The following is a 139,191-nucleotide window of genomic DNA, read 5'->3' as shown; positions in this document are numbered from 1 at the left end:
CACACACACACACACACACACACACACACACACACACACACACACACATCAGAGCAGGGAAAATAAACAGGCTGGAACCGGGCAGACAGCACTTACCACTGTGTTCACAAAAGGGCAGCTCAGTTGTGGTTTGACAATCTATAATTACCACTGGCAGCGTGGTACAATGGTCCTCCTATGGCATACAACTACAACATAATACTGACTGTTTTAAACAATTCCTTTCAAATTACACGGCAAGGACTTTTGAAATTAAACTGCGGGCTGCACATGCTGTACAGTTACAGTACAGGTGATAATGATTTGTTTTTTACAGAAATAAATTAAATTACTATAAAAACACACAAAGATGTTTCCCTGAATTATTGAATATTGTCATTTGTGTCTCGAGATGTCTTCACTGTGTGATCCGTCATTGGATGATGATAAGAGTGAGTTGGTCCAGTACCAGCCAATGAGTGTGGGCGTCTGGCAGGTTTGCCTTCGGGCGTCTGGTCACACAACTCGTGCTGTGTTTGTGTTTGGTCTCCGTCGCTGCTGTGCGAGAGTTCAGCGGTCCAGCTGGTGGTGTTCCAGTCCCAAGAGTTCTGTTCAGACTCCGCCTCCCCCTCTGTGGACGAGGTCTCTGCGTCACGCTGGGTGTCCTTGTGAACGCCGTCCTCCGCTGGACAAAGTAAAGAGTCGCGATCGTCCCTTTCGGGACAGCGCAGGACCTCGCCGTCCTGCTCGTTGAGGGAGTCCAGCAGGTCGGAGATGTCTGGTATGTCCCAGCCGTCGTCCATCACCTCGGCGGCTTCACCTGGCTCCTCGTTGCCTGAAGCGGTCGTCGTCGTCGTCGTCGTCGTCGTCGTCGTCGTCGTTGTCGTGGCCCCCTCCTTCTCCTGTTGCTGGTCTGTGGTCGCCGTGGTGCTGCTGCTGCTCGCGTCTTCGTGCGTCTCCTCGGGACCTTGTCCACTCACCGGGTCGGACAGGGTCTCACTGGCACCAGGAACCCCCGGGGTCATGCCCAGGATCAGCGACGGAGACCCTGGCATCCTGCCCGCCCCCTCACGCGTGGGCACCCCTACCGCCACCAAGATGGTCTCCATTTGACGCATGTAGTCCAAGTGACCTTTCACCTGGGATGTAGTAGAACACACAGAGGCAGGAATGACAACATACACTGATCACAATTTACATTTCTACTCTTTCTCATCCTCCAAGTTCTGGGTGCCACTCAATTCAAGCCACTTGCGTCAACTAAATTGAGCTAAAATTATAGTTACTTACAGTACAGACAATACCACAAAGGAATGATATTTGTGCATTTCACAGGGAAAGAGCACTCAGTGAGCAGAATTTGTCGGGTGCAGATCAAGGTCCCCTGGCCTGGCAATTTTGTGAGCATGTTTTTCCTGCCAATAAAGCCTAATGGAGTCTTTTGTTTATGCTGAGGGAGTCACGTGATCTGTCTCTCCATGTGCCGGCCAATGGGCATGGATGGAGTGTCCAAGCGGGGGCGTGCGAAACGCAGCTGAGAGCAGCTGTGCTGTGAACGGCAGCGGCCTTTAATTGTATCTTCCCCAAAAACGTGTCGTTTCGTTTACTGGTAGCGAATGAACTGCTGTTTTTATACACACATTACACACATACACGCACACACACACTTGTGTGTGTGTGTGTGTGTGTGTGTGCATGTGCGTGCGTGTTTGTATGCGCGAGACATAGAGACATTAAGAATCATATAAACTGTAAAATTGCTTTAAGTCTAGGATGACTGGACTATGGAGCCATATCAGGAATAGCTGAACTCATATTAGTATGCAGTGAGTGTCTGCAGTTGCCAGCGCACAGGCACTTCACTTAGTCATGCCATTCACAAGATAACATCTTAACTGGCTCTCACAGATGAACACAACGCAAAAGCTTTAACCTATAGAAAAAATGCAAGGACATGGAATAGGGCTATTGTTGTGTTCACTTGCACTAACGTATGCCTTGCATCACCTAGTACTGAAAGCCTTCACAAATGCTGAGCAGGTGACAACTGTGACGACCACGAAATCAATCATTTCTATATGTCATGAATCGATTCAATCATATCAACCAGATCTGTCACAGGCGTGAATGATGTGAAGATGCATCATTGAAAATTCTGTTTAATTCTACAATCCTGTTCCAAAAACAGGGACACTAAATAAAAACAGAATGTGATCATCTGCAAATCTCATAAACCCATATTTACTTTGACTAGTTCATGAAAATGATAAGCTCATTTTGAATTTGATGCCAATGTCAAAACATAACAAAAGGCAAAAATATGTCAAAACAGAATAAAAGGCTTAGAAATGTGTGCACTGCTGAAGAAAACACAGGAGGGATGTTTCACAACAATTATGTTAACGGACACACATGATTTGATATGAAAAGAGCATCACAGAGAGGCAGAGCCTATCAAAAGCACACATCCGGAGGTACTCATCACTCCATATAATCCTGTGGGCAAATAATGCAACAATATCACAATAATGCTCCTGGCCCCAGCCGTGGCGCAACTGGCTGGGGCATCTGCACCGCACTCCCATTCGCTCCTATTCGCTTCCTGTCTCTCTCTACTGTCCTATCTGATTAAAGGCATAAAAGTATATATGTACTTTAAAAAAAGAATAATGCTCCTTAATGTAACATTGCAAAAAATGTGGGGATTTCATCTAGTCTGATGTAGCAGTCTGGTACAGTACTGTAGTGGGGCGTGACTATGGGCACTGTCAATAGCTTGTACAACAGATACAAATTTAAATGTCTAGTTTCTCTAGTGACAGCTGTAAACAAAATCAACCGAAGCAAGGTCAGATAACGGGAATGACTAGGCATCAGTCCCTCATCGTAAAAAAACACTGTGCTCTGTGTGTGACTATATGTGACCCTGTAAAGCGGAACCAGTCGTTTCGGTAAAATTTAGTAAATTAAGTTATTGTGCTCACGTGAACGGCCATAAACTAAGCTTTCCAACGATATGTATATCGAGGGTATTACACAAACTATCGCTAAGATAACCGCATCCAAAGTTGACATAGTTCTCCTGTCACGATATGCCAGAAGAGGAGAAATCACCTGTTTAAGCAGCGCGTGCACAACGGGAATGACAGCAAATGTGTTGAATCTTCGCCGGGTTTAACAGTCAAAACGTAGGTTTTTCAGTGAAATGCGTTCGCGATATGAAACTGTAGACTGTATGCAGCCGAATTATGCGAAAACGTGAAATTCAACATTTTAACCCGGAAGTTTGTTATTGTTGATTTTCTCAAAATAACGATGTGCGCAAAACGACTGATTTCGCTGTGAATGGTCACATATGTGTGCATATTGTTAAAAAAATCTGACCACAAATTGACAACAACATCTATACAATGCAGGGTATAGCCTAGTATCCCTCCCTTCCTCGGGCATGATGCCACTGTTGCGTGAGAAAACCGACTCTGCCAGAGACCAGGCCATTACTGCTGGGCCTGGAGCGCCTGCTGAGCCCATCACTCTTGCATGGTTCATGTTTCATAGAGCCAGCTCCTGCTCACCAAATGATACAATCAAGACAGCAAAACAACACCGACGGCACAACCATTTATTACGTGTCTGCGAGATCCAAATTGAGAGTACCGTGGCCTGTGCCTCGCTCGCTCGCTCGTTCGCTCACTCACCACGGACGACAGGTCCACGTTGATGATTCGCGGATCACTCAGGCTGATGGGCTGCAGGCCCGCCACCGACAGCTGGACAGATGAGCTCCGGTACAGGAATCCAAGCAGCCAGTCTCCCCTGCCGGGAAGAAATCAAACAGAGGAGATAGACAACCTGAGCTCCCACAATGCGTCACCACCACTTCCATGTCACATTGTCTCTGTCTCTCTCTCTCTCTCTCTCTCCTCTCTCTCTCTCTCTCTCTCTCTCTCTCCATTACCCCTCTCACCTGCAGTATCCGTTCACAATCTTCCCCGCCACCACCCTGGACAGCCGCTCCCACGCCTTGTCAGATCCGTCCACAGGTGCCCCCAGCAGTACCACGTCCTCCACAACACCTTCACTTCCTGTTAAAAGACACCCTCTTATTCCCACTCTCTTCCTCACTTACGCAAAGGTAAGGCCCTCATTTGCAGCCCACATAGTGCGCCCAGAGAGAGCGAGAGACAGTGAGTGAAAGGCAGAGCGAGAGAGAGAGAGAGAGAGGAAAGGATGGAGAGGGAGAGAGAGAGAGAGAGTGAGAGAAAGAGAGAGGAAAGGATGTAGAGGGAGAGAGAGAGAGAGAGGTTTGGACGTGAAAAATAATTGCCTTTCCCCTCTAATTTGTCTTGTGTTCTATGACTTAATTTTCTTTTTGCGAGCCAGCACATACGCACCTTGGTCGTTGGCCAACTCTTGTAAACAAAAGTAGATGACTCTGGCGCCTAAGCTGAATCCAATCAGGCTGACGGGCCGCTTCCCCTTGATGGAGAGAAGGCAATAGAAATAAATAGGGAAGCCATTTTAAAAGTCCTCCGTCATTAAGAGCACACACGTGCTCTACAAGCCACATTGAACGCTCATATTAGAACATTTATCCCTCATAATTATGCATTAAGAACAGTGGGAAGCCTTGCATGCAGCTCAAACAACTAAACTCATGAATGCACAGCAGGAAGAAGAAAGGCACTGTGAGAAATTTAGCGTTTGGATCGTGACACTATTATTTTTCTCTTCTTCTTTTGTCATTTCGGCTTTTATTCCCCACAGTGATAAAACAGTTGTCAGTCCCTGCAGATCACACTGACGGGGCTTTCATTGGGTTCGGCGGCACATCAGAAACCTGCACCGGGAGCGAAAAACTATTCCGACGACGGCAATGAGTTCAAAGAGACAGCGTGGAAGCCTGAATCCACCACGCGTTCGTTCTGCTGCTCGTGAGTAACTGCTAACGGCAGGCTGAACTGCCCTCTGAACTTCAGCACGATTTGCCAGCAGCAGCAGCTCTGTCTGTGGGTGGTGGGTGCTGTGACAAAGTGTGGCAAAAAGTGTTATGTTACGCCGTTAGATTTCTGCTGAACAGCAGGAGTGGGGTGAAGGCTGCCTTCGACACTGTGTGCAACATTTGTCAAAGACTGGGCAATTTTGAGGGTGTGTTAAACTGGGGCTGTATTAAACAGGAATGAGATAGTCTGGGCATTTGTTGGCCTTGCCCACCTTCCCTTCATCCCCCACCCCCACCTTCTCCGGGCCCATCCCCAAACAAACGTATCACAGGGTGAGCCAGCCTGTGTCCTTGCTGGCTGCTCAGTGACGTCCTGAGGGGAATCAGAATAGGCCGTGTGACCTCCCACGTGCCACGCTCCCATGACAACCATCATAAGTTAACAGCAGCGCGGGGGGGAAAAAAGGAGAAGAGGAAGGCCGTCTCCTGAGGAGATGAAAGAGACGTGAGTGCGTCCGCATCAGCCTCGTTTGGCCAGGAAGCCATGGAGTGTGACAGCAGAATGTTAAAGAGGGAGGGGGGGCAGGGGGGGCGGACAGACAGGGGGTAGCGCAGCGTTTCTCAAACTGTGGGGCGCGCCCCACTAGTGGGGCGCAGAGACATGCCAGGTGGGGCGCGAGCTGACGTGAAAAACCGGAGATTTCTTTTTAATCTGTAGCCTGTGCCTTTCTTTATTGATAATTACGAGAATGCACCTCCATCTCACAAAACAAACACAAACAAGGTAATCTAGACTCTTGTAGGCCTATCATTGACCAGATGAGAATGTCTGTGCTGGAACCATAGTCCGAAAAAAATGATTGATCAGATGTCGGATTTAATTGCAGCGGGAAAAAAAACCCTGTTTATGTTCGAGACGAGCGCAGTAAAATTGAAGGATATCTTGGCTATCTGTCCGACGACACAATTGCTGTTCTGCGATCTCGAAGAACAACTGCTTGACAAACGCAAACACTCATGTTTTGCCTTGCAAGTGGACAAGGCCACCACAAAGGTGGTTTAGTTATTGCTTATGTCCGCTTTGTTAACTTGACAGCGGGCGAAGATATTCTATTCTGCGAGTATGCGAAAAGTAGGGCCACTGCAGATGAACTATTCAACATTGATCTCAACAATTAGTCTACCTGGCAGAACAGGACATCAAATGGGAAAACTGTGAGGGACTTTGCTCGGTTGGCGCACAGACGATAGCAGGTAAAAGAAATGCTATCGTCGTGATAAAGAGGGTAGTGCCTGATGCGCCACAGACGGACTGTTTCATTCAGGGAAGCGCTCGCGTCAAGGCTTGACCTGAATAAGATTTTGAACGAGGCTGTGAGAGTGTTGAACTTCATTTATAACACAGTGGTAGCATATAGTTGGCCCTTTTGCTGTATTATTGGAAATCAGCTTTTTTTGAAGCAAGGATTGACACCTTGTCAATGACAAAAAACTGACGTTATTGGTCATTGATTTAGATTTTTATTTTCTCTATTTTTGAACTGATATTTATCTTTAGTAGCCTAACTGTTGTTTGTTAGGCCTACTGATGTATATTTAGCAAGTGAAATTATAAATATGACAATTTTGAGCTTGACCTATACTTTCTATAGAGCGATGATGGACAGGTGGGGCTCGAGAAAGTCCCCTTGATCAAAGTGGGGAATGAAAGAAAAAGTTTGAGAACCACTGGGGTAGCGGAACAGAGTGAGTGAGTTATTGGAGTGCGCCGTGGTTTACCTGCTGCCTGCTCCGAAGCACCTGGGCCAGGTGTTTGCCCACCTCGGCTGAGCGACTCAAGCACACGCTCCAAGGGTTGTCAATCACGCTCGCCACGGCCAGCAGCGACGCAGGCCACGTCAGCGCAGTCACGATTCCTAAACACACACGCACACACACACACACACACACACACACACACACACACACACACACACACACACACACACACACACACACACACACACACACACACACGACACACAAAACACACAAAACACACACACACAAGACACACACACACACACACATTAACACACACATATAAACATGCACACAACCAGACAGGAGATAAAAACCGACAGGATATCACTCAGCCAGCACCTACGAGGCCTGGAGACAAAAGAGGCACAGCGCACCAGGATGAGATGTTCCGCCGCGTTACGAGATGAGGTAAAAATCAAGGTGACGCCTCAAGTGCCGGCACCCAAGGCACTCGTCTGCCTGCCACCCTTACATAATTGCCATTCTTTCACCACACTCGCCTTCCTTCGCTTCCATGACAACCCTTTCGAAGGCACCGTGTTGGCTGCGGATCTCACCTGACAGTATGGTGTATTTGAGAGCCTCCTGCGCCACGATGCTGACCAGGCCGTCCACGATGGTGTCCAGCGCCGAGCCCAGGTCGCGCAGGAAACGAGACTCCCATGCCAGGCAGTACTGCTCCCCACACGCCCCCAGGTTAGACCAAGGGGCCTGGAATGAACCTGGAACGCACAGAGAGCGATATTGATCAGAAATATTATTTATAAATAACAAAAAATATGAATTTATTTATTTCATTTGCATTTATTATTAGAGAATTTCACTGGAGAAAATTCTCCTTTTAAAGTATTAGCAAAGCTGTGAGTTCAATGATGCCTATGGCACTAGCGAATGTAGAGAGTCAAAAAGAGTGCATGTTTATTAAGCAAAGAGCCGCTGCTAAAATGGGCGTGAATATTCCTAATGTAAGCACCGCTACCACCTCACAGGCATCTATCTGTGCTGCTGTTTAGGTCGACCTTCAAAAATAAGGCTTCCACACTTGAAGCAATTTATGCGCTTGGGTGTCCTTGCCCAGATGGGGACGTGCGAGTGCCTCTGCCTCTCATGAATACTCTATGCTAATTAGCTGCCATGTAAACATCTGCCCATCCCAGACGAGGGGGGGGTTGGGGTGGGGGGTCATCATGCGGACACTGACTGTATTTGCCGCTGCACAGCCAGCCCGTCACAGCCACAGTCAGGTGGAGGTGCTTCCCTTGGTTCAGCGGCAGGAACTCAAACTCCTCGATGGCGCCGATACGCTTGTTCATTTTGTAGCCTAAACATAACAAAAATATGAACATCAACAACAACAACATCATCATCATCATCATCATAATCATCACCATCATCAAAACACATTGGACACACAAAAAAGGCTGTAAGACTGACCATGTTTATAAACTGACAGAGGAGGAAAGATGTATAGAGAGACAAGGACTGATAGAGAGGTTACCTAAAGAGAGATGTATAAATAAAGCGAGAGGTGTAGAGACTGAGAGTGAAGTGTCTCTAAGAGCAGCCCAGCTTCCAGTGCGCTGAGTGGGCTTCATGGGGAAAAGGGGCCAGGAGAGATGAAAGAGATGGAGGGGTAGATGGAAGGGAAGAAGGGAGCCGTGTTTGTTGAGCTCACCGGTAAGTCCTGCACCTGCTGCGCCAAACAGGGACGCCATGATGGCGATGCCCGTGGCTGAGCCCAGCGCAGCCGCTCCGCCAGCGCCCAACACCGCGCCTGCACCAGCTGCCACTAGGGGCGCCGCCAGTCCACCCGTCACACCTCAAGAACACACACACACACACACACACACACACACACACACACACACACACACACACACACACACACACACACACACACACACACACACACACACACACACACACACACACACACACACACACACACACACACACACACACACACACACACACACACACACACACACACAGTAAATCTAACTTCTTCATTCAGCAAACCCAGAAACAACATTGCAAGGTTAAGAACTAGGCTAAGCACACAAAATCATGTGCAAGAGTTGTAAACAATGTTCTAACAGTTCTTGAATTTGCCCTTGGGGATCAACAAAGTATCTATCTATCTATCTATCTGTCAATCACACACTACACACACATGAGTGCCCAGTGATGAGTAATGAAACCTAAATATACGAAATATGAGCTTTAGCCGAGCTGCTCCCAGAATAGAGGCCACGAGCCTGCCTATGGCTGATATGAATCTTTAATCTTGTGTGCATTGCAAACAGTAGTGAGACAGTGTGTGGGACTCTAATGCTCACCAATCACAGTGCCCCCACCGACAGTAGCTAGACCAATCAGCAAGTACCGTCGCAGTTTACGCCCTCTCTCTTTCTTTTGTCGCCTTGAAGATTCTTCCCTGTAAAAAAAGGGGGGAAAAAAGAACAGGAATCAAGGGGGGAGGAGAGGAAATGATGAAAAGGCAGAACATGCACAAGACGAAGGCTGTCATTAGAAAAAAAAAGACAATCACTTAATTGGGTTTCCTGTAACAAGCCACGAGGCACACAACGGCCTTAAACCACTCATACTTACAGCTGAAGCAAATCCTCATGGAAAGCAACAAAATCACAAACAACCACAATTTAATTAAAATGAAACATCCAAGATTGCACAGCTACACGTATACAGATAAACACATACTGTGGGGATAAATTAATTTGAACAGATATCACAACAAATGAGCCCTATCGACATGCTAATGAGCCATCACCATTTTTGAAAGCACAGTAGCAGTTTCATGTTGTTAGATGTCAAAAAATAAAACTGGCACCACACTGTGAGGTTGTGAGGCACTATATAGCACGCACACATGAAAAGCACACCAGGGCTGTCTGAGGAGATTACATGTGCTGTCTGAAGGTTGAAAACAACAAACATCATAAAAAAAGAACACATTTATTGAACCCGAAACCCCTCTCCTCGCTCTTCTGGAGACGCCTTTACTCTCACTCACTCGCTCTCTTCTCCACTCTCCCGGAGACGTTCTCCTATGGTCTCCTCAAAGTCCTCCAGCTGCTGCGGTAAGACGCGGAGCAGGCAGCTGACGTGACGGATGAGAACTCGGGCCCTGGCGTCATACAGACCTGAAAGAGAGAGGCAGCAAGACGTCAAAAACAATACGCACCTACCTTCGAAATTCATAACAAATTGATAAAGCCTTCAGAGAGATTGTGGACGCAACACTATTTTCACAGTGGCTTCATAGTTTGCTTACCATCTTTCACAGAAAACGACACCAGGTCCTGTGGAAGATTGAATACACCATTGATGCACAATTAAATACAATTCATAGAGCAGTGTTTCTTAACTGGTAGGTCGGGACCCAAAAATGGGTCGCGGAACCATTCTGGGTGACTCGCGGAGCTTTTATTCAAAATGCTACCTTATCAGATCTAATATTGTACTTTTATTTTAAAAGGATTTATTCATAGCTAATGTCAGTTATTGCCATGGACATAAACAATGTTTATGTAACCAGTCAGACATCGTTTTAGGGGTAAACGCAAATGTAATGCCAAACATCCGCATGTTCCAGACAAGTAGGTCTACAGGCACTTTGTATGTTACCATGTAGCTCACCATATCCGTTGGCTTGAACGCTAAATAAATAAATGGGTCGCGCCTTTATGAACATAGGAAATTGTGGATCCCAAAGCCAGACCAGTTAAGAACCACTGTCATAGAGGATTCAAGTGACTGTAAATGTACATTTCAAAACCAGCTAATAAAAAAAATACTTAGTCAGCATACATCATTATTTACAGCCACTTACAACGTATGATATGAAATATATCAATCGAGATCGTGCTAATGTGAGAGAAGTCTGAGCTCTGAGAGGCTGGGTCACCTGAGTGATGGGCAAGGCTCCGGAGCTCAGCAGAGGCTCTTCCTGCAGGATGGAGAGGAAAGTGTCGCTGCCCTCGAACCCCAAGCCAGACAGAAAGGCTCCCATGACTGGCATAACAGACTCATCCAGGCCAAGCCATTGCACCAGGCCTTCCAGAAACTGCTCCCGGAAGCTCCTGAGACCACAAAACGCCACACACCACCAACACCAATGAAAACCCGCCACCGCAACCCTTTAACCATGCAGCCCAGTCACATCGGTTTTACAAGCTTTACATGGCCATGCAGTGCAAGTGGCTGAAGGTAAAAAGGGACTGGATTGCTATGTAAAGTTTGCCAGCAAGATATTTTACCTCTGATGCGGTCCAGGGAACAACTTTCCTAGGGACACTCCGCACAGACCGGCATATGCAAAGCGCCCTGGTTCACTAAGTTGCCTACCAACCACCCCATCTGATCCTGAGAGAGGCTGACTGTTATGATTGGGTTCAGCTTCCTCTGGATCTGTCAGAGAAGGTTGACAACTGGCTGTGAGATATTGATGTCCTGCTCTGATTGCAAGACATGCTGTGAGGTTAAGCAATACATAAAACGTCAATAGATCAAGACAGAGTGAAATAAGTAAATAGCCTAATAGACAGTGTGCATGCATAGTGTGTGGAATTAAAAAGGTAAGAAGCAGGAGAGGATGCATAATTATGCAAATACCTCACACCTCTGAAAAAGTTAAATAGACTCCTCGGGAGTGAATCACTCCCGTTATAGTCAGGGAGCCATGGGGTCAGACCTGGCTTTGTCGGTTAAAGTTTTTTTTTTTGCAGAATCTAATAGACTAGGGGTACCTCTTTAAGATTTAAGAGGGTGCCCGGTGATATCCCTTGGGCAATTTCGTATATTAAGCCTTTCTTGTCCAATGTGTTGACTATAAGGCGGATATACTACAGGTGAATAGGGTAAAAAAATTAACAAGCAGATATCACTATGAAACTTCACCAGTTGATTACTTAGATCAATATGAAAAATAAATGTATTACAAGTTTTCTGAAATTTAATGTTTGAATATGCAAATTAGGTATGATGTAATTAAATATGCGCTGATTTGCATAAACGTAAAAAGATCAAATCTGAACATTGGACAAAGCCAGTTTCAATTTTTTTCTTTTCATTTTGTTGACATAAGAGATGAAAAGTATTTTAGAGAGGGAATTATGGATATCTCATTTAGTTATTCAGTAAATCAGAAAATACTATACCAGCCTTTAAAAAATCAATTTTCGCCATGTTTTTTGGAATAAAATGTCATGTAAATCAGGCTAAGAATCATATATCAACAAACCCCTCTGCAAAATCCTTCTAAACATGGTTAGGTATAAGACTGAAAAGTTTGGTGTATGTAGATGCTTGTGAAGTGGAGATTTTATCCGCCTTATAGTCAACACATTGGACAAGAAAGGCTTAATATACGAAATTGCCCAAGGGATATCACCGGGCACCCTCTTAAATCTTAAAGAGGTACCCCTAGTCTACTAGATTCTGCAAAAAAAAAAACTTTAACCGACAAAGCCAGGTTCACCTAAATTATGGCATTTGGCTCCCGGACTATTAGGTTAGGTCCGCATATTGACAGTGCATTCACGTGGTGTGGCAACATATCATTTGGTTTAGTAACACATTAACTAGCCTGTTACATAACACTCCCTCAACTTTTGATCAAAACGTCACTGTTTCTTTCACCGTTGATAGCACTAACGTTATAGGTCTGTGGCCACAGCCAGAGTGACAGATGGTTTGCCTAACGTTAACATTATGTCCGGCTACCGAGCCAAACATGGCACAAATAACACGCAATTACTCACACTTTTAATAACCTCACATATTCAAATGTTCAAGAGAAACTGTTGTGAATGATGACAAGGAAAACATATGCCAATGTTTCAAATGTGCCAACTGCTAGACTGAACGTTCAAGCTTCAGCCTTTCGCAACTAGTAGTAGCCTACGTTAGAAATGGTGACCCTACCTGCATTTAATTCTTGACCAGTATCTGTCCTTTTGGGTGAATTCATTTTAAGCGAGATAGGCCCGTTGATTACATTCGCAATTGTTGATGTGTCGCAACATTGCAATAACTTAGCCCCTTTGCTAACTGAACTGTAGCGTCAGCGGGGGAAGTTGATCAGAAACTTTGGCACCCAGCTTCCTCCCCTCGAACTTGAAGTCCCACCCTCTTCTTTGTTGTCATTTGGTAGTCTACGTGGTGCTGCGGCAGACAAGAGACAACTTATTCATGTAGTTTCAAGAACATTTCTGATTCGCCTTCTCTCAGCTTTCTTGCGGTATGTTCCTCTATTAGGCTATTCTGCACAGGAATTATTGTTTCCTTTTCTTTGTCTTTCTTTTTTTAAATATAGGTCTAGCTCTACCAATAACGGCCACCAGGTGTTAGTAAAAGTCTTCTGTGAATATGTGATTTGCACGCGCTTCAAGACCTCTTATGTTTTAGGCTACATCTGGAGACTTCAGGAGCACCATGACTGCCTAGCATTATTATTGCCTTGGTATAACGAAGACCTATCGCCACAGACAAAAATGCAATGTTTACAATGGTGCAAATGAAGCGGAAAGTAATTGTTAATTTATTGGGTAAAATCTAAATATTACACCAATTAGGCCTACAGTAAAATCTAACTATTGTTTGAGTCACACAGGCTACACACAGACTCATATAACACACCTTATGTTTAGCCATCTTTAATTTCTAAACGGATTATCCTGCCAACATCTTACTGGGGCCTACTCTTTTTCTGAGAATCACTCTGTTTTTCTTATATCAGTGACATCCATCCTCCTCATATCTGGCAGCAAACACAAGTAGTGCTTGCTTGGGTGGTAGGATAAGCATCCAGGTTTGATTAAGTATGCACCTCATATTTGGGCCCACATTCCCTCCCCGCAGCCACCATAGCATCAATCTAGCAGTGAGACTGTGTGCTTGGTTGTTTTGACATGCAATCCAGATGTGATCTAGCAGTCGGCCACACTAAGGGCATGCTCCCTTGGCTATGTGGTTTTGTCTGAATAAGGAGATGCACATCTGAAGGGCACTGGTGACTCATCCGGCTGCAGTGTAACCCCCCCCCCCACACACACACACACACACACACCCCAGGATGAGGACCTGCCCATGTTATGTATTCACCGGGACTGGGAGTGGGAGGACATAGCCTATATCTCTTTTGAAATGTACATGAAGAAAGACAGAGAGAGAGAGTGAAAGAAAGAGAGAGAAAGAATGAAAGAAAGAAAGAAATAGAATACTAACACAGAAAGAAATAGAAAGAAAGAAAGTCCCCCAGTCATTTAAAATGATTTCCTATCATTTACCCCTGCCCTGCCCTTTTTCCTTAGCTCTGAGTCTGACTCACTAACACCAGTTCCTGCCTGGCACTATCTCTGCTCTCACAATATATCAGCACCCCGACAGGCCTGAGGGAGTGTGTGAGGGGCATGGGGGACCACCAGAGGGGGATTACCGTGGAGGCACAGCATATGAATCAGTACTACTTGTGAAAATCTGAGTGCTTTGCTAAAGATAATTTCCTGCATTGTCAGTGCAGGACTCCCAGCCTATACTGTGTTTATTTAACTTTCCACTGTTCATCCTGTTTGACCAGGTACAGCTCATACTATCCCTTCCTGTCAATTACTCCCATTGTATCTCCATTTAGAAACACTTTAGATATATCCTCCTGCGGTGCGTGCACGGCAGCCAACAATGAAATATCATAAATATCGCATCGCCAGTCTTGCTCGAGAAGGCAGGGCATCTCTGTGATCCCATTAAACTTCTAACTTACAGACACGTAATGTTGTTTACATGACCTTCATATCATTGTTTTAGGCCGGAATTCAAAACAGTGATGTTGACGTAGTCTGGCCGATTAATCCACATGTGAATAAACAGTGCCTGTAGATTTTGTGATGTGGTCTACTGATTGATGTTGTTAACATACCAGGAGGTGAAGCAGAGTCACCCCAACCATTACTGTGTCCATTTGTTGACTCACAAAATAAAAACAAAACAAAACAAAACTACGAACACTTGCTTTTTCGGTATTATTATATAAATCTCTGAATATTTCACAGGCAGACTTAAAACATAGATATAATGTTCCCCTAAAGGTGCTGTTTAGGTATTAATTATTAATCTTATCCAAGTGCAATTCATCGTTCCTCGATGTGAGAATGCTACACAGGCTTATGCAGTATAGCGGTGAAGAGACCCAGCAGTTGTGTAAACCGTGTAGCTGACCCAGGAGGTCAGGACTGAAAGATCTGTGTCACAGATCTGGCTCCCGTCAGGTCTCATCTTTATCTGCCCCCGCGTATCGTCCACTCTGTTGTTTATTTCCATTCTCGCAGTAAACATGGAATCTCCCAGTGCCCAAAGGGCAGGAAGCTCACCCCGTCCCCTCATCTCGCCCTCTCTGGGGACTGAAACTGACAGATCTCAGCACGTTGGACTGTGCTGAGCTGTGCAGCGATACCGAGTGGTTTTTTTCCCGTTGGGGTGAGAGGAGGGGGGGGGGGGGTCTATCCCCTGACTTCAGACATGTTGTAGACAGAGCTACTAATACTGGACAGGCCCAAACATGGCCCCCAGAAGGTTGACATCACTGTCAGATATAATGCCTCTCCATTCCTCTCCTCCGCTCCTCTCCTCTCCTCCCCTCCCCTCCCCTCCCCTCCTCTTCTCCCCTCTTCTCTCTGCTCCTCTTCTCTTCTCCTCTCACTTCTCATCTGTCAGTGTGAACAGAAGTGGGGCTGGATGAGTCAGGTTATAAAGCTCACCCCAGGGGCACCGAGAAGGAGGTATCGGTGAGCAATAGAGGGGAGGATGTCTGCGCCGAGGAGGAACTGATATTAAGGTACGCTTGTAAGCAACCGGGTTGACAAGAGTGCACTGTCATCAACCTGTCATCAACACCACACCTATGTCCTACACATATGGTAGAGGGAGACACACAACACACAGACACAGCCACACACACAAACACACAAACACACATACTCACCGAGAGATGAAAAGGTATGCAGTGAGAGATGGCACGTGCAGCCAGCATATGGCGACATATGCGCACACACACAAACACACGCGCGCGCGCGCTCGCACACACATGCACACACACACGCAAGGGCGTGGCTATTTGAAGTTATCTCAGCGGTGACATGTGCTGTTTTAAGACACTGAGATGTTTGTTTGCTGTAATCACATCTGCAAATGAATCTGTCTGGACAGGTCTCTGCTTTGCGACGGAGGGCTTGAGCGAATTTGGCAACCGATGAAAGGCCGTATAAAATAAACACTGTCTTTTCCACATCCGTCCATTCATCTCTGGGAAACACACAAAGGATAGTAAAGGGTGCTCACAGGTGCTAGTGGGTATTATGTTTGGGGGCATGTGTATGTGCTCTCTGTAAGCACGTTCAAATGATGCTAAGACTTCAGAAGGTATTCTTGGCACTTCTTCTCTCTCACTGTGGTGTGCATACTGTGGTTCCATATGGTATGGAAAGGATTGCACGCATGTGTTTGTAAGTGTGTGTGTGTCTGTGTGTGTGTGTGTGTGTGTGTGTGTGTGTGTGTGTGTGTGTGTGTGTGTGTGTGTGTGTGTGTGTGTGTGTGTGCGTGCATGAGAGAGAGAGGGAGAGAGAAAGAAAGAGAGTGTATACACTATGTGTGCCTGTGGGTGCGTATGTGTATTTCTGTGTATACTGTACGTGCATGTGGGTGTTTGGAGGAGTGCGCTAGTGTGCGAGTATGTGCAAGGCAGCTGTATTCCAGTACTATGGGGAATGATAGGGGTGGGTGGTGCAACGAGTAAATGACTACAGGAACAATATGACTAAGGAAAAAGTGAAGGATATTGCAGCTGTACAGTATTTGCCGCCAAGTCGAGGCAGGAGCCGAGAGAATAGACGCACGCTCACAAAAACCCAAAAGGAGGACAAAGAACAGAGGGAAGAATGAAGAGAGAGAGAGCAGAGATCCGTGGCCTTATAAAAAAAAGCTGCACGCTGGAAACGACTGCAAAGAAAAGGAGGGCAGGAATAAAGAGAGAGAGAAAGAGAGAGAGAGAAAGAGCGCAGGAGAGAGGTAGGGAGGGCTGCAGAGTTGCATGCACCCCAAAGGAATTCAGGCAATGCTCAGACTGATGTAAACACTTCCAGTGACTGGGAAGCTTTAAGACGAGAAAGGCTTATGGCGTGATTAAAAAATCGTCTGCTGAGTGTGACATTCCCTCAGTCTGAACAGGGAAGGTTGGTGTGTTTCTGACTCTGATGATTCATGTTCTTGACCTTTCCCTCAAACCGCTGGACATTCTCAACTCCAATCATGTATCGCTCCAATTTGGTTAGAGGGGGCCACAATAAACGGTCGACACTTACAAAAACAAACAAAGAAAAGTACCAGAATCAAGAACCCAAGAATATTTCTGTAATTACACTGAATATTTCTGTAAATAATACTGTAATTTCACAGAAATGCATTATTCGTTGTCACTACGTCAGAGAAACATTATTGACAAATACGGACTGAAACTCTCCCAAAAAGACCGACAAAGGATTAATTGTTGGAGCTCTTGAACCCTGGCTACCCCCTGTAGAGTACCAATAAGCAATAAATCCAAATCTTTCTAAGAAACAATGGTCTCTACTACAAGTAGTCTCCCACAGGTCACAAATGAAATGGTTCTCTGGAGAGGCAGTCAGCCTCAGACTGAGGAGAGAGGAAAAGCGAACACAAGGGCCACTGAGGAGCACTAAACTGTACCATAGTATTTCATCATGGAAAGGTCTAAATGCTACGCAGAGGGTGTTGGCCCTCTTGCATGTAGGAAACACTGAGCGAGCGCAGCATTTAGCTGAGCACATTTTCCTGATCATTTCAATATGAAAACTTCTCAAGTGTGCAACTGTTACACAGGCCTCTGCAGCGACACAAAGAATGTATTGTTGCTGTATACACTCTGACGTCAGATACGGATTGGTTCACAAACTTCATTTGAAATGTTTCATTATATTAAAACTCATGACAGGGGAGTTTAAAGACCACAAAGGTACAGTGCAAGTGTGGTCAGGGGGGAAGCAGGTCATAATATATGGCTTCCCCCCTCAATCTGTTGCTCTGTGCAGTGGCCCCTGGCATTCCAAGCTTAATGGGATATCCTGCCCCAATACTCATCATGTCTGTACAATTCTACGGGAAAAGCTTAAGTCATAAATGCTATTCAACACTGTTCAATAACAGGGCAAAGGTCAGACACACGCTGTACTAAAAAAAATAATGAGCCCACTCATGTCTCCATCTATTCCATTTGAGACAATATCCTCATTTCAACAACTCACGGTCACGTGGTGACTGGCCGGTATTCCCGACACCAGGGGACCACATGTACACCCACGCCACTGTCGAGCGAACCTTGGGATGAGGAAGGTGCAGACATTAGGGCTGAAAGAAAGGGAAGCAGTGGTGACGCAGGTGTGCAGGGGGTCAGAAGAAAGCAGGAAGACTGCGGGCATCTCGGAGGTAGCTAACGACCGTGGACTCCGCTGGCAGGAAAACTGCCCTGGACTTCCCAACTATTTATAGTTTACTTGGACATTCGTTGTTTACGTCTGCTGCTTTGGCGCATGAAGAAGAAGGAGGCTCAAGTGTTTATCCTTTCATGCGAGCTGAGATTTTGGTTGGAGTTACCAGATAAACACATACCCCTCCACACCTGCAGTGTAGTAGGCTACAGCCACAACAAAAACCTCTCAAATCTGCTCTCACTTCATTCTAGCAGGGCTGTAGTGGAGGCTAAATGTATAGTAAACACAGTTTATCCACCTCTTATTATAGTGCATGAAAATGCACTATATTGTTCTTCCTAGGTTTCTTATTACAGTGCATGAAAATGCACTGTACTGTTCTTCCTAGTCTTCTTCAACTTCTTATTATTCTTCTTCTAACGCACGCAATTCAGCTTCAACCGCTTAACGTAGAAACTCCATTCAAACTATGTCGCGTAGGTCTTACTTACGCGATGTGGGCTTTGTATTTTTCAACTTTGTAACTTTTATACTTTTTAAACTATTAGTTAAAAACTATTACAATTTCCCCCATAGACTTAACATTGCTCATTATGACATCACGGCAGCAATTAGAATCTTATGCCAGGTGGCCGGCCACCTGGGCACCAACTGTCAGTTTCTCTGGCTTTAAGCATACAGTCTCTCAGAAGACTACATATCCTGTTAACTGTTTCCTCTGTCCACAACTGTTTCAAAATAAAAGTCCTCAATGCAATAATACACTATTAAATCATTTAACCATTGAAACTACTCAACTATTGAACTGTTCAACCATTCCAACTGTCAGTTATCATCCACTATGCCTCCAGTCAACTACATGAAACCTCCATGTACCTAGCAACCAACATAGCAACCATTAAAATTAAGTGTTTATGACCGTTTCCATAGCAACCAACATGATTATACTGCAGTAACTTCTTGTTTCTTGATAGTGGCCACCATGGATACCCTAGCAACAAATGTTTCAAAATAAAAGTCCTCACTAGCAAGTTAGCTAGTTAGCATGGTTAGCATAGTTAGCATTGTTAGCATAGATAGCATTTTTAACATAACTGCAAAAAATCATCAACTAAGTTAGCTAATCAACCTGGTTAGCATTATTAGCAAATTTAGCATTGTTAGCATAGTTAGCATTTTTAACATTACTGCTAGAAACCATCGGTTAAGTTAGCTAATCAACCTGGTTAGCATTGTTAATAAAGTTAGCATTGCTAGCATAATTAGCATTTTTAGCGTAACTGCTAGAAATCATTACCTAAGTTAGCTAATCAACCTGGTTAGCATTATTAGCAAATTTAGCATTGTTAGCATTTTTAGCATTACTGATAGAAATCATCGGTTAAGTTAGCTAATCAACCTGGTTAGCATTGTTAATAAAGTTAGCATTGCTAGCATAATTAGCATTTTTAGCGTAACTGCTAGAAATCATTACCTAAGTTAGCTAATCAACATTTTAACATGAATAGAAATCATTAGTTAAGTTAGAGCTGGAATGTTTCATCTTTAAACTGTCTACCTTCACACTATCAACTCTCTGTAAACTATGCAACCACCATGTTTACCCAAGCTACACCTTAGTAACCATATCTACATTATCTATCTATTTTTGCATTTTCATGCACTGGTAATTCCTTGGAATTGCATTTCTAGTTATTATTATTCTTTTTCTTCTAACGCTCGCAATTCAGCTTGAACCGTTTAACGTAGAAACTTGATTCAAACTTTGCTACGTAGGTCTTACTAAGGAGACCTGTGCAATATATTTTTAAACTTTGTAACTTTTATACTTTTTAAACTGTAAATTAAAAATTATTAAACATTTCCCCATAGACTTAACATTGCTCATTATGACATCACGGCAGCAATTAGAATGTTACGCCAGGTGGCCAGTCCAGGTGCAGCAGCTCTCTCTCTCTCTCTCTCTCAGGCTACATACACTGGCTCTCTTAAGACTAGCCAGTTAAATTGATTACACCTGTATCTGTATCCACTACTCTCAGTAGAGAGCTGTGTCTCTGCAGTCTACAAGAATATAAGGCACATTCCATCCAACTTTCTATCCATTCATCTTCTTCAGACCATTCACTCATCCACCCATTAAACTGTCTATCAACATCTATTAAACAATCTGCCTATCAACATCCATTAAACTCTCTGTCTATCAACATTAATTAGACTATCTACATTCAACTTTTAAATGATTTACTCTGTCTCAGGCTTTAAGCACACTATGGTTCTCTTAAGACTAGCCAGTTAAATTGATTACACCTGTATCAACTACTCTCAGAGAGCTGTATCAGTGTCTCTCTTAACAAGAATATAAGGCACATTCCATCCAACCTTCTATCCATTCATCTTCTTCAGACCATTCACTCATCCACCCATTAAACTGTAAATCAATATCTATTAAACAATCTGCCTATCAACATCCATTAAACATTCTGTCTATCAACATTAATTAGACTATCTACATACAAGTATTTACTGTGGGTGCCTCTCAAGCAGCGTTTATATGTCCTCACTCGCTCCTCGGGCCTCGATCCTCAATGATCTACATAAAGAAAGATAGAAGGGCTAGACTATCCCATTGTTGCCGCTCCATCATTCTTTATGTAGATCAGTGAATTGTCAATTGTTTCCTCTGTCCACAACTGTTTCAAAATAAAAGTCCTCACTGCAATAATACACCATTAAATCATTTAACCATTGAAACTACTCAACTATTGAACTGTTCAACCATTCCAACTGTCAGTTATCATCCACTATGCCTCCAGTCAACTACATGAAACCTCCATGTACCTAGCAACCAACATAGCAACCATTAAAATTAAGTGTTTATGACCGTTTCCATAGCAACCAACATGATTATACTGCAGTAACTTCTTGTTTCCTGATAGTGGCCACCATGGATACCCTAGCAACAAATGTTTCAAAATAAAAGTCCTCATTAGCAAGTTAGCTAGTTAGCATAGTTAGCATTTTTAGCATAACTGCAAAAAATCATCAACTAAGTTAGCTTATCAACCTGGTTAGCATTGTTAGCATATTTAGCATAGTTAGCATTTTTAGCATTACTGCTAGAAATCATCGGTTAAGTTAGCTAATCAACCTGGTTAGCATTGTTAGTAAAGTTAGCATTGCTAGCATAATTAGCATTTTTAGCGTAACTGCTAGAAATCATTAGCTAAGTTAGCTAATCAACATTTTAACATGAATAGAAATCATTAATTAAGTTAGAACTGGAATGTTTCAGCTTTAAACTGTCTACCTTCACACTATCAACTCTCTGTAAACTATGCAACCACCATGTTTACCCTAGCTACACCTTAGTAGCCATATCTACATTATCGATCTATTTTTGCACTTTCATGCACTGGTAATTCCTTGGAATTGCATTTCTAGTTACAGTTATTACACTTTGTCCACCAATTGCAACTTTTAAGATTAAAAAATCACACTGTATTATCTACATTGATTCACAATATGTACACTCATCAACACTCAAGGAACCATTTAATACCACTGGTATTATTACAGACATTGGACAGTAACCTCCACCATCATCAAACATGTTCTGAATTACTTTTTTAAAAAATCTGATACTTACCATCCACCTTACCACGATTACAGAATTCATAGTTCACCACTACACCCCTGCACTACAGTGCACGTAATCTCTCACTGACTTTTTTGTGTTTTCTCGTAATCTTCAGTATGAGGTTGAATGAAACTGACCTCCCCTTGTGTTTGCTCATCCCTCTCTTAGTTTTATTTCAAACAAAACTGCAGAGGAATGCTTTCCTGCCACCAAAACCACATCACATACTGTACGATAAACAAACACAGCTAAACAAACAATCTGACCAAACAAATCCTGAGAAGCTCACTTTTATTAAGGTTTCAGGCTATCCACCATATTTTTAAAGCCAAAGTAATGAGAAATGGTTTCAGATGAACAATTATTTGTTTATAAGTCGATTATATGATTATAAGTAAATGTGCTGCTCAGTAGACAACTTCATGTGAGAGCTTTCAAATATTAGTATTACTGTTTTGTGAGGTTATTACTGTTGTTATTACTATTATAAATATGAGTTATTGCTGTTTTGTAACGTTTTAGCCCACTTTATGTCTAACGTGAAAACACAACCATTAAAGAGATTTCCAATTTGTGTAACGTGGGTTTTCAGAAATGACTCCTGCCTTTCCCTACCCTGATTTTCCATTATGCCAGGGCAAACATAATTGGGCATGGCCATTCCCTGCGGTCCCTGCACCATCATCTCCTTGCCCTGCCATGCCCACTGGCAACCACTGGCACTTTGAGGTCAACAGCCCTCAGAAGTGCTTCTATTAAAACAATGCATAACAATTGTAATTTTAAGTGCATGCAATCAACACCTGTAATGAAGTTTATGAAAGCATCTTCACCTGGATAAATCAGATGAACTGTTTCACTCCTGTGCTAATTGTACAGTGCAGGCATCATCTCTGTCCCTTTAGTTAATGTTCTTTTCATTATGTGCCAAACATATTCATTGCAAGGCAATGGCATTACAATTGCACAACAAGTGAAATAGGACAAAATACGAGAAAATCCATTACACACCACTATACGTCTCACATTATACATGCATTCATGAGCTGCAACACACACACACACACACACACACACACACACACACACACACACACACACACACACACACTAACACACACATACTCTCTCTCTCTCTTCTTCACCCAAAGCTGTTCCAGGTGCAGAAGAGCAACTGATTGATGACTTTTCAGTGGCCTGCTCCTGTCATGCACGGATCTGCACATATGATGTGAGTCACCGAACAGTGTGATGGGGGCTGCGTGTCAGCACAAGTTAGCACCGTGAGGCAGTCTGCCTCAACAGCTCATCAGACAGAGTAATTGTCTAGGTGGCCTCCTTCTAGTGCATACAAAGTGTCATGCAGATTGCACCCAGAAATGAAGAGGCAGAAGCAGAGCAGAACTCCTAAACTGATATGAGTTTCACCATTGTACTGGGGACAGCACATGTATTGCCCAACAGCTGCTGGATTGTACAATAAATGTTGTATTACTCACGGTGGCCTTTATTGGTAGTCTGTATTTGCTAACTAGGTGTGTGGTCGGGTTCTGCTCCCAACAATAGCTGCTGTGCTGATTCAGCTGAGGCAGCGATATCTAAACTAAACATATCTATTCTGATGTTGCATCCCTTGCAATTTCTTTGTGTTCATGTAGATTCACAATATAAATACTCCTCAATACTCAGGACACAAGCCTTTTAGTATTTTTGAATTGTTATTGTAATTATTCCAAAGTGATTTATTTATTCAACCTTTAAGACACTCCAAATGTATTATTTACACCTCTTGAGAATATAGGCGCTCTATTTTTAGTCAAGAAGACACACGCAAGATCCTATTCATGGTCAGACACCAAGACTACAGACGGAAAGATTATTTCTGTACGCCAAATGCACATACACTTTAAGTTCCTCAGTCTGTCCTGCCAAAAACATTAGTCTGTCATGTTGACGACAAGGATGCCTTCTTTTTAATTGGGCCAGATGGGTCCAGATGTCCTTTAATTATGTACATTTTGAGGCGATGAACTTGGACGACAGCCTAAATGCTGTTTTACGGTAACGGTTTTAAGTTTGCCTCATGTTTCCATTAATAAAGCACATATGAAATAAGATAATGACAATGACCAACAACCTGGCACATGTCCAGACTGACGAGGCTTGGCCACTGCCCTTTCTATACTAAGACGAGAGAGGGAGCGAGAGAGAGAGAGAGGGAGGGAGAGCGAGAACGGGTATGAATGAGGCGCGTTCAGTCGCCAAGGAGCGCACGAGAAGTTCTGTTGTTCGTTTGATTCAAAGCGAAGGGAGGAACTTGGAGAATCAGCCCAGACTTCAGATAATATTTCTTTTATGATTATTTTATGAAAAATATTAGCTTTCGGCAAAATACAAGTCTTACGGAGTCATTAAGAACTTTTGGACTAGACTTCTCAGCAGTCTTCTGAAAATCCTGTTATGGTTTTGAAACGCGCAATGTTTGACGGGGAATGCACAACTATGCTTTGAGCTGGAGCGACGGTTCGGGCAATGAACGTTTTGTCATAGAGAGCTTGGTGGAAAATATTCTACGTCTCTGAAACTCTCATATAAATGACAATGGGTTTTCGGTTTATTCTCACGCTCTTCTTTGCCAGCGTGTTTCTGTGTAGGACTAATTCGCAAACAGTACCTGACACAGGTGAGTCGCTTCAGGCCGGGAAGGTGATCGCGTGAGAGTTTTTAACATGGCAGAATGCACTAAGGTGAACTGTTCTATGTTCCATTCATCAAAGTTTTGTCGAGACAGGAAAACAGTTATTAATTTGACTAGATTCCTCAGATTTGTTTCAGCATAATGATCAACAAAGATAGCAGATGACTAAATTCAGATTCTGTTTTACTATAGTCAATACAAATTGTTACTTGCAAACATCTTTAAATAGGATTCCTGTAAATAGTTTGGGTGTTGCTGATTGGGTACCTGTGTAATTGAACTAATGTTGACACGAGATTTATCATCTCTATTTCTGTAAGTGAAAAATAATCCTAAAATATGCCATGGTGTTCATGAAACGGGTATTCTGTGGGCCAAAAATGTATACATACTGTAGACAGGGACCTTTAAATATTTTTATCCGACTCTGGTGTGGTCTATGACTTTATGCTGTGGACACATACAGTATGGCCGTTTCCAAAACCTATAGGCATGTACTGTATGCACACATTTGTGCGCACATGCGCACACGCATGCACACATATACACACAAACACACACACACACACACACACACACAATAGAGGGAGAGAAAGAGAGAGAGAGAGAGAGAGGGAGAGAAAGAGAGAGAGAGAGAGAGAGAGAGAGAGAGAGAGAGAGAGTAAACAACTCACAGGTCCAGCTACAGTCTTATTTAGTAAATCGAGTGACACCCTATCACAATAGTATACCATAAGGCTCCTCTCCAGACTAGCACCAGTGTCCATCTCTCTGGGGCCCTCAGTTCTCTGCCTCTGGTCTGCTCTACTCAGAGATAAGCATAGACCTATTCCATGCAACATTCACCATTAGCCCTGACCCTTCAGAACAAATATGCAAAGGTCAGTGATACCTAAAGGGCCATTCTACATGATTAGCTGTAGATCACTGCACACTCCCCCCCAAGGTGCAAAGTACAAAACAGTTAGCCGTTTAAAAGGTTAAGGACGTGAAAGTGGGCTTTTCCTTTGCGAACTAAAGGTTATGAGGGCCATAAAATTGGGGGATATTTCCAAAGGACCCGTTTCCCTGCACACTATCAAATGAAAAAATGTGATAAAGGTAGATATGTCATCTGTTGAGAAAGAAGTGAACATGACACAGCACCATTAATGGAAGGTATTTGCTCTTTCCAGTTCCTCTGAAGTTCAACTTGCATTTTCTCTTCTGGTGAAAAACCCCAAAGATTGCTTAATTGCATCGTGGTGCAGAAGTAGAAATTATATCAGCTAGTCATTGGGGTATTATAAATGTAATTTTCAACTTGAACCACATTCTGTTTTTGGATAGATGTTGAGTTGGCCCAGAAAACAAAAGGGTGACTAATTAAATCCAAATGACCTCCCCTGAATCTGTATCCATCTTGTGAACTCAGATTCCAGACCACACACAAGCAACTAGGCTGTTAAAAACAGGCCTATTTTCTAACATACATTTGGAGAATCTTGTGTATCTTCAACTTAGCAATGGGGGTGTCTGAAAACAGACTAAAATAAGACATTGCCAAGATTCCCGTGGCCCAGAAGATGCCCACTTGGCACTTTTGCCTGCAGTGCACCAGTGGGCAGAATGTCCTGGTATTTACCCTGCTTTTACGTAACTCTACCCACCAGCTCCCTCTTTCGTCCTGCCTCTCTCTCTCTCTCTCTCTCTCTCTCTCTCTTTCTTTCTATCTATCTATCTTTCCCTCTCTGTCTGTGTTACTATTGGAATCAGAACTGGAATAGTAAGAGCATTCCACCTCCTCTTATGTGTAACTGCCAAAAGTCACCTCCCTTGTCCCTCTCTCTCTCTCTCTCTCTCTCTCTCTCTCTCTCTCTCTCTCTCTCTCCTTCCCTGCTCTTGCCTTCCCCCTCCTCCACACACCATTAATATCCAGTAGTCCTGCTGTTCTCCCACTCCTGATCCCTTTCACCATCTGTTTATGTTTATTTTCACCTCTAATGTAGAAGCCAATTCCTGCCAGCAAAGCCATGAGACTGGCAAAAGAATCACTACTGCCTTTACAAATATTTTCAATTCATCTTTCACCCCTTATTGCGCACCCTCTAAATCTAACGCTTTCCCTGTCTTTATTTTTAGTGTGTGTCAGCCCGCCTCTGATCCTTCTCAAATAACCTGCTTCTCACTCATTTCCCTCTCTCTCTCTCTCTCTCTCTCTCTCTTTCTTTCTTTCTTTCTTTCTTTCTTTCTTTCTCTCTCTTTCTCATTGCTGTTGCTTTACCTCTCCTAGCCCCTGGTTTTTCCCTCTAACGCCCACCCTATAAAATTTTAATGACATTGTGACAGTTTTGTTCCAAGGAGGTAGAGGGTGAGCGCAAAGGAATCTGGCTGCTGTAGGAAGTTTGTGTGCATCGGATTCTGGTGTTAGTGGAAATGTGTGTGCGTGTGTGTGTGTGTGTATGAGAGAGAGAGAGAGAGAGAGAGAGAGAGAGAGAGCGAGAGTGTGTGTGTGTGTATGCGTGTGTGTGCATCTGTGGAAGGGAGGAGAACACTGGAAAATAAGGAGGGAGGGAGAGCAGGCATGAAGGATCTGGAGAATGTACGGAATAAAGTATGTTTTACAAAAAATAAATAAATAAACATTTATACATGCGCACAGTCCATTGTGGGAATGTTTGTAGTGTTGTTTATATGTTTTTACACAGTACTAAGTAAGCCGATATTACACACAACATTCCTATAGGATAATGTTCCCATGCCTGGAGCTGCACATAAAAACCGCAAACTACCCTTAAATGGCTCACAACTTTCCTACCATTTTACCATAATGAAGAGGCGGTTGTTGCAACCTCTCTTGTTAAATGCAGCGTGTTTGTTGTAGGCAAGCTCCATCCCATGTCTTCACCCTCTCAGCATTATCTCTCTTTTCCACACCTTTCTCTCAACACCCACTCATCTTTCCTGTCTGCACCCCACATGAGTAGCGGTAGCGCTTAGCAAAGTCCATGAAAATATTATTACAGTTGCATAAAAATATGTGACTGTTTTTTAATTAGCTGCATACTTTCCACATTGCACACCAGCTAAGTTATTTTATTGAAACTTTTATCCTGTTTTACTGTGGCTCACAAGCACATGTTGTTTAGTGCTTTTCGAGTTGTTTATGCAATCAACAAATTATCCAATGTAATGGGCAGTTAACCTCCATTCGTGTGCAACTGGTAACTTAACCTTGGTTTCTTTTCTTCTTCGTCTTCATTTCTTGTTTTCATCTCCTTTTGTAGTGCTGAACTGTTGCGAGGGAGACGTGTTGATCTTGCTGGACGCGTCCGGCAGCATTGCGTCCTATGAGTTCTCCCACATGGTCAGTTTTCTGGCCGAGCTGCTGCAGCCCTTCACCCTGGGCCCCGAGGAGGTGCGCTTCAGCCTGCTGCTGGTCGGCACCGAGCCGCGCGTGGAGTTCGGCTTCGAGGCCCACCGCACCCAGCAGGCCCTGCAGGAGGCCCTGCGCCAGGTCAAGCAGCTGCGCGGAGACACCAACACCGTCAAGGCCCTGGAGATAGCCGGCGAGCGGCTCCTGCCTCAAGGGATCCCGGGCGGAACTAGGCCCAACTTGCCACGGGTCCTGTTGTGGCTCACGGACGGCGTGGACCCGGGACAGGTCAGCAAGCCCATGAAGGAGCTGCGCGACGAAGGCGTGGACGTGCTCGTGGTCTCGACGGGGCACGGGAACTACCAGGTGCTACGCCAAGTTGTGTCCCCACCAGTGGACGAGCACCTGTACTTTGTGGACATCGACGACATTAACATCATCCTGGAGGACGTGAGGAACGCCATCATCGGTAAGTTCCTCAGAGTGCACAGCTCGCAGTGTGTGGGGTGAGCAGCCGAACAGCACAGAGGAAGCCTTTGATGTGTTTTTGTAAGGCTGGCTGTTCCTGTTCTGCACGGCCACACACTGAACTCAGTCTCTGGGAAAAGTAGGCCACTGTGCTCCTCCGCTGTGACGCTAACTCTTGGAGACAGTGAGACAGCGAGACAGTGAGACACAGACACGCGGAGACACGGAGACGCAAGGGGAGGCCGACACATGGAGAGTAGCCCTGAAACGAGAGAGAGAGAGAGAGAGAGAGCGAGGAGGTATTAATATAGAAATTATTCAATCAGCCACTCTTCCTTCCCATCAACCCTCTCTCTCTCAGCACCCACCCCCTCCTGCCCCCCACTGTGCCAGACAAGTGTATTTATAGAGAGCATTTTCTCCTTGTGGAGATTGGATAACAACCAGGCGCGCACACATAAACACTTTCAAAAGATTTGTGTCCTGCGTACTGCGCAACATACGTACATAGTAAATTGTGTACATGTGCATTATTTTTAGGCAGAAGGTAAATATGGTATTGACTCCCTAGCAATGGCCAGAGTTACTTATTCAAGTGTCAGTGAAACCCCTCAAGAGACGGTAATTCATCACCAAAGCATCCTCTGACAGTCTTGTCTATTTTGAGATGTGGGGTTCATGGCATGGTGTTCTGAATGCACTGCAGTCCTTGTGTCTGACTAAACTTCCCCCCTCTTTCTCTCTCTCTCTCTCTCTCTCTCTCTCGGTCACTTCTCCTATCCCTCTTACTTCCCTCCCCTCACTCTTACATTCTTCTCGTCTGTGTCAACCCCTTCTCTTTGTCTGTCTAATTCTCTCTCACACACATACTTCTCTTATCCCTCTTCCCTCACTCCCCCTCTCCCTCTCTCTCTCTCTCTCTCTGCTGGTCTGTCTGTGGCCACCCCGCCGTGTCAGAGATAATTAGGGCCGAGCGGCTGCAGGTGCGAGATGTGTCCACCCGCAGTGCTACGCTGCACTGGCGGCCCGTGTTGGCAGGCACCGGCTACTATGACATCAGGTTTGGCCCCGAGCCCTCTGGAGCCGAGACCGGCCCCGCCGGGGGCCCCGGCACAAGTCCCGGAACCGGCGCCGGACACCACCAGCGCATCAGCCGGCCCGGCGATGCCAAGACTGCCCAGCTCACGGGCCTCAGGCCGGACACCAAGTACAAGGTGACCCTCAGGCCGGAGTCGAACCTGGGCATCCTGAAGACCATGACCACCTACTTCACGACGCAGTCAGGTGAGCCGAGTGGGAGACAAATGCTGTGTCCGGAAACACAGAGCGGAACAGGGAATTACTTAGAGACACAGGAAATAGCATAATAGTGTAACACTTAAAACACATGGAATGGATTATTTAGCCATCGCTTTCTCTTGCTCAATTCCTCTCCCTTCCAGTTTATAATGCTCACACCTCATCAATATATTTCTTCTCCCCACGCAGAGGTGCTGAGTCCAGCTACAGTGACCGTGTCGGAGTCGACGGCCAACAGCGTGCGGGTGAGCTGGGGCCCCGTGCAGCCGGACTCGGTGCAGAGCGTCCAGGTGGAGTACTCGGCCCTGCCCGCCGGCAAGCTGCAGATCGCCAAGGTCAACAAGCAGCAGAACTACACCGTGCTCCGCAACCTGCAGCCGGACACGCAGTACCTGGTGACCGTGAGCGCCAAGCACGCGGCGGGCGGCGAGAGGGCCATGTCCGTCAAAGTCTGCACCCAGGAAGGTACGCAGGGAGAAGGAGCGCGGGCAGGGTGGGACTGCGGTAGCTAGCTTATAGGCGAAATGTCAGGGAGGCAAAGTTCTCAAGCTGAAATGGGTTTTAACCTCCACCACGCCTTTAAAGTATTTTTTGCTTGCTTCCCTCCCTCTTCTCTCTTTCCCTCCCTCTTTTCTCTCGTTTACTCTCCCTCCCTCTCTCTCTTTCTCTCTCTCTCTCTCTCTCTATCCCCCCTTTCCTTCTCTCTCTCTCTCCCTCTCGCTCTCGTAGTGTTGCCAGCCCTTGCGGATTTGCAGCTCACCACAGTAGGAAGCGACTCCGTCCAGGTCCAGTGGAAGGGGGCGGAGGAGGGGCTGCGGGGTTACTGGGTGACGTGGGAGGGCGATCGAAGCCGCCGGGTGAGTCAGGCCGCCGCCGACCGCTCCACGCTGTACCTCCCGCCCAGCTCCCTGTCCACCACGCTCAGCAACGTGCCGCCGAGCACCCGCGTCTGCGTATCGCCCGTCTACCGTACGGCCAGAGGGGAGGGTCTGTGCTGCACAGCCCACTTCAAAGGTTAGTGCGACTCCTCCTCACCAAGGCACTGGTATTTGAAGTGCAGGTTTCAAGATTAGTACGCTGATTAAAAAATCAGTTAATAAATAGGTTAAATGGAAGCATTATTTAGTTAGTAGTATTTAGTTGGTGAGTTCAAAGTTCATCAAAAGTCTGTACATTTAAAAACATCTTTAACTGTACATGCAGCTGAAGACGTGGACAAATCATACATACAAACATATAACATACGAAAAGATCATCAGACATAAGCCAGCTGTTGGTGTGAAAACAAGTTTGTAACGTTTATGTTTTTGTGTGCAGATGCATTGACTTGGGGCTACAAATCATAGCCCATGAGCCCTGTTGCAGAAGCCAGCCAATGAGCATCTTGACATGGGATGGGAGGATAGGCTGGAGACGGGAGAGCAGACCTCTGAAATCACTGGAGTACTTATCGCCAGCAGACGAGAGGCCTCTCCGTCTCTCACACAGCCACACACATGCCTACATGCACGCCTGCGTACACACACACACACGCACACACACACACACACACACACACACACACACACACACACACACACACAGACACACGCACACACATGCACACACCCACGCACGCACACTTTCACACACGTTTACAATCTGCACTCTGTTGCCTTTGACTGAAAACAGACCCTCAAACCTCGGAACTACCACTGGCATTTACTTTGCGTCACTTCAAACACACACTAATCGCACTACTGAGAGGTTCCGACTTCAGTAGCTATAGGTGCTCTTAAGAGTTCCTTTTTCCGCAGGGAAGGGGAATGTACAGAAAATGAAGTCTTACGGAACAAATTGTTCAGAGCCTTTTGGATAATAATGCCACCGTTACCCAGAATATTTTAACCCACTTTGTAAAGGGAACAATGAGCAAAACTATGGGCATCATGTTTTAGAAAATCATGTTAACTCGGCAGAAAAGTAGCACATACTGTATGAAGGGATTAAAAAAAAAAAAGACTAGGGCCGCACATTTTGACGCCACTGTGGCTTTTCTGCTCACCTAAACCTCAGCACTTAGTGAAATGTCAGGGATGGACAGTGGTTGCCCTCTCTTGAAAAACAGCTCGCAGATGTTCCTAGCCTAAAGATGTTACAGATGTTGTTGTGTAGTAGAGGAAGGCCTTGCTACGTCACCGTCCAGGCAGCCAGGAGCTAAGAGCTAAATCACAGGTTACTCATTCAGTTTCGTAAAAAGCCACAGAATCGTCTCCTTGTGATTATATAAGTATGGGATACAAAGTTTTCAGCCGAACTGCAGGAAATCGCTTTCTCCTGTGTTTACACATCTCTACTGCCTCCCTGTGGATTTGGCCATGATGTACTTGTACTGCGCCTTTGTAGAGGTTAATAACTCTAGATACACATACTGTACTACTGCTACACTAATCTGCTAAAAATATAAAGAAAATATAATATCAAACTATTGAGTTTCTGAATGTATATGAGAATTAGCTCCTGCAAAATTCCAAATTGTTTTAAGGAAACAGCCTTGAGTAGTGGCTAGATATCTGTATTGGGACATGTCTGACTAATATGTGAATGGTCAATTCAAAAGGGAAAACATACAAACAGTTGTGAAGTTGCTTGGCTTTTCCTGATGTGTTAATTGTACAGTAGGACTGGCATTGATTTGGCACGCTCTTGTTTGTTACTGTCTGCTGAGGTCATTCTATTTGTTGGTGCTATAAGAGATAAATGAACTCACACTTAAAATCATGTAACAGTTGTAGTTCCAACACACCTGTTTGGTTTTTACAAAGTAGAAGCTCTCATCACAATAGTTTCACCTTCATTTTCTTACTATCCATTTAAGTAAACTTGACTGATTATTGCCTTTCTAGTGTGTTTAGAGTGCTTACATTAAAATACAAAATGTGCGACTTGGGTTAGTGTGCAATTCACTGTCAACAAGAGTTGTTGTGTTTAAGCTCATTCTGTCTATACATTAACGTAAATGTTAAACTCCTATTTCATTTTGTCGAGTTTATTGTTAACTGGGCTAACAAGCAAACTTTTTGAAAGAAGTTCTCACATTATTTGTGCAGTTAGTACCAAGACCATTTCTTGCTTACTTCCTCAAGATCGAACAATCACAGGGGGCTTTTGCCTTTTTGTCAGTGTGCTGTTAAATAACGTCTGTTAAAATCTCTTTAAAAGCTCCTCGATTAGATAACAATGGAATCATATCTAACGTCAACCAGTTAGAGCCACGGACAGCCCAAGAGACTTGTTTTCCATTCCGCAGCCTGTTTTCTTCACGATTGCAGTCACGTTGTAAATACGGCTTAGCTTTGCCAAGCAAAAAGCAAAAAAAAGACGTACAGCTGCTTCTACAACACAAGAATGGACATAATGACTGGACAAAAAATGATTCAGCATTGCTATTCAGTATTGATTCAACATTCTCCTTTATTGTCAGATTGCACGTCATTCCAAAGAAAGAGAAATGATTATTCATCTGAAGAGTCCAAACAAGAAAAGCCTTGAGGTTTGAGCTAGTTAAACCATAAATGCACTTGCATGTCCGCCGGGGCATGCAATGAAAAAGTCCTGGAGGTAGGGCAAAAGCCGCGACCGTAGCTTAACTGGGATATACTCGAAATAATTGATCGTTCCCATCTGAAACCACCACTATGCAAACACATTCTTTAAATTCCCTTTCAACTTCTTAAATTCCTGCAGATTCTTTGGCTGAAATCAGGCAGAGAAAACTCTGATTGGAGAAACGGGAAGGAAAAAAAGAGAAGAGATCTGATTTTTTTTAAAGTGCTGACTTTATGCAGACAACACTAACCTGGCTGCGGCTCCACACAAAGCAGTGAGGCCAGGCGGATACACTCTAAATACCAAAAATAATTCGTACTATTCTCACACACTCACACATACGCACGCACGCACACACGCACGCACGCAAGCACACACACACACACACACACACACACACACACACACACACACACACACACACACACCCGTGCGCACACAATTACATACATGATCTCCTGAGAGAAGCAGCGACTGGTCACTCCTCAACCTCAACAACACACATGAAATCGTCTTCCTGCACCTCGTTCTTTATGGGTTCCACATGGAGAGGGAAAAAAAGAGAAAAGAACTGGTCTCAGAGCAGCTGTTTCCACGCCTCGTAAGTGCGCTCGTAATCATTCGGCGATTGGCTTAGATGCTAAGAGTGTTGAGCGCGGGCACCAGGGTGACCTGCTCAGGTAAGTTCTGGTTCTGGTCATGTGACCCTTTGCCCTGCTGAACCTTCTGACGATGCCGCTCTTCCTGCCTCCTCTTCTTGTCCAGACGCTGCTGCTCCTTCCTCTGTTTGTTAGAGACCTAGGGGAGAGGGGGGTGGGAATGTGTGTGTGTGTGGGTGGGGGGGGGGGGTGGGGGGGGGTACATTATTATTTTCAGACAACAGCACAAGTGGTTCCACTATTCACAGTTATATTTCCTCAATGTCTCAATGTTTAAGCAATCATATTTAATAAGGTGTGTGATTTTTTTCTTTGCATAGGAGTTTCTTCATAATTTTGAAGCGTCTCCTTCCAGAACTACGTTGCTTGCTAAATTACAATATTCAGGGTATATCCCATAACATGAATGGCACAAACCAGAAATTATGCTATATATAATATAATACCGTTTATGATATAAGCCAGAAGCAGACCTCTTACAATTATTCATTGGCTCTCAGCAACATGTAGTACCACGACATTCAAACTTGAAAGTGATACCTTGGCTTTCTGCACAGTGCTGCCATCTGGTGACCCCTTCTGGTCACTGCTCTCGGTGGCCATGCAGCGGCACTCGGAGCCCTGCGCCTCACTGCCCGACTCACAGTGGGCATGACAGCTCTGGTTCCTGAGCTCGGGCTCCAGCCACTCGGCATGGCACGGCTGCGTGGCGGCACTTGAGTGACACAGATTCTCTCCTTGACCTGCGATGAGAATGACATGCGAGTGAGGAGTTAAGAAGGGGGGGTGGGGGGGGCGCCCCAAGGGCACGCTGTGGTGCGTTAAAGGGCCGGGCTGACAGGCTGATTGACTGACCGTTGGCACTGGCGCTCCTGAGAGAGCTGAGGATCACATCCTCGTCCTCGGAGGGGGAGGGGGAGGCCGGAGGGCCCGGGTGCAGCTCGCCCAGGCCGTCTCCAAACTCACGCTGCCGCCGGGTTTTATTCAGGTTCTGCCATTTCACATGCAATGAGAAAGGACAATTGAGGTCAACTACAGGGAGTTAGGAGCAGTTACAATGGCAAGATCACAATCAGCTAAACTCCATAACTACACATGATTACACCAATACTTGATATTTGTTGCATACATGTGACTGATTTTGATAGATTCTTTAAAAGTACTACTGGAATGGATATAGAAGGGACCAAAAACAAACAAAGCAAGAAGAGATATGAATAAAAAGCAAAACATTCCATGGCTACGGACCTCAATACGTAGATGAGATGGGCTTTCAGAGTTGTCGCCTATGTGCCTCACACTGTCATAATGGTCTCCATACCGATAAGCAATGTGAAGTTCTCGACAAAGCGGTTTCTCCGACCCATTTATCTGAGAGAAAAAAAAGCACAAAAAAAGGATTAAGACATAGATGTTGAATATTCCAGCACTGTTTGCAATTTCAACAAAAATGGTGCAAATATAAAATAAATGAATATAGTGTAACACCAAACGTATTGCAGAGACAAATAACGACAGACAGGCGGTGATGCTCACCTCCCACAGAGGAGCATTCAACTGATGGATCACGACTTTAACCTGCTGGCTGCGAGCAAAGGACACTATGGCGTCGTTCCCTGCAAACATCCCCGGCTGGGAGAGATTTGACACTACAATACAAAGAACACATCATCATCATCATAACCACCATCATCGTCATCGTTTAGAGGTCTTTCACTTCTGGTACATTTCATCCTGCACTCTCACAATAGCCCCTATAATCTCACAGTGTTGGGTGAAGGGCACCTCATCCTCCACAAAAGGTTCAAAGTCTTGCCGGTGGTCCATCATGTACTGAACGGTCTCCTGGCGCAGACGCAAGTGACCTCGTGAGTGTCCCTCTACCTGGTCCCCAAGAGCACGGAACAAGCAGTTCCTAGGGGAGAAGGGGGTGGGTAGATGATTGACAGATTAGCAAATTAGCAACCCAGGACACCCAAGCAAAGCTTCACCATGGCACGAGAGGAGCTACGCTTTACTCTTACCCATCTCCAGGGACCTCTCTCAGCTTCAGGCCAAGGGCTTGGAGCTGGTTGGAGAAGCTGACAAACTCCTCGCCCTCATCCGCTCCTGGCGGGCGGTTTTTCCTGTCTTTGGCTAGAGCCCGGCGGGCCGCACGCTCATCACGCTTCCTCTCCAAGTCATACTTCCTATTTCCTCGCACCGGCTTGGCAGACTGCTTCCTAGACATGGTGCTGCTCTCAGTCAACAGCCAATACTTGGATCACTTATGCACTGGGACGACCAGTAGATGGAAATAATCACTCTGTCTCAGTCAAGTAATGATGCAGGCTATAGGATACCTAGAGGAGAGGAGTGGGAAGTGGATATCAGTGAATTAACTAATTCAACAGCCCTTGCATGTGCAACCTAATTACTGTAAACAGTATTCTCGAAGTATGCTACAAATGGCATGGAAAAACATTCATATCATTTAGTCATGAGGAGTCAAGTGCACATCACAGAAAATCTTACAAGGCAGGTACATTTTCTAAATGCTGTAAGGCAGTTTTAGATGTGGTGATGTGGTGTTGTTTAAGAGACGAAGAAGACTGAATACGAACCGTCTTGGTAGTACAAATTCCACATGATGCAGAATAAACAACACAGCTTATTAGCTCAACTCTTAACTTGTCGCTGAGTCGCTATAAAATAGTTTTAGATGCTTTCTTTGTGGAGTTATAGTTTAACAGATGAAGACTGATGACTGAAATACGAACCATCTTGGTAGTGCAAATAACACATGATGCAGCATAAATAACACCGCTTACTAGCTCAATACCTTCTACAACTTGTCACTGAGTCGCTAAATAACAGTTCAGGATATCCGTACAGATGTGGCCGGACAACAGATATTATAACTGATATACTAATGATAATTTTCTGTAAACGTACATGGCACACAGTACACACTTCTTCTGTTTGCTTTCCAGCTGTTATACTACGTCAGAGATAAGTGAAACAACGTTACCAAACTTATTTCTGATACGATGTAGCTTAGGCCTAAATACGCTTACCTTACATTACCACAACTCCCTATCCATTCTTGTGTACTTCTATCGTTCAGTATGGAAATGCATCAACTGTTGACGAAGACTATATAATATGTTATTCAGTCAACAACCCTGACATGTTTCAGCGCTGACGTTAGGCTTCTTGCTACATGACTAGCAACTTAGCTAGCTAGCTTGCTTGGATTGCAAACAGAACTGAAGTACTGCAAATAAAAACATAGAATGCACACTGCACTTGACAGTAAAGGCCATAACAATAGGTCGTAGCAAAGTAAACCAATTAAATATGATGGAAACTCACATTATTCGACGAACATGAAGTCGCAAACAGTCCTGACGTAAAGTTCCAACTTGAACATGAAATCAGGCCTTCCTAACTAGCTAGCTTGTTTTTAGCCACATACCAGAACATCCGGTATGATTACGGTGGCCTCATTGGAACAATTTGAATGCATAAGTTACATATTCGGTCTCATCTCTCTCTTGTTTAAAATAATTAAATGGCTCTTCAAGGAAATAACGAAAAACATAGGCTACCATATGAAGTCACCACAAACATTTCACATTTAATCACATTATTGTCAAAAAGACGTAGCCGAATGAATATGGAAGAAACACTAGGGATATTAGTCTATCATTTCCATTTTACTTCAACATTGAAAGTGTAGGCTAGTATAGTGTAGCCTATGCAACTAAACTACTGAATTGAATTGTCGTCTACACTGTGCTTGTATCGAGTTTTGCATTTGCCTTTCACAGACATTTGCCTATATGACCCTATCTAAAACCCTCACAGTGCTTGGACATATGGGAGAATTATGAGTCGAAGTAATAAAGATGCTTGGTTTAGCCAGAATATGGAGTATTTACTCTCACTGAGTCGTCTCATGACCATCTTAGCTCTGAGTCCTCTTGACACAGAAGTGGGACGGCAGTTTGTGGGATGCGTGGGTGAAAGCACTTGAGGGATTTTAGGACAATTCACTGATGGAAGCAGAAGAAAACTTCTGCTCTGACCATTCTTCACCCTCATGAAATGAATGCCATGATGTGTAAGTGATAAGGAAGTTATCTTATTATGAGCGAGAAAGGACAAGCGAGGGGAATAATGGCTCACTGACGCTAGAAGGTGCTCTCCAGGGTCCTGAAAAATGTTGCCGGATCATTTAGATTTTTTTAACTAATGTTTAGTTGAAACGTTTTTGTGCACCAACTAATTTCAAACTGAATTCTAGTAGATTAGTAAACTGTTTGGGATATGTTGTCTTTTCATTGGATAAACATAACACATAGCCTACTCTGACCCTGGAGAGTTTTAAGGTAACTTGCATAGTTTGTTTGAGCAACATACTACAGTTGCGATTTTTGATTGAAGGCTATTTTTCAAAGAGGCTAAAAGAGCCTCTTCCCATTCTTAAAATGTATTCAAAATGATATTTCCCAATAGAAGGCTGATGCACACAGTGGTCACGTTGCTGCTTTGGACTATAGAAAATTAACTCAGCTCTGAATAAGCTGAACGAAATGGCGCAGAATCCAAACCAACTGCAACGAGAGAGAGAGAGAGAGACATGCAGAAAGAACGAACGAGAGAGAGAGAGAGAGAGAGAGAGAGAGAGAGAGAGAGAGAGAGAGAGAGAGAGAGAGAGAGAGAGAGAGCGAGAGAGAGAGAACGCGCGCGCCAGGGGGAACACAGGGATAATTCCAAACATTGTTTCCGCGTTTTTGCACGCGTTTTACAGGCAATTATGTGGTTTTCATTGCGTTCACCTCTGAGTCTGACAGGTTATGTTGAACCTCTAAAAGTAAATAAAGTAGCCGCTCCGAATTCTTGCTCTACTCCTTCATCCACCAACCCCGCCCTCTCTTTCATTCTATCGTCCCTCTCACGCACAAACGCACACATACACGCACACTCACAGCCAAACGATAGAGAAAGCCTCTGGCTGTGATGGCTAAAATAAGACGGTTTAATCATGACTCTGTCTCTAGGCGGTAATGCAGATGCGGATGCCTGATCTCAACTGGATGCAAAGGAGGGAGGATCTCAGACTCGTCCTCCAGCATAATCAACATTCATTTTTCTGAAGTAGCGTACATGACGCGAAGATGCAGCGGCAGACATGAAAACGCTGACCCTATAGCCTATTCTTGAAAACCTCTTCTACAGATATAGCATTGCGAATCAGTGGAGTTACAACGAAGCATAGGGGCCTGTAGCCTACTGGACACCCCATGCTACCCACTTTAAGGACCACAGGGAAAATCGGACTGACAACTGGCTCATCTCAGTCTTCCTTTTTGAATTTTGAATGAATTTGGAGCACAACATAAAAAGAGACAATAATCGTGCATTACTAATCAGGGTAGGACCAGTATTTCCAGCTCCCTCCCACGACGTGCCCGGCACAGGACTACAGAAGCAGCGGTACGGCAGCATCAAGCCAACGCATATCTGGATGGGGGAGAGAACCGTGATTGCGAGTGTAATAAAAGGGGGACAGTGAGACCGGGCCACTCCAACCTTATGCACCGTACGGACGTTTTCCAATCTGGCGAGCTCAGGACTGAGAGTCAGGTGCAGTGAGGGCGCATCAATGAGCGTCTCCTCTCGGGACAGAGAGCTCTGAGCTATCCAGATCCGTTGAAAAGACGCGGGCACGCAGGGGAAGAGGCAACGGCGAGTTAGGAAGTTTTGATGCATATGATCACAACCACCATGATTTTCATGATCCTTGGTGCCTCTGTTGTAATGGTAAGGGAATTTCCAGTATGCGCTTTCACCCTTTCACATAGAAATGCCCACCCGTTATTTGTTTCAGTTTAAAAGAATTCAGCAGTCAATTGGACGGAATAGCCTAACAGAGAAGTCATGTGGCAAGGAAATAATTAGCCAATATGTAGGAAATACATTGGATCTAGCTGCACAGTAGCCTATACCTACATCCATAATTACCTTAACTATACATAAATAATCAAGTATCTTCCCTTCAGTATTTTTCTGTTTGTCCATTTCATAAATAATTTCTATATGCGTTTTCTGTAACTGTCCCCATGCTATAGCTGTCTATATAGCGGTTGTTCTGTTAGAAATAGTGCTTGTCATGTCCCGGTTGACTCGAATGGTTCTTTGCAGGCGATAGCGTGTTTAATGGACATGAACGCACTACTGGATCGCTTTCACAACTACATCTTACCGCATTTACGAGGAGAGGACCGGGTCTGTCATTGCAACTGTGGAAGGTAAATTTCAGATTATTATACGAGAGGGCCTACATTTTAATCAAACAAATGTTATCATCAGGCGCAGTGGCATTTCTCCAGCCAATAATAACAGCTTCTAGGCCTGTCGCTGGACGATTCCTGAATCGTTTTCTCATACACTCGAAAGCGAACATGCTCCATCTTATAGGCTACACATTGCACATGAAATGTAAATCCACAATTATGTAGGCATATGGACAGTAGGCTAAAAGACTATGATGGAATGGTTATTTAACAAAACGTCAAAACGAAGTCAGAGACCGGGCTTTATTTGGCCTTGGTGTTCAGGAATGGGAATCTTCGTTTCTCTGCATGGGTTTTCTGCGTATAAAGGTGTGTTTTCTGAGGTTGCTTCACGGATATGGTACAGGCATTTCGCACTTATCTGTTTGACAAGATGAGGGTTACGCAATATTGAGTAGGCTATTGAAACAAAATAGGAAATATTTGCACCTATTATATCACAGGCAAAGGAATACGACGAGGCGAAAGAGTACCAAGCGGGGTAGCTGTATGCAGGTATTAAAGCCTACTTTACAGAAACAGTTGTCTACGTATCGATGAATAGGTAACCGGTGGATATGAAGAGTGAAACCTTATGTCAAACGATAAGACAGGTATGTGAGTGTGGTTAAGAATCACGCGTATTTAAACATCACTTTTCAGTGATTATGAGCTGGCTAAACTATTATCGGTTAAATTGTGTCACGGCATTCCTTGAAACCCCCATTATCTCTGTAATGATACATAATTAGGTTACATGGCTAGTCTTTTTTGTCCAATAACCTTAGTTTGACAACACCGACTTGCGCAAGTGGCGGTCAACCTCGTTTTATTTTCTGTGCTACTTTATAAACGTTTTCCTTAGTAATAAATGTGTCAGTTTACTTAATAAGGATATTCATCTGGGTCATCCTTAGTAGTTTCCTAAAGAATGCCTGGATATTCTGTCAGTGAACATAGTGTTATCAGAATAATTACTATCTTGCTGGGCTGGTGCCTTCTTGATATGGTTATTGCATAATGGATGCGCTGATTTGATGAGTATTCACACAGATGGTGTTATACACGGCCTCACATGTTTGCTTCTTGTGTGCTTACTGACTGAACACAATTAAGCAAAATTGCCTAAGGTTCACAGATTTGTAAATAGGTTCCAAGGTGTTTACACTTGGGTTGGTCTAAGTTCAGAAAGTTCTGTATTATTCGTATGCTGTATCACACTTTATCTATAACACTGTTTTTGAAGCCTAAATCAAAAATCAAGCAATATCCATACATACCTACATACCTCAGTACAGCTGTGCTGTCAGGCCAACGTATTTAGCAGATAACTCCAAAACCCCGTCTTAAGCAGAAGGTGTTTTCTGTTTTTTTTCCAGCACAGTGTATGTGACCTTCCAAAAATCCAGTTCTTTATTCATTTCTGTTTGATTTGGACGGATAAGAGATGTGGATCTCTGCTGTGTAGCTTGCTGTACAGTAATATGCCTTTTTTCCCCTAGTCCATGACCCTGGCATGAAACTATACTGTATCGTTGGGTACAGATGAAAGGCCACTGAATTAACCCTTACATTGTGAGGTCACACTGTGCCTTCTAAAGTCAGTGATGGTTTCATGGAAATGACAACATTATGATGAAATTCCCATCATGAAATCGTCGCACCCAGTGGTTGATAACTAGAAGAATTCTCTGACAGTTAAGTTAGAGGTGAGAGGGGGATTCCATGAAAAGTGGAAACCCTGCACTTACTTCCTGTCCACATGGGGATAACAATAGTTAGCACTATGGAGGGGGAAAGTAAAAGTGCCTCTGCTGAAAAGATTAAAAAAGCAAGGAACAGCTCCTTCTGCAATTCTATATTTATTTTATAGAACTATTTAGAAAATCATGATTAAGATGTTATACATCACTTCAAAGCAAAGGATCTCTCATTGTACTCAATGTTTTTTAGGGCATTGAGCATCAAGCACACATGTGTCTTAAAGCACACTGCAACACCTCACTTCTTGTTTTCATCCTGAACCTAATGAAAGAAAGAACATCTGTCCCATAATACTGCAAATCCACCATATCTCCATACTGAGAGAGGAGAGGGGGAATGGGTCTTGACCCAAGATTGCAACATCTCAGTCTTTAGTTGGGGGAGGGGGGGCGTGAACCACACACAGGGAGTTCTTTGAAATCTGTGCTCTGCATATAGTAATTCTATCAGAGCACTTTCCATCAAATTTCAGTGTCCAGTATATCTGATATGCATGAGGGTTTGTATTTTTGTGCTAAAACTGCCTTTCTTCTGTAGCTCTCTCTGTCAGCTTTATTAGAAGAGTGACGCCAGCGTATTGCTCAAATACTACAGTCAACATATGCCTGTTTCATATATCTTCATTCGTGTACATTTAGTTAGGATTTAGTTGGATTCATGCATGTTGTTGTATAATATACAGACAGCGACAGATGTGTCTTTACCCTGACACAGCCTTACATATGTCTTGGTTGAGACATTCTTTCTGTCACTGTGTGTAAGCTGGGCTGGCTGGTAAACTCATGTAAGGGGAAACAGCATAATAATTCCTCTGTTGTCCTGCCTGTTTTCAAGTTACATGGTTTGTCTAGAAATGTGAGTTTATACAGTGTCAAAGAAAACTGCAACAGAGAGATACCGTTTCTGCAAATATTGAAAGTGTTCGGCAATTCATGATGTCAGAATTCATAAGTAGTGATAGAAACAATGATTTCCCATTGGAAATGTGTTACAAGATAAATAAAAGCACGCCTAGAAGCATACTTTTTGTTGTTGGTAAGGTTAAATTAAAAGCTAACACGATCTATAGGGCAAGCCGTGACACACATTCGTTACATAACATTCTTCAAAGCTTTTAAAAGAAATGCTTGCGTTATTTTGTTTCACTGCAGAAGTGTCGTAGCATTTAGTAGTTCTGGCTTCAAGCAGCAGTTCCGGGCACACTTTGTTCATAGTTTTCTCTTCATGCTTCATAGGACTCCTCTTAACTTTGGTGTCTGTGTCTGTTAGCTTCCTCTCGCTAAAGACTTGGGAGTATCTGTCACTTCTCATCCAAGACAGAGCGCTGGCTTTCTGACACAAGCAGATTAGTGTTTACCTGTCCTTACAACCTCTCTCTTGCTCCTCTCTTCCTCTCAGTCATTTCAACATCTATTTTCTTGCTAGGCTAAATCCCCTTCAGTCCCATCTCTGATAAATCACCTGGTTGTGCAGTAGCAGTGCCTCTCAACTCCTAACATCTCCACTCTTCGTTTCACACATTTCAGGCACCATGTTCACTATGTGATACCGTACGATGGCGACCACTCCCTGGTGGACTCGTCGGAGAACTACTTTGTGAGCGACAGTGTGACCAAGCAGGAGATGGACCTGATGCTGGGCCTGCTCCTGGGCTTCTGTATCAGCTGGTTGCTGCTGTGGCTGGATGGCGCTCTGCACTGCGCCGTCAGGGCCTGGAGGGCCAGTCGCTACTACGGTGGGTGAGCGTTCCTGAGGGGGTGGTGTTGGGGACAGACATGCACATGGAAGGGCAGGTTTTAACGGTGAACTGGCTCTTTGTTGGTAAAAAGAGAATATTTCTCTCAAAGGTGGGAGTCTATGAGCTATATCAAAGACCCTCTTCAGATTAGCAGGTGAGGCTTTGAGAGATACTGTTTAGATTCAAACTAGTGTACATACTTTTATGTTAGAGCGAATAAGAATGGGGATTTGGGAAGATTTAGTGAAATACTCTGCAAGAAAAAAAAATACAAAAGTGAATTTGGAAAACACAAAAGGACATTTAGAAACTATGCAGTCACAGAACGTTTGGGTTCTGTGCAGCTTATGCAAACATGCAAAACAACGTACAGTATGGACTGTGGCTATTCTGTTCCTATGGATATGGGATTATTTCATGGCTAAAGAATTGTTGATTACTGATCACTTGATGTTGACTGATGCTAGCCATTATGGAGAAAACATTTGACCCTTTTGTCATCAAACTGATGGTTTCATTAACATTCACCACACCAGCAAAAACATCACTTTGCTTTAATTAACCTTCCACTTTGCGGCATGACAACTCACATGACACACAAGGCGCGAGACCACAAAGAACAAAATGTTGCCAGGGTCTTTGTAACCGCTAGTCCTTCAGGGGCAAAGTGATAGCCATGTTGAGACTGGGAGCTGAAGAAGAGCTTTTAGACGGAAACACTTTCAGATTTACCATGTTCAAATATCCCACAGGGAGCCGGTTAGAGGGCTGCGCAGTCCAGATACCGAGAGATGAGAAGAGGGGCAACCCACACCAAGACAAGAGAGAGAGAGAGAGAGAGAGAGGGGGGGGGGGGGAGGAGAGAGAGAGAGAGAGAAGTAACAAGCAGATTGATGTGCAGGAACAACACAGTCCCATGACATATTCTAGTTCAGCATATAAGGGGCAGCTCATAATATCCCACATGACAATGCTCAGAGGCAGATTGATGTGCTTATAGCCATATTCAGCACATAAAACACTGCATCGAGCACATACCTATGCATTCTATTCATGCATGATGGGAGCTAGCATAGCGGTATAGCATTATAAAATCACTATGCACCACTATGCATCAAGCTCCATGCCTTTTTTTTTCTTTTGATGGCACCAGGGAGTAACAAAAGGGAGGGGACTGGTGTGAAATGTGTCTCAGAAGGGATGTGGGGGATACCCCTGAAGTGGTGCACTTGCAGGCTGGGAGAGTGTGACGTTGATGGCAGGTCAGGCTCATTTAGCCTCTCGGAGATGGGGAGAGAAGGTGAAGCTGATGGAGTACGATGTGGAGGCTGAAGGCAGGTGGGGGTAGGGAGAGGGTGCGGGTGGGGGTTGGGGATGTGGTTGTGGTGGCGGTGAGGGGAGATACCGCCATACCCCCACCCCCAACACCTCCACACACATGCACATACATACGCACACATCCACACTCTCGCCTGCACCCTCGCTCCTCTCTGGGAGCTATAAATAGATTGTGAGCAGCTGGAAAGAGAAGGCGAGCAAGGGAGAGACATGTGTGAGGACACACACACACACACACACACACACACACACACACCTTGCACGCAAATACACAGCCGCAGATTTTCTTTCACAGAAACACACACACACATACATATACTGCATAGTGGAACACATTGATTTCTTTACTCTCTCTCTCTCAGTCTTGATTTGCATTCTTTCCTTCCCCATCCTCTATAGCATCTCCTTCCCATTGCAGCATATCCTTGACATACCTCCTCCCTTAATCAGTTTTCCATTCTTTAATTCTGCCTCTTTTCAAATCCAAATTCAATAGTTTTGGCATGGTTGTGACATTTGGAGGGATCTTTCATTAAAACCGAAATAATGTGATTAGAAATTGAGAATAATGTAGTAGAAATTGATGACTTAGCACAAGTGCTTGTCCACCTTGTATTCTCCTTTTTGAACAAAGGGTGTTTTACTCCACCCTGTTTTCTGCATTACATTACTGTTACAATTCTGTCTGAGTTCATCTCCATCGCTTTCTTTTTTCATTCAAATCAGGGTGGAAATAAAAAAAGAAGAAAAAAAACTTGCCCCCTTATTCTGTCGTTCTCTGGATACCCTTCACAGCAGTCCTTGTAGATGGCATACCCATTCACTGCTATAAATAACTCTGCCCCCCCACCCCCACACACACTCACACACCCCCTCCCTGCCTGCCTGCAACTCCCTCCCTGCAACTCCCTCCTTCCCCCTCCTTCCCCCACTCCCCTCCCCTCCCCACTTCCATCAGGGTGATGTGTAACGGGCCGTGTTGTCTGGGGAGCTCTCCTCCCTCTCTCTCTCTCTCTCTCTCTCTGTCCCGCCACTCCTTCCCGTCAGTCCAAAGTCCCCTCCGGCACAACTGGTGCTTTCTGTACAAGCTAAGAAAATGGACACCTCAAGAAAGAGCTCGCCGCTTGTTAACGATTTTTTCATTTATCTTATTTTCTGAAATTGCACTATAAATCTGAAATATACCTTTTTCCTGAAATTACGCCGTAAATCTAAAATGCACCATTTTTATAGTCACAGCTCAAGAGGAGGTTTCATCCCATTTTCACAACTATAGCACCTCTCACACGTCTATTTAATTAACTACTCTTCGTCTCACCTCTACAGCAAGCTACACTAAATTGATATGCAAAGATTTATATGAAAATAACCATGTATCCATACCTTTTACCAAAAGCTGTAACATTTATAAAGTGTGACATATAAAAATTAAATATGGACTACGCATTAACATAAAGGGCAGAATGATGGGCATCTTTAGTCTGGTGGAAGAAAACCCTGAGGTCTAAACAGCAAAGCGTATATGCCCTTTATAAAGTCTGCTCCATTTTTTGAGTGTCCTACTTCTGATGTCTCCCAGCCTCATTTTGTCTCCTTTCTCCCCTGCTCCCAGACACCCCTTCCTGGTCATGGCTCCCGCAGTTCTGTAACCTGCGAGACCTGCGCAGACGTGCACAGCTGCGGCAACTCGAGGACTCCAGTGGCAACATGGTGCACATCAAGCAGAAGCTCTACCACAACGGTCACCCCAGTCCCCGTCACCTCTGACTCTTGACAGCGTTATTGCCAAACTGCCCCATTGCCAACTGCTGCCTCAGAGACCCACTGTCACTGGCCCGACACTGTCAGTACCACCTCCTGGACTCTACGAACCCCCCTCAACACGATTCAGTATTTGAAAAAGAAAACGTCAAAAACAAAAAAAAAAACTAAAAAAACTAAAAAAAAAAACCCTCAAGAGGAGAGTTAATTGCCACCAAAATTCTAACCTTGTGTCCATGTCCAAATATGTTTGCAGGAACAAATGATTTTTATGGGTCTCTGTTGTACATTTTTCCCCCTCCTTCATTTGTTTGTTTGTTGTTGAAAACTCGGCATGCACTTTTAGAATGGGGGTTGGGGAACAGGCAGTTTCCAAATGGGGCAATGAGACTCGGGTTTCAGGTTTGTTTCTTCCGTCGTTTTTTTTCCTTTTCCTTTTTTAATTTTCCATTGAGTTTTTCCAAGAGAGGGTGGGTGACCTTTTTGGGGGAGGGACTAATAATTTGGGTCTGGGTGGGTTCCATGGTTTTGTGATGGCATAGTTAGAGATAACTGCTCTTGTAAATAATTATAAATATGGTTTTATGGGATTTCAAAGATAACACAGGGTTGGGGGAGACGTAGTGGGGGGGAAGGTCACTGGCTGTAACGAACAGTGTGGGCATGAGAGGAATTATGGGGGGAAAAGACTGTGAGTGATGCGAGTGGAATGGACTGCAAGAGCTTGAATAAGAGTGAAGTGATCTCTGTTACTGACTGATAAATTAGCTTTGTTACTTAGTGAAAATAAATGAATGTATTAATTTTATCTGTAAATACCCGAGAGGGAAGGGAGAGACAAATTGGTGGTCAGGGTTCTCTGCGCTACATTGAAAGTTACCCGTCATGAGTTGAGAAAGAGTTCAGCACTTGCCTTGTCTTCCCTACACTGTGTCCAATAGCCCTTCCTGGTTTGCTATTTAATAACTCCATATTCAACAAGAGCAACCAGCCTGCCAGCAGAGAGAACCCTGACCTGATTTCCCCTTCCTCTCAATGTCCAGACATTGCTGTTGTGAAGATAAAATGTCTGTTTTATTAAAAGTGCCATTGAAGCACAACAGTGACACCTGTTGTTGGGACAGGTTATTTCTGATGCACTACAGCAGAACTGAAGCAAAGGAGAGCTGGAGGTGGTTGGTGGTGGTTGTAAAGAGATGCAAATGTGTACCAGAATCCAACTTCTGACATTTATTTTCAAAATAGACAATAATTACATCATATCAAACCTATTTAGACAATTCATTTTACACCAGAAAAAAAAAACAATCAAAGAAAGGCACAAATTATTTTCTGAAAAACACTGACATCTGACAATAAACACATCCAACCATAAATAGGACACACTGGTGACCCCTTGTGAAAAATGGAATTGAAAGTTGAACTGTAAAATCAGTTTTCACATTATGAAAGAACGGAAGACAAAATCTGCTGTAACAATGAAACATACATTTCAAAGTACGGGTTTCATTAAATGTAATGCATGTCTGTGTATTAGGTTTAACCACATTACTTATCAGTTACCAAGTAAGAGTAACGCTGACAGTGGAAATCATAATCCTCTCTCAACAGCATAAGAAAACAAAACTTCTGGATACCTTCTCTACACTGGTAGCTGGCAATATGGCAAACTGCCTTTCCAACAGAGTAAGAGTTTCAGGTGCTGGTCAATCTACCAAGCATGTTCACATCACTATTCGGTGGTAGGTCACATTCACTGAACTTCGGAAGGCACGCTGGTTTCATGTCTACTGGTCTAAGATGAAGTGGCTCATTTGTATTCAATACAGAAAAAGAAACTTGGAATAAAATCAGGCTGTACTGTATACGTTTGCATACATTTTCTATTATATGCTGTAGGCTTTGATCCATGAGATATTTTGTATATCTTCCCAGTCAACAACAGTGAGAGGGGCCATTTAATTCAGTGTTGCATTACCTGCGTAAGGAACACAGGTAAAGTTTACGTTGCTGTATTAACCAAGCAAAACAGACCTCTCCCTTTCAATTTGCTGACTAAAAAAACAATATTCACATGGACCCCAAAACCCATTTTGTATACTCATCATCCCCCATAACAGAGAGGAAATGATTAAACCATTTATCGCCATTAAATCAGTACCACTTCACATTCCCCAAGTTATTTGTGTTAAAAAATAACTGTTCTTCTCAAAATCATTTTTACTGCATTGCTCAATTTCAGAAATGTAAGTCGCTAAATAATTATGATATGGTGCATGAGCTCTTGCCTTTATCCTTTGGTTTGGGCTTGTTTTTGTCTTCTGGTTCAGTCTCAGCAGCCGAGGAAGCTGGGGTTGGTGTACCCTGGGCTTCCTGAGCAGGGGCAGCGTCTGTGGAACTTGTAGCAGCTGAGGCCTCCTTTGTGACCTCAGCCACTGGAGCTTCTGCCTCCTTTGTAACCTCAGCCACTGGAGCTTCTGCCTCCTTGGCAACTTCAGTCACTGGAGCTTCTGCCTCCTTGGCGACCTCAGCCACTGGAGCTTCTGCCTCCTTGGCAACTTCAGTCACTGGAGCTTCTGTCTCCTTGGCAACTTCAGCCACTGGAGCTTCTGCTTCCTTTGTGACCTCAGCCACGGTAGAACTAGCTTCTGCCTCCTTGGCAGCCTCAGCCACTGGAGCTTCTGCCTCTTTGGCGACCTCAGCCGCTGGCGCTTCTGCCTCCTTGGCAACCTCAGCTACTGGAGCTTCTGCCTCTTTGGCGACCTCAGCCGCTGGCGCTTCTGCCTCCTTGCCGACCTCAGCCACTGGAGCTTCTGCCTCCTTGGCAACTTCAGCCACGGTGGCTTCTGCCTCCTTGGCGACCTCAGCCACTGGAGCTTCTGCCTCCTTGGCGACCTCAGCCACTGGAGCTTCTGCCTCCTTGGCGACGTCAGCCACTGTAGCTTCTGCCTCCTTGGTGACCTCAGCCACTGTAGCTTCTGCCTCCTTGGCGACCTCAGCCACTGGAACTTCTGCCTCCTTGGCGACCTCAGCCACTGGAGCTTCTGCCTCCTTGGCGACTTCAGCCACTGGAGCTTCTGCCTCCTTGGCGACCTCAGCCACGGTAGCTTCTGCCTCCTTGGCGACCTCAGCCACTGGAGCTTCTGCCTCCTTGGCGACCTCAGCCACGGTAGCTTCTGCCTCCTTGGCGACCTCAGCCACTGGACCTTCTGCCTCCTTGGCGACCTCAGCCATGGTAGCTTCTGCCTCCTTGGCGACCTCAGCCACTGGAGCTTCTGCCTCCTTGGCGACCTCAGCCACTGGAGCTTCTGCCTCCTTGGCGACCTCAGCCACTGGCGCTTCTGCCTCCTTGGCGACCTCAGCCACGGTGGCTTCTGCCTCCTTGGCGACGTCAGCCACTGGAGCTTCTGTCTCCTTGGCGACTTCAGCCACTGGAACTTCTGCCTCCTTGGCGACCTCAGCCACTGGAGCTTCTGCCTCCTTGGCGACCTCAGCCACTGGAGCTTCTGCCTCCTTGGCGACCTCAGCCACGGTAGCTTCTGCCTCCTTGGCGACCTCAGCCACTGGAGCTTCTGCCTCCTTGGCGACCTCAGCCACTGGAGCTTCTGCCTCCTTGGCGACCTCAGTCACTGGAGCTTCTGCCTCCTTGGCAACCTCAGGAGCAGTCTCCACTTCCTTGACTTCTGCAGTGATGTCTACCTCCTGGACAATGGGAATGGCTGCAGCAGCCTCTTGCTCCTTGACAGCAGCAGCCTCAGCCTCCTGCACCAGTGGTTCAGCCACGGCACTTCCAACGGGGGCCTCCACCTCTTTGGCAGCAGGAGCTGCTGCTTCTACGACTGGAGCTGCCTCAGCCTCAGCCGCCTTCACTTCAGCCATGACTGCCTCCACCACTGGAAGAATTTGCTGAATAACTGGAGTGGAGTCCTGGGCAGGTGGAAGAACCTCCTCTGCAGTGAATCCTATCTGACCGGGGCTATCTGCTTCAGCCTCTTTTGGCAAAATGATGCCCACCTTGCCAACGCTCTCTGCAGCCCCTCCAGTATGCAGCCAGTCCATCTTCTGCATGTGCTGCTGGACTGCATCAGTGACCCGAACATCAATCATGGCTTCTGTCAGGACTCCAGTCTCCGATGAGTATGCAGCAGCCTGGCAGGAAATGCAAGGAGAATTCTCATTACTTCTCAAGTGCATGTGTCAGATAAGTCTTCCCGGTAAAAGCATTTTGAACTCCTAAATCTGACAGTCTAGTCAAAGACAGACACACACACAAACACCAACTTACCTGCCAGGCCACACCAAGTTTCGATATTTCACGGCCTGACATACCATCCGTCAATTTAGCAATATCCGTACACTTCTGGCTATAGTCAAACTGCGCCAGCTTCATTCTCCTTAAGAGTGAACAGAGGAGAGAGATTTATTACTTAATTGACTTTTTGTTTGACTTTGTATGGATGTGAACTTAAATTTCAACTGACACACTTTATTTGATCATATTGGCCATCAGCCTCAAGAATATAATTGAAGGCAAAAATGCAATCACTTTGACGTGGGGATTTAAAGTCTTTTTTACATAAGGTTCCATTATTAAACAATCTTTTACCCTGTCCTATAGATATTCACGTGTCAAACTACAGTGGATAAATTATTTGTTGATAAACACAGAATTAGCAGTTTGTGTAAACCGACTCTCATGCCAATTTCCTAGCATGCAATTTTGAGAAATACATGAGGAATGTTAGTGCAGAGATTTACACTGGACTGTGTTAAATGTTGGTGTGCCGCTATGTTGGCTAAATCTAATCAGTAATCTAAATCAGTAAATCTAATCACTTACTGTCTGCCTGTGGAGGCTGGGCCCAGCACATATCTGTCAAAGTAGAGCCGCACCAGCCTCTCCCTCTCTGATAGTCCAGGAAGGGCAAAGTTGACAATCTCATCAATACGGTCGTTTATGGCCCAGTCAAACTGTTCAGGCTGGTTACTGGCCAGCACCAACATAAATCTGAAGGAGGAGAGTGGATGAGTATGTTAACACTGAAACCTGGGGAGGATTATACTGTATGTTCCTTGGGGCTCTCTTCAAGGTCGAAGAAGGTCAGGACACCCACTTGTTGCTCTGCTCTCCGGTGCGGTAGAGGAATGCGTTGAGGGTAGCTCGTAGGTCCTCGCTTATCTTTTCCTGTAACACAAGGCACCCAACATGAGCCTGACCAGTGAAACTTCACGCATGTGTTAATAATGAGAGCAACACACGGCCCCTGTGCACTTGATTGGCCACGCTCTCGGCTGACTCACGGTCGATCGCTTGCGCAGGAAGGCGTCCGCTTCATCCACAAAGAGCAGGAGGCTGAAAAAGGGGGAAGGGAGTAAAATAAAGAGCAATGCCTCACACAGATTGTGTGCTGCTTTAACCACAGTTCACTAAGCTTTGCATACGTAACAACATTTGCACAAGATACAGAAAATGAAGTCCAAGTCCCATGCACACATCTTCCAGGTTCAGTGGCATGTTATAAAGACCATACGACTTCCTACTGCCATTATAGGTAAGATATCGGACCAATGAGTAAAATAAGGTGTCGCAGTTGCAGCTTCACACACATAACAAGCGAAGACAGTGGTTTCTGCATAGTGTCAATGTCATAAATCTTAAGGCCACATCACATTAAATGGAGCATTAAAACATCTACAGAGATTATTAATTAGTGTGTGGTGTTCCACTAAAGGGTCCCTCTGTGCCATCTGCTCTAGGGAGCTGTGAGTTAGTGCACTTGGGCTTGGGGGGGGGGGGGGGGCTTACCCGCGCTTGCTTGTGCTTGCCCAGTCAAAGACTTTGTGCATGGCAGTGACGCCCTCTCTGCCCATGGGTGCAACGTCTCCGCCAGTCATGATGGCGTAATCCATCCCAGAGTGCAGAGCCAGTTTCTGAGAGCCAACAGCAAAGAGAGCGCAATGAGTCATTTAACAGAGTGGACAACTACTGTAGTCACTCAAGCACATGATACGACACACTACACACAGCCACTTCTTGGATATTTTTTACTCTTGTTTTTCTATACGTATGCTAATGTTAGGTTTTCTAAAAATACCCAAAAATATATATATTTCTATACAGGGCTATTTAAAACCATTAAATTCCAGTGAGCTTTACAAGAAAATACCTTTGCAAAGAGGGTTTTGCCAGTGCCAGGAGGTCCATACATGAGAATATTTCTGTAGAGGCCGCGATTCTTGCGGGTGTTGTGTGTAGCAATGGCAATGTCACGAACACGCTCCTCCAGGCCAGGCTGCAAGGGGAGAGGGGGGGGGGGGGGGGGGGGGGGGGGAGTAGGTCATAGGTATTAGGAATAACCTCTGATTCTGGTCTTCCCTTGCTGGATTAAAAATAAAACGGTTTATATCGGTATAAAATGTGGTGATGCTGCCATTTTCTGGCCTTGGCTGTGAATACTCACACTCAGCACAACTCCCTCCAGGGCATCCTGGGCCTTGCTGAACATGCGCTTGGTTGTCTGTGAAGACAGCAGAGAGGCTCAGGGTGTCAGCCGTGGCCTTTCGAGCATTTTTGTAAATAAAGTCAATGTGTGATTTACGTAGCCGGGCCTTGCTTAGAGGGAGGCCCCTGCTGAGGCGCGCTGGCCCCGCTTAGGGGATTACCTTGACGGGATGCTTTATTGCCTCGCCGGCACTAATCCTGGAGGTCTCGCGGACCAGCGAGGGCTTTCCCAGGCGCGCTTCGATGTAGCGGGCACCCACCCCTGTGGCGTTGCGAGCGGAGTAAATGCCCACTGCCAGCAGGGACAATCCTGCCACCTACAGGACAATGAGGGAATGGCAAAAAAGGGTTTTGGTGCCTCTGATGTGTTAAGTGGGGAAATATCAGTATGATTCTGTAATAACTTCAATGCATAATATGACTTAGCTCTTACAGTAACCGTGACTTTATCCCAGTCGGTCACAAATGCTTGAAAGCCTTCTCCAAACACAGCACCTGCAGTTCTACCGAAAATAAATAATAATAAATAAAAACGTTAAAAGGGGGAAATATTCTATTCAGCAAATAACTGGATGCAAAATTCAGGCATTTCAGATAAGGACCATTAAGTAGAATAACAGCCTGCTAAACATACTGTAGGGTGAGATATCAGGGGAAATCATTCTGGTCAGTCACAGACAGTGTTTGAATTACCATAGGGCCCAGTAGTGCCCCGCCCTCTTAGTTCTGGCCAGGGCACTACTAATTCCGCTCGAAATCACTGTCTGAGGGGGCCAACCAGGCAGGCTGTCGAGGAGTATCGGGACTTTAAAATGCAAGGGCCAAGGGAAGGGTACTGCCTGAAGAAACTCGTCATCGCAGGCAACACGTTTTTACCTACTGTGGCAGAATGCGAGAGAGGATTCTCTGCGCTTAATGACATCAATGACAAAGCCCGAAATCGTTTACGCAAAGTGCGACAAAAACAAACCCATTCTTCTCTGTTACATTGCTCAGTGATTATTAGTTGCAGCGAGATGAGACCTTTATTGCACGAAAGAGCAGAAGCAGGGCTTTCCAACAAGACTAGACACTTGTCTGTACGATCAAATATGAAAATTAAACAAAAATCATGAAGTTAAATCAAAGTATGGTTCACCCGTGCATCCATGACTCTCACTTGAATCACTCTCGAACCCGGCATCGCACAGATCGCATACCAAATACATTGATCCTTTTGTGTTACAAAAACAGACGAAGTGAGAAACAATTGATTTACTCCTGAACCCGATCAGAAATATATGGCACGCATACCAGATGAAAGGGAAGACACAGAGCTATCCACAGATACCAAATACAACCTTCTAGGTCATAAAACAGACGAAGTGACAGCAAAATAATAACTTAATTTAGCTCCACTTACTCCATGTTTTTGTGTGGCATAATATCCTATGTTCATTATCATGTTTCTCTATGGCAAGGCACGTTCATAATCAGGTTTTGAGATCCTAGCAAACTCCTGGATGGTATCCAATTCAAGACTCATATTGCACCCAAATTTGTTTGACAAATATTTGTCAATAATATTTGGTGGGCCCCCCCGGAAACGACGAGGTAATTCGAACACTGGTCACAGACTTCAGGCTGGACAGTGGGTTCCACTCACTTGATGGACTCCAGCACGGTCTGCCTGTGCTCGGCTGCCTTCAAGCGGATCTGCTCACGGATGATGTCGGCGTTCTCCCGCTCCACTTTGGCGCGCGCCTGGGCCTCTGCCTCCACGCGCAACATCTCATTCTTGTGCCGGAGTTCCATCTCATGCTCAACAGTGGCTGTGAGAGAGAGAGAGAGAGAGAAAGAGAGAGAGAGAGAGAGAGAGAGAAAGAAAGAAAGAAAGAGAGAGAGACAGAGGAAGAGAAAGAGAAAGCGAGAGGGATTAGGGAATTGAATTTGCTGGCCTGCTCAGTTCCAACAGATTCATGGTTGGCAATCATATCAGAATGGTTGAAGGGCACAGCATTACTGATTGCACCAAGTTAATCAGCTGGCCATGGCTTTCAAACAGCTGTCTCAAGCTGCATTACAAAGTAGTCCTCTTCAAATAATGTGGCTGAAACTATCTGATTAATTTAGATTAGTTCAACTAAAACAGTAAAATTGCATTGATCAAAGGGTGTCCTCCACTTGTAATTTTGTTGTTGTGCTGATGTGCTGAGCTTTCTATACCTCTTCGCATTGATTCCTGCTTTTGGACTGACTCCTCCTGTTTGCGAAGAGTCTCATCATTGAGGAGTTGCTGTGATACAAAAGGAGAAAAAATCAAATGAGTCAAACAAATCACTGCATTTTCATACGCAAAATGAATTTCTCCTTGAAGGTTTCAGTGAAGGAGATGCAGATAGCCTGCAGAAAGCCTGTCAACTACAAAAAAAGGGGGCGCAGCCCTTCCAAATAGTAAGGTCCTCGTCAAAAACAAACAAAACAAATTCGACAACATCAGAGAGGAAAGTGTTACCGTCTGATTCTGGACCAGCAATTTGGACACCTTTAAATCATTGCAAAAATAAGCCCATGACCAACACACATGGACAACGGCTGAACACGTCCCTCTGTGTTGGTCATCAGCCAAACTGAAGATGCCGCTACAACATAGCTGACGATTCAGTGGAAACATGAGCTTTCTGTGCATAAACCGACCTGTTTGTGAATTCTTTGAGCTACTGCCCTCTAGACACACTTTCCCAACACCATCACACATAATAAGGATCTATTTCAAAACGATGTTCTTGGTTAATAGTAAAGCAAATGTCACCTGTTGCCGTAGCTGGTCATCATATCTCTGTCTTGCCAACTTATCTTGATACTGTGCTCTCTGGAGGAAACGGAGACAATACGATGCGCAACAGTGTCAAGATTGACAACATTAGGGGATGATCATATAGCTATAAAAGACGGACGAATCAATTTGCTCACAGCTTGGTTTTGCTTGGTCTCCTCCCCCAGGGTCTTTCTCCTCTCCTCTCCCTGGACACGGATTTGGTCAGCTTTCAGTTGCTCTACTGCTGCTTCATATTCCTGGAGGAGAAAAGCTCCCGTCAAAATGTTTTCGTCTCGTTTCCGTTTTTTTTAACAGCATTCACAACAGTGACAATAGTGAAGGGGTGCTACAGGGCATTCCATAATGGAACATCATCCTGTTGGAACACTAAGATGTTGGCAAAAAGTGAAAAATTAACAGGAAAGTGAAAAGTCAATGTCTGGATTGGCATTATCAGAATGGACTTGGGACTAACAGTTACTGAAGATTAAAATCACTTTCATGTTCTGAATGTCTTCCAAGTGAACAAATGTGGGGAAATGGGACAATTGGACTATGATATGCCCACCTTCAACTTAGTTTGATGATCCAATTGTACTGTTTGTTCTTGCATACGTGCCAATCCCAGTGCTTCTTTAGCATGACCTTAGGAATATTGAACAATAAGAGATTAATAACCACATTTTTATTACATTGTTAATTTACACATTGTCAGCACACACAGAGATTGGGTTTATGATATATTAGAATTCCAGAGCACATTAAAGAGCTCTTTTTTGAAGGAAAGTGTCAGGCTACCATACTAGAAAGCAGAGTAGCATGCAGACCACACGTGGGCTATATATATGACCCTGACGGCTTGTGACACATGCATGTTCCTACCCATGCATAGACATACCGTACATAGGCCACACACTAGCGGGTGGAATGTGGCTGATTGAACAAGAGAAGCTATCCTACTCCATTCAGCATGTGCAGAACAGTTTGTTCTCTCGAGTCAAACAGACACGCCCACTTGAACCCCTCTGCATCTTGTGCAGTCAACCAATCCGCGAGACCCTAGTTACTTTACATCAAACTTACCTATGTTTTGCTACAATGCATAGGTTATCTTTTGTAGACTTAATCTTGTTTTATATGTCACATATAGCCAAAGTAACACGCCACAAAGCTCAAAAACATATAAACTGGCTACCAACAAACAAGGCCATCTCATTCACATCATGCAATCCAAACTATTCCTATCTTAGAATGTAATTTTAGTCGTGAAAGTCAGACTTATTTTTCTTACGGGATCTATCGAGGTCTCTGGCAGCTTTTGCAGCCCTCTCCAGTCCAGTAGGGTCGAAGTTACTCCACTTGTCCTTGGGCTTGTCGCCTCCACCGCTGCCCCCCGACCCCCCTTCAGGTGCAGATGGTGTGTCCTCTTCTGGCGTAGGTGTTTTGGAGCCTCTGCCCCATCCAAAGAGCCAAGACATGGTGGCACCTTCGAGTCTTGTGTTGTCGGGGGTTCGGGTCTGTGCAGCCTACAACCCAACCAAGCGAGCACTGTTGTCTACACGCGTGCTCCAGAATTGGATTCGGCGCAAGCGCAAAAAGAGGTCGGTGGGCGCATGCACTATCTGGCGCATGCCATGGGAACAAGAAGGCTGGTTCGAGAGCGTCAGGGCTGCACAGAGCGCAAACTATACTGTTTGTGTAAGTGACCTATGGAATACGGAAACTCGTTAGAAGGGCATGGCGGTGCCCCTGTGTCTTCTTGTAGCCTAATTGATGCCATTTTGCAATGTAAATGCATTATGACATCTATATGTTTTCCATGACCATATGTTTTGACTGCATGCCGTTTTTATGGCATGGTGACAGACAGATTAATAGATAGACCGATGTTAGAACAGTATGCCACTGTTTATTACATCTTGGTTAAAGACAAAATAACATTATTATTATTGTTATTATTATTATTATTATTGTATACTATTACAGGGCACTCACCCTAGCTTATAGATTAAAATAAACCTGCTTTTATCAGAGATTTATGAGATTTTATTATAGTAATTGTATAACAGATACAGGTACAGTTACACAGTTGTACAGTTAACCTACACGTCAGAATAATGGAAAAAGCAGACAGCATACCTAAAGCATATAGCGCATAGGCTTCTATATGTCTCTCAACTGCAAAACTGTGCCAAGTCGATCATCATTACATGGAATGGTGGTTAGTTAGTCAACAAAATCGGAACATGCTGTCAGTTCTGTTTGTCAGTGTCAAATTGCATGTTGACCCATGTCCTCTTGGGTCCCCTGGCTCTAAAAGTAGAATCTCTCTATAGGTTAACCCCCACAGTTCGTTATGTGACAATAGAAGGAGATAGTCCAAAGACAATCCAAAGATTCTTTCGAGGATGTAGGCCTACACCATTCTGTACGTCAGTGATCCTCATCAGTGATGTAACTAGTTTGATAACTTCTCTGATGTAAAGAGTGAGGTCCCATGTCATTGCTAGTATGGTGGTGTCTGTTTGCCGGTCGCTGATTGGTGAATGGCCGTGACGTATTTGATCTATAAAGGGGAGATGGAGGGCTTCCGTACAGTTATACATCCTAACATCCCAACTAGAGTGATATCCTTGTGGATCCAGACTAAGGAATAACAGTAACGTTGCATTGTAACAATTTGAAGATGTCGGTTGCATGTACTCAACTTGGTCGGAGCGCCTTGGCAATACGCGGCTGTGGGGGGATGATGGTATGTATACTGGCAAATAAACCAGACAGCTTGGCTTTTCCTCAGACTAATGTGCGACTCATCAGCTATCTGTAATGTTGAACCACCAATGTCATTTGTCATATTTTGCCATTGAAGAATGAAACATTGTTTGTGATAGCTAGGTGTGCGGTGAAACACATTTGAATAAGTCGAACAAGAAGCAGCATAGTAGCCTACGTAGGCCTACCACTGTAACTGTTTTTGTATAACTGTTGGATTTTTACACTCTGATTTAGATTAAGGATTACAAGAATTAGCAATAGGTTTATATAGGCTACATATTGATAGATTCGATTGGTTAATATTAGAAGAACAAAGCTGGAAAGTTTTGTCATGGTTACACATCTGTTATCTTATGAGTTATATAAATGCAATATGCTGCTGCTAGTCTTAGATATACGTATAAGAAAACACAATATTCGTCTTCAAACATTCCAGACTGTTAATTTTATTGTTTACGAAACGACCACCCTGGTAAGGTGAGTTGAGTAACAAAGGCGAAGTGATGTGATGTAACTCAGATATGTAACTTGTCGTGTAGATTTTTCGCCACTAGAGGGAGCTCACTCCACACAGTTAATGTGTCTACTTGTCCTCAAGAAGTCATTGCACTTCTTAATTCCATAACATCTTACATAAACCTTAAAAAGAAAGCCACAGCCTACCTTGTGTTATTTTCCTTTTGTCTTGAAATAAAGATTTAAGTAGAAGAATATCAATATCTTTTCTCCTCCTCTAGATGGTGCGCTATGCACAGACAGCTGCGGCCCCAGCCCCACAACCGAGGATAAAGAAGTTCCAAATCTACAGGTGGGATCCTGACATGCCAGGAGACAAACCACGGATGCAGACATATGAAATTGACCTTAATGCGTAAGTGAGGTTTGTAGTTACTAGACTGCAATTGCAGTGTGCTGCCTGTAATATATTTCATGCCATAATTTTAGGCCATTTATTGCTGTTGCGTCTTGGATTGCCTCTTTATACTCACTAAATTGTTGTTAACAGGTGTGGCCCTATGGTACTGGATGCTCTAATCAAAATCAAGAACGATATGGACCCCACTCTGACTTTCAGACGCTCTTGCAGAGAAGGTGAGAGACAGGTCGATGCCACACAGTAAGACAACTGTGCCGTTATCAGATGATACTCTAAATTCTGTTCAATTCTGTCATTTTGATGTTTATTGTTTTCTTGATATTTATACAGGCATCTGTGGCTCTTGTGCGATGAACATAAATGGAGGCAACACATTAGCGTGCCTTAACAAGATAGACGCAAACACCAGCAAAGTGACCAAGATTTATCCTCTTCCACATATGTATGTCGTCAAAGACCTAGTACCTGTGAGTATACCTGACATTTTAAAAACATTAATGACACTAAGTTCGTCAGAAGTCATTTGTTGTTGTTGTTGTTCAATATTTACTGGTCTATATATTTTTTTTCAGGACATGAGCAACTTTTATGCCCAGTACAAATCCATTGAGCCTTATCTTAAGAAGAAGGATGAAACCCAAGAGGGAAAGCAGTACCACCAAACTATTGAGGACCGTCAGAAATTGGTAACTATTAAATTGGGAAAGATGAAAAAGGGTCAACCAGCCCACAGTAACGGCTATTACACTGATGCACCACAAGAAGTTTATCTCTGGAACTGATCATTATGTCCACTATCCTGCTATTAAGTAAATATGGCACAAGGAAAAAGATGAATGCTCCATATTAATTTGTCCCTGTCCACTTTCTGTTTGTTTTGTCCACTAGGATGGCTTGTATGAGTGTATCCTCTGTGCCTGCTGCAGCACGAGCTGCCCAAGCTACTGGTGGAATGGGGATAAATATCTTGGACCAGCGGTGCTCATGCAGGTAAATATGCCCTCCCCCCCCCCCCCCCCCCGCCTCAGAAAACAAATATGCCACCATAACCCAGCTATTTTCAATCCGGCCTGATCTGCTGTTTGCTGGGATGCTGAGTAGAATACACAGAAGTCACTCATTAGAAGAACACTGATCCTAGCTACTAGCTACATTTTGCATGCTCTTTTATGGTAGAATAGTCCAGGTGTCTTTTAACAGGTGTTTTACTCCTGTTCTAGGCCTACCGGTGGATGATCGACTCTCGTGATGACTTCACAGAAGAGCGCCTCTCTAAGCTGCAGGACCCATTCTCCCTGTATCGCTGCCACACCATCATGAACTGCACAAAGACATGCCCTAAGGTAACACCACAGACCGCTTCTCAACTGTTCAGAGATAAAGTAACAGATGTGGAATAAAACTCTTCTGTGTGGATTTATTCCTCTGATTAGATGTTTAACTCCACTCCTTTAACTCCACTCACAGGGACTCAACCCAGGGAAGGCTATTGCAGAAATCAAGAAAATGATGGCGACATACAAGGAGAAAGGACTGTCTGCCTCATAATTCGCCATATGATATCTCTGGAATTCAGTGGAAAATGGTGTTTTAATGAACAAAAGATAACTTATTGCATGTAAATACAAGCAAAATGACAGTGATTATTGGAACTCACAGTTTGCACAATTTTCTTTGAGGAATGCCTGCTGTCAAAATAGTACAGCGGCGGAATGGGACATATTTCCAGGAGATTTCAGACTCCAGCGCCCCCCTCTGGAGGTGTTGATGGGAGTATGAGCCAACTTGCGTAGCAAAGAACTTAAACAAACAGCAATGCCATGCCCTTTTTAAGATCACAACAGTCTGCCCGGCCTCAAAACATTACCGGTCGACTGGAAATTGTCCCGATTCTTCCTATGACCACACTCCGCTACTGATTTAGTTATAGTGACTTAGAAGTATCAGGGATTATTCACAGGAAAATGGGGCTTGTATGTAGGGTATAAGTTTCAAATGGTGTGTGCAAGTCAGACAGCATATGGCAGGAGGAAGAGGAAGCTACCAAGAGCATAGATTTTGAAAAAGGAACATGAGTGCTTATGCCACAGAGAGGCTCCCATTGGGAATGTATATACTGTATTTTTTATTACAATGAATGCATTTCTCAGTGCATCCATGTAATAGGTTGGTGCTTGTTTATCCAGTGGATACTGTATTATGTTATATACTTTGTACAGTGTGGAATGTCACTGTGTATTTATCATTTGAATTTTAAAGGTACCTAATTGTCTGATGTTCTGAAGAGGATGAAAGGCTCCCTTGAATGTAAATATTGTTGGATATGTATGGATTTGTGTGGATAATATGTGTGCGTGTGTGTGTGTGTGTGTGTGTGTGTGTGTGTGTGTGTGTGTGTGTGTGTGTGTGTGTGTGTGTGTGTGTGTGTGTGTGTGTGTGTGTGTGTGTGTGTGTGTGTGTGTGTGTGTGTGTGTGTGTGTGTGTGTGTCTCACCCCAAAGTAAACAGTCATGGCTGTTTTCATAACATTCCTGGAAATTAATTCACCTTGATCAATAAGACTGAGTACATATAATATAGCCTACACAACTTGTTTTGGTTGTAGGCCTACTTGAATGTATGCAGAGGTTTGTTGACATCTTACTTACATTGGGTAGCCTATATTAAATATTTATTTGCTTTTGCTGATACATAAGGCTAAACGCAATAAACATGTTTCTCTCCTAAATGTCTTTGGGTATTTACTTAGAAAGAAAATGAACCTTGGCTATCATAGGTTGACTCATAACACTTCGGCATGGGAGTAGCCTGTATTTTAGTCTCAAAAAGGTGTGATTTTTTTTTAGATGGGTCAGCGACACTAGTAGCTTACTCTTGTAGACACTAGATGGCGATGTTTAGTTTTCTGTCGATGTGTCACATCCACACGAGCATGCGAGGAAGATAGTTTCTACTCGTCACACGTTAAGGAGGAGAGCAAGAGATAACAGAAATGATACTTCGCTGGGCCTGGCAGACTCGAATACTACCGAATAAGGAAAGAACACAGTGTTTTTCACTGGCCCCACACTGTGCAATCAACGCAATGACGAGTGGATCCAGTGTAAATCACTACATTGCCTGAGAAATGGAGACTTTTGGTGAGTCAAACGGCAACGTTCTGTTTCAGTGTGACGGCTCTCGGGGTAAAGAAGACATGCAATGCTTTCCATAAAAACTATGAAACCGTTAAAGCTCGAGGCTATAGGACTGGCCATGGAAAATGTGGCCAATTGTGCACCGGCCGGGTGTTTCAATCCTGAATAGTGCTTGTTCTTTCAGACCTAATTGTTACAGTAACGTTGTAGCATAGTGTTCCCAGCATTACGCATGCTCGAAAAAATCACCCCATAAAGTTTCTCAAGGCTATGGAAGGTCTATGACAAATTCAGTGCAGATAATCATATCTACATGCCATGAAGCATTCTGTAATCTTATAGGAACACTGGCAGAGGTCGACAACTCAGGTTCCTGTCAAAAGAATAACTGCAATGTTGTTGATAGTGCTGTGCGTAACACAATGGGGTCAGTACAACCCTGGCACCCACTGCATCTAACCATAAACACTGACGACATGAAATTACATCCCACAACAACAAGATAAGTGTGATGGTTAAACGCATTTGGTTCCGATATACTTTCTTTGCAGAGGAGAGTGTTGTTATTGGGTGATTTAGATGGGCGTGACTTTTCAAGGTGTGTAGCTGCGCACCTGCTTCAGTCCTCCTGATCCAGCTTTGCCAGTTGAGGAGAAGAGCACCAAACATCCAGGACACGTTATTTGTCTAATCGGATGGACTGGTGACTTGCTTGTCTACACTTTGATTGCTGCAGGGTAGGAATGGCTTCTATATCCCTTGATTGAGCACATTGTTGGTGTTGAGAGTATAGCCTATATGTAGGCTAGTCCGAGAAGAATATTTGGGGAATTGTTGAAACCGTGGTGACATGCAGGCACAGCGGATGCAACTCTGTAGCTAAGTAGGTAGGCCTATGAGTATGGTGGATAGTTTTGAAACTTATGAAAGACTCGTTATCAATGATCTGATGCTGCGTTCGAGTGCAATGGGACGTCCTATCTGAAGTGTAGGCTAGCTCCTACTTGAAAATGGTGATTGAGTGGAATGTAAACAGACAGCTTGGACGCGCTGGGCAGGCATTGACACATAGCGGTCTTAATCTAACTAAAGCATCTTCAACCATAAAAACGAGCTGTGTTAAAAGTGCACGTCTAAAACAACCCTAGTCGCCATTAACCTCAGATTTAATGTGGTGAAGTCGGTGTAGGTCGAGCTCCCCCGACTTCACTGGAAGGAGGTTCCGCTTCGACAGGCATTCCAGTTCACCTTTCTTAGTTGGAGAATAAGTCCCACGTCTCATTGCACTGGAACGCAACATTAGTCAATGTGACTGGTTCTGCCATTAATTCCCTTAAGAGGCTCTTTTTCACATTTTGCCACGACAACACCGACCGGTTTCCTATGGTGACATTTCAGTGACGTTGCGGCCAGCCCTGTTTTTCCGAGTAGCGATGCTGACTGAAATGGTAGTCTACGAAACAGGTGTGCTTAACATCCTGTTAAATGGCATTTTCGGGGCATTTACCACTACGATGTTCTTGGTTTTGCGGTTGTATCGTTTTTTGGGGGGGTCAGCAGAATAAACCCGTGACTGCCAAACGACTGCACAAACTCAGCTGATTTGTTTCATTTCCCCTCTCCTGTTGGAGAGTTTAAAAATAGTTCATTGGAAGGGTTAAGACCACATCCCACAAGTATACTTCATCGTGTCTTTTTTTTGGACGTTGGCAGTGTTATCTCAATAGCCTACTCAATAAGGGAATATGAAGTGGTGTGAAAAGACTGATACAAGTAGGATGTGGATTACTCGTATCATAACAACTAAGAAGCTGATTGTAAAAGGATACATTTGAAGAAAAGAAAAAAACCCACATAAGAAGATTACAGTTTCAAAAGATTAAAGGATTAGACCACATTGTAGGTCAAAGTATGCCAAAGTACTCATTTATTACAGAGGTGTGAAGATCTAGTTTATCCATGAATCATGGCTAAATAAACGGAATATTTTTTAGCATGTGCTTCATGTAGGCCTATGATGTGAAAAATGCATACTGGTACGTTGGCTGTTTTTAACTGGGTCTGATCTGACTGCCTTGTCAGAGGATCTGATTCTGATTTTCCCTCCCCTTTAATGTGTAAGTGAGCAGTATTATGGTTGGTAGACTATTGCACATTTCATCAGCAGTATAATGTGATGGTGGTCTCTGTTTCCTTTGTGTGGAATTTCAAAACTTCATTTTCGTGATCCCCAAATAAACTACACGTGTAATGCTCAAAATAGTATAAGTTAGAATATTGTTTTTACTTTGTTGTTGTTAGAAAATAGGCTACAATGCATGTTTGTTGGCCTCTTCTTGGATGTATATTGAGGGTGTACTTTCTTTCAGTTATTTTATTTGCACAATGGATTACTTGTGAAGTGGCCTGTATTGATTTAACTAAATGAACCTAAGGTACACTGTAGCGGCACTTCAAAGAAAGGCCAAATACTGCCTACTGTACAAATTATAGTGGTCTATAAGATTAGTTTAGATTAGATTCGAGTCATTACATATTTACTTATAATATATCTCCAGTACAGGGCTTTTTCTGAACACTCGACCCAACGTTGTTTACAAACCATAATGGTAGCATTAGTGCATTAGCTCCCCATTGTTCGAGCACTGCACTCTCCCAGGTGTTTGTCCTACAACTGGATATGTAAGTGTGTATCCTATAACTAAAGCCTGCCCATACAGATCTTCCAGAGAAATAATAGCTCTCTCTCTGCAGGTGGCAGCAAGCAGGAGGGACGTGGGCTTACCCTGCCTGACCCTGGACTTCGATCTCCTGAGCCGGACCTCATATCCCCCTGTTTTGCACTTCCATGCCAGGCAGCTGTCTCACATATGGTACAGTATGTCTAGCATACTAGCATTTTTCTGTGCTAGAGAAAATAAAAGTAAAAAAGAAGGATTTCAAGTGTGCGAACTTTTTTCCATTTTTATGATTCACCCTTGTTCTGCACCTTGACCTGGGATGTGCACATACTTTTCCACAATAAATGTCTAGCATACTGGCAGGTGTCTTTCCTTGTTCTGACTGCTCGAAGTGAAAGTAATTTCACTCATCTGGTCTGTATGTCCATTAAGCACACAGTACGTTTATAAGGAATGTATGGAAAGATTCTTGTAAATTCTGCTTTGTACTCCTGCCTGCAGACATTGATGTAGAAATAATTTAAGAATATTAGACCTGTTAAGCCTTGATTTACTCCTATTCTTGTGTTCAATTTTGGCAGGATATCCAGGGCTACAAATGGATCCGGTGGCGAGTGTGGCTGTGCTACATTGGAGCAGTCTTTTCCCTGGGCCTCCTCCTGCTGCTGTTCAAGTGGCGTCCACGGTGGGGGGTGCTGGCTCGCTGTCAGCAGTGCCCACTGCCCATGGCAGACATCATACTCCTTAGAGTACGACTTCTCTCTGAACTCATGACCGTCTTGTCTGTCACAGTTAGATGTTGTGTGTCTATGAGAATCAGTGTCGTGGCACCACTGCGTCATGAGTATAAGAAATGTATAATTCATTATATCAATTAAGCTGATGCTGTTGCCTCGAGTAGCTTGCTGTCGAAGTTAAAGCTCATTTTGACTTTCAGGATGACTTTGGGGAGCAGCATGTCCTGACGGTGCTCACTGAAGAGGTTGACGAGGAAAGGTGAGAAGCACCTTTTGTATTTTCTTCCTTGTTCCCCCCCTTTCCTCAGCCATTTATAGCCATTTATATTTAATGTGCTGTCCCCGGGCCAGTGTAAATGAGAATAGCGGGATGTTTTTCTCCTCTTGCAGCCTGGGCCAGACGACTGGAGAGGGCAATGAATATGAGTGGAGAGATACAGTGCAGCTACACAAGGAGGAGGTAAGGACTTGTGTGGGTGGATGAGAACAACAGGGAAATAGGATATTGCGGCAAAGATGTGATTTGTCCTGTCCAGCACTCTCTAAGCATGTCTCGCCCTTTTTAATCATCCAGAAGTTGCTGCTCCGGTACTACACGTTTCAAGGCATCCGGTATGTGTGGATGGCCAGGAAGGGAGCTTTCTGCAAAGTCAGGTAAAAATAGATAAATAAATAAATATACATGGGCAAATGTAGCTTGCGGGATTGTGAGCCTTCTATGACTCAGTCATTATACATAGAGAGAATGTTGCAATGAGTCTTAGAGTCTTGTTCTGTTCCTGTAGAGAAACGAATAACCTTTTAAATAATTTTCTGTATGAATGTATGTATGTATAAATGTTGTGTTTGTATTGCTGCTGAAACACTGTCATTTCCCCTTGGGGGTGAATAAAATCTGTCTGTCTGTCTGTTTGTCTGTTTGTCTGTTTGTCTGTCTAGTATCCTGAGTGAAGACTGGTCCTGTGCTGAACTGCACCAGATGCAGCAGGGACTGAGCTGCCAAGAGCAGAGCAGCAGGTGAGTTCTGTAACTTCTGCATTCACGTCAACCACTTCCTCATGGTTGGTTGGGCTGACAGGTTGAACCATATCAGTGATTTACATTTTGGGGTTGAAGCCAGAGGAATGCGGAGGTTTCCATGAAGGGATACAAGGGAAAAAACACTCACACACACGTCTCGTGTCCTGCCCACAACTGTACGCATGCCTCCTCCTGATCCTTATAATGTATAATGCCCTTAACTCCAAGATGTCGCTCCATGGCGTTTACTCCTACTGTCTGTTTGGCTCGCCTATCTGCCAGGTTGTCACCCTGTCTCTTTTCCTGCAGTGTGGTTCTCAGTTGACTCATAAACTCCAGTTAAATGAAGGCAAAGGCAAAAAAAGACAATTCCAACCTCCTCCATGTCTCCTTAATAATCTCTCTGTCTCTCTGTCTCTCTGTCTCTCTCTCTCTCTCTCTCTCTCTCTCTCTCTCTCTCTCTCTCTCTCTCTCTCTCCCCCACACACTCTCTCTCTCCCTCCATCTCTCTGGGTCGGTTTCAGGAGGAACGTGTACGGCCAGAATCTTATTGATGTCCCTTTGAAATCCTATCTGCAGCTGCTCTTTGAGGAGGTGACTATCTGCAGGCTCCCTCTCTCCTCATCATCATCTCTGTGATGTGATTCTGTAACTATGTGAGTGTTTTGTGGAAAAACCCATCGGTCTCTCTGGCCATGCTTAACCTCGTCCTGCTCTCTTGATTCCTGCAGGTGCTCAATCCGTTCTACATGTTCCAGGTCTGCAGCCTCATCCTGTGGATGTTAGACAGATACTATTACTATGCGGCCTGCATTTTTGTCATCTCTCTTATTTCCATTGCCGTCTCTCTGTATCAGATACGCAAGGTGAGATAAGCAGTGTTCTTTTTTTATGTTGACAATGCACCGTGCGAGTGAATATCTTATTTTGTATGATTTTATGATCCAAGTCTCAGAGTGATCGCTTGTCTCTGCACATTTCTGTAGCAAAGCACTACGCTGCGCAAAATGGCCCAGCTAATTGTACCTGTGACCATACGGAGAAACACAGGAGGTGAGCTTGTGGTTTTTGTGTGTCATGGTGCTTTACATATGTCACTTCCTTCTATGAGACTGAACTCTGACAAAAGTGTTTGTTGTTATGGTTGGATGCCGGCGTCTGTCTGCCTGTCTGTGTGCTTCAGAGGAGGAGAGTGTGAGTTCTGAAGACCTGGTGCCGGGGGACTGTATCTTGATCCCGCCCGAGGGGCAGCTCTTGCCCTGCGACGCTGCCCTGCTGGCCGGGGAGTGCATGGTCAACGAGAGCATGCTGACCGGTGAGTCTGGGCTAGCTACTGACCAAAGGTGGAAAAGCGCAGCTTCAGAAAGGAAAAGTGTATCGAAGCGTATTGATCGGTTCTACTTATGCACTTAACACTGGTGATCTTACCAATTAGCTGATCTACCTGGCTGAAGAGTTGGGCTAATTAGAATTGGCTGGTTTAAGTGAATGGCTGGCACAGATAAGACTTTTACTTTCTGAAGCTGGACTTTTTCCACCTCTGCTACTGACCCCTTTTTATCATCATTGGTGACCATTAATGACCCATTAGTGTTGGTATAGTACTAGAAACAAGTAGGTGTGGATGGCCCTGCTGCTGTCTATTGTATGAATGCAGATGCAGTATCAAACTATGTGAAACAAATCATAAATTATTAAGTAAAATTGACCATGTGTTTCCACTTTGAAGATCGCAGTGGATATTAATGGACTTATGTAATGCGACATCATCTGACCTGTTTTTGGTTTTTGTCAGGTGAGAGCATTCCTGTGATGAAGACTCCACTGCCTGCAGCCGGGGAGAGGTACAGTACGGAAGCCCAGAGGAGACACACTCTCTTCTGTGGCACACAGGCCATTCAGGCCAAAGGGGGCTACCCTGGGGGAAGAGGGGCTCTCGCCATCGTCGTTCGCACAGGTGATCTGCCCTGATCAGTGGTGTTTAAATTAAATGTCCTCAGTGTCCTCAGTGTAGTGTAATGTAGACTTTCTCACAACTATAATGTTATCTTGTAGTGTTAAATTACTTAATCCTCTTTCTGAGGTTTTAAGGTTGCATTGTAATGAACTGGTTTCTGTTCTGTGTCTCTCAGGGTTTTTCACAGCCAAAGGAGATCTGGTCAGTTCCATTCTCTACCCACAGGCAATTGACTTCCGCTTCTACCGGGATGCCATTAAGTTCCTGCTACTTCTGGGAGTGCTAGGTAAATATGGCTCGTTCGTCACACTGTTTGCTTATGGCTTTCCGGACTATAGTGTAGCACACAGTGGGCTTTCCATGGAAAATCCCGTTTACACGCCTTGTTTACCCAGATGTCAAGGATGCATATCCTCAATATACACTCTTTGACATGACATACAGTACTGATTTCTTTTGTTGCAGCTTTGGGAGGCACAATTTATAGCATAGTGATGCTGAGTTTGAGCAATGTGAGTACCTCAATTCCAAATGTATTTTGAATGATATAATAATGTTATAATCACTATTATTCTATAATGGAACAGCCATGTTGCAAGTAGGTAATGGTCTGATAATGGCTGCTCAGTTGGTTGCACCAATTCTGTTTGCTGAGACGGTGTATTTGCCAGAGAAATTGATTCACACGAGCTGTGTGACATCCCTTCATTTCCCCCAGTTTCCCAGATAAGGATGAATCGATTATGACACCATGTCGTAAAGCTTAATTTTCACAGTTTCTCTCAAAGAAATGTGTTCTTGTCAGTCAGATGCAGATAACCTTCTTGTCTCAGAGTCTGGTTCCTTTTTTTAATTTATTTTTTATTTTTTTAAAGAAAGCCTGTTGTGCTTCCTTTCCAGGCCACTGTGGTTGAGATTATGATTCGTTCGCTGGACATCGTGACCATCATAGTGGCACCGGCTCTTCCTGCGGCCATCACCACGGGCACCATCTACGCCCAGAACCGGCTGAAGAAGCAGGGCATCTTCTGTATCAGTCCGCCCCGCATCAATGTCTGTGGGAAGGTCTCCCTGTTCTGCTTTGACAAGGTCAATATACCTCGAGTAAATTCAATAAACCTTGAGGAAATAAAATATATATAAAAATCTGTTGTTGTTGCTGGTAATGTTGCCCTGATTGACAGAGGTGCGAAATTATGTATTTGGTTTATTGAATACTTTTTTTAAGCGAGTAGGAAATACGTAATTATAATAAGATAAGCAAGGCTGGTTGCATGTTTCAGGGGTCCTGAGGTTCCGTGGACAAGGGACTAGGATCAGTAAAGGAAACCTGTTCCCAGAAAAATAAAGAGAAGAATCTTGTTGAACCTGTTTTGCGAAACTGAGTCTGTCAGTGTGTTAGCCTGTTTGTTCAGGCTAAAGAAAAAGGCCACAAAAAGTAGGTCAGGTTCGTAGGTCAGAAGTTAAAAATACCAGAAACCTTGACACATAGCCCTGAGGTTAGAGTTCTGAATGAGCTTGATGTGAATATAAACTATAAATTCTTGAACGTGCCTTTTTTTCTGTAAACAATAGAAATCAATGGGAGAACTTAAGACAACAGGAATGCATATACATATTTCACTCTAACGGGATAGAAAAATATACCTGGATATGACCAAATTCCAACATTTAAGATTACTGGACATTTTGAGCCAGAATTTTTTTGTATTCTTCCAAAACATTTTACTGAGTGCTGTGATTATTGAATGTTTAAGGTACCCTCCATAAAATATCTACATAGATTTCTTTCCATTCTTCATGGGCATGAGTCAGTTCCATCTAATAAGTCTATTCAGTGTCAGGTTATGGTTGGTTCGGGGCCATGTTGATTCACTCATGTTCTTTCTTTTGTCCTCTAGACCGGCACGTTGACAGAGGAAGGTCTGGATGTGTGGGGCGTGATGGAAGCCACTGGCAACGCCTTCTCAGAACTGGTTCCAGACCCACGTCTCCTGCCCCCAGGGCACATGCTCACCAGCCTGGCCTGCTGTCACACTGTGGCCCTGCTGGGAGGTCAGCAGCTGGGTGACCCTCTGGAGCTTAAAATGATCGAGTCTACAGGTTGGGTGAGGAGGTCCTCTCAGTCACTCTCTAAATGTTTATTACGCTGTCACATCATATTACACTATATTGATACCTACTGTATGTTTACAAGAGCGGTAGATAAAACAGAGTGGCGACACTCCCATAGACCTCCACAGGAAAAAATGGCAGCGCTTTTTCCAGGCTACTTCCGCGTTATGGGAGTTTTGGAACTATTAACAGCCAATCTCTTAGTCAGTAGTCAATGAGCTAATTGATTACACCCTCCAGCATCCAGAAGTACACCCCACCCTCCTGCGATTCAGCCAATCAGTGCTGTTTTTTTTTTTTAACTTTTGATCACGTGGCAGCGACATCAAAGAGTGTCGCAGCTCTCTCTTTCTTTATTGCAATATTTTGTCCACATACTGTATACAGCACCAACTTCACTTACTTCTTCTCCAATCTTCTCTCTTTCTATGGCTCTGATGTTTACTATTCAGCTCATAAATATCTTTGCATTGTCTATGGTTCTGCACATTTTAAAACATGTGTTTCTAAGATGCCGCTGAATAGACTTGTATGTGACAATACTGATTACATGGCTCAGCATTTAAGGCCAACCTGAGAGCTGAAATATTCTCCTATCACACAAAAATTGTTCTCAGTTACAATCAACATTTCTAAATATTTCAGTTGTAAAGTGTATTACACAGCACTTGCGAAGCTACGTGATGAAAATATATATGTTTTTTTTTTTTAATTGATTTTTAACATCTCCAACCCAAGTCAGTAGGAGACAAACGGTGGCCTATTATTTGGCAGTTGGTTGGAATGGTCCCTTTGTTCCATGTGCAGGAGCTGGAGGAGCCCGAGGGGGAAGATGAGCGGGCGCATGCAGAGTTTGGGGGCCGCAGAGTGCTGGCGGTGATGAGGCCCCCTCCCCAAGAGCTGCTCCCCCAGGACATAGTGAGTGAAGTACTCTGAGGAGCTTGATAATGTATACTGTAGATGCTGTAATGTGGACAAGAAGCCGATTCGTAATAAAAGAGTTTCAGATTCAAACAAAAAAAACGCTATAGTGTAGACGTACCCTGTGGGTATGGATCATGGGGAAACACCTGAGCTCAGGTGTGGACAGATAGCAAGGGTGGGTGGGTGGGGTGGTGGGGGGGACTTTCAGAAAGACCAATCTCTAGTCTCTGCTGTCAGTGTGTGCTATTGTCATCTGATATGAGAGCCACAGAGCAGTCTTCTGGCGTCTTGTGCAAATGAGACGAGGGCTTGTTTTGGAGCTCTTTAGCTCTTGTGAGACCTCTGCACACTTCACTCAGGGCTGCTGCATTGACTTTGTTAGCCACGGGGAAAACAAAAGAGCTGTCAGTTTAGCGTTATAAATCAGGAAAAAGATACCCAAAGATTTACAAATGCCGGTCAGTAGTGTTCAAAGTCTGATAAAGAAGTGGAGAATTGTAATTCTACTACTACTACTACTACTAGTACTACGGATGATGATGATGATGATGATGATAAGCTTTATTTGTATAAAACCTATATTTCAACAGCCACATGAAAGCAATTACCAATTAAGCATTTTACCACCTCAAAAACATTGGCAACTTAGAGGGCTGATGTCAAAACATAATTTAGAAAAAACGTATTCAATTACTGTACTTATCTCCAGCAGGGTTGATTACTGCAATGGGCTTTTCACAGGCCTTCCTAAAGGAGACTATCAAACAGCTTCAGGTCAGGTGCAACTAGGCTTCTCACGAAAACTAAAATAACTGACCACATTACTCCAATTCTTAAGGCCCTGCACTTGCTTCCAGTAAGTCACATAATTGATTTTAAAGCACTAATGCTTGTTTATACTGTAAATCAGGAAATGGAGCAGAGCGGTATTTGAAAAAAGCAGAATTAAGACATCCAAGATAAGTGATAAAGCGAGGCTTGACATAGCGTTGTCTGGTCATCCCTGCTCAATTTGTTTCACTAACGCCAATCCAGGATGAATAGGAGCGACTATGTCAAGCCAGGTGTACAAGCAAAGTTTTCCTTTTTTGAATGGGGAATCATGGCTATTTCTGTAGCAGGAGTAGGTGTGGCAGACCAACTGAATATCATTAGGAAAGCATTTGCCTCTGAAAAGTTGCACATAGTATGACTATACTGTATACCTTTATTTTGCCTTAGTTGAAAACACCCTCACCCTCCACTTCCAATCAACTACTGCAGTAGGCTATTCATCAAACGTCTATCAACAAAAGAGGCAAACAACGAGTATGTTATCAATTATAAGGCTACCGTAATTAAAATGATAACCACATGGTATTGGGCAAACAATCTGTTGTGTTTTGCGAGGAAATGCATTTAGCAAATAGTATATAAATGGAATAAAGCTCTTTAAAAAATCACATGGAGGTCTGATTTGAATGACAGCTAGCTGAACCAATCAGATAATATAACCACCATAATTAGAATTAACTTAGCCTGGCTGTTAGCCTGGTCGGGACAAATAAATAATAAATTCCCATGGCAACTTATGTGTCATCTCTTGTGAAACCAAGTCAAGGCTAAATTCATCCTGGATAACCAAAAAGACCCATCTTAAGCCCTTATCTAGGTTTTGTGAGATACCCCTCAGGACCTAAATACCTATTAGACAGCAGCGCTTCAGCAGTACACACCTTCTTGGCCTCTCAGATCTCAGGAGAAAAACCTGTTTGTAAAACCTCTTCTTTTCAGTAAACTATATATTGTGTACTCAAACAATGTTCTCGATGCTCGAGTTTGACTCGGGTACATTCACAAAAACACCCTAGAATGCATTCTGGGGAAAGTTACGCTTTAACTTGACTTGATTTTCATACATAGAATGCTCAAAGTGCTTTAGATTTGGAGCATTTCACACAATAATAATATTAAATAAAATTAAAATTAAATAAAAAACAACATAATTATACAAACAAACAAAAAACAGACAGACAAACAAACAAAACAAAACAATAAATAAAACATTAGAGATTTAGAATTAAGTAAAAAATGAGAATTCACAAACTGGTAAGGAGATGCAACAACACAATAGAATTCATGCAGTAAAAATAAGAAAACCCTGTCAATAGCAGCGGTAGGATGTAAAATAAGGTGAAGAAATAGACTACAAGATAAAAGTATGTGAACTAAAAGGTCTCATACAGGTATGTTTTCAGGTCTTTTAGTGGTTTCTATATGCAAAGAAAAGTACCCAAACTACTTGAACCTGAGATACAGGTTTCACTACAAGAGGTGCAACTGTTTCAAATAATTGTCAAGTCTCACATAATTTTCAATTTCCATTGAAAACAGAAGAGGAGGCACTTGCACAAAAATGTGCTGCGGTCAGGTTGCCAGAAAAAAGCCGTTACAGTAGCTCTGTAACAGTTCAATCACAACGCTGTGTAAACCTTAGCAGCAATAATTAGCAAGGGGTTTATTTTGAAACGAGTGACTGAATGTCAAGATGCAAACCAGCTGCTGCAGAAGTGTGGCATTTCTGTTTGTTTCCTAATGTTGTCAGTTGCCATGTGGACTGATTCATGATTATTAATGGTAATCTGGTTCTACGTCTTTGTGGTCACCCCCACCCCCCCCCCCCCTTTTCTTTTTCAGTCCATGAGTCAGGCAGTAGCCATCATCCAGCGCTTCCCCTTCTCCTCGGCACTGCAGCGTATGAGTGTGATCACGGTGGCCCCCGGGGGCCGAGGGCCCGCTGCCTTTCTGAAAGGGGCCCCTGAAATGGTAGCCAGCCACTGCATCCAGGAAAGCAGTAAGGAAACACATACTGTACCAAGTGCTCACTTCAGAGGTTAACTGATGCAACTGAGTGCTGTGTTGCAATTAGTGTTGCTTCACTTAGTCTGTTCTTTTTTTTTTTTTTTTTTTTTAACCCACAGTGCCTGCTGAGTTCTCTAGCACCCTGCGTAGTTTTGCCAGTGAGGGCTTTAGAGTCCTAGCACTTGCCTACAAGCCACTCGATGAAAAGACTGACTTGGACTCCATGTCAAGGTAAAATGTCTCCGGGAACTGCTGCCAAGTAGACCGAGGAAGCTTGCTAAGCTGTTGAATTTTACTTTGTCGTGAAGTGGGGATTAGGGGTGATGAATGATACAGATGAATGATACAATAGTTTCCTCCTGTTGTAGGAATGAAGTGGAGAGAGATATGCGTTTCCTAGGTCTGCTGGTGATGAAGAACCAGGTCAAGCCTGAGAGCCCGGAAGTCATCAGCATTCTTCGTCAGGCCAGACTACGGACTGTCATGATAACAGGTATGAGCCAGCAGCATTTTACATAATACTGTTACATCCACGCCACCTGGAGGCAGAGCCGGTCCTCAGTCACTGAATGGTTCATGTGACTCACAGCATACACTAATGCATTTCCTCATATTACTTCTGTTATCCTTAATGATTTTACTGCTTCTTGTTTCCAACGTTAATTATACAGTAAAGTCAGGACATTTTATAGTCGTCGTTGCTGCTTCCAAGATAAAATGACGATAATTACAATGCTTATGATCATGATTTAAGTGTGATATCATGAATTTAGCTACAAGATCAATTTGTCTAACTTTTTCTATATTGAGAAATGCAAAATATCCCCTTGAGATTCAAAGCCAAACTATCAGAGCTTGATGGTCTACCTGGTCTGCTCCCATGTTACAGGTGACAACATTCTCACTGCGGTGAACGTGGCTCGAAGTTGTGGCATGGTGGCCTCCCACGAGAAGGTGATCTTTGTCCATGCCACGCCCCCTACTGGTCAGTCACCAGCGGTGCTGAAGTTTCATCTGGGAGAGGGAGGGGCGGAGGCGGCAGCATCGCAACAAGAAGCAATGGACGTTCTCTCCCAGGTCTGTAAACACCACTGACCCGCGGGACCTTGCCGCGTGGCCTGAGGAGAATTTGGCTCACGTCGACTATTTATGGAGGCTCTGCTTTCTCTCCCTCTGTTCTCAGGGGCTTTACCAGAGTGGTGCGAGCTATCACCTCGCTGTCAATGGAAAGTCCTTCTCTGCCTTGTGTGACTTCTTTCCTGAGTATATGCCCAAGGTAATAACCACCAGAAATCTGCTGAACCATCATTTCAATGTTTCATGGACATGCTCTCTATTCATGAGGCTGTGGTGAGGCCTTCCTTAGTTAATAACTTTAGATTTTTCAGTTGAAATGCAAACTAGGATGACTGCATGATCAAAGAAATTTTGACGGACTTCATCTCAGAAAAGCTCTAACACTGGCACCAGAGTAGAATAGCCCTGAAGCGCATGACTGCATAAAAGAATGCGCCGGCTGTTTAGTTATTCCGGTTTTTTTTTTCATCGCTGAATTATAGGTTTTGATGAGGGCCACTGTTTATGCACGTATGGCTCCTGACCAGAAGACACAGCTGGTGACTGCGCTTAAGAAACTCAAGTAAGAGAACAATCATTTGTGGAAAAATGGCTTGTAAGACTATTACTAGATCAAATGACTATCCAAAGATGTCGACCATCAACATCGAAATGTGATGTTACACAGTACATTATCACAAGATCATATTAGTAATATTGCATATTCACGATATTTTTACACACTAACATCATCTTTTTTCTCTCCTCATAGCTACAGAGTGGGTATGTGTGGGGATGGAGCCAACGACTGTGGCGCTCTCAGGGCGGCTGACGTAGGTGTGTCCCTCTCGGAGGCCGAAGCATCTGTGGCATCTCCCTTCACGTCTAAAACAAACAACATAAGCTGCGTGCCTCTGCTGATTCGGTGAGACGCCACCTGGCTATTGTTGTCTGTCTTATTCACCTGTTTTACATTCCTGAAGGCATTTTCGGAATGAGTGGAATGCACAAGAGAAAGGGCTGTTAAACTAAACAGAGTCCCTAAGGGCTCATACGCATCAGAAGCGCAAAGGAATTGTTTACCCACAATCCCTTCTGCACATATGATATGAGTATGCTTAATCTTGTGTTTTGCCTCGTCAGAGAAGGAAGGTGTTCGCTTGTGACGTCCTTCAGTCTCTTCAAGTACATGGCATTGTACAGTCTGATCCAGTTCGCCTCGGTCCTTATCCTTTATACAGTGAGTATCCATATCTTTGCATAAAGCAATGTTGTACAGTCTCAAGTCCAACATGACAACGCTAACTCCCAACAACTTTTTTTTTCATGCGTCCATCTCTCTCTCTTGTCCCCAAGGTAAAAACAAACCTGGGTGACCTACAGTTCCTTTTCTTTGACCTGCTCGTGGTCACGCTCCTGGCCATTGTGATGGGGAAAGGAGGCCCTGGCAAAGAGCTCCACCCTCAACGGCCCCCGGCCAGCCTGTTTGCTCTGCCGGTTGCACTCAGCCTCCTGCTGCACACGCTCTTGATGATTCTCAGTCAGGTGGCAGGCCTGCTCATCACATACTCTCAGAGCTGGTGAGGAAATGTCTGTTACTTAAAGGGACACTTCACCGATTAGCATTAAGCTTTGTGTCTTTAGAAAACCAGTCATGTGTTTGAATGGTCGCGCATCATTCCCTCAGTTTGCCTTGAGATGGGAGAAATACGGATTTCAATGAAACCCATGAATAGGACTTCCGGCTTTCAATGATGTATAGTGATGATTTTTACATCATTGAAAGAAGGAAGTCCAACATTGAAATCCGTATTTCTCCCATCTCAAGGCCAACTGAGGGAATGATGCACGACCATTCAAAAACATGACTGGTTTTCTAAAGATACAGGGCTTAATGCTAATCGGTGAAGTGTCCCTTTAAAGGGATAGTTCGGGTTTTAAGACACAAAGTTATATGGGTTCCCTGTCAGCAACGTGGTGCATCAGCACTGACTTACCCCCCGACAGCGTCCTGTGAGCCGAGATCCAGCCGGTTTTTGATCATTTTTGATGCTGAAGAAAGTAGTCCGGCAAGTTTCTGGGGTCACGAAAGTAAAGTGTTTTTCTTCTCAAAACCATATGCGTTCAACAGAGTGATATATTTGCACCACAAAAACGTTGTCCAGCTGTCAGTAGCGCGCAGTGATAGGAATCGCGAAAAATAAGTAAGTGATAACGAGGTTTGAATTTTTCCTGGACAACATTTTTGTGGTGCAAATATATCACTCTTTTGAACGCATATGGTTTTGAGAAGAAAAACACTTTACTTTCGTGACCCCAGAAACTTGCCGGACTACTTTCTTCAGCATCAAAAACCGGCTGGATCTCGGCTCACAGGACGCTGTTGCGGGGTAAGTCAGTGCTGATGCACCACGTTGCTGACAGGGAACCCATATAACTTCGTGTCTTAAAACCCGAACTATCCCTTTAAAGGAACACTTCACCGTTTTTTTCATATTAAACTACATTATTCCCCTAACTTCAATTATGTATCAACTCGTCTTAGCTAAGGGAATAAACGTAGTTTAATTTGAAATAACGGTGAAGTGTTCCTTAAATGGATTATGGATCATTATGGGTTATTTCAGGGTAAAGGGCCATTTCACACTAGGAATGATAACAAGAAAGATAACTGTAACTATAACATACGAGTGTCCAATCTGATGGTAATTTTGATACCACGGAGATGAATGAAGACACAGTCAGACCAGTGGTAGGAAAAATCAGGAACAGCATTTTATTTACAATGATGCGCATCAAGGGAGAGACAGCATGACTTCACCCTAAAGATCCATCAGCTGCTCTAACTAGACAAGGAAATAGTTAGTGTTAAGGATAGATAATCATACAATAACAGTGGCAAAGTCAGGAGACATCCAGTCTACTCTAATCAATGGCTGTTGATGCAAAACAGACAATAATAAGTGATATCAATACTGGCACCTTCTATGTTTAGGAACAGTACAGATATCATACAAGGTCACAATGTAGGAGCATACTTTTAGTGTGAAAGTAACCTACTAGTGATAAATGCAAAACATTAAACCGCATATTGGAATATTGCACATAATGCAGAACATTAAACCACATGTTGAAATATTGGACATAATGCTCAATTTCACTTTCTCTCAACACTGACTTTGTGTTGATGAATGTGATGTCTAAAATCCTGAAAGTGATCCCTGATGATAATAGTTATTTTTGTCATAATAGATTATTATAGACTGTGTGGAGTGGGGTAATACTTTTTGCCATCAGTGTTATTGGTGTGACTAGTCCTTAAAAGATAAAATTTCTTAAACACTATCTTTGGATCTTGCCTTGCAGGTTTGTTCCACTAAACTCCACCTTGGCAGGAGCAGCAAACTTGCCAAACATGGAAGACACAAGTGTCTTTTCAGTGTCAGGTTTTCAATACATCTTCGCGGCCATCATTGTGACTAAAGGATACCCTTACAAAAAGCCACTGTACACCAATGGTAAGACAGGGCAGGAAGTGTCCAAACGTATTAGATTCTACCCCAATATGAATCATCAATCCCTCCATCGGTTTTTAGTTACAGAGACATTCGGTAGGGAGAGAAACTCAACTCTTGTCATGCTTCCTTCTCCTCTTTGTCCCTAGTGTTGTTTGTGTGCCTGCTGCTCATCTTGTCCACTGCAATGTTTTTGTTGCTGCTGTTCCCGTTGAAAGTCCTTCAACGGATATTACAGCTGTATGAAATCACTGACATGAACTACAGGCTGCTGCTGGTGGCTTTGGTTGCACTCAACTTCTTCACTTGCTACATACTAGAGGTAAGAAAGCCAAGTACAAAAACTGGATCGTAAAGTATGTATTGAAAGTGTGCCGTTTTTAAAAGTCTCTATAAGAAGAGTCTCAGCTAACTAGTTTGTTTTATACCCATTATACATTTTAGGGCTTAAAAATGGATACTGATTATTTTGTTATGACCATTCTTAAGTCATAACTGGTTCTGTTTTACACAGGTTTTGATAGACCATGGGGTCCTGAACTGCCTCCGTCCACGAGGACAGCATGTGTCCAAAAAGCAATACAAACGTCTTGATAACCTCCTAGCCGAGAGCCCATCTTGGCCTCCCCTGGACCAACCACTGTCTTCACCACAATGCACAGTCATTGGGCTTAGCTAGCATTCACTTTCAACCAGTCCTTCCATTTATCACTTTGAGCCAAAATTGGATCGGTTATCATGTAAACACGACCAGGGAATCAGGTCCAAAGACAAAGACGCCTATTATATAAGGCACAGTGGAATATTGAAACACACAGATGTGCATGTAAAACCCACAAGCTTTTGTTTGTATGGTGCTGTGATGACAGTACTATTATGTGAAAAGGTCAAAAATGTATTGAGTAATGTGCAATAAACACGTTTTTTTTTTCTAATTAACTGAATTAGATTTATCGGTATAACCCATTGTGTGGCTAGTGTGAAATTCTACTGAAACATAAAAAATGCATACATTTCAACACACTGTATTTTAAAAATCCTTTATTAAATGGCCATTTTCTTTAGTATGTACAGGCAGATTTGTGTGTTTGATCAGCGTGTGACTAACTCCCCTGGATAAAATCGATATAACTGGACATTTTAAAAGTCCCTGTGAGACAAAACACAAGGGCAGTCCCCTGATAAGGTCCCGGTAAGTTGAGGACAAACCAGTGAAAGGACTGAATAGATGCTGAGAGAAATGGGGGAAAGGCAGTAGATGTGATATTGCAAAGGTACAGCAACATTCTCATTTCAATTGCACTGTGGAGCAGAATATAGCCTTTTTGTGCATGTTCAGAGAGACTTTATATAGGTCCCTTTTATGAAAAACCGAGCTATTCAACAGTGTGTAGGGGGTAAAAATCCCTCCAAGTCTTTGGAAAGGTTTTACATATCTCCTCCTTTGGACTTAAACTCAAGAGATGAAGGGTTAATCACACTATCAGATATAACTTGATAGTGTGCCACCAACAAATGTGAATATCCCTAGTTTAAACACCCACATTTCGTTCAGCTCTCGTGGAACACCAGAGTTCCTACATGAGTAAAGCACATCTGAGAGAATTCAGCGGACAGCAGATATGAGGAGGGAAGAGTGCATGAGAATAGGTTAACCATATCCCATACACCACATCCCACAGGTGCTTTTCTGCACAAGTTTGGAATAACCAATATTTACAGGACAAAATATTCTGTCACTCATTTTTTGATCAGTTTTAAAAAAATGTGTATGGATCTAAAAGCCACTACCGTTTCAAATCATACATAAAAAATGCAGAAAGCTACTTAAAAATGTATTTTCATCCTGTTATTTCCTCCATTAATTAATTTTGCGTTGCAGTTTTCTTTCATATAAATAAAAATCAGGACAGGCTTACAGAGGACATAAGCAGAAGAAAAAAAATTAAAACAAAAAGCCAACTGTAAACAATAGAACTTCAACTCAACAGCAACAGGTTTTAACAAAAACAACCTTCTTTCCTTCCCAATTAAAAATGTATGGCAATTGACAGACTTACTCAATAACCGAAAACTTAAGTAAAACAGTAATGTCAAGACAACATTGAAGGACACATCTGAGCAATAAGGAGGACTGACTGATTATCAAGAGTGCAACAGGTGGTGTTATTGCTGGGAGTGGGCAGGCATCCTGTGCCCTTCCTGATGTCAGGACGATTCCATTTCCCCTCACCTCCATCCTCACTCTTCCCTCCATCTTCTCCTTCCAATTCATTCATAGTCTTTCACACAGACCTGTCTGTGTCCAACATCCATGTCAGTAATCTGATGCAAAGGTTTCTTGTGACCGTTTAGGTTACAGGCACCATTCCTTAAGCCACGTGGAGAGAAGGGATCGCTCGGTGTCATTTCTTTCTTCGATCGATGTGAGAGTTTGGGCGGTGGCTGGGGCAGGCAGGTGTACTCTGGGTACATCACAGTGAGTAGTGTCTGTAAGGAGCAATGTCCTCATCACAGTGTACAATGGAGAAAACAGAGGGCGCATTTCCTCTGCTGCTCCGAAAAAAGTCGTCCCCCCCCCCCCCCCCCCCCGACAACAACAAAAAAAACGCCATGCGGGGTGGTAAGAGACCACGCATCCTTATGTTACAGATAAATGTCAAATTCTCCTTTAAAAAACAAAACAAAAGCCCTCCCCCAAAGATCCTGACCCCCCCATTTGTCCTCCTTGAGTCTCCTTAGCAGAGACCTGTATTCCTATCTACGCTGCCGAAAGCCTTGTGTACCATCTGGGCCAGCTGGCTGGCGGACCACGTGATTGTTTGATCGGGTATCGTCTGACGGAGTGGTGTTTATTCTTGGTGATCTGATGGTTGAGAGAGGTCAGAGTGTGCATGTGTGAGAGGAGAGGAGAGGAGTCCAGGCAATACATTATCCAATAAAATGGCTGTAATCAGTTCAAATAAATACATACGCTACAAAAATCTGCAATATCGAGCTGTTACCTGTCAGCATTAGGCCTTTCCTGTGGTGGTGTGTCGTCTGGGGTGGCGCTGCCCAGGATTCTCTTCCGAGCTTCGGCATACTCCGCTTCCCGCTGGGCTAGAGACTTCACCTGTGGGGCTGGGCGTGTCTGCGTCAGTGAAGACCCTAGGGATCCGTTGCTAGAGGGCCGCTTGAGGATTCTTATCTGAGGTGGGGGAGCGGCGGGAAGGGAGTCATCTTGGATAACAATGGCTGTTTTCATTGGAGACCGCACTGCATTCCCACCCGACATCCTAGGGAGAGGGGGGGGGGGGGGGGGGGATACATATATTTTTGCATTTTTAAAAGGTGGATACAGAAAAAAAATCAACACCCCTGAAGTGCATCATATACTCACAAAAAGTTAAGGATATCTGGCTTTCGCGTGAACAGTAATGTTTTCAGTACAGAAAGTATTGAAACATTGAACCGTTGGACATGAACATTCAAAGGTTTAGAGGTCACATTAAATTCACCTGTAAAGGTTACAGTGGATTTTAGGTTCATCCTGAAATTTCACCTGGAAGCTGAATACCTGACTTTTTGTGAGTAGTATAGTTTAGTCGTCAGAGCCTATACCTCTCTTTTTGACTGATTCTTAGCTTCTCTTCCAGTCTTCTCTCCATTTCCTACAAAGAAACACATTTATTGCATTAGGAACTGCAGCAATCCAGACTTCAGGACATGTTGAGTACTCTGAATGGGACAGATGGGAACATGTGAGATCAAGAGGGTCTCAGTTTCAGAGTTATTTATACATCGCCAGCATAGCAGTTTAAAGGTCCAGTCCATGATTCTAATCCCACAAACTTTTTTGTCAAATTCAGTGAACTGCTAACGTGTTCAAAGGTGTTCATGCTGCCCTGACCAGAATCCAACGCGGGGGCTCGGACCGAGCCATAAACAATCCAAGCCAATCAACACGATGCTTGAGGAGCACGGACAGGAGGGCTGTCATTTGATAGGCTGTGTGTTGAGCACAAATATCAATACCATTTTGCGAACTGCTTACGAATCTTTTCATACATTTGGAAATGCTTGAGTACTGGATAGAGAATAATCAGTGGAAAAAAACATACTGTTAACCCTAACGATAGAATGCATGCTTACACTAACCCTTTCCTGGCTGAGGTTTTACGTTATATTAGCTGCTACCATCATCCAAACTCTTGGTTCTCAAGTTGTTCTCAAACTTCCCAAAACGCTGTCCTGTCCCATGGGCCATCATATTATTATTACATGCGAACAAATCTACATGACTAGCAGTGGATAATGAACTCAAATGTATCCGAGATACATCGACAGCTTAATCCTTTCCCGAAATGGTGTGGCTCTAAATGAAAGTTTTAGAATGCGAGCCCCGTTTGCTGTCAATCTTAGCCCTCAAGTTGTCAACTAGGCAGCTTGTTAAAGCGTTCAACGTCCCACCATGGGACAAGCCCTAAGGACTGGAGTCTACGGAGTTCTAGTAGTAAAAAACGCTAGCTAATTGTTGATTAGTCTTCGGACTAGCTAACCTTAATAGCTACCATAGCTAGCCATGTTGAGTTGTCTACGACCCTTACCAACACCAAGTTAAGCTAGCTACAAGTGGCCTTTACAGCTAGCTCAGATAGTTGACTGCATACACCAGGAAATAACGTGTGCGGTGATAACTTATATCGGCAGAAGCAGGTACGTTCTGTATTTTCCTTAAGATAGTTTTAAATTGGTTTAACAACATAACTCGCTAACAGCTCTATAACTGAGGTATCGCTGAGTTTGCTTGATATATTTCGTTAGCTGCTGAGCTAACGTTAGCTAGCAAGGATGCATTGAATAGAATGATCGTGTTTCACCTAGCAGCTAGAACTAAGTTAATGAGTAGACGCTGGAAATCAGTTTACGCGTATTAATAGTGTTCCTATAAAAAAAAATCAGACACCTCTTACTGTCGTCACGTACCTCTAAAGAGTAAAAGTGCCAACTAAGTCTTAAAATAACTCTTCAAACTCCATTCCCCTTTAAGTGGCGGCCTACTTCCGACCTCGCCGTGGAACCGTGTTACCCCTTCAGTAGCATTTGGCTAGTTACTTTATAGCTAATTGAACGACCCGTTCAGCTACTATGTATTCCGACAAAGTGTCTTAAGACAAACGTGTTACATTGTGTTACCTTGTAACATTGCCATTGAACCCATCAATGTATCTTTCTTACCCCACTGTCTGCTGCCTCCTCCCAGCTCTCGGCAACCTCATCATCATCCATGATTCACTCTCTTCGTCAGAATGGGGTTCCCCCAACACAAGCAAATGGGCACTGTCTTCTTCTTGTGTTCCGCTACAGAGCGCAGTACTGGCACCTACTGTACTGGGTGTAAGAGCAAGTTAAAGCTTGAGATCGCTTGAGATGGATGGCGTAGCCAGATTATGTTCACTTTCGAAAGTTCTCTCATTCGTTTGAAAGAAATGTCCAAATGTGTTTTACACTAATGTAGAAGAGAAAACAGGTCACAATAGAACTGACCAGGGGTAGCTATAGTTTGGCCTTGTAGCAGATACATTCAAAGAAGGCTGATATCATCACTTATGATTTTTCTTGTTTAGATTAAATCGTGTGTTAAAGCTGACTTTCAAGAGGCGAACTGGGTGTGCGACAATGCAGGACATACACAATGTACTTTGAACTCCAGTTTATTAACATCACGTGAAATTCAGCTAGACTAACCAGGGTGGTTTCGCACATGCAGTCTGAGGTAGGCTAAGCCGGAATGATTGGTAGGCTAAGCCGGAATGATTGATCTGAAATGACTAAAAGTAGCCTAGCTACTGTAGGTTTCAATCTGGATATGGAAGTCCTTGTCATAGCGCCAATTGCGCACGAAGGCAATTATTTATCGTGATGGTTTGATTGCTAGGAATTGTTTGGCTTTAAATTACTCACAGACGTCATTCATTAACCATCAATTTTATTTCCAACTAGAGAATCGTGGAATCTGAGCAAATTAGTGCAAATTGAGAGTTGTTGGAGTAGATAGGCTGGGCCTAACGATTTAAGATTTTGAAGTGACTCAGCTGTGTTGACCTCTAGGCTGCAGGCAGAAGATGGAATGCCAAACTCGTTGTCCACTGCTGGAAGTACAGGGAATACCATTGCTTAAGCCAATAGTAACACATTGGGAAAGGGTCGAGAGATTCAGAGCAGAACCTGGTGACCTGCTCATTGCCACTTACCCTAAAGCAGGTGAGTAACTAGGCTACAGTTAAACCAGCAACTAGTCTATAGAAAATGTGGGCACAGTCATGTCAATATACAGTTGTGAAAATGGTTTGGACTGCACAATGAGAAAACTTTATTTTCCATAGGAACAACATGGACTCAGGAGATAGTTGACATGCTTTTAAACCACAATGACTTTGACAAGTGCAAACGTGCTCCAACTTATGAACGTATGCCATTCCTTGAGATGACCTCCCCAAATCCTACCCTGTCTGGTCAGTGAATTTGAGCTCACAATGTCATCTACATCTCTCTCTTGTGTAGTGAAATGAATTTTCTGACACTGTATCCTTGTCATAAACCAATAATTCAGGTATAACTACATTAGAGACCATGGACCCTCCACGAGTTATCAAAACACATTTGCCTATCCAGCTTGTTCCCAAAACATTTTGGGAGGCAGGTTGCAAGGTGAGAAACAGTCATATTAGACACATACTGTACATGTTGTGTGCCAATGAATATTACTGCATGTTAAACATTTTCTAAAATATAGCTCCCAGTCCCAGCAGTGTGTCAATTCTTTTTATAGAAGAACAGTCAAACATAGGCCTAATGAAAACATAATTAGCTAATTTATATGTCTTTCTGTGTTATAGGTAATATACATGGCACGTAATCCCAAAGACAACGTTGTGTCATATTTCCATTTTGACCGAATGAATCTGGTACAACCAGAACCAGGACCATGGCAACAGTACTTAGATAAGTTCATGAAAGGACAATGTGCGTATGGTTTGCTGTTGTATGTCCATTGTTATTATGATATCTGATTTAGGATGTCTGAAATGCTTTCATTAAAGGAACCGTATGTAGGATTTTGGCCAAAACTGGTACTGCAATCACTTTCAAATTAGAGCGGCGTATCCCCTCCCCTTGAGTTGAGGTTGCCAGATAGGCTGCAGGATCTAGCAGGAGCGTAGGCTGCTGAGGAACTTCAAATGGCAAGTGCTAATGTTATTTTCCTCAGCGGCTCAGCGTAATGACAGAGGAACAGGCTCTGATAATGCATTGCTAATGTTAGCAATGACGACGATGGAACCTTTTCAATTCGATGAACCACCTCCTCCATATACGCTAACATAAAGTTACTTTGCTCGAACATGTTCGACTGTCATCAGGAATATTTGAAATGTCCAAGAAGTAAGTAACAAACATAGATGAATCTTACCAGTCCAGGAGAAAATTTGCAACATTGGCGTCTGTCTTCAAATTATTCTCCATTTTCAGCCGTCTCCATCTTTCAACGGCATCTCCTATACAAATCCTTGTTTTATTTAGTAACAAGGTCTTTTAGATTTTGTAACGTTAGACATTTTTTATCTGACACGTTTGTAGCTGCAGCTGTGGTAACTAGAGCAGAGCTGGCAACCCGGATGCCGAAACACTACTGACTGCGTGATTAGTAGGAGGGTTGTGCATCAGTTTCAAAACAAAACATGTCAACATCAGCATCAGTTGAGGGCTGCAACTTCACTTTTTTTAAATGACAATATCCTGGCCAGACTTTTGTCAATGATATAAGTATTTGAAATGAGCATGATTTCTTAATGTCTACTGACATATCAGGACCATTTTATGATTCAAATACATGTTGAATTGAAATGTACGGTTCCTTTAAGTATTATATCATTCTCCACAGTGGGATGGGGTTCCTGGTACGACCACGTGAAAGGATACTGGAGAGAGAGACAAAAGAAGAATATACTTTATCTGTTTTTTGAAGACATGAAGGAAGTATGTTTGTACTCATTTTGCCTTTAGTGAGACGGAGCTGAAATGACATTTTATTGATAGTGACGCTTAATGCTTTATAGATTTGCTTATTTTATTCCAAATAACTTTTGCATACCAGAACCCACACCAGGAGGTGGAACGCATGGCTAATTTTCTTGGACAAAACCTGTCTAAAACACTGATTGATGAGATAGTACAGAGGACATCATTTGTTACCATGCGTGACAATCCTATGGCCAACTACTCATCTGTGCCTGACACAATCTTTGATCGGCGAGTCTCAGAATTCATGAGAAAAGGTGAGGGACAAAAGAGGGTCAGAAGAGCTCAGTTAAGATGGAGAGACTGTGTTCTCTGAACTTTGCTTTCCTTTGTGTCTACAGGAGAGGTTGGCGACTGGCAAAATCATTTCAGTGATGAACAGAACACCATATTTGAGGAGCACTATAGGAAAATCATGGAGGATGAACCCATTCCCTTTCGTTTCTTGATCTGATTCTACCCTTTCTAAAATGTGTTTATTTTTGGCAAATTGATCATGTATTTATGTAGCCTGGAGACCAGACTCTCTTCTTCGCAGAGAGTCTGGCCTAGATCCATTGGCAAACGTTTATTTCCTGGTTTGTGGACACTTATCTGAAGTTTGAATTCATTGGAGTTTGGACATTTGGTACTTGACTTGACTTGACTTGACTTGATGAGTGGAAGTACGTAGTCAGGCGTACTTATGTTAATATTGATGAAAACAATTTTCATACTGGTCATAAGTTCTATAAGCTATTGACATCCACCAGTGTTACTAGTCTGAGAATATTTTTTAAGTAGTTGCTAAGTTGCAGTAGTGTGTAACTACATTGCAATACATTTAGGCTATTAAAGGTACATACAGTCAGCGATTGTACTCGATTTCAAGCCCTTAACATTTTTTGTCACATTCAGCGAGCATCTCCTCACAGTCCGCTGGCTGCCCATCCCATGAGTGCACTGTAAAAACACCTGGTATCTGAAGCAAAGCTAAGGCCCTGAAGACTGGGAACAAAGAAAGTGGGGGCAGCCTGTCCCCCAGACAAAAACAAAACCCTGTGTGGAGTTTGAGATTACTTTAGAGAGGGGTGAACCACCTCTGGTGTGTTTTGTTTTGTCCTTGGTTAAAATATAATATACTGTGCGTTGTTGTAGACAAGTGTCTGCTAAGAAATGTAAATGAACTTAAAACAAACTTGATGTCATGCACAATCACTAACTTAGCTTTTAATTACAACCCTACTTTTACTCATATCCTTCCCCAAGTGTCATGCTTACCACTGACTGTTATACTGTTGAATAATTGACATGTGCATGGCATCTTTCATGTAATTTATTGAGAAAGAATTGTTTTTATGAAATAATACTTTAATCCACTTGAGACAGTCTTGCAGCTTTACTTGCATGATACCATTGTTCACCTAACCATAGCTGCTGATTAGGTAGAGGGCTAGGGTGATTCTGGCCATCACTGGCAAGCAATTCTGGATGATATAATGTATCCTATGTATGAAGTTTCCTTGAGCATGCATGGAACGCCTTTCCCTATAAGTAAACAGTTTGCATACTAACAGTAGACTGAACAGCACGCCAATCAACATAATTCAGTTGTGGCAAATGGTTACATTAGGTGGGTCCTTTAATTGGCGTCATAAGTCTTAATGACAGTGGTGTTTCATAAAACTATGGCCACATAGGATTGCCTTGACCTTTGAAACTCAGCAGCAACCGAAACTAAGTGCGATTGACTCGTTAGATTATGGATGGCTCAAAGTTAATTGTGGTAGCCTATGCTTAACTAGGCCAGTTTGGAAAGACAACAGGTGTAGTTTTACTGCTGCATAATTTTTGTGTACTTTGGGTCGACTCTATTATATTATATTAGGCTATGTTGTATATATGATTATTAACTATTCAAATAGGCTAACAAAGGGAACGAACTCTTTGTAATCCCAAGGGAAATATGCTGTCTTTTTTCACCTATTTAATTCCGTCTCTACCGAGTTGGTTACTCTTTGAAATAAGTCCTGTCGATAGTTTTCTGCAAGGTGAGTCTTCAGCGTTTTCAGCATAGAGATTATTATATTATATTATTATTATATTATGCGTTAATCCTATTAACCTAACTAGCCTTTTTATCTAGGCCATTATTATTATGGATATGAAGCATAATCTACACGTCCCATCAGACAAAATTGAAAGCGCTCACTTTCGCATTTAAAACAGGACTTGTTGGTGCATGTGGGATCTCCGTCCTTTGCAGTCTACTGAGAATTCACGTATTCATTGAGTCAAAGAGGTGAGAACAATGTTCTGATCGTCTTGTAACCTATTTTAAAATAACAGTACCTTAAACGCAGTCCTTTTTCACCATATTCGGTCGGATTTGGGTGCATTTTGCATGTCATTATTGACATAAACTTAAAAGTTAACCTTTCACCCAGATGAGGTCACTTCATGCCTGTAACCTGTCAGTTGTATTTCACAGACAAAAGTAGTTGTCTGATTCTAAATCATTTTAAGTGGCCTTTATAGAGTATGAATAGTTTTAACCTTTCTAAACTTCTAAACATTATTTTGTCCAATTACAGAATTGAAAATGACAAAGGTAATGAAGGGAAAACAAAACCAAGGACAAACCACCGCAAGTGGCTGCCAGGATCATTCCAGTTTTGGTTCCTCACAGGGATCCTGGCAATTGTGGGGTCACAAGTTGCATCACTGGTTGTTCTTGAATTCATACTCAGAGCAATTTCAGCACAAGTCACTGCTGGACCGGTAAGATTGTCCTTTGTTTTCTGCATGCAATTAGATGCTTGTAACTTGTTCTTATATTCAGGCCATAGTTGCGTCCAGATATATAATGATCTATTATTATATTATACTGTATTTTATCTTTACAGGATTCCCACTCTCGGTATACAGAGAGGTTACTTGTTCAGTGTCAATTCTCTGTGGGATGTGCCCTAAGCTGCAGTCTTCATTTTCTCCACAAGGAGGCACCCCATCGCTGGTTGAGTCTTCTGCTTGCCACAGCACTGAGTTGGTTCTTGGCCAGTCAATGTTCAAGACTATATGAACATGTGAAGACACTATTCCATTTGCACAGTTCACAGCGCTACTGTGGTATCTGTATTGGGCTATTAACCTCAGCATCTTCCATCCTAACCTATTTATGCCGTCTTCTTATTCTCACGTTCACTGTGGCTGCAATTGCTGCTTTAATTTCCATCAATCAGCAGTTTTTGTCAGCAAAAGAGGCTATTAGGTTCTGGACACCCTTAACAATCTGCTATACACTGCTTGTGATGTCTACACAAGGTGAGTAGAATCAGAGGATATGGAATGGGTGGTGTTGGAAACTAAGACAATTTAACATTTTTATTTTATCCCCTCAGAACAGCAACAGCAACCCAGTAGCCAGACAGCTTTTCACACTGTGGTCGTGCGACTCGGAGGCCTATTCCTGCTGATGCTGACAGTGGGCCAATGGGCAGATTTGTTTCATGTCCTTGTGTGTTTCCTGGGAGAAGCAGCTTGTTTAATTCCTACTGAAGACCTACTGAATGCCAGAGAAAATGTGAGCATGGCCCATAAAAAAAAATTTCTCCCACCCCCATGTGTCTGAATGAAAGAATGCAACATTAAACTATACTGTTGTCTTTTGCAGGGTACGGCAGAAGTTCAGAGTAACCAGACCCTGAAAAGAGACATCAGAAGACGTTTAAACAAAACTGAAAATGATTAATAGCTGACTGCCTTTCTGTGCTTTTTTCTAATTTCTTGTTATAATTTATACTTTTGTTATTGTTATGTGCATTGTTACGTATGTGGGACATGCAAGTATAGAACATCAAATGAAGGCTAAATATGTTATTGGCAAGTCTTGGTAGTCTTCAATGTACTGTATGGTCAAGAAAAGACCTAAGCCACTACATTTTTCAGTGTTTCAGGCACAAAAGCCCCTGATAATTAATGATTTCACATGGATCATGATACTTGCTAAATGTTACGGGGCCTATTAGCTTTAACTCATTCATTATAATTACACTCATGTTGTTGATAACATGTTGTAGCCTACCAGGTTAAAGGCGGTGGTAGCTAGCATGCAGTAGCCTAAAGTTGCCTGTGCATTTCCCGGATTCCCTTGAGCAAGGACTCCAAGTTGCTCCGGGGACAATGTAATATAGTTGATATATGTAAGTCACCTGGACACAAGGTGTCTGCTAAATGTAATGTAAAAGATGACAACAATACTGCTAGTCCAACTGTGCTATAAGTGGTGAACCATTTGGTTAAATCAAGTGATCCTGAACAGCTACCATCTAAAACTTCCAGACCACTGCTTGCCATGTAACATTATTTTCAGTTTTGTCTGACATTCTTTGTAACCATTAATTGTCAGACCTCAAGTATTCAACTGAGGCAACAGATTAAGTGACCTTAAATAAATCAACACATCAAAAGTTAGTGCATTTCAAGGCTGTCTAAACTAAATACTCAAAATTATGCTGGTAGCAACATTATGATCATATTTTTTATTATTATTATTTACAAAATGCAAACAATAGAATAAGACAATGGGAGCCAAAGGCAAACTGCACATCAAGTAGGCCCAAATTATATATAAAAAAGACTTTCCATTCGGGAAGTTACATAATCAAGACAAATGAATTGTCATCCAATATTTTAGGTAAGCATGTGACGGAGAACAGTGCTCCAAAGTGTTTCAGAACACCTGGCATTAAATCAATCAGAAACAATATATATGTAATGCATGCTAACTTGCTCATTCAGATCATTGCTATGGTGACTCATCATTTGTGATGTGATCTAGGAAACCACTTCACATGGTGTAATTTTACTGATATGATTCTGATCAACATCCAAGATTTTGGGAGGATGGTATCCAGGATTTTGCTAGGGGACAATGTCCAGAATGTGGATGGTATCAAAATCTTAAATTGGTGAGATTTCACCAGAGAGGGTTAAAAAAGGGGGATTTTGAGTGCACCATGAAGGATTTTCCTATAGATCGCATCACATTTTAGTATGGCAAACGCTATGCTGTCTGAATATTTAGCTATAGGCCTAGGCCTACGGCTTTGAAATAGGATACCACAAAATTCAGTTTCTCTGATTAGCCTATAGCCTAGGTGTTTGAGTAGCCTAAATGAACTGTTCGGTTTTATTCTATCGACAACAACTGATGATATTTCTCAAAAATATTTATTTGCAGAAAATGACAAATGATCATGTGATCAGTTTTCAGACCTCAATGCAAAGGAAACAAGTTCATATTTATTCACGACACAATACTAATGGCATGCTCTCCACCAGTCTCGCAAATTGCTGTTGGGTGACTTGCCACTCCTGGCATAAACAATGGAGAGTTTTCGCCCTCTCTGCAGGTCTTCAGCTTAGGCTATACCCATTGCCAGCTGCTTGACCCTATTCTTATGAACCGCTGTCTTAAACATTTTAAGGATGGGGCCAACCTTACACTCATTGTATACACCTGTCTTTCTTCTTTTTTTTTTACTCTTTTGGTATGGTAGGCCTAGGCTATAGCAGTAAGCTATTTTTTTAACCTACTTTTGAGGCTACTGGCACTGTTTGTGGGTAGGGATGATCACTAGTATTTTTCTGCGTAGGCCTAGTAAACGAATCTTTTTACTGCAAAGTAAGCTAGCTAGACTACTTAACTGCAAAAATGCAGTAGCCTATGTGTCTTGTGTAGCCTACTGCAAAACGCCACTCTACTAAAAAAAAAGGTGCAGTGCAGTTATTTAATCATAAGTTTCCTCGTTAAGATTTGGTTCAGGTGATCGCCTAATAACCTACATAGTCTTACCCTAGAATGGAATTCAACAGATACTCGAATGGCTGCAATAGTCTGCACTATAGCCTAAAGATGCTGATTTCAGAAAAAATAGCAGTGGTCTTTTTTCCAGAGCGGTGTGATCGAACGTCCGTCAGATACCCTTTGTGCAACTGTTACTTAACAGTCCACGAAACTGTTACAATGTTAACAAAAAAGAGTAACACAGAGCTCGTCTGCCACGCTAAAATGCCAGACTCAAGTCTCACTCTGAAATCTCAATCAGACTGACTCTCGAGCGTCACAAAATGGCCGAAACGTTGAAATAGTTTATTTTGGACGGCCAAGGAGACAAAATGGCGTCAATCTGAAGACAAAGCAACAAACATCTCATTTGAATAGATCTGTAAAAACACGGTCACTGGGGAAGATATTTTCCTAAAACATCTGTTAAGAATGCGCTGGAATCCGTTTGTTCTCTTGCTTCATGAATCCATCGAATTACAGATCCTACACAATAAGAGATAGGATTTATATGAAGAAATAGGCTATCGATTCATAAGATTACTCCCAGCGAATAAATGCACTGATGGAGCACGCCTCTGATATTTTATCTCGACATAGTGGAGCAAGGTAATTCCATTACAGAATGATACGGTAATAATCCGGTCCAAACGTGCTTTGCTGGTGCATAGCCAGTTATCGCCTCCTTGGGATTCGCTTTTCTGGCTTAAGTTGCAGACAAAAATCTTAATTGTGAGAAGCGTGTTACTCCAAACCCAGAGCATTCCCACTGTTTATCTTTAGCAAGTGAACCTTTTTCGCTTATATACGCCAGTCAGTCAGCCTTTATCGCCCATGTCTTGTCCACTACTAGACATTCAGCCACTCGACAGAAACAAATTTCACAATCCGTCTATGTCTTTGTGGGCGTTTCTTGCGCATGCGTTTAAGACTCACTGCAGTCTTGCCGCATTTTACCGCGTGCGTGGTTTACATACAGAAAGAGAAAGAATGACACCATTTTATTGGGAATCGTTTTGTGAAGGATGCCTCCTTGCACATGCAATACCTTCCGTCATGAGACCTGCGCCTGTGTGTGATTAAAAAAAAAAAAACTTTTATTGTGTGAATGTTGTTTTCTCTACATTTAGGGTATATTGTGATTAATACGCTTTAACAATGAGCCATTTTGTGTCTAAGATTTTCATTTGCAATATCACTGTAAATTAAATTAACAAACATATCATTATTATTATAATTATGACTTTGGACACCCTATGTTATTAAGTTGTGTGTTAACCACTGCTAATCATCTATCATCATCAAGACCTATGATAGTCTAACCTCAGACTACCTTTAGATTGATTTATTTTAACAGGCCATACTGCAAAGTTGGGCACTTAGACTATGTAGGTTTTTCCATTATGTGTAAAGTTTGTTCTGTGTAGGAGTGTTTTTTCAGATAGGCTAAATAGTTGTGGCGTGTCTGACAACTTGTGTCTGTTTGCATCAAGAAAAGACTACTATTCTACTTTTTACTAAAAACGTTCGAAGGTATCATTGCAAACAGCACGACACACGCGTCACCACTTCCTTGGGTAGAGATCGAGGCAAAGCAAAGGTCGCGTGAAATCAGGGGCGCGCCTGGTCACGCGAACAGCGATGGAGCGCGTTCTTGACAGCGCGCGCTCTCCTAGACAGCAGAGAATCAAATACATCGTCCAGGAGCAAGCATAGAAGCAAGTCCAATGGTGGAGGGATCCAGTCGAAGCTAACTGTCGATGATTCACTCACAAGATATCGTAGCGCCTGGATTGCAACGTACACAATCATTTGGTCTGGATTAAAACATATACAGTTATCTGTATGGTCGGGGGACAAGATTTCGCAGTATGGTCCGGGAAACCAGACACTTATGGGTGGGGAATTTACCAGAAAATGTACGAGAGGAGAAGATTATTGAACACTTCAAACGGTGAGTTAGCAAGCTAATGTTTACAGCAAATCTGACTGAATAACTAGTCTAGTGCATGCATGTCTGTAAAGTAACTTAAGTTATAACATGATCTACGCATAGTTAGCCAGTTAGGTAACGTAAGGTAGCAATATCTAACCTAAGTTAGCTAGCTAATGTTAGTTTACAACCACCAGGACAAATACAACAACTAAGATTTATTGCTAACGATAGCTGTATGATTTTCACCCACTCTATTTTCTGTCAACGATGCAAAGCAACTCGGCAGCAATTACATCTGAAAAGGTGTGTTTAGTGAGTTGGCAGACGTTAGATTTTTAACAGCTGCACTGGGTCACGTTAGCTATGTTGGTTAGCTTGTTAGCTATCTGTGTGGTGAGTTTTGGCACGGTAGTAACATTAGCCATCTTTAGGTATCAGAGTTGGACATGGCAAGCTAGCGTGCTCTGTAGAGACACGGACGTCAGTGACGAGTGGTCTGAAGTTGCTGAATGACTTGTTTTTATTTACCTTGGATTTAATGTTACTGCGTAATAACACTTTTCCGTGTTGGCTAACGTTATTGCAGTAGGTTTATTAGCAAAGGATAGCAAACATGATCTTTGCTTCTCATTAGCTGACGTAAACTTATTTCGCCGTGGTTATTCGCGAGCTGACATAACTTAAGGAGCTGTGTTTATCTCTACATGTTTTGACGTTTGGTTTAACGTTATAACATTTAGATGGTGTTAACGTTTGTCAGTGAAGTTATTGAACAACGTTGCCAGCGGTGGTCTAACATGGGGCGACACGATCAGCGTGTCCGCCAATCACTGTCAGTTTTAAACAAGCCTTTGCCAGATAGTTGACGTGGTCCGTGTCATTGGTAAGTTAGATAGAACATTATCGATGTAACTGGTTCATTTAGGAGAAGTAAATTGATCAGTTCCATAGCTTGAGCATGTTCTGCTGACAGAAATGACATTCAGCTACAAAGTGTTGCATGCGTTTAGGAAGTCACTGTACTGAAATTGTGCAAGATTTGTTTCAATGTATTTTAGCGGCATTGATTAGATATTTTTAACCCTCTACCATGCCAAGTTCCTCAATGTGTCTAAAAGGAGAACCAGGCTTGCGCTAGGGTGGCTAATGTTAGTTAGCAACCTAACTTGGTAACCATAGTTACTAGATCAGTGTTGGCTCTCAGCTTCTTCGATCTGTGACTAACATTATTATGTTAACTTCCTGCCAAATAATGTAAAAATCTGCAGGTGGACATTGAAAGCTAGTAGTCACTGCAGGGTTTGTGGAAGTTTGCCTCATGGACACTTGTCAGACAAGTAGGAGCTGTCCGTTGTCGAGCAAATGTGAGATGATGCTGTTGTGACCCGATGTGTTTACGGAATAAATCTTGAGGTGGAAAAGAAAGACTGTACCAAATCCAAACACCCTGTAGCAGCTAGATGTATGTTTACTGTACTTGGGATCGTAAGAAGTCATACGGACTTGTTTAAACGGACTTGCTTGTGAGCAGAATTATAGCTCGAAGGATGCAGACATATGCTCACTTAAATGTTGATTAATCTGTTCTTTTAAAGGCATGTTGTCTGTGTTTAATCCAGATGAAGTTGACCTTTCATGTTTTTAACGTCGCTTTTTTTGGAATGTACACCTTGTTGTCTATTTTACCGAATGTAGTCTGAGAGCTGCATGTTATTTATTACCTTGACGGTCATAAACATTAAAATAGAGCACCTACTACATATTAAATGCGAAAGATCACATTGCCATCATGACTTGCGGGTGCTTTAACAAATTCCCGCTCATTGCATCCTTGTGGAACTCGCTAGTGTGCTCTTAATCGAATCGACATTGACCATGAGTGCTGGTCATTATGGAATACCTTAGATTTCTGGTAGCCTTGTAGTTGTAATGATAAAGGCTGCAGTATCGCCGTTGCCGTGTGACCATTCCCTTTTTCGGCATTTCGCGAGTGTCAAACGTCATTCGCATATATTGTTACAAATCTAATCTACAAATCTTAATTAACTTGTTTAACTCGATGCAGATATATCGGAATTGCAGTAGGCTACAACGTTTACCATGAGGTTATATCACAGACGCATCTAGTGTGATCATGAAACGATAAAAATGTTACCAAACAGCCCCTATGCTCCAATGTGTTGGTGCCACAGCATGGCAGCCCAATGCGGGAGAGTCTGTTATTGAAGATTGGGACGGAGAATGAGTAAGCAGTGTGAATAGATTTGTAAAATGGCGACGAAGATTGTACAGTCAATGTGGGAACTGGCATATTGCGCTGCACACCTCCAGCACACAATCTGTTGAGACGCGTGCGAAAGCGGAGTGTTTTTTGTGGGTCCTCATGTCGAACAGATTGTTTTCAGGCTCAGTAGGCTCTGGCTCTAGCCTGCGTCTTCTTTGAAAAATGTTTTGCGATTCCAATTTAAAAATATATATTTTCGGTCTCGTGACACAGCTGGCGCGCGACTCAGCCATTCTGCTCACCTTTTTAGTGATAGCAAATTTAATGAATACTTGTACCTTGTGTGGTAGGCTACATGAAAACATTTCCGTGTTTTAAGTGTTAGACCAAGTTCAGTCGATCTGGACCATGCATACACACCTCATGCAGTTGTACTCGAAACACTTGCTCCACAACCAATCTACAATACCGATATTTCACTGGCCTCCTGAAAAGAGCACGTATATTGTGCCTTGTTCATGTAGATAAGGGGTGAAGTTCCATGGGGGCGGAGACACTCTTCGCCAGTCTCACTCATTACCATATCATTTTTTTTTTGGTTAGGTTGCTGTAATACACTGTCAGGCAGGTTGCGAAATCTCATGAAATAAAAATAGAAGACTCACCAAAACGCCATGAAGAGACTAGTTTGTAGTCTCTTCCCCCCAGTGTTTAAGAGTGTGCTGAAATACATTTATAATTTCTTTGTTTGAGTTGTTCTGTATTGCTACTTGTAGGAATATGATGGTAAACGTATTTGACAAATTAGGCCTGTATGTTATAAAAATGCTTAAATCAACACTAAGTTCATGGTGTAGTAAAATAGTCAGCTTTTGTTCAAGTCAAGAAAGTAGTTCTTTCTGCTTGTATTTTTGTTAGAATCAATCAGATCTGAAGTGAGGTACTCTGCCATGGCATGGGCCCATGCAAGTTGATATTTGTGATATCTGATGGCCAGGCATTTTAAGTTCTTGGAAGTGTCATGTGGTTAAAAACAAGAGGGTGCCTGCCTTCACTACCTAATGATATGTTTTTTTTTTTGTCCTTTGTTTTTGTATCAGATATGGACGTGTGGAGAGTGTCAAGGTCCTGCCAAAGCGTGGGTCAGAGGGAGGAGTTGCTGCTTTTGTGGATTTTGTGGACATTAAGAGTGCTCAGAAGGCACACAACTCCATCAACAAGATGGGGGACAGAGACCTGCGCACAGATTACAATGAACCAGGAACAATCCCCAGCGCAGCCCGTGGACTGGATGATAGCCTGTCCATAGGCTCTCGTGGGCGGGATGTATCAGGGTTCACGAGGGGGGCGGGGGGCCCTGTGTACGGGCCTCCTGCATCACTCCACAGCAGAGATGGACGCTATGAACGCAGACTAGACGGGTAAGTGGACATAGTTTCTCTGAAGGCAGGGGGACATTTTGTTTCTTATAGAAAGCCTTTTCCCAGGCATCAGGCATTCTCTGATCATTTAGTAGATTGTTTTTTTGGGGGAAATAAACAATGCAAACCAAAAACTCTGAAAAAAGAAAGGGAGAAAAGATACAAGTGAGGAGTGAAAAGGAATTCACACAGTCCTGTTTCCTCAGGCATCCCATTATGTCCTTTGAACCCCTTCGTTGCTCTTGGAGTCATATGCTTTTAGAGATCCAAAGAGAGCAAGGTCATGCATCACGAACACAAATTCATTATGTATTAAGGTATTTAGTAATGGGTTTATGGTCCATTTTGAAAGTAAATCACCATGTGAGTTGGATGTAACATTTTACGGAGAATCCAGGGCATGTTTTGGATGTCATAAGATTCCCTGGGATTTACGGATGTGGAAGTGATTCTGTTCCGGCGGCAATACCTGGGATCATCCTGATCTGGAGTACAGTACCGCCCGTGGTGGATTAATATCTTACCCTTCTTTACTTTGAGTTATTTCACGTCTATTTATTTATGACACATTAAATAGTAATTGGATTTCTAAAAAAAAAAAAAAAAAAAAAAAAAAAAAAATGAGTGTTGCATATGCAGTGATTTTCCTCCACAGTCGGGATCCTATGGATAAAATACTCAGGATATGAATCCCCCATTGGATTAATACTCATCAAACACACGGATATTCTGTTACTCGAGGTGTTGGTTTTCTTTGGTTTTCTTTTTTCTTTCTTTGGGATTATATGTGGTATCAGGGCTCTGCTGGTAAATACTTTGGGAGACATCTGCCGACAATTGACAGAAACAGTGAGCAAAACTTTTGGTTTCCTTTTTTTCTCCTTTAAATCATTTTCATTTGGTTTTATTTCTGGTTTGAGGCTCTTTCTTGCTTTCGTTCTCACTCTGGAAATAACTACAAAATCTTAATGGTGGACGTAGAGGAGATATTTGGGTATCGATGGAGGACTATTTTTCGACCAGCTGCATAGAACATGCCCGTGGAGGGTTTATTTTGTGCTGGGGCTGAAGAGGACTTTCAAAGTTTGGATACAGTATTAACTCGCCTCGCTCTGAAAGGATTACCCAGCTCCCATCACTGGATGTAGAACCTTCGACAATCCATGGATTGTTTTTGATGAACAATTAATGTCTTGCTACTGACCAACCTAGTATGTGTGGACTTATCTAATGAACCATCATCTGGAGAATGGGAGCTTTGGTGGAACAAAAACTTTTGATGTGCTGAAGGTAACTATGTTGACCGTTGGATTTGCTCTGAAGAAGGGCCATTGTGGATTATGGCGACCGTAGGACTAAGTGGTGTGTACAACACCAGCTTCATCTCATGTGGATTTCTACAAGACTAAACCTCACTGTTGTGGATGTTTTTTTGTCAAAAATAATTTTATATAAGCCTATTTATTCATATTTAGATAAAAATACAATTGCGTGGACATCAAGTCAGTATTAATATTTGAGTTACCGGAATGCACACAGAGACGTTTACCCATGGACTTACTTATAAGGAGGTGGAACTAGCCTATATGTGATGAAGAATGCCGTATGGATTTATTATTTGAAGACTTAATGCGTTTCATCTGCTAACTTAGGCGATTTTTTAAAGTTTATCCTTAAGAATCTCCAATGGTGTCGTATAGAAAGGAAAATGAAACTCTCCACTATGGATACTTTATGTTATAAACGGACTTCTTTTTTTTTCTTTTTCTTTTTTTTAATTCGAACTTTCGAAGACTAACTTTTGGGGATAACTTTTTTTGCTACAGCCTACCAGCCCCTCCAAGCAAAGGATTACTACTTGCAGCATTCGCCACTTTTTTCCCACCTTTTTCAGTAAAATTCTACATTTTTTAAATCCTTTTTTTTTTGCTCACAAAATTCTGTCTCCCTAGATTGTATTTGGAATTGTAGGTCGGTCAAGTTACTGCTGTCCAAAAAGGTTGGTATGTCTGCCCTGTGTATTTTAGCTGTCCTTTCTAACCCCTAGTTTTAACCCTACCCCTACCCACCCCATCTCTCTCTCTCTCTATACTGCATCTGTCCCTTTCTATCTCTTCCTCCCTACATCTCCCACTAACAGTAGTAGCTGGTAAACAGGCTGTCTTGATAGCTTGTTGGCATTTGCAGTTATGTGCCTTTTTTTAACCCCACTCTGCTGTCCCAACCCCCCACCCCCACTCCCTTCCCAAAACCTTCGTTCTCACACTCCCTGGCTCCTTGCCTTTCTGTTCTCCTCAGTCGGTAATATGATGGTTCTGAGGGGGGACAGTGGTATTATTTTGTTTCTCTTACTCTGAAAAGGAAAATAGCAGCAGCAGTTTATTGGAAACCTCAACGTGCAAAGCTGTGACATTGCATTATAGCTCCGTAGAAATGGAGGAGAAGGCAACCGAGCTAAGGAGTGAATGTACTGATGCAATGCGTCACCTCTGTGTGTTTGTCAGACCCTGTAGCAGCTACAAGAGTGGAATCTGTAATGCGTTCCATTGGTTAATCACACTCAAGTTACACAGCGCTGCATTGCAAACCAGCAGGGAATCAAAGGTGAAATCAAATGTCAGTGCTTAGTAAGTTACAGTGTTAGAGATTCGAATCGATTTGTCATCTTTCCATGTGGATATGTAGAATAAAAAAAATAAATAAAATAGAATTACAATATTAATCTGTATTCCTTATGCTGTTGCTGAGGGAATTAGGGGGAAAAAGTATCATAGCAAGCCTATGAGATGGGCAAACCAATTGCTAGGGGCAGATAACATTGGCTAAATAAGCGTTAACATAGTTGAGGAGGGGGGGGGGGGGAATAAAATTCTTCAGTCTGCTTTAGTATATCATGTACGGAGCTAAGAGGTGTGCTTTTCCTGTGCCGCCCGCAGTCCATTTCCTCAAGAATGTTTTTAGTGTAGGGTCATGTTAGGCAACCAGTATGTGGGTGGAGTTCCCACGCTGTAACGTCCATTGCCTGAATAACTTTCCTAAAGCAGCAATTTCCCACAGTAGAGAGCCATAGTGAAGTCACTTCTCACCACACACTGCTTGTGGCTTTGCACTTCAGTACTAGTCTTTGAAGCATTTTCAGGTATTATACTGAAACATGCAAATTGTTTGTACACAAACACAGTTCAGATTGGACCCATTCTTTCCAGATTTTTATTTTTTTTTCACAAGACTAGAACTGAAGCTTTTTAAACCCCACCAAACTTGCTTTTTGCATGGCATGAATGTTTGCTCACATGCAATTTCAGTTTTCAACCTCTTTTCTTCAGATTGTTTGACTTTCAGGGGGAAAAAAGTGCATTAAACATTATTTTTTTCTGATCTTTAACTCGCTAATTACACACTTTTAGATTAGCCATATACTCTCCACTACTACTAGTGTGTCAATGACTGACTTGTGTGGTCAGTTGTAGCTCTATCACTTAAGTAATGTAACATTATGTCTTGGGACAACTGTTTCACATTAGGTATTGAGAGGGAAGTAATTTCTGCAATTTGACATCTTCTGACCTTTGCTGTCCCACTACTTCAAGGATTGCCTTCATGAGCTATTGGATTAGTTTAGGCTATTAATGCTATATAAGGCATTAAGTGCCCTAGTTTTTTTTTCTGTACACCTAGATAAAATTCCACAGAAAAATTGTTGTCTCCAGACATATTGCGTGATATTGGGAAATAGGCTAAATCTGGCTCCATAAGAGAAGTTAACCAAGTAATGCGATAACACGTCAACAGATATTGAAAGCCCAGTAACATTAAGACAACCTGCAGTTTATATGAACTGACAAGTAGACCAAGTGTCTGAGATGCGTACGTGGCTATTTGATTTCATTCTGCATCTTACAGTGCTTGGAAGGCCACCTCACATTTTAATATGAGTGGAAATGAACCCATTGCTTATTCTGAAGTCTTGTGAAATAAAATAATATAAATATTTGGTTAATGTTTGCAATAATAAGACACTGACTCATGTCCGTTTGAAATCTTGCAAAAAGCCTTTTAGTTTGATTTCACCCTGTGTAACTTGGAGTGTGAAATGCCATGACATGTATGACCTCAGTCATGCAAAACAGCTGCTTTCTTCCATTAGATGTGAGATGTTTTGACCAGCAAGGATTTCTTAAAGAAGCTAAAAAGTCATGTTTAGCTTTTGTTTATTGAAGATTAAAAAACAAAATGTATTGATGCATCACTTCTGTGGTGTCTTCGTATTTTCAGAAACTGAACTGTTGCTTGAGGGCTAAAAAGTATGAATGGAAGCAACACATGATCTTACAATATGAATGTCAGAGTGTTGATGAAATGCATGAAATTCCTTTCAACCCAGTGCACAGGTGCAGCAACAGAGTGAAGTAACGCCCCCCCCCCCCTGTCTCTTTCATCTTTTCCCCTGCCATCCTCTGTCCCCCCCCCCCCCCCTCAATAGGACTGCCGAGGTTCGAGAGCGTGCGTACGATCACAGTGCCTACGGACACCATGAGCGCGGAGGGGGCAGCGGGAGCAGTAGCAGCAGCGGCAGTTTTGAGCGCCAGCGGCACTACGACACAGACTATTACCGGGACTCACGGGACCGCACCCTCAGCACCGGTGGGGGCGGCTCTGCCTCGACCAGTGGGAGCAGTGGAGGTAGTTCGGGGGCTGGCACTGTTGGGGTGGCCGGCGTGGTTGGAGGTAGCAGCAGCAGTGGCGGCAGCAGCAGCAGCAGCACGGCCGCTGCTGGAGCGGTCGTGGTCGGCGGGACGTCGGCGTCGGCGGTCACTGCCGGCTACTACGGCTCTCGCAGCCGCAGCCCCAGCCGCTTTGACGCGGCAGAGACTCGCTATGAGGCGCGGGGCGCCCGCGAGCCCTTCACCTTGGCCAGCGTGGTGCACCGGGACCTTTACCGCGAGGAGCGCGGCCGGCGGACAGAGCGGTCGTACCACCACAGCCGCAGCCGCTCGCCGCACTCCTCGTCACAGTCACACAACCCCTCGCCACAGAGGCTCTCCAGTCAGGCGTCACGAGCCCCACGCTCCCCCAGCGGGTCGGGATCCCGCAGCCGCTCTTCCAGCTCCGACTCTGTCAGCAGTACCAGCAGCAGCAGCAGCGGCAGGTGGGTGGCCTCACCACAAATCTCTACATCACTCACATCCTCCTCCCCTGCCCTGATAAGTCACCCGCAATATGTGGAATTAGGTTTCTTTTTCAGTCATGGTTTGTTCCTTGCATAGTGGCGAGCTTGGCATGCTTGGCTTAGTTGGTGCATCTGAGACATGTTTTTCATCCCTGCCGTCGAGGCCATGTTGATCATTTAAGGCAACTGGATGAGCTGGGCAAGATTCAGCATTGCACAGTGTTTTTGAACAGCCTTTGTTTGCCATGCACAGCTTCTGACAGGTCAAGATATTTGATGTCTTTTATGGGACCCAAGACTGATTCCACACACCAGTTTCATCAATATATCCCTGTTATGATCACAGGCACACTGTGTGGTCAGCTATGTAGGTAATAGGAAACACGTATCAATTAATGAAGGACATAAATATTAAAAAAAATTTACTGATGTTTGCAAACATCTGAAATTTCATGCGGTAGTTATATTTTATTGTTATTTTATTGGGCTTTGGATGCATGCTTGCTTGTCAGAAAGTTTGAATGGAATACCTTCTGTCTGGAGTCTAGACCTTGGCCTGTGCTTTGGGCAGTTCATTTGTCATGAACAAGGCATTGTTGTACTAGTTTAGAGCAGTGTTTTTCAACCTTTTTTGAGCCAAGGCACACTTTTTTCATTGAAAAAATCCTGAGGCACACCACCAGCCGAAAATGTTAAATAAAATGAAATTTTATGGAAAATTAAATTAAATAAAAATCTGTAGCCCGCATTAATGATATCAAGTCATTCTTGTCAAAGTGTCTTGAATAGGAATCAAATGAACACAAAGAAAATTATTTCTATTCACTCTTTTTTTAGACCACTTAGATGAAATTGGATAATTTCCCACGGCACACCTAGCAATGTGTCACGGCACAGTGGTTGAAAAACACTGGTTTAGAGAAATAGTTGTTGGCATGTGGTCAGTATTTTTGAGGAACCATCCATGGGTAAAATAAGTCAAAGCTGTGATCTTATTACCTGGGTAATCTCAGCATTTAGGTAGGCTAATGCATTCCACACATTGGGCCGTTGTTATCGTACTAATATGGAGAAGCCGTGAATCTTAAAGGAGCCGTATGTAGGAAATGTATTTCAATTAATCATAAAATGGCCCTGATATGTCACTAGCCATTTAGAAATCATGCTAATTTCAAATACTTACATCACTGACAACAGTAGTCCGGCCAAGATATTTTCATTTAAAAGTAAAGTTGCAGCCCTCAACTGATGTTGATGTTGTTATGTTGTGTTTTGGTTTGATGCGCCGCCCTACACTTATCTACGAATCACGAAGTCAGTAGTATTTCGCCATCCGGGTTGCCAGCTATGCTAGTTACCACCATAGACAGCTGCAGCTACAAACGTGTTGGATAAAATATGTCTACCGTTATGGAACCTAAAAGACCTTGTTATGAATCCGAAATACGTCTAAATAAAACAAGGATCTAGGAGATTGAGACGGCTGAAAACGGAGAAGAATTTGAAGACAGACGTCAGTGTTGTTAATTTGCTCCTGGACAGGTAAAGATTCATCAGTTTGGCTAACTTACTTGTAGGCTACTGTAAATGGACATTTTAAATAGCCTATTCATGACAGTTGAACAAATTATGCAAGTTCGTGCAAAGTAACGTTATGTTGACCATATGGAGGAGGTGGGTCATTGAATTGAAAAGGTAGGCTAAGGAATTGTTTGGGAAATAAAAGCAGCTATAGTCATTGCTAACGTTAGCAATGCATTATCAGAGTGAGTTCGTTTCTCTGTCATTATGCTGAGGAAAACTTGCCATTGAAAGCTAGCAGCCTACGTTCCTGCTGCAGCTAGCTGGCAACCGTGAGTCAGAAGGGAGGGGGAGGCGATTCACCGCTCTACAGTATTTTGAAAGTAATTGCAGTACTCGTTTTGGCCAAAATCCTACATACGGCTCCTTTAACTATTTTCAGAAGTAAAGTGGAGAGATTTCAAAACTTCAGCAGTTGATTAACTTGCTGTTGCTAATCGCAACTGTGGGAGTTTGGGTTTCTGCATGATGCAATATATGAAAGACTTTTGCACCCTGCTCTCAGCTAGTTTGCCACATTGCAGTGCAGTGTGTTATGTACAGGGTTCCCAGGCGTCATGGAATTTCTGGAATATCATAGCATTTTTGCTCATTTCATCATTTTGGGGGCAACGCTACGCGGCTGCTCTGAATTTGGTGGTCGGTAAACTACGTAGTAAGTCATGGAAATTTACATTTGACTTAGAGTGGGAGCCCTGAATGTACTTGTCCACACCCATTCTGAGGCAATTCATCTTTTGTAGTATCCATAGCATTTGCACAACACACATCAGATGTCTATGATTTTTAGTTAAGCCTTTGGTTAGCCTCTTTTTTTTTGTCCTTTTGGTAAATTGTAAATTATTAAACTAATGACAATCCACCTCAGTAAAAGGACAGTTAAGTAATGTTTGCCCTTTGACGTCAGGACCACTGCCTGAGAGAGTCCATGCCAGATGTCATTCAGATTCTTACGAAAAAAACAAAACCCACAAACCAAAAGTCTCTCAACAAATACATCCCAGTAGACCTTCCAGGCAGACTGTAGTCTGTATGCTGAAAAGCCTATAGGTCACTCAGAGATGAGTCTTATTGCTCTGGCTCTTGTTGGTGTTATGCATTCTTTTGGTGACTGCTCTGTGCTGTCTGGTCTCTTACTGTATTGAAGCTGCATGGTGTCCCTCCAGTTGCAATAGCCTGTAAATGAATCAATTTGAATATGCATCTCCAGTTTAACCATAAGAATGTGATAGGAATGTGTGTTGTTGGAAATGGTTAAGGATTTTGGGAGATCTGCGTAGTGCTGCATTGTCCAGTGAACTGATGCTTGAGCTGATGAGAGGCCTCTAGATAGGAACACTGCTCTAATCCAATCATGTGGCGCCCCAGACTGTTTCCCCCCCCAGTATATCCATACAGTATGGTGATGGGATGTTTGAAATTGCTGGAGTTTTATTCCAAGTACGTGAACACTGTCCAAACTATGTGTAAAGATTTGAACTTGGATGTGTCCCACTCCCACTAGAACTTTTTCCTCTATGAAAATACAATGATGTTGGGGAGATGATTATATTTTGTAAATCCAGCTTCACAAGGCAGTGGGGAAACTCAGTGGGTACATACTGTAGTTTGAGTTATTGACACTGACATGTGCAGGATGTGGAGGGCGCTGCCTGCTGCTAGATGGGCTTACTTTAGGAAAGTGAGTGTCTGGTAGTTGCACTGAAAGGTACATGATAGCCAATTCAAGACAGATTGTTGCCAAAAGAGAACTTTCCCACACTCTGACTCAACCCAATGGCAGGAGGTTGGCCAAAGGTGTATTGTTGGTATGTGGGTGTATTTGTTTGATACGCTCATGCTCTGGCGCCCCATCAGCAGGTGTTTTCTCTAAGAATCCTGAGGTTTCTTACAATGGTGTTTTGAAAAACAAGATTCTCCCCTCCTTTGCTGTTGATAGATAGATAGATAGATACTTTATTGATCCCCAAGGGGAAATTCAAGAAATGTTGAAATACATTCTCAGTAATGACTTCTCAGTAAAGCACCCAATTCCGTTCCTCTTGGAATTTCCGTTTCCCTTTACGGCACTGTACTATACAGTGTTCCCACGGGTCAAGGAATTTCATCGAATTTCGTGGAATTATAAAAAGTCTATTCCAGACATTGAAAGTCAGTGGATTTTATTATATATATTTTTTTCCATAGTCTGATACTCTGTTGTGGTGTACAAACTTTCTTTACTGTGCTTAGCACCCCTGTCTTCCAGAGCCAAGAAGCAGTTGGTCAGGTTTTGTAGATGATGACTGACTTGATCTGTACAACAAAAGGGTCAGCTTAAAGGCCTGAACACACCAACCCGACCGGCCGACCGTCGGCATTAAAGCAGTTGGACTGTCAGTTGGGCTCTCGTCTCCCCTGGTCGGTCAAAAAAGTGCCACTGAACACACCGAAGCGACGCCGATTGTACGTTCTGCGCGTGCGTGAACTCTGATACATTACCCATAACTGCAGGCTTCAGAGTCAGCCGAGCCGAGTAGATATCATTCAGGATTCGCGGAACTAATTGCCACTAGTTTTCGGACTTCTGATTAAGCAATAAGAAAATATAAATATAATCATATAGTGTGTATTATTTTATTGCCATTGCTTGTGTGTGAGGCCAGCGAACACTCTCTTGGGCACGGAATAAATAACTTTTCGCCCGTTAACCTAGCTAGCTTGCTAGCTAATATTAGCACAGTAAACGAAAAGTGAATGGGAAATAACCTGAAATAACACACGTTCAGAAACTTAGTTTTAGCGAAAATATGTTTGGAAGGTCTATCAAAATGGGTCCGACACTTACATCGCTGAATGTAGGGCTAATGGTTGGTTTAAACGAAGTCCTCTGCTACCTAGATGTTTCGAAGGGTTAGGACTCAACCAATCAGATTGGTAATTGAGACCAACGGCCACTGGCCAAAATTAGCCCCGACGCCAACGACGACTGGCGACGGCACGGGACCCACCAAACAGATTCGAGTCCCCGACCACCCCCGACTGCCCGACGGCCGATTATCGGGTTGGTGTGTTCAGGCCTTAATGCTACCTTCATTGAAAATCTGGAGCTAATTTGACACAGCGAACACTAGAGTCCACATTTCAGTTGCCAAAATGAATCAATCTTACATTGCTCAATCTTTGGTTGACTTAACATATCCATGACTACTATCGGTATTGTGCAACATGTATACAAGAAGATAGCCTACATATTTGACCTCTGACGGTGACCAAATCAAATGAGACATTTGCAACACACCTTTATGCAAACTGGAACCATTCCCTTCTGTGCCTGTAGATATGCACAGATATGCAATTGTAGACAACAATGCACGTCCCCAGTACAAAATGATGATGACAGGTACTTGTGCTCTGAGAAAATTGTGTTAAAAATGGTGGTTTAGATGTGTATATTGCATGCAGTCAGTATAGAATGATAGGCCTACACGCTGGTAGACTTCATTAGTGAAAGTGGCCAAATAGCTTGAAGCTTGACTGTTATTCCTCAATTTTGTAAGTCGCTTTGAGCGAAAGCATCTGCTGAATGAATAAATCTAAATGTAGATTTCCTCAAATTGCAGAAAATGATTGTGCTGGCCATGTTGATATTGCTCATATGCCACAGTTTGTCATCTGAAATATGCAGGGAAATTTGCCGGGCCTTGTTTTTGCCAGCCCTAATATTGTGTGTTTATGCAATGGTAATGGATGAAAGGGGATTATTTTCTCAGGTAGACGAGTATGACATAAATTGGAGTCGGTCTAAATTGTGGATGACCATTTTTGGAGATAGACAATATGTAATATTCTCCAAGGAATATTACAGCCCTCTTACATGTTGCTGATCTAGCATCATGAGCTTGGTTTGAGGAGGAGGCGGTGCTCAAATCATTTTTAAGGGACGCTTATTTTTTTCCCCTCACTGGCCACCTCTGTAATGTGGGTGTGAGCTCCCCCACCCCCATCAGATCCAGTTGGAACTGGAAATTTCTAGCCACTGCTGGCTGTTTGCCCACTCCCACAGACCAGCCTCTGTGCACAGCACTTCCTGGAGAGAGACTGTGAGAGCGCAAGGGCGAGAGACCGCATGTGTGTGTGTGAGAGAGCGAGGGAGAGAGAGGGAGAGGGAGAGAGAGCCGTAGAGAGGCCGAAGGGTGAGAGCATCGATGTAAACAGTCTTAAATGGATGAGTGTCATGGGAGTTAAGGGAGAGATTTCAGTGTGTTAAATAGCAGCTTATGTTTCTCACTCTAGCCTTTTGTTCCACGTCTCCTCTCCCACATGCGCACACTCACAGACACAGACACATGGACATACACGCACACAAACCAAGAAGGACTTTCTACTGTAATACTTTATCGTAGAGATTGCTGGAGAGATCAGAAATATTGAATGCATCACCGTGATCAGTTTCAAAGTAGCTATCTTGTCAGCCATATCTGTCTGGCATAGTTGCATAAAGACTAGTTTAGGTTTTATCTGTCTTCAGGCAGTTGTCTGTGGTTAAGCAATATTGGCATTGCATTTTATTGACCATTTTTATTGAGTGATTAAAAAGCACCCACTCCCTTTTTAACATCACAGAAGGCCTATCTATTTTTTTGTTTTTGAAATAAAAACAGATTCTGGTTCAGCAATTCTGAAGATGTTTTGGATGCTCACTATAATATAGGTATATATCTCTATGTGTTTTCAAGGAAACCGTTGTTCTTGCATGTCTTTTTTTTTCAGCAGTGGACTGCATACCACATTTTAAAATCCCACTGAAAATATCCCTTTAGCAGAAGTTGCTGACACAAATCTGCAAGAATGTATGGGTTGGCAAAATTGTTGCTTCTGTGATGCAAGGACAAAGAGCAGTGTGTATGACCCAGGAATCTGGGACAGTCTAAACATAGCGGAGCAACTCAGCATCGCCGTAAAATGTCAGATGGGCTTCATAGCGGCAGGGTCAATAACTTGGGTCTGTGTACCATGTGTTTTTTTTGCCTCTATGTTTGTCAGTGTTAACGACAAGCTCTAAATAGTGTTATTTTATTTATTTTTTACTTTTAACATAGGACTACTTCGGCCGAATGAATTACTTGCCTGATTCCATTTTAATTTCTTCCTGATCGGGATGCTGAATCTTGGCAGTTCAGTTGCAGTTCAAATATAGCAGACCATGTTGAGAATATCTCTGACAATATAGCTTTTTCGCTGGGGATATGTGAAGTGGATATGAATGAACTTTGGTCGTGCAGCCTACTATTGCAAGTATTTTGTTGTAGCTAATTAGCAGGCTGACCTTCGCTAGCCCTTTTATGGTCTCATGAGTGACCCTCTGCATGTGTGTCTACCCCTCTTCCCACCCTTGATTGGAATAGACCAGTGCATTTGTCTCTCAGGGAACGACCTTTGGTGGCTCAACCCAACTGTTCAGATGTAATGGAAGTAAAAAAAATGGTAGTGTTTGCCGTTGCGATTTGTGATCGCAATCATATATTACCTTGACACATGTTAGCTGCGTTTAGTATTAATACACCAGTTTCTTTCTTTTTTTTTTTTTTTTAAATCCGACATGTGCGCTTAAATTTTTTGCTAAAACTGCCTTTATACCAACCACTTTGAATTAAATGGATGCTTTCATGTAAACATCAGGTCTTTCCCTTTCAAAGTCTTTCTGATTAGGCAAAATGTCCTGCCCTCTCTTGACCGACTGTCAGGAGGCTTCCACTGTTAATCACATGTAACTGTGTGAAGGTTAAGACTAACTGGAGGTGAAATGGCTTTCTAGCATTTGAGGAATGAGGAATCCCTTCAGCTGTCCATTAATTCCAGGCTCGCTGTCAAATGATGAGTACAAGATGAGCATGTCTACAAAAGCTTTGTTGCAATAGATGCATCAAATATTTTTTTAGCAGTGTAATGAAGTGAGGGTCAGCCAATAGCTTCTTTTTTTTACGACTGCTCATCAAACCTACCGTATCCAGCATACAATTGTCTGCTTGACACTGAACATTCAGATTGTCTTTTTGTGCAACCTACGCCATTGTAGTGTTACCTTCTATCCCTTTTCTGTTGTCTACAAAGCAGCACATTTTCTTGATCTAATAAGACTGAGATCTCGTGTCGTAGTAGTTGCTAGGATACCTGCTGTAACAACTCTTATGGATAGCATAGCTATGATAATCAGCAAGAGATCTGGAGCAGGACTACAGCCAGGTGGGATTTATCTGTATTGTGGGGGTTGGGTTTCCTTATTACAGCTTTCTGAATACTTGGGTACAGGGTTGGAAATTCAATTGTAAGGGTTATAACATTTGGTGCAATTCACTGCGGTGTGTGTGTGCACATAGATTTGAATTGATTTTACAGTTTTACTGTGGACTATGGAAACCACACTAGTGGGCAGTAATAGTTGGCGTTTTATATTTATGAATTAAATTGAATTGGTAATGACTGCCTGTCTGCCTGCCATTTTGTTGTTATGTATTTGAGCAAGGTTAGAAAACATGTCTTTGTGTCCTTAAAAATGTCAGAAATGCCCCCTCAAATCCGGAACAAAATTAGGCTACATCATTGCTTTGGGCAAGGATTGGTTGCTTGTGATTTCTTTCTTATTGAAAAAACATCAGTTCTCAACAACTCTTTGAAAGTGCTTACAAGACTGTTTCATCTTCACTCAAAAGAGGACATTAAAGCTAAGACAGGAAGTCCATTGGTTGTTGGTTTCGGAATTGCAGACTTTTGAGACTTGTGTATGTGTCTCTGTAGACTAGTTAAACTGTTGTACTCTGCTTCCTCATCAGTAATGACAAGCCTACTTGTGCTTAATGCATTCATACTCTAAAATGAAATGGTGCAATAACACTGTCTAGGCTTATGTATGGCCTCTCCCTCTCAAATAGATTTCCATGCAGGCAGCACACCCATTAGCTTGTTTTTGTTGCTCTGCCCATATGTCAAAGGAGCAAAAATATCAAACTCTTCAGTTTCCTAAATTATCAGGTTTTTTTTTTTCATAACAGATGTTATGCTTTATGAAATCATCAGTCAGATTTTGAGGCACATAGAGGAGATTGATGGTATGATTTTTTTCAAAAGGAATAAACAATTTACCAGATGGCTAGAAGCCCCATCTATTGCCATATCTGAGACAGTAGTGCCACCATAAGGTTACATCAGGTAGTGCATGGAAAGGTCCTATGTTAATGTTTCCGGTTGTCATATTGTTCTTTCTGTCTTGTCTTTTTCCCCTTTAGTGAGTCCAGCAGTAGCTCTAGCGATGAGTCCCCAGCCCGGTCTGTGCAATCAGCTGCAGTTCCTGCTCCCTCTGCCCCGCCACTGCCCTGCCTTGACAAGGATGAGCCTCGGAAAAGCTTTGGCATAAAGGTCCAAAATCTTCCTGTTCGTTCAACGGGTGAGATCCGTAATTTCACATTAATGCTCCACTGAAAGACATTTGAAATTGAAAAGAAACTTTGTGTTTTATTATTATTATTATTATTATTATTATTATTATTATTGTTATTATTATTGTTATTATTATTATTATTATTATTTATACTGTCCTGGATCTGGGATGTATCCACCTTATTCCTTAAAGGAACACTTCACCCTTTTTTCATTTTAAACTATGTTACAGAGATGAAGTTAGAAGCGACCAAACACCTCCATGTTTTCCCTACAGTTACACGAGTAGTCACCCGACCAAGTATGGTGAGACAAAATAAAACGTGGTGCCTTTCTAAGCAGGTAAGAGGGATAACTATATTGTATAATATCCTCAGTGTGAGGAGTGAGGATATTACTCCGCCACACAATATAGTTATCCCTCTTACCTGCTTAGAAATGCACCATGTTTTATTTTGTCTTACCATACTTGGTCATGTGACTACTTGTGTAACTAAGGGAAAACATGGAGGTCTTTGGTCGCTTCTAACTTCATCTCTGTTTGGATCCTAATGAATGAACTGGGCTAGCTAAGTGCTATCAAAGTTGCGCCGTGCGCCAGAGCCAGTGAGTGCACGCATTGAGACGTGAGAGGTATGTATCAGCTCGTCTTAGTTAAGGGAATAACGTAGTTTAATATGAAAAAACGGCGAAGTGTTCTTTTAACCCGGAAATATGTATCGTTCCGATACTGTTTTCAACTTCCGTTCATTCTGTTTACATGTGTGTTCTCGGTAGCTAACTAGAATATGCTTCAAGTTAGATTTCTTTCGAAATGTTGACAATTCTGCCCTCAGCATGGATATACTACATCATGTATAACCGATATAAAATAGAAAAGTTTACTTTTATATCCGTTATGATAAGTTAAGCACTGTCAACCGTCACATTAAAATAGATACAACGCAGCTTCGCCGGAAATAGATAACCGTTTTCAGTGTCATGGCGACCCCCATTGTTGGCTACGGAATAAGGTGGATAGAACTATGACTTAAGGGCAGTTCACACGATAAAAGCGTCCACAGTGGGCAACGATAAGAAAAGTCGCTCCTTGTGTTAATGAATGTGATGGCTAGAATATTTTGGGTTCTGATTGGCTGTTAGCTTTTTATCGTTCTCAAAATCGCTCTGAAAGTGATCAGCAATGTTATCGTTCTTCATGTTGTTATCGTTATAATTTATGTGTGAACGTTGTCACTCATATTAACGAGAGCGATATTTATTTATAGTTATTGTTATCGTTCTTGGTGTGAACGGCCCTTTACTGTGACATTTTGCTGTACTTGTACCAGCACGCAAAAAGTTAACCAGATAGATAGATAGAAAGTTAACCAGGTATCTATCTATCTATCTATCTATCTGATTAACCTTTTGTGTAATTCCACTACCAATGTTCAATATTGCATTATTATTAAATTGGTGAATTATGTGTAAACTCTGTGATTTCTGTTTCATGTCATTCCTGTAGATACAAGTTTGAAGGATGGTCTATTTCATGAGTTCAAAAAGCATGGGAAAGTCACTTCAGTGCAAATCCATGGGGCATTAGAGGAGCGCTACGGCCTTGTCTTCTTCCGCCAGCAGGAGGACCAAGAGAAGGCTCTCACTGCATCTAAAGGGAAGCTGTTTTTTGGCATGCAAATTGAAGTCACCGTCTGGAATGGTCCTGGTAAGTCATTGAGTAGACCTACTTTTTTCCTCTTTGTCTTTTTTTTGGAAAGCCCGTCCTTAACATCTGATTCATTGACACCGTCCACTTGTATCCTTCTCTCTGGGTTCTCCATAAACAGAGACTGAGAGCGAGAATGAGTTCAGGCCTCTAGATGAACGAATAGATGAATTTCATCCAAAAGCTACAAGGACATTGTTCATCGGCAACTTGGAGAAGACAACCAGTTACCACGATCTACTTACCATCTTCCAGCGATTTGGAGAGATAGTGGTATGTTGATGTTCATGTAAACTTGAGAGTGGAAGTGGCCTTGAGGCAAGGAAGCAAAACCTTATCTAATTGTTTATAAATGGCATCAATGTTTTATTTATGGTGCCCCTCTGATTTTTCCTCCTCAACAGGACATTGATATCAAGAAAGTCAATGGTGCACCTCAGTATGCATTTCTGCAGTACTGTGATATTGCCAGTGTCTGTAAAGCCATAAAAAAGATGGATGGTGAATATCTTGGCAATAACAGATTAAAGGTGAGGGAACTTGTAAACATGCTATAAAAGATGTTGCATCTTGTAATCCTGAATGGTTATTGATGGCTTTGTGCTCATGGGTTATGTTTTGTGTCTTGCTTGCAGTTGGGCTTTGGGAAAAGCATGCCTACAACATGCGTATGGTTGGATGGTCTAGCATCCAGCATCACAGAGCAGTACCTCACACGCCACTTTTGTAGATACGGACATGTAGTGAAGGTAATGCAATGCTTTTTCTGTGTTGTGTTTGTCCCTTTTCAGTTTATGGTGAAAGACAATTATGAATTGCTAAAAGAGAATTATGAAAAAAATATGATTTGTTTTCTCCCCTTACAGGTTGTGTTTGATAGATTAAAAGGGATGGCTCTCATCCTTTACAACAACATTGAATGTGCGCAGGCCGCTGTCAAAGAAACCAAGGGGTGGAAGATTGGGGGCAATAAAATTAAGGTAAATAAGTCATACATGGAAAGAGAGTTACTCATGTTGTATGAGGGTCATTTTCAAAAAAGATTCAAATGATGGTAAAGACATTCTTCCAAATTCAATCGCCTCAGTATTTGGATGGGGGGTTGCAATATCCTGACCTTTGATATTTCTGTTTGGTGTATTACACCTGGGATGTACGTGCTCTTAACAACAAATACATAATTGAATATAGATTGAAGGTTTCAACGGGTCAACTATTTTAAGTCTTTGTTTTTATATCCGTAGGTGGATTTTGCCAATCAGGAAAGTCAAATGGCTTTCTACCGTTCAATGCAAGCCTCTGGGCAGGACATTAGAGACTTTTATGACGTTGTACCTGAAAGACGGTGAGTCTTTACATATTGTTTACACATATGTGTTATATTTATACAATATATAGTTATAACTATATTTTATTATCTTCCTTAACAAAACGTGTAAATGTCTGTTGGCAGAGATGAGCGCAGGCCGCCATATCATGAGTTCTCTGCTGAGCGGGCATACTATGAAAATGTGCGAACACCTGGCAGCACCTACACCGAGGATCCTCGACGGAAATATCCAGCTCGAGGCCGGGAGTTCTACCCAGAGTGGGAACCCTACCCAACAGACTTCTATGATCCACGCTACTATGAGGACCCCCGCGAGTACAGAGATTATCGGGACCCCTATGAGCAGGATATACGCAAATACAACTATTTACGAGAAAGAGAGAGGGAGAGGGAACGTTTTGAGACGGACCGTGAGCGTGACCATGGGCGCAGGACTATGGAGCACAGCCAAAGCCCATCTCTCCCTCGACGTCCAGCAAGCCCTACAGCGTCACCCTCACCCTCTGATCGTTTACCAAGTGATTCTGAACATCCCATATATAGTCGGTCATCAGAGAGAAGTGGCAGCTGCAGTTCTCTTTCACCACCACGCTATGAAAAGAGGCCGGATCGGTACAATAAGACGGAGAAGGCTGACAAGGAGAAACCATTGTTTGAATCAGAGCGACTTGGTGCAGGAGAGAAGGAAAAGCGTTCTGTCAGAAAGGAAAAGTCTGACAAAGATCGCAGTGAGAAACAAAAGTTGAGGAAGCTGAAATTGGCCTCACCTAGTGTGCCATCTTCAGAGACAGACCCTGACCCAGAACCTGACAGGGATGATAGCCCAGATGATGGCCAAAGAGCCAAGGGCAACAGATTTCTTGGTAAAGAGAAAGAGAACAAAGGGCGTTTAGATTTACCACCATGTGTAGTGCAACTTACACGGGTTAAAGAAAAGGAAGGCAAAGTTCTGGATCTATTCCCACATACAGTCACAGAAAAGCAAAGACTGAAAGCTTCAACTGACTCTGTTAGGTCTCCCCCTCAACCTCTCGCAGCAGCAGAACAGAGGAGTTTCCCTCCCCGGATGGAACTTCAAAAGGGAGAAATTCTCAGGCATGTAAAGGTACCCAAAGAGAAGGGCTTGACAAGTCAGGTTGAGTTGGTGGATAAAGACGGGAAAATTAAAGCTAAAAAACACTTGAAGTCTGACCCAGCACTTGAGGGGACCAATTCCTCTGTAGATGTTGACCGTTTAGCTGCACGAAAGAAACGCTTCGAGGAGGCATCTGTAAAAGCTGATAGGCTTAAAAGGATCACTGAGGAGGAGGAGGAAGAGGGTAGACTTGGCTTGAAAAGGCCAGTTGATGGTGCTCTGTCAAAAGACGCAGACAGTGATAAGAAACTGCTAGTTAAGGACCTCTATAAGAGAGAACATCGAAAAACTAAATTGGAAAGACTGGTAGCTGTTAGTCCTACAGACAGACAGGAGTCTGAGTGTGCAACACTTGTTGAGGCCTCTGGCCTCAATCTGCAGTCTCACAGTGGAGAGCCAAATGAAGGGTCAACAGATGCTGTAGAGTCAACAGATGCTGCCTCAAGTCAGAAGCTGGGAAGTTTTGGTGTTAAAAATCCTAGTATAAGTAGGCCGCCCTCTGATGATGGAAGCCATGATCAAGAAGAATTTAGGGAAAAAGAACATCTGCATATTGGCAACCAAGATCACTTAGTGGAGAAAAGCATTGCAGTGCATGACGTCCGAATATCTATGGACATAGACCACTCCCAAAGCTGTAGAAAACAAATGGAACAAAACCGCCGACTGCAAAAGCAGCTGCAAGAGCATGACAAGTCCGATAAATCTGAAAGTCCTGTTTGCGTGGATTCAGATGAATTGGAGCGGCACAGTCTTGTTCATGAAGTGGGAAAGCCACCACAGGATGTCACCCATAATTCTCCACCCAGCAAACGTAAGAAATTAGAGACCCTTGACTTTGAATTGAATGCAAAACGAGAGTGTGACTACAGAAGCTCTAGATCAGCTAGTGAAGATTCTGACAAGAATTCAATCTCTGTTGCGCCAGCAAGACCGTTAGTATATAGTGAGGAAGAGGCCACTGCAGATTCACCACTTCTGATGTCCAGTAATGATAAAGAGGATAAGGTCAGCAATCGTTTAGATGTCTTGAAATACAGCTCTGACTCCTCGACTGGGAAAATGCTTGCTGCACAAACAGAGCATTCCAAACTGAAGGCAGTTTCTCAAAGTCCTGAAGGAGAAATGCGCTGGGAAAGCAGAATAAAGCAGGATACGCTACGCATGGACATGACTTTCCCAAGTAGCATTGTTAAACGGGATGGAATCCGTAAACGCCCTGTTCGTGAGCTAGAGCCAGGAGAAGTTCAGTCCGATTCGGATGATGATGGTGACAATAAACGTCTCTCACCCAAATCAAATGCCTCACTCTTGTACATGCAGAGGGAACGAGAAGACAGACATTTGGATATCAAACTATCTGGTTCACTTGAGAAGAATAAATTTTATGAGTTTGCCTTGGATAAGACTATAACACCAGACACCAAGGCTCTTTTGGAACGAGCAAAGTCTCTCTCCTCCTCAAGAGAGGACAATTGGTCATTTCTAGGTCATGAGTCAAGATTAACTACCCTGCGCAACAGTTCAGACAAGGAGAGGGTTGAGCCAACACCACGACCTATTCCCTCTTGGTATAAAAGGAAGTTTAAACAAGACTCTGAAGGCAAATTGGATGATAAAAAAGAGATGCCCAAAACTGAGAACTATGAACGTCAAGAGCTTTTTGTTTCTCGTTTCCTTCGCAGCTCCATTTTTGAACAAGATTCACGTCGTTTGCAACATCTTGAACGCAAAGATCAGGATTCTGAATATGGTACAGGCAGACTTGTGAGCCAATTGAGTGCCACTGAGGGACATGTAGGGACTGGAAGTGAGGACAGTACACAAGAGCCAACTGTACTTTTTCACAGTCGTTTTTTAGAGTTACAGCAACAGAAGGGCCGAGATCACCAGCCCCACGAAGAGAGAACTAATGCGTCTGATGGAGATGAGGATGACAAGCCAAAAGAAGGGAACCAGGATCATTGTCAAAAAGTGGATGAGCCTACAGAAGACATAAAACCAATAAGTCCTGTTTCAACTCTGTCAGTATCAGTGCCTGTCCCATCTAAGGAGTCATCTCAACTAGATGATGACCTGCAGGATAAACCAGATGTCTTGTTTTCCGCAACAAAGCTGTCTGTCCCTCAGGTAAAGGTTGAGGATATGATGGATACCACTGACATTTCCCCACTTCAGTCTAAGCAATTGGAAAAGTATCAAGTTCCTCCAACTATTAGCATTTCTCCAGCTGATCCTATATGCAAAGAGGAGGCAAAAGATGAACCTAAGCAGGAACCTCTTGAGACTAAAGTAACTCCTGTAAGTAGTGTGACTGTGGAACCTTCCACCTGCACTGATGTTAAGCCTCCCACTCCTGGTGCCTCGCTAAGTGTTTTGGAACCAGAAACGGAAACAGCGGAAACGGGCATACAGTCTCTAAAGTTATCACCCAAACCTGTCACAATTCAAGAAACCCTCAAGGAGGAAGAGGAACCTCACCCTGAAAAATCACTGCCCTTAGACAGCCATTCACCCAAGAATGTAGATGTGCCTCTTGAAAGGGCATCATCCACATCAGATGCTGAAGCAGAAACAGCTCCTCCACGGAAACAACCTAACAGCAAGAAATATAAGCTCACCCCAGCAGCACCTCCAACTCCTCCGCACAGCCAGCCAGCAGGAAATGAGAAACCAGTAACTCGCAAAAGTGAGCGAATTGGGAACGGGGAAAGGATGAGAAGAGCGTCATCTCCGAGGGGAGAAGTTGTAACAGATCCAGAGCAAGGGCCTGAGTCTGATAGAGTCGTAGGCAGACGCCGGCGTAGTGTACGCTCTGTTTATGCTAAACTATCTGGAGATGAGGTTGTGCAACAATCAGGAAAAGATGTGGTTGAGCCTACCCGTCCTACTCGAAAACGGGGTCCTGACAAAGACCTGATTCAGCCAGATTCTACTCCCACTCCTACTGGCAAAAGAGGCCGTCGTAAGACTCGTAAAGGGGGAAGAGTTGAAGATGTGTCACCCGTTAAGGGAGACCAGCCTAAAATGTCTGAGGGAGAAGACAGCGACAACAAACAGTCTAGTGGCAGTGACATTTCTAAGGTTTCAGAGGGTTGGCGGTCTCCTAGAACTCAGAAAACACAGTCCTCACCCACTACAAGTACACAAAGTAAAAAAACAGGCAAAGTTGGAAAACTGTCTGACAAAATGGATAGCACGGATAAGTCAGATACTGATGGAATTATAGCCTCTGAATCTCAAATTAAATCAGTTGAAGAACCACAAGAATTGGCAATAAAGTTATCAGAAGATGTCAAACAACAAGCTAAAACCCAGAAAATTGATAAAGGGAAAGAATGTACAGAGACTGCTGAAAATAAATCTGAAGAGAATGAAGAAGAGAAGCTAGATGCATCTATTGAGAAACAGAAAGTAGCTGAAAAAGGTGGTAAGACAAAACCACCAAGATTGACTCGTGGCTCTAAAACAGGAAGTGAGGACAAGTCACTTAGTCTAAAAAATCTTGTAATTCATTTAAGTGTGGATGATGTAATAGGTGTCCTCCGCTCAGGGGAAGATGAGCCTGAACCATTTCAAGATTCTGTAAAGAAAGCAAAACCTGAAATGTCTCCGAAAGAGGATACTACAACAACTAGTTATCTTAAGGATGTGGATGACCTCAGCCCAGATGAAAAAGAGGACACTGAATCTGAGCCTCCAATTGACCCTGCTGCAGCTCTCCTGGCTCGTCAAATGGAACTTGAAAGGGCAGTCGAGAATATCTCCAAGTTTACTGTAGAACAGCCTCTCCCATCACCATACAAAGAACCACCTGCGGAGCCCCCAGTCCTCTTACCACCAGTTCCAGTTGAACCACAAGATGAGGTGGAAGAAGAGAAACCAGCTAATCCTGCCAGTGAAACAGAACTTGCTGCTGCAATAGACTCAATTACGGCCGAGGATATCTCTGCTGATGCAGATGCATTCACTGCAACCCCATCCTACCCTCTTCAGCTCCCCACACCAGATCCAGTAGTTTTACCCATATCCAATGAGGTAATGGAGCCTGAGACTCAAATGGCTTTCAGTAATGCCATGAACACAGATTCAGTAATTGGTATCGTCACAGAGCCTAAGCCATCTGAAGTAATCAACACCGAAACCACAACCCAGGAAGAATCTCAGCTTGGAGGAACACAAAAGAAAACAGGAAAACCCAGACCGAAAACCCCGAAGAAGCCCAGAGGTCGAAAGACTACTGCAAGTAAGAAAGGAGAGATGGTGGAAGAGCCTGTTTTGGAAGCTGAGCCAACAACAGTAAAGCTACCAGATTCAATTCCTAAAGACGTGAAAACTGTAAACCCAAAGGCAGTTACTACAGCAGCAGCAGCAACGGCAGTTGTAGTCACTGCAGCAGCTGCCTGTAAACATGATGTTACCTCAGCAGTAACTCTTGAGACGCCAAAAGAGGCTGAGCAACCTGCTGTAGAGCAACCTGAACCACAAGAATCTGCTTTTCATTCAGGCAGCAGCAGTCCTGTACATTTTAAATCACAAGCACCACCTACTGACCCCATTGCCCCAGCTCTCACCCCTTCTCCAACCCGATTGAATGTACCACCTGTACGCCCAGGGAAAATGGCAATCTCATCTCCAACTTGGCTAAACAGATCTGAAGAGACATCAGCCTTATCTACACCTGCCCCACAAGTAGTGATAACACCACCCACAGCACCTGTTCCAAGTATTGGAAGTGTATCAGGGAATCCACCCTTACCCCCTGATACGAAGGCATCTGATATTGATCCCAACTCTAGCACTTTACGTAAAATCCTGATGGAGCCAAAATACGTAGCTTCAAACAGTACCTCTGTTCCTAGCATGGTTCTCACGACTACATTAGTGGAGCCTCGTGTGTCTGAGAATGAGAATGCATCTGACCCTTTACCAGTGAAATCCTCTATTCCTGAAGATAAGCCCTTGCCTCACACGCCACATGCCATGCTCCCACACCCAGCCCCATCTCAACCCCAAGAGAATCAGCACATTTTCAGTGATAAGTTGGTGAATTCAGTGATTTCTTCTGCTACCTCAGTTATAAGTAGGATTACCCCATTTGATTCTGATGAGACTCCTCATATCTCTCTTAGTAACCGTAGTGCTGGAATGTCATTGCCGAAGCATAAGTACAGAGCTAATATGAATGAAAACAGTTTGCCACGTTACTCTGGATTGTCTATGGCAGAAGATGGAAGCAATGTAGGCCGGCCAGTAGTGGATAACTCTACTTACAACACAGGCCCAAGCCCTGGACTAAGGGTGAACACTTCAGAGGGTGTGGTGGTGTTGAGCTACTCTGGACAGAAGACTGAAGGACCTCAACGGATCAGTGCCAAAATTAGCCAGATCCCTCCAGCCAGTGCTGTTGACATTGAATTTCAGCAGTCAGTATCTAAAACCCAGATAAAACAGGAGTCAGTTACTCCATCACAACCCTCTATTCCAAAGGGATCCCAGACACCCACAGGTTATGCACACACAGGGGTGGTATTATCTGGCCAGTCGTACAATACTCAGCCTGTCATCTCTATTAACCAGGGAAGCCCTATCTCTGAGAAGACTGAATCATTATACCACAGTGGTTCCCAAGGCGGTCCTGTCAAAATGTTCCAGCAGTCAGTTAACAGTCCCCAAGTCCTAATGTACAATCAAGTAATGATGCAGCAACATGCCAAGAAAGGGCCTGGAGCAGAATCCATAAACATGAAAGGTGAAGCAAGCAAGCTTATACAACCTTCCAACCTGAGTCCAGTCTTGAGCTCACACCACTCCTCTTTGTCTGGTAACCCCAGAGTTTCGAGCCCCACAACCCCTACTGACAGAACAGTTCAACACCTAAAGCAAGAGCCTCACTCTCCACGGACAACTGGCCACTCACCTTCACCTTTCTCCAAAGTGTGTCCTCCCGGTAGCTCCATCTCTCCAATTGGTACCTCAGTTGTTTTAGGCACAGGCAGCCCCATCTCTCAGTATGTCTCCAGCATGCACCACCCAGAGCAGTCTGTTATAATGCCTCCTCACAGTGTTTCCCAGTCAGTACCAATGGGTCATCATTCTCAGGGAGATGTAAGATGTACTCCTCCTCTCTCTGGAATAAGCTATGGGATGCGTGCTGAGTCACTGGCTTCCCCTCGGTCTGGGGCTCAGCAGCGGTCCACCACACCTCAGCCAGCAGCAATCAGGGACATAGTCTTGCAGTCACATGCTGGTCCTCCTGGATCAGGGACAGGAAGCGGAGCTAATGAGGAAGAGTTGAGACACTTTCATCAGGGCCTGCGAAGACCTGCTCCCTCCCACCTTCAGCCAGATGTCATGGTGGTCCCAGGTGACTACAGGGGGTTGCATCATGGTGCACTACGTCTAGATCAGTACAATATGGCCCCCAGGGATGTGCGACTCCTTATGCACCATCAGTTAGGCGAACACCCATCAGTGGACTCCCGTAAGTCTCGCACTCCAGAGACCTTAATGACCACCTCACACATCTCTGCAACTTCTTCTAAAACTCCCCCTGGCAAAGCAGTACCACAATCAGGAAAGGAACCATCAAAGGGTCTAGATGTCAAGATGCCAGCATCGCCCCATACGGAGAGTAGAATTATTGGGCATCCTCCTGTTTCTGTAATGATGCCACCTCAAGGTGTCCAACTTGTGCATCCTGGCAGTGCCACTTCCATGCCAGAGTACTCAGCAGTGTACCGGGAGATGCGGGGCTTCCACCCCCAGTTTCCTGGTCACCCTTCAATTGGCATGAACTTAGCACAACGCATACCCCCTTCTCAGGTGAGACATTCTGAGAGTTCTTTGCACAACTATATGATGTTGCAATACTATAATATATATATATATATATTATTATCTATTTCAACATGCTCCTCAACTTTTATCATCTTGTCTGTCCCAACAGGAAGTAGATCACCCACACAGGAACAAGATTTCCCCTGTGCAGCCCTCTGGAGCTATTGCTGAATTAAAAAATGAAAGCTTGCACCTTCGTCATCCAGCCATGGAGTTGTCCCACTTGTCCAGGGTTCAGCGAGATACCCACTCTCCCTCCTTTGTGTCCTCTTCTGCAGTGGCCCAAAGGTCAGAAATGGCCCTGTCACTTCACAAGGGGCCTCAAGCTGTCATCTCTGGCCCTCTCCAACTAACTGCCTCAGGCCCCTCTCAGATGCGACCAGATGTGAAATTTGAACACACAGAGCACCGTTCAGTCGACACGGTGAAGCTTTTAACAGTAAGTCAAGTCAAGTCAAGTTTATTTATATAGCGCATTTCATACACAGAGGTCATTCAATGTGCTTTACATAAACAAAAACCAAACAGTAATAGCAGATAAAAGCATAGATGAGCAAAGAGGAATGATAATAATAATAATAGTAATAATGATAAAATAAAAAAAGAAATAAAAAGAAAGCAATAAAGAATAATTAACATAAAAGACATAAGGTGGAATAACAAGTCTGTTTTTAACAGATAGACTTTGCCAGAGTCTAATTTGGCAAACCAGTGATAGTGATCCTTCTCAAACACCCAGAGCTGTTTCCAAGTGACCACACAAACAAGATGTTTGAGGAAAAATATAATTAAGTGATGTTTTTACTTTAGTGAGTTGTTTACTTTTGTAACCTTCACTTTCTTTCTGTCTTTCTACTTTTCTTTTTGAGCAGAAGTACCCGATTGTGTGGCAAGGTTTGCTTGCTCTGAAAAATGACACTGCTGCTGTCCAGCTGCACTTTGTCTCAGGAAATAACATCCTGGCACAGCGGTCTCTTCCACCAGTGGAGGGCGCTCCAATTCTTCGCATAGCACAGAGGATGCGGCTGGAGGCAGCACAGCTTGAGGGAGTGGCACGAAGGATGACTGTGAGCTTCTTGTTTTGTGTTTTATGGGTGAAGAATAGGGAATGTTGCTGTAATATACTATGTTTTTTAAATGCATACAATTATATTAGTTATATACAATTGGTGTGACTGATATAGCCATCAGTGATGTAAATATGAATTTGGTAGCAAATGGTTTGCATTGCAGTCTGTTGTAACTTGTAATGCATCCTCAATGTTTGAATTATGTAAGGCAGATGTGCTTAATTAAAATATCCCATCTTCTTTTTTTTTATTAGGTGGAAAGTGACTACTGTCTTCTGTTGGCTTTACCTTGTGGAAGGGACCAGGAGGATGTCCTTGCTCAGACTCATGCTCTTAAAGGTGGATTTATTACCTACCTGCAAGCCAAGCAAGCTGCTGGCATCATCAATGTCCCCAACCCCGGCTCTTACCAGGTCTGTGTACACATTGTGACCTTGTGTATGGAAAAACCTGTCTACATGAATATATTGATGATGGTGTGCCCTAATTTGTTTGGCGGGCAAAGTGCAAAGTCTGTCAGCAAGTTAAGTTCTCATGCATGAAATACAACTATTGTATGGCATATGGGATCATTAAGCTGATATATTAGTGTGTACGCTTCAATGTCTTGCACATGGTGTTCAATTACCAAATTGATTTTTCTTTTTCTAGTTATTTGCCCATCATTCAAATAAAGGCCCACAGTGTAATATATGGAAACGGTTGTTGGTTTTTATGAAATAAGTTTACATGTTTGTTTGTTTTTTCTTCTCAATTGTAGCCAGCCTATGTTGTCCAGATTTTCCCACCCTGCGAGTTTTCTGAGACCCACTTGTCTCACCTCGCCCCAGATCTGCTCAACAGTGTCTCCAACATCTCTCCTCACCTCATGATTGTGATTGCCTCTGTGTGAGAGACAGACATCTTCTCCAAACCCACTGGACATCAACACCAGCCTATGGGACTCAGCCTTTTTTTCTTATGTGTGTGGACATGAATATGCCTCACTGCGGAGCTTGATTCAGTCTTTTTTGCATCATGCACTCATTCTCCTTTTGTTATTTTTTTTTCTTTTTTCACCAGATCCTTAATTCATCCTCTCACCTCAACTTTCACGTCTATGCATCTCTCATGGAGATGGCAACAATGGGCGTAACTGGATTTACAATGATCAATTATCTGATCATTTATTTTATTTTTTTTGTCATTGATGAACACACAGAGGATTTCCTTTTCTTTTTGGAGCATCAACAAAGGGGATTAGTTTAAAAACTTTTGGGAGGGACTGTTTAACAGTTTTTTTTCCACTGATGATGATTGTGATTTTTCTTTTTTTTTCTTTCTTTTTTTTAGAATTTCTTAAAAGATTAATCTGATCAGTCATTGCACTATGTTGGAGAAATCAAATTGAGAATCAAGTACTTTTAACTTTGTACAGATTTGAATATGACATGATGCTTTTAAAAAAACAAAAAAAAACATGCTCTTTTCACCAGCCTTCTCTGCACAAGAGACAAAACTGAGCTGGTGAGATCTTTTTTTTCCCCTGGGATTTCACCATTTGAAGAATACATGAACATACATACACTGACTGACTGGCACGTAAATATCAGCTCTCTACAGACTTCTCTGCAACTACTGTTCTGTCTTGCCACCTTAATTCCGAGTCTCTTTTTTTATTATTATTTTCCTCTCTATGTACCAGGCCCTGGAACTCCACAGGGGATTCTGGAGTTGTACAGTTTACACTTGATGCCTCAACGTGGGACTATAAGATAACTTTTGCTCAACTTTTTCTGTCTCTTGAAGACTGAAGGCGAAAAGGGGTGAACGCGAAAATGTGTAAATATTATAAATATTTAAGGACTTACAATGGACAAAAAAACGACAAGAAGCTGGGAGACCAAGTGGATTACAGCATATCATTGACCACAGATGATAAATTATGTCAGGAATGTCCTAAGGGGAAGCTGCTTCCCTTTACTCTGTCTAGAATAAATTCTGTGCCAAAATACCTTTTAAAATATTTCAAAAGAATATGAAAATGGAACAACAAATGGAATTACAAAATCAAATATTATTTTCATACTTTTTGTATTTGTCATATTGTTGTAATTATTTGTTGACTCTGCCTCATTTTTGATTGTTTTTGTTTCCCTCTTGTCAGTCCCACCCAATTCTTCTCCTGGAATCTAGTTAATTTTCACTCAGACATGATGTGGTGATGGTGGTGTTGGTGTTGGTGATGTTTGAGGCCACTCCCGTGATCGTGTAAATCGCTATATCATCTTTCTTTGTTTACCTGTTTGTCTGCCTCCATCTCTGACAACACATGCGTCTGACTCTAAGAAATCTGGTTTAATTAGTTGTGCCATGCCATCAGACATGTCTGAATGAAATCTTAGCACATGGTGGGGGGGGTATTGAATTCATTGATTGTTCTCCCTCTTATTACTTGTCTGTCCACTGTCTCCCGAGCCAAGGTGTAAATAGTCATTCATTTTATCTCTGAACTTGTTTATTTGCGCTCAGATTTTGTCTCATTTCAGGGTCCTCATTTTTGTTTTGTATGACAAAACAAAGCAGTCTGAAGAAGACAGAACTAGGTGAAAACCCATGCAGAAAGTAGAACCATGTTTCTCAGTTTTGTGGTGCGAATATTTGTACGACTGCAGGCTGACTTTTTTTCATGGTTATGTTGAAGGCACTTATAATTTTTGATACAAATTTAAAAAATACCAAAAGTAAGAAAAGAATCAGAACTGTTAATCTAAAAAAAATGTCTTTTGATTTATCTCTATTTCATCAGTTTGTACTTTTGCTGTTCCTCTATGAGGACATTTTAAAATGTAAAATAAATTTTGTTCTTCAGATCATTAAAATGGTCATTCACTGTTTCACTTTGTGATCATTTGCTTGTGGGCCATTTCCCTGATATGCATCCAAATTCAGGGTTGAAACCTCTCCGTGGCTGCACAGCCACTCAAGAGTTTGGCCACACGATGTCAGCAAAATCTCATTTTATGAAGAGGTTCCAGGGATAGAATTGCTGCGGTCACTTCTTTTCCAATGTGTTGACACTATATGACTATTGTTGGCAACTTTGCCATTTTTTACTGAACAAAAGGCATTATCCTCATGCAGAGAGTAATGAATTATGACAATGACCACCAGTAGATTGCACAGTAACCACAGTTTGGCTTTGAAATATTATTCGTCAAAATTGTCCCTGCTCACAAACTAAAAACATCACATCACTCTTACTGGGATAATGCTCCCGAGTCTCTTATTTGAAACATCTGTTTCTCTTTTGTGAAAATCTAGATTTACTTAATGTATTCATTCACAGTAATATCTTCAAAATACTATGTTGGTTAGCCTTTGACATACTTAGTGTTAATGAAATGGAGAAGTGGCATTTAAGCTCAACGTCTCACGCCAAAATCAGGTATGGAGAGACTTTCTGGCACTTTGAGGAGTATTCTACACATGCACATGTGGTACTGGGATCGATTGTCACTTTCACAGAAACATTTAAGCCCCCCTTAATTTGCTAAGCTTGGGCCTCGTAGCCCCAAGAGTATGTTCTTTTTCATCTAGTAATCCCTTCACAGCACATGCCGTTAAAACGGGATCTCTTCTAGTTAATGAATGCCTCCATATAAGTGTTTGAAACATCAGTTTGTGGTGAGGAATCCTATGGACAGCTGTGCACATGCCTGGAACAGACTGCTGCTGGGGGCCAAGGCTGTAGGACGGATCAGTTGGAGGATAGGCAGGCAACTGGTAAGCAGTTGTACGTCTCATAGATTCTGGAGTGAAGTATCACGTTCTGTTTCTCACATATTTAGAAAAAAGTATTCTCAGATTAGTCTTAACATTGCTCAGACATGAGTTCAATGGAATGGAAAAGTAGCAGAAGTGGTGGATCTGATGTTTGACATGCTAGTTCCCCACAGAGAACAAACAGAAAGACCATTGAGACTCACTTTGTCCTCTTTGAATAATTCCAACAATTATCACCTCATTCTTGCAGATCTGAGCCCCATAAATGTCAGTGGCGGACATATTTCAATCTGCTCTCTATGTTGGAGCTCGGCATGTGCGTGTGTTCGAGCCGTTAGATATGTGCACCAGAGTGTACTTATGTGGCCAAGGTCTTGGCGCTGTGGCTACAATTTTAGTCCACATCCAAGCCACCCCTCAAAGGTTTGTTTCTGTGGGGATGAGGGGGTTTGGGGCATGGGGCTCGGTCTTCTGTACCCAGCCATGTTAAGTTTCTTGGGGTTTTGGTCCTGTGTGTGTCCGTCTCCGTCTCCACAGGGAATGCGAGGAATCCTCAGGCCAGTGTTTTGGTGGTGGAGGCAACGTGATGCAGCTCATTTAAAAAAAAATGGTTGAAATCGGTGTATGTGGTGAGTGAGTGGGCGGAATGAGTCGCGGACAACTGTTATATCATGAGATACTCTTCTCCCTTTTGCCTCGGAGCCACTTGCAGGCTATTTAACGGTCTGGTATTTATCTCCCTCCAGATCTGTGGCTTGCTCTTGAGGTCCGTCCATAAAAAAATGTTATTACATATAAATGGATGTCAACGCTCTTGGTGGCCCATGCATGCAGAGAAGAACAGTTAATGCCCCTGTTTAACTCTGTAGGCCACAATTTACTGGAAGGTGCTGGAAAGCCAAAGCGTCAGCATTTAGTGTCGCCACTGTGAATCAAAATGGAGATCAAAGAGGGTCAAAGAAATCTAGGACCTTCAAGAGAGAGACTGCTCTTCTCTCTCTCTCTCTCTCTCTCTCTCTCTGTCTCCCTCCCTCTTCCTCTCTTTATTTCTTTATCTTCTTCTCTCATTCTCATGCTCTTCTTTTTTTCCCCAGCAGGCATGTTAGCAAGAAAAAGAGGTGAAGCACAAGAGATTTACAATGCCATGACAGGCCAAGACCAGGAATGTTAATTGACACTCCAACTCCCAGAAATAGAGGAACGCAGTGGCAGGAAGTGTGAGCGAGGACGACAGAGAGACCAAAAGGAAGACGGCAAGATAGCCACCCCCCCCCCCACACACACACACACACACACACTGAAATTACAGGCCTCGTGTTTAGTAAAGAGGCAGTGCTCTTGGTTAAGCGCAGTAGCTGCCAGGGCGCACATTATTATGCACACTCGCCTCAGGAGGAGCAGGCACGTCATACAAAAAAGAATATTTTATTCAAACCCGTAAGAGGGAGGACCTTTCGGTTCCCCAATTGGAGCCATGTGTGACCTGCAGAACCCATCAAGCATGGGTTCGTCATCAAAGAACAATTAAGTCATGTGCTTCCTAATGATTATTGACAGACTTGGCTCCACTTCAGTTGTGCCTCTTGTTGTACAAAGTGACATGACTAATTGATAATTAGGGAAATCATTTATTGGTGGATTTGTTTGTGAATGGAATGCTTTAAAAAATGTTTTTCTTGGGTTAAGATGCTTTTGAATGGGGTTTTAGTGTAGCTATATCCATTAATTTTCCATATTTCTGATGATTTGTGGTGAATATCTCATGCTGAGGTTGCCTGGTGGTATTCAATCAGTGGAAGAACATCCAAAAAGATTGGTTATACTTGTCTCTAAAGAACTTTGTCACCCACAACTTTGGCATGTCTATTCCTGTTTCTCATATCTTCAAAAGAACATTTTCAAGATGGACTCAGAAAATGGGCTCACATAGTAAACCATTTGTTTTTTGGTGTTTTAGTATTTTGTCTTTTGTATTTCATTGGTAAAACCAATACTTTTGGTGATGCGATGACCAATGTATGAATGTAGCCTCTGACTGACACATTCAACATGATTAGCATGTAGGTTGTTCACACACAATATACCCCCTCTCGCACACCAACCTTTAGTTTTTTGAGAACTTTAAAGGGATAGTTCGGGTTTTAAGACACGAAGTTATATGGGTTCCCCGTCAGCAACGTTGTGCATCAGCACTGACTTACCCCGCAACAGCGTCCTGTGAGCCGAGATCCAGCCGGTTTTTGATGCTGAAGAAAGTAGTCCGGCAAGTTTCTGGGGTCACGAAAGTAAAGTGTTTTTCTTCTCAAAACCATATGCATTCAAAAGAGTGATATATTTGCACCACAAAAACGATGTCCAGGAAAAATTCAAACCTCGTTATCACTTACTTATTTTTCGCGATTCCTATCACTGCGCGCTACTGACAGCTGGACAATGTTTTTGTGGTGCAAATATATCACTCTGTTGAACGCATATGGTTTTGAGAAGAAAAACACTTTACTTTCGTGACCCCAGAAACTTGCTGAAGAAAATAGTCCGGCATCAAAAACGATCAAAAACCGGCTGGATCTCGGCTCACAGGACGCTGTCGGGGGGTAAGTCAGTGCTGATGCACAACGTTGCTGACAGGGAACCCATATAACTTCGTGTCTTAAAATCCGAACTATCCCTTTAATTATCGGTTTTTGTCTTGAGAACTTTATCATCATTTGTCTCATGTGTCAAAGGAACACAATGAGAAAATCCATATTTATGCCCCTTGGTGTCAATATAACCCCTTTTATTAGAGCTTACATGATACCCAGTTAGTTAACAACCAACTCAAAGGGTCATGATCCTACCTGATCAACAGTTTTACACAGTGCAATGTCAAGCATTCTGGACATGCATTGGTAATGTCAGAGACTTTGTATTACAGTAATAGACATTGTATTATGTCAGTGTTCTATGAGTTTGTAGCTATTATTTGAAGGTAATAGAACTGCGTTGGGTTGCTGTAAAAGCACATTCTGTGGCTCTCAGTAGGCTCGGTGGTTAGTTTGTGCCACTTCACAAGTTCAGTTGTGACCTTTTGAGTATATCTCTGATAGCATAGCATACAATAGTTGACAGTTGGCAGGTTGGCATAGTTGATCTTTTGACTGTTCCCAGATTTATGTCTTGTACAGTGGGCAGAGAAAAGCTGTTGCTGTAAAACATCCACTTTATCAACAGTGTCAATGTAGTGATGAAGGAATAGATTAAACAGACAGATAAGGTGTGCAAAGTGATTTAATGCTCCCGTTTCAACATACAAAAATACAGTATTTTGTTTTGATACATGGTGTGGCTATGTTTTTTGGAGTTTATTTTGATACACTTAAGATTAGGATAGTTGATATTTTACTGTATTTTTTTATTTTCTGATTTTTAATTGATTTATTTTATCCAACCCTGTGTGTGTGTGTGTGTGTGTGTGTCTGTGTCTGTGTGTCTGTGTGTGTGTGTGTGTGTATGCATCAGTGTGAATTTATGTTGTATGCATACAAATGGAAATGCTTTCGATGTATTAGGGACATTTTTGGGGTGTGCCCTACGACCCAGTCAGTTTTTCTTCAAATGTTTTATCATGTATACCCATATGGCAGATATGGCCACAAGCCAAGTTTACCATCTTACTGACACCAAGCAAAGCCTGTCTGCCTGTGTGAGGGTAAACTTCCTTCCTCCGCGAAACCCAGACACATTATCCTTCAGTGTTTAGTCTTACCCGAGGTGTCCTTTGCAATTAACGCTTGAATGTTATTAAACATTTTGGAAGTTGTTTTGGAAAAATAAAAGTGTCTGCTAAATGAATAAATGCAAATGTAAATGAAAGGTTGCCCACATTTGAGCCACAATTTGAAAGATTGCGAAAGTGCAATGTCTTAAGTCTAACTGAAGGCAATTTAATAACTAAGTAAAATTAGTTTACTAATTTAACACCATGTGCAAGACCTTAAGTGTAAACATTGATAAGTTACCTCAATGCTCCCTCATGACAGCTCCAGTTTAGGGGCAACAACTTTGTTAACACTTTGCCCACGATTTAAGTCAGGGCCCTTTGTGTTCTTTTACATTACATTGCAAATTTAATTAGTCAGTCTTTTACACACACAAAATAGTAAGTAAATACATAAATAAACAAATAACTATTTCAATGCATCTGACAATCGTATTAACCTTGAGAGAACCATCCTAGTCAATGCTCAGTTAATTCATCCTACAGGCACTGCTGTCTACGTGCTCTTCTGCTGTGACCTCCTGAAGATACAGCGCTGTATCATAGGTACATACGTAGCCTACCCGATGTAAGATTTTTTTTTTTTTGTTATTGCCCATCCACATAATCCAAATGCCCACTCAAAGATGACTGGTAGCACCCATAGATCCTGAGAGTGTTTGAGAGAAGTTGTGTCTTTGACTATTTGTATCGCGTCTATGCATGTCCATCTGATTGTATAAAATATCAATTTCTAGTCATGAATGTGCATATCTGTGTGTGTGTGTGTGTGTGTGTGTGTGTGTGTGTGTGTGTGTGTGTGTGTGTGTGTGTTTAAACGTTCCATTGTAAATGGTACAGAAAGGCAGGAGTCCCCCCTCGCCATCTATGTGTGTGCTGACCTTCATCGTTTTTTGTCCTCTATAATTCTAGACACACAGATTGCATTCCAAAACACCAGAATAGAAAGAAAAGGAAAATGTGAAGAATGCTTAAAGTACTGGCCTTGGTTTTCTGTTGCTCTGATAACTATCTGTTTTCTGTCCAGCTGTTTCGAATCACTGGACTCACAACCAATGCAAATGACTTCATGAATTATCCTTTTTAATGCATATTTGTGCTTCGGCTGTACGTTTTCATGTGAGGACTGCCCAATAGCCCCCCACCCCCCACCCCACCTAGAAAAAAATCGCCCTTATAGACTTTCCTCCGGGTCCGGAGTAATCCGTCGTGAAGAGAGCCAAACCACTATCTACACATCTCGAATACTAAAATGGGATAAGATAATAGCTGCACGGCTGTTTATAAATGGATGTGGTGGTTGAGATGGAGAGAGACAGAAAGAGAGAGATAGAGAAAGGAAAGGGAAAAAGAGAGAGAGAGAGAGAGAGAGACAGACAGAGAGAGACACACACGAGTGTAACTTAGTGGCAAGGCACAAACACATGCTTCAGTGGGAGCTGATGACTCCTCAACCATGTTGATCGACTAGAGGGTCTACACACAACTATTCTAAAAGCATCAAAATAGCTCTTTTAAAAGGCGAGAATCCCGTGGGCGGCTGTGGTGTCATGCCTCAGGCACTAGGCACAGCAGCTTCAGACCAGAACATGAATGGTGAGGGGGGATCTGACCCCTATTTTGATGGGTGGTAGTGAGAGCGCCAGCACTCTCGTTGCCTGGGTGTGCTGTATAGCTGCGGGAGGAAGAATGCTGCTGGATTACTTCCTCCTCCTCCTCCTCCCCCTCCTCCTTCTCCTCCTCCACCACCTCCTCCTCCTTCTCCTCCTCCTCCCCCTCCCCCTCCTCCTCCTCCTTCTCCTCCTCCACCACCTCCTCCTCCTTCTCCTCCTCCACCACCTCCTCCCTTTGCGTAGGAGGACTTGATAGCAGGGTGGTGAGGAACATTTTCTGGTGAGTCTCTCTGTCCCGGGCCTACAAAAGCACGGCTTGGTGTTCGGCATACGATGCCCCCCCCCCCCTCACTCCCTGCCCCCGATCCCTTACCCAACCCCTGCAGTTTCATTGTGAGGGTGGTTTACTTTCCACAGCCTCACAAAATTAAACTAATAAGGCAGGCAGTGGTGACATTCACATCCACATTAAGGTGGGATAATCGCTGATCTAAGACTTACCACAATGTTAATTTTATTTTCACCTGTGCCATTGCTTCTTGAATCCTTAAACTCACAGCAGTAAAACCTGGAGCCCTCTGTGAAGCCTTTAATCCTGGAGACTTAGCACAAATTGAAGAAGGACAGATAACAGACTGCATAAATTGACTTCAACATAAATACGGGATAACACAGCTATGGATAAGCACACTTAAGTATATACTAACCCTGATAAGTTTGATGTGTTTATACCCAGGCTCATCCACTGGATTCACTCAAGATCTTCTTTTCACCAGTTTACAGTTTCTCTCTCTGTCTCTTTTTTTTTGCTTTCATAAGATATATGATGTCCCAAGCAGCTCAGACTAAATGTTGATATCTTGACCTCCACTGTTTTGGGTTCACAGCAGGAAGGAAGCACACAGTGCACTGCTGATGTCATGCACGGGATGCCTGAGCGCCTGCCTGCCTGCCTGCCTGCCTCGCTGGAGCGGAGTGACCACAGGCCATGTTGCGGACAGGGCTCGGTGTCACCGGGGAATTGCTTACAAAATAGAGCAATGAAGGCAGTGGGATTGGGTATTGTTGCTCCTCTTTCATGGCCTGTGTGGTCCACACAAAAGGCACAGGATGACAGGATGAGAGACTGAGGGGGCTGCCATGGATCATATGACCCGCTGGAGGGTGGAGCTGCACGCCTGATGAAAAGGGAGCCACAGAGATGTGACAGAACTCACCTGGTGACATCAACCTCCCCCAACACACACACACACACACACACACACAGCTCCCATGCCCAACACACCCCATCACCAATACCACCACCTCTTCATCCAGGGCCCACACCTAACCCAAAACACGTCAATCCAGGCCTTACATCATTTTAGCTGCTCTGAGGCTGCAACATGAGCCGAGTTGCGAGTAACAACCAGCTCTATGTATAATTACACTTCACCGCAGCCGCGTCGCTCTTCGCCTCCTCCCACTCTCTGCTCATCTGTGGCACGGGCCGGGCCAGCTGTCGCTTTGGCTTGAGGGGGGTGAGAGACACAAGGACGAAAGGTGAGTCCGCCTCACTCACTTTTCTGTCGTAGTCGCGAGATGAGGCATCGGTTGGCTTTTGGGGTATAGGGTAAAAACATGGCAGTCGTCCCCCCCTCCTACCCCCCCTCACACTGAGACCTTGGAAGGCTCCAGTGGCTGAAATCAAATCTCCCTGTGATCACGAGAGAGTGTGTGGGTGTACAAGTGAATGTGTGTGTGGAGGTCATGTTTTCAGTAGACACGAGGGTCACGGATTAGGGGTTGCTCCCCTGTTGTGTCGGATGGTGTGGTTGGAGCCTCGTGATTCAAAAGTGCACTCCGTCTGCCCGGACCCGAGGCGAGGGTAGGGCAGCTGCCAGGCCGAAATTGGAGGGATTTAGGCAGCTTCCTTCCCTGCAGGGGACCTATGATCGGGGCTTCTGAATTATACCAAATAAGACTCAAAAACCGCACATTGAAAAGAGAGCAGTAAAACCAAACGAGACAGGACACAATAGCTGGACTGTGCTAGTGCCATCTGCTTCGCTCTCTTAGCACTGGAAGGTGAGCTAGCCAGTCCCACGGTGGAGCCCTTAAAGGAATTTTTCCATGGTGAGCTCACAGGGCTAGAGACGTCTCAAAACTTGTACAGTCCGGTATTTGACGGCCAATAGGATAATATTGTTCTGAGGTCTTCGGAATATGGAGGGTGGGGATGGCTCGGAAAAGGGATGGTAGATAGAGAGGTGGGGGGGGGGGGGGGGGGGAGGAGGGCATTGTGTTGGAGGCCCTAAGACTGTCTGGCATGACTCAGTGTTGACATTTACAAAGGAAAAAAATCTGTCTGTATTATTCAGGACGAGATCGGCACTGGAGACACCAAGTCTGATAAGTTTGGTGTGGACTTTAATTAGGCTTTTGTTGACTTTCTTGTTTGAAAAGCAAATATTCACATCTTCTCCCCCCCAGAAGCAGACATGAACTTTCTCTCGAACTTCACAAACGACTTCATAAAAGAAGTACTTCTGATTTCTGATCAGATGCCCATTTCAGAGAGTCTACACGTGTACACTGTAAAATATACATTTCCTCACGCAGAGACGGTTTGGAGTGAGCCGTGCTGTCTCCACTCCCTATTGAACATCTCAGATTGCAATTGGGGGGATATTAAATGCTGTAAAAATATTTTCATTCTCGCCGTATGCAGTGGCCACACCACTGCAGCAAACCTGGAACTGGGGAGCAGGGGATATTTGAGGAAAAAGAGGGAAAAGTTCATAAAATAAAACTTTAGCTTAGAAAAACTTCCAGAAGGCACAGCTCTCTCTCTCGGGTATGCTGGCTGATGGTGTCTGGATGTGGGCGGCAGTAATTTAATTATGATCAGCCGAGGGCTTACTGCTGCAAACCGGTTTTCATGCTGTTTAGCTGTCCATGTCTAAACTACTGGAAGTTGTGAAGCTGTGAACATGAGTTGTGAAGTTGTAAATGTCCCTGTTTTAGCACTGTGGAACTATGATTGTCATGACTATTATATGAGTGATTTCTTGCATGTTTAAATGCTACATACACTTAAATATGTTTTGGCAACCTCACACCCTGAAATATTTGTTTTGCCACAGGCATCGGCCAACTTCTAGTCTGGTTGGAAGGTTTCGTATGCTTTCAGTTGTAATCAAAAGTTATGGCTGTGTGAGAGGAAAAAAACAGTATCTAATTAATATTGTTTTCTACAGGTATGTGTTGTTTGTATTTTTATGTGGTAATTATAATTTATGGTTGGCCTAACCAAATGTGGAACATCCAGTACTTTAGAAAAACATTTAGTCTCACAACATCTGGTGATTGATATTGAGTTGCATAAAATGGGATTAAATAACCTCTAAATGAATTATATTCATGGGAATAAATGCTGATCATATTTCAGGTATGCATGGTCATAATTACTGGGTTATGCTTACAATTCTTGTGGTGACTTGAAGCTCTCAATAATTAGATATGATTGCATACCTGCATCTATTCTTGGAGGCAAGATAGGGGATGTTGTACCATTTGTGACATACCTGAAAAACTCTGGGCAGGAGACAGAGCAGACAGAGTCAGAGAAACTCATTATTCATTCATTTCTTTACTCTCTGAGGGAGAAATGCCCCATATTTCCTTGTGCTGCTTTCCCCAGTGAGTTTCCAAAAAAGAAATGGTGACTGAGAGCGACTTGAAAGAACTCTTTGAGATGAGGAGATTGCCTTCATTTCTTTCCTGTCAAAAGACGGAAGCCTGCAATGAATTAAATCAGAAATGTGATCAAACATTGTGGTGCTATTCTGGATCACGCTGGACATGCATGGTCATGCAAGGGAAACAACAACCCGAAAACAGCTAAAATGGTGGGGAGGAAAACTCCCTGATAAGAACAAAGGGAAATCAAGGCATGGCATAAGTCATTCAATCCCTCTGAAGATCTCCTGCAGCCACACACACACACACACACACACCCTGAACGCACCTCGCTCGCTTTTCACACCACCATGACTGTGGACTTTTTTTTTTTTTTTTCCCCGCAGAAGCCGAGGTTGATTTCTTCTAAGGTTAGGGAGGATCTGCTGATGATGGGACAAGTACAGGCAGGTTGGGATCACAAGGGATGGAGGAGTGCTCACTCACGCAGGGCAGGGGAGAGGAGGGGAGAGGAAGGGAACGGAGGGGAGAGGAAGGGAACGGAGGGCCATGGTGTGCTGGTGAGGGCCACAGTGTGGGCCAGCTGCCAGATGAGTTAAACCTTCCTCTCTATTAGGAGTACCTGCTGACCTGCTGACCCCTAGGCCTTCCCGGAGAGGCCGAGAGCACCTGTTTGCGTTAAGGCCCTCCCGCTCCTCCTCTCCGCTAGCGTGGGACTGCAGCTGCAACACGGGTGTCTAAACATCGTTGTCTCTTTAGTGTTTTCTCTCGTGAGAGTGAGCGTGTGATCGTCTGACTGTGTGTGTGTGTGTGTGTGTGATTATTTGAATAGGTATTTGTGGTGGT

At 43.2% G+C, this 139,191-nt stretch overlaps 11 protein-coding genes across 17 annotated transcripts in view; 7 read left to right on the top strand and 4 right to left on the bottom strand.

Moving 5' to 3' along the window:
- tmco4 (transmembrane and coiled-coil domains 4) overlaps positions 1 to 12,834 on the bottom strand; it is a 13,069-nt gene extending 235 nt beyond the window's left edge. The window contains exons 1-14 of the mRNA XM_062541670.1: positions 12,671 to 12,834; positions 11,005 to 11,155; positions 10,653 to 10,827; positions 10,020 to 10,047; positions 9,759 to 9,888; positions 9,064 to 9,161; positions 8,400 to 8,543; positions 7,926 to 8,045; positions 7,282 to 7,446; positions 6,701 to 6,837; positions 4,374 to 4,458; positions 3,947 to 4,064; positions 3,678 to 3,795; positions 1 to 1,118 (exon numbers count right to left, since the gene is read on the bottom strand). The exon at positions 1 to 1,118 is cut by the window's left edge and continues 235 nt beyond it. Coding sequence (XP_062397654.1) covers positions 363 to 1,118; positions 3,678 to 3,795; positions 3,947 to 4,064; positions 4,374 to 4,458; positions 6,701 to 6,837; positions 7,282 to 7,446; positions 7,926 to 8,045; positions 8,400 to 8,543; positions 9,064 to 9,161; positions 9,759 to 9,888; positions 10,020 to 10,047; positions 10,653 to 10,827; positions 11,005 to 11,155; positions 12,671 to 12,716 — 2,271 coding nt within the window. The 5' untranslated portion in view covers positions 12,717 to 12,834 and the 3' untranslated portion in view covers positions 1 to 362. The remainder of the gene's footprint in view (positions 1,119 to 3,677; positions 3,796 to 3,946; positions 4,065 to 4,373; positions 4,459 to 6,700; positions 6,838 to 7,281; positions 7,447 to 7,925; positions 8,046 to 8,399; positions 8,544 to 9,063; positions 9,162 to 9,758; positions 9,889 to 10,019; positions 10,048 to 10,652; positions 10,828 to 11,004; positions 11,156 to 12,670) is intronic.
- An 11,305-nt stretch (positions 12,835 to 24,139) lies between these two features.
- On the top strand, positions 24,140 to 32,400 carry vwa1 (von Willebrand factor A domain containing 1). Its single transcript, XM_062541669.1, has 6 exons — positions 24,140 to 24,569; positions 27,851 to 28,408; positions 29,365 to 29,691; positions 29,896 to 30,171; positions 30,436 to 30,720; positions 31,024 to 32,400. The coding sequence occupies exons 1-6, from the start codon at positions 24,482 to 24,484 to the stop codon at positions 31,050 to 31,052; spliced, it is 1,563 nt and encodes a 520-aa protein (XP_062397653.1). The 5' UTR covers positions 24,140 to 24,481; the 3' UTR covers positions 31,053 to 32,400.
- A 741-nt stretch (positions 32,401 to 33,141) lies between these two features.
- otud3 (OTU deubiquitinase 3) lies at positions 33,142 to 37,432 on the bottom strand. 2 transcript variants are annotated; one of them, XM_062541665.1, is made up of 8 exons: positions 37,308 to 37,432; positions 35,978 to 36,295; positions 35,720 to 35,868; positions 35,490 to 35,602; positions 35,202 to 35,324; positions 34,809 to 34,944; positions 34,494 to 34,696; positions 33,142 to 34,092 (listed from the first exon to the last, which is right to left on the bottom strand). In XM_062541665.1, exons 2-8 carry the CDS (start codon positions 36,181 to 36,183, stop codon positions 33,928 to 33,930), a joined length of 1,095 nt encoding a protein of 364 aa, XP_062397649.1. In that variant the 5' UTR covers positions 36,184 to 36,295; positions 37,308 to 37,432; the 3' UTR covers positions 33,142 to 33,927. The 2 variants fall into 2 exon arrangements, with proteins under 2 accessions (XP_062397649.1, XP_062397650.1); XM_062541666.1 differs by lacking the exon at positions 37,308 to 37,432 and adding an exon at positions 37,010 to 37,117.
- Positions 37,433 to 38,940: 1,508 nt separating this feature from the next.
- On the top strand, positions 38,941 to 47,457 carry tmem240a (transmembrane protein 240a). Its single transcript, XM_062541664.1, has 4 exons — positions 38,941 to 39,761; positions 40,143 to 40,249; positions 43,564 to 43,772; positions 46,726 to 47,457. The coding sequence occupies exons 1-4, from the start codon at positions 39,705 to 39,707 to the stop codon at positions 46,878 to 46,880; spliced, it is 528 nt and encodes a 175-aa protein (XP_062397648.1). The 5' UTR covers positions 38,941 to 39,704; the 3' UTR covers positions 46,881 to 47,457.
- A 624-nt stretch (positions 47,458 to 48,081) lies between these two features.
- Positions 48,082 to 57,752, bottom strand: LOC134087862 (ATPase family AAA domain-containing protein 3-A-like). 2 transcript variants are annotated; one of them, XM_062541663.1, is made up of 18 exons: positions 57,465 to 57,752; positions 56,742 to 56,818; positions 56,329 to 56,430; positions 56,168 to 56,227; positions 55,582 to 55,651; positions 55,022 to 55,187; positions 53,810 to 53,879; positions 53,538 to 53,693; positions 53,336 to 53,392; positions 53,042 to 53,167; positions 52,681 to 52,805; positions 52,176 to 52,227; positions 51,989 to 52,059; positions 51,715 to 51,882; positions 51,160 to 51,268; positions 49,737 to 51,023; positions 49,163 to 49,334; positions 48,082 to 48,852 (listed from the first exon to the last, which is right to left on the bottom strand). In XM_062541663.1, the coding sequence occupies exons 1-18, from the start codon at positions 57,649 to 57,651 to the stop codon at positions 48,833 to 48,835; spliced, it is 3,075 nt and encodes a 1,024-aa protein (XP_062397647.1). In that variant the 5' UTR covers positions 57,652 to 57,752; the 3' UTR covers positions 48,082 to 48,832. The 2 variants fall into 2 exon arrangements, with proteins under 2 accessions (XP_062397647.1, XP_062397646.1); XM_062541662.1 differs by having other exon boundaries at positions 48,082 to 49,334.
- Positions 57,753 to 58,778: 1,026 nt separating this feature from the next.
- Positions 58,779 to 62,542, top strand: LOC134087860 (succinate dehydrogenase [ubiquinone] iron-sulfur subunit, mitochondrial-like). Its single transcript, XM_062541659.1, has 8 exons — positions 58,779 to 58,925; positions 59,686 to 59,819; positions 59,955 to 60,040; positions 60,156 to 60,292; positions 60,398 to 60,511; positions 60,714 to 60,815; positions 61,046 to 61,168; positions 61,293 to 62,542. The coding sequence occupies exons 1-8, from the start codon at positions 58,860 to 58,862 to the stop codon at positions 61,371 to 61,373; spliced, it is 843 nt and encodes a 280-aa protein (XP_062397643.1). The 5' UTR covers positions 58,779 to 58,859; the 3' UTR covers positions 61,374 to 62,542.
- Positions 62,543 to 62,778: 236 nt separating this feature from the next.
- atp13a2 (ATPase cation transporting 13A2) lies at positions 62,779 to 80,742 on the top strand. 2 transcript variants are annotated; one of them, XM_062541652.1, is made up of 29 exons: positions 62,779 to 62,964; positions 65,716 to 65,834; positions 66,224 to 66,391; positions 66,580 to 66,638; positions 66,770 to 66,839; positions 66,954 to 67,033; positions 67,319 to 67,396; positions 67,924 to 67,993; positions 68,131 to 68,265; positions 68,386 to 68,452; positions 68,583 to 68,714; positions 69,195 to 69,356; positions 69,532 to 69,642; positions 69,822 to 69,868; positions 70,257 to 70,445; positions 71,258 to 71,464; positions 72,279 to 72,389; positions 75,072 to 75,228; positions 75,356 to 75,467; positions 75,605 to 75,729; positions 76,126 to 76,313; positions 76,420 to 76,512; positions 76,796 to 76,875; positions 77,065 to 77,217; positions 77,436 to 77,532; positions 77,649 to 77,872; positions 79,659 to 79,810; positions 79,957 to 80,129; positions 80,322 to 80,742. In XM_062541652.1, the coding sequence occupies exons 1-29, from the start codon at positions 62,952 to 62,954 to the stop codon at positions 80,484 to 80,486; spliced, it is 3,537 nt and encodes a 1,178-aa protein (XP_062397636.1). In that variant the 5' UTR covers positions 62,779 to 62,951; the 3' UTR covers positions 80,487 to 80,742. The 2 variants fall into 2 exon arrangements, with proteins under 2 accessions (XP_062397636.1, XP_062397637.1); XM_062541653.1 differs by lacking the exon at positions 62,779 to 62,964 and adding an exon at positions 63,597 to 63,698.
- Positions 80,743 to 82,408: 1,666 nt separating this feature from the next.
- Positions 82,409 to 85,177, bottom strand: szrd1 (SUZ RNA binding domain containing 1). 2 transcript variants are annotated; one of them, XM_062541661.1, is made up of 4 exons: positions 84,776 to 84,880; positions 83,411 to 83,460; positions 82,813 to 83,085; positions 82,409 to 82,673 (listed from the first exon to the last, which is right to left on the bottom strand). In XM_062541661.1, exons 2-4 carry the CDS (start codon positions 83,455 to 83,457, stop codon positions 82,565 to 82,567), a joined length of 429 nt encoding a protein of 142 aa, XP_062397645.1. In that variant the 5' UTR covers positions 83,458 to 83,460; positions 84,776 to 84,880; the 3' UTR covers positions 82,409 to 82,564. The 2 variants fall into 2 exon arrangements, with proteins under 2 accessions (XP_062397645.1, XP_062397644.1); XM_062541660.1 differs by lacking the exon at positions 84,776 to 84,880 and adding an exon at positions 85,028 to 85,177 and having other exon boundaries at positions 82,411 to 82,673.
- Positions 84,222 to 89,429, top strand: sult1st5 (sulfotransferase family 1, cytosolic sulfotransferase 5). Of its 3 annotated transcripts, none has more exons than XM_062541657.1 (8): positions 84,222 to 84,505; positions 85,901 to 86,053; positions 86,176 to 86,304; positions 86,403 to 86,500; positions 86,689 to 86,815; positions 87,732 to 87,826; positions 87,945 to 88,125; positions 88,210 to 89,429. In XM_062541657.1, exons 2-8 carry the CDS (start codon positions 85,915 to 85,917, stop codon positions 88,320 to 88,322), a joined length of 882 nt encoding a protein of 293 aa, XP_062397641.1. In that variant the 5' UTR covers positions 84,222 to 84,505; positions 85,901 to 85,914; the 3' UTR covers positions 88,323 to 89,429. The 3 variants fall into 3 exon arrangements, with proteins under 3 accessions (XP_062397641.1, XP_062397640.1, XP_062397642.1); XM_062541656.1 differs by lacking the exon at positions 84,222 to 84,505 and adding an exon at positions 84,983 to 85,186; XM_062541658.1 differs by lacking the exon at positions 84,222 to 84,505 and adding an exon at positions 85,517 to 85,565.
- Positions 89,430 to 89,757: 328 nt separating this feature from the next.
- Positions 89,758 to 92,320, top strand: tmem82 (transmembrane protein 82). Its single transcript, XM_062541655.1, has 6 exons — positions 89,758 to 89,898; positions 90,077 to 90,149; positions 90,442 to 90,628; positions 90,754 to 91,171; positions 91,249 to 91,430; positions 91,521 to 92,320. The coding sequence occupies exons 1-6, from the start codon at positions 89,814 to 89,816 to the stop codon at positions 91,596 to 91,598; spliced, it is 1,023 nt and encodes a 340-aa protein (XP_062397639.1). The 5' UTR covers positions 89,758 to 89,813; the 3' UTR covers positions 91,599 to 92,320.
- A 3,081-nt stretch (positions 92,321 to 95,401) lies between these two features.
- Positions 95,402 to 128,393, top strand: spen (spen family transcriptional repressor). Its single transcript, XM_062541651.1, has 15 exons — positions 95,402 to 95,649; positions 98,956 to 99,276; positions 103,760 to 104,425; positions 113,293 to 113,450; positions 114,951 to 115,151; positions 115,273 to 115,424; positions 115,556 to 115,681; positions 115,787 to 115,900; positions 116,018 to 116,131; positions 116,396 to 116,496; positions 116,605 to 124,441; positions 124,566 to 124,895; positions 125,329 to 125,523; positions 125,781 to 125,939; positions 126,287 to 128,393. Exons 1-15 carry the CDS (start codon positions 95,567 to 95,569, stop codon positions 126,416 to 126,418), a joined length of 10,689 nt encoding a protein of 3,562 aa, XP_062397635.1. The 5' UTR covers positions 95,402 to 95,566; the 3' UTR covers positions 126,419 to 128,393.
- The last annotated feature ends 10,798 nt before the right edge of the window (positions 128,394 to 139,191 follow it).

This window comes from Sardina pilchardus, chromosome 7 (assembly GCF_963854185.1).
Source record: "Sardina pilchardus chromosome 7, fSarPil1.1, whole genome shotgun sequence".
In the NCBI taxonomy this organism is placed as follows: domain Eukaryota; kingdom Metazoa; phylum Chordata; class Actinopteri; order Clupeiformes; family Clupeidae; genus Sardina; species Sardina pilchardus.
Note: the sequence above shows the minus strand (reverse complement) of the source record. Positions and strands in the feature narration are given on the sequence as shown.

Bases quoted from the DNA above. Each gene is read 5' to 3' on its own strand.
- spen (XM_062541651.1), top strand. From the start codon at position 95,567: ATGGTCCGGGAAACCAGACACTTATGGGTGGGGAATTTACCAGAAAAT. The intron at 116,132-116,395 runs GTAAATAAGTCA...TTATATCCGTAG, and splicing joins TTGGGGGCAATAAAATTAAG to GTGGATTTTGCCAATCAGGA. The intron at 124,896-125,328 runs GTAAGTCAAGTC...CTTTTTGAGCAG, and splicing joins ACACGGTGAAGCTTTTAACA to AAGTACCCGATTGTGTGGCA.
- vwa1 (XM_062541669.1), top strand. From the start codon at position 24,482: ATGACAATGGGTTTTCGGTTTATTCTCACGCTCTTCTTTGCCAGCGTG. The intron at 29,692-29,895 runs GTGAGCCGAGTG...CTCCCCACGCAG, and splicing joins CTACTTCACGACGCAGTCAG to AGGTGCTGAGTCCAGCTACA. The intron at 30,721-31,023 runs GTTAGTGCGACT...TTTTGTGTGCAG, and splicing joins CTGCACAGCCCACTTCAAAG to ATGCATTGACTTGGGGCTAC.
- LOC134087860 (XM_062541659.1), top strand. From the start codon at position 58,860: ATGTCGGTTGCATGTACTCAACTTGGTCGGAGCGCCTTGGCAATACGC. The intron at 58,926-59,685 runs GTATGTATACTG...CTCCTCCTCTAG, and splicing joins GCGGCTGTGGGGGGATGATG to ATGGTGCGCTATGCACAGAC. The intron at 60,041-60,155 runs GTGAGAGACAGG...ATATTTATACAG, and splicing joins CAGACGCTCTTGCAGAGAAG to GCATCTGTGGCTCTTGTGCG.
- LOC134087862 (XM_062541662.1), bottom strand. From the start codon at position 57,651: ATGTCTTGGCTCTTTGGATGGGGCAGAGGCTCCAAAACACCTACGCCA. The intron at 53,393-53,537 runs GTAATCCCCTAA...CTGTCTTCACAG, and splicing joins CAATAAAGCATCCCGTCAAG to ACAACCAAGCGCATGTTCAG. The intron at 53,168-53,335 runs GTGAGTATTCAC...CTCCCCTTGCAG, and splicing joins TGGAGGGAGTTGTGCTGAGT to CCTGGCCTGGAGGAGCGTGT.
- atp13a2 (XM_062541652.1), top strand. The intron at 71,465-72,278 runs GTGAGGAGGTCC...TTCCATGTGCAG, and splicing joins TGATCGAGTCTACAGGTTGG to GAGCTGGAGGAGCCCGAGGG. The intron at 75,468-75,604 runs GTAAAATGTCTC...CTCCTGTTGTAG, and splicing joins GACTTGGACTCCATGTCAAG to GAATGAAGTGGAGAGAGATA.
- tmem82 (XM_062541655.1), top strand. From the start codon at position 89,814: ATGCTGTCTTTTTTCACCTATTTAATTCCGTCTCTACCGAGTTGGTTA. The intron at 90,150-90,441 runs GTGAGAACAATG...GTCCAATTACAG, and splicing joins GTATTCATTGAGTCAAAGAG to AATTGAAAATGACAAAGGTA. The intron at 90,629-90,753 runs GTAAGATTGTCC...TTATCTTTACAG, and splicing joins CACAAGTCACTGCTGGACCG to GATTCCCACTCTCGGTATAC.
- tmem240a (XM_062541664.1), top strand. From the start codon at position 39,705: ATGCATATGATCACAACCACCATGATTTTCATGATCCTTGGTGCCTCT. The intron at 39,762-40,142 runs GTAAGGGAATTT...GGTTCTTTGCAG, and splicing joins TTGGTGCCTCTGTTGTAATG to GCGATAGCGTGTTTAATGGA. The intron at 43,773-46,725 runs GTGGGTGAGCGT...CCCTGCTCCCAG, and splicing joins GAGGGCCAGTCGCTACTACG to ACACCCCTTCCTGGTCATGG.
- szrd1 (XM_062541660.1), bottom strand. From the start codon at position 85,078: ATGGATGATGATGAGGTTGCCGAGAGCTGGGAGGAGGCAGCAGACAGT. The intron at 83,461-85,027 runs GTAAGAAAGATA...GTTTCTTTGTAG, and splicing joins AGGAGGCAGCAGACAGTGGG to GAAATGGAGAGAAGACTGGA. The intron at 82,674-82,812 runs GTAACAGCTCGA...CTCAACCATCAG, and splicing joins GAAAGGCCTAATGCTGACAG to ATCACCAAGAATAAACACCA.
- sult1st5 (XM_062541656.1), top strand. From the start codon at position 85,099: ATGGGGTTCCCCCAACACAAGCAAATGGGCACTGTCTTCTTCTTGTGT. The intron at 86,054-86,175 runs GTGAGTAACTAG...TATTTTCCATAG, and splicing joins TGCCACTTACCCTAAAGCAG to GAACAACATGGACTCAGGAG. The intron at 88,126-88,209 runs GTGAGGGACAAA...TTGTGTCTACAG, and splicing joins CTCAGAATTCATGAGAAAAG to GAGAGGTTGGCGACTGGCAA.
- otud3 (XM_062541665.1), bottom strand. From the start codon at position 36,183: ATGTCTAGGAAGCAGTCTGCCAAGCCGGTGCGAGGAAATAGGAAGTAT. The intron at 35,603-35,719 runs GTGAGATTATAG...TTTGTATTGTAG, and splicing joins GGTGCCCTTCACCCAACACT to TGTCAAATCTCTCCCAGCCG. The intron at 34,093-34,493 runs GTATCACTTTCA...CCTCTCCCCTAG, and splicing joins GCACTGTGCAGAAAGCCAAG to GTCTCTAACAAACAGAGGAA.